The sequence below is a fragment of the Salarias fasciatus genome, chromosome 15 (genome assembly GCF_902148845.1).
Source record: "Salarias fasciatus chromosome 15, fSalaFa1.1, whole genome shotgun sequence".
Lineage (NCBI taxonomy): Eukaryota > Metazoa > Chordata > Actinopteri > Blenniiformes > Blenniidae > Salarias > Salarias fasciatus.
The window spans coordinates 12,302,146-12,441,666 of record NC_043759.1 but is presented as its reverse complement, the minus strand read 5'-3'; the positions used below and the strand labels follow the sequence as shown (position 1 = coordinate 12,441,666).

Genomic DNA, 139,521 nt, shown 5'->3' with positions numbered 1-139,521 from the left:
TTTTCAGGGTCAAAGATTAAAGTCAATATAACCTTTTCTGTCCCACGGGCTGTGTCTTTAGTCTTTGTGGCTCTATCAGTCTTCACTTCCACTTCTGCCTTTTTCTATTTTGACATTTTCAGCATTCATAATACAGTGTTTCTTGCCGACTGAGCTGCTTGTTACTTTGTCATTTTCGAGGCTGAGCTTTCAAAATAAGCTCCTAAGATCATTCCAATACGAGTTTGAGTACATTTTGTGGTTTTTATGTGAATAAAATGCTTTGCAGCCTTCTGATTATACATGGAGATATCCTAATGATGCTGCATACGTGCCACCTTGTGGAAAACATGTGTCGGTGCAGCTGTTTGGTCATGCTTTTTTGTGGAGATTCTTTTCCCATAATGCAATCCTCAATAAGGTTCAGTTTGAATTATAGAGTGAGGATTTGGCCAGACTTTAGATGGAAAGTTGTGCTGTGATATGCTGGTTAAAGGATGTCAGTGTAGAATAATGCAAAGCCGCGATAACCCAGTGTTTTGTATTTGTGTGCTTCTAGATGTGTTTTCTCAGGTATCAGACTCCACCGGCGGGTTGGTACAGTCCAAGTTTGACAGCTTTCTGAGGGAGGCTCTCAAGCTGCCCACTGCTCTGCATGAAGGTCCATCATTTGGCTATACACCCACCTTAGCACGCTCCTGCTTCCCACAGCAGGTACACACACACACACACACACACACACACGGTCATGAATCATGTTTTACTGCCAAAAAGGCGAGAGTCATTCTGAAGTGATTCGTGTTTCTTTCTTTTTTCTGCTGTAGAAGAGAGTCATGCTCAACATGTTCCTGGACATGGTGTCTGATCCTCCCCAGTGTCTGGTGTGGCTGCCTCTGATGCACCGCCTGGCTAACGTGGAGCACGGTATACACACACACACACACACGCAGGCAGCCGCCTGCTGGTGCTCACGGCCTGACGGGCTCTGCCCTCTCTCCTCCCAGTCTATCACCCGGTGTCGTGCTCCTACTGTCGTGGCAACGGGATGACGGGCTTCCGCTACCGCTGCCTCCGTTGCCGTGGCTACCAGCTCTGCCAGAACTGCTTCTGGCGCGGCAATGCCAGCGGCTCTCATAGCAACCAGCATCAGATGAAGGAGCACTCGTCCTGGGTGAGTCACGGTGTGGTTACTCATTCATCGCGCCGGGGGGCCGCCCGCCCGGAGCGTGTGGTCTCCTCTCGCTCTGTGAGGGCCGCTGTGAATGTGGGATCCAAACCGGTTCGCAGCCAGAAAACCACCAGACATGATAGTTTGTCCTCAATAGGGATTTTTAGGACACATTTTTAAGGAAGCGAGGATGTCCTCTACTAAAAATTCAAGGAGCAGTCGCTCTCATTTGAAGGTGAAATGTTTCGACTAAAGAATTTATGCATCAATAGACGGAGACAACGATGTTGAATAATTCATCACTAGGCACGAGTAAAATCTGTCTTTATATTCTATAGTTTCAGGGTTAAGTCTCCTAACTCAGGCAGCTCCCGCCTGTACAACACAATCTGCTCATCTCCAGTAACTCAGCCTAATAATCCCCTGCAGACTTTGCATATAATTTCCAACAGCACCAACCTCCCCAGCCTCATTTGGTTCCTCCTTCAGCGAGGGAAGAAACTGTTTTAGTGAAGAATTGTGCATTAAATAGAATAACACGTGGCGATGTGAATTCATGAACAATGTTTCAAAAAGTGCAAACTTTAAAAGCAAAACCTTTTCCTGAAAACCTGAAATTCTGAACTCCTGAACTCCTGAACTCCTGAACTCCGTGGCAGCTTTCACTGAAGTCTGTGTTGTATTAAATAAGACTGAACTGAAATGAGGCCGCGTGAATTTTGGTGTTTGGTATTTCATTTGGTTTGTGTTGGAGTTTTATTCTTATAACCGAGGCTTCTCTTTGATTTAATGTGTAACTTTTTCTTTAACATGATTTACTGTGTTGTTCTATGATGTTGTTTGTGGGTGAGCTCTGTCTGCCCAGAGAAAAGAAACTTTAACGGATTGAAGGTTCTGTTTGAATCAGACTCAGGAGTTCAGAACATCTACCTGGATCTGCTGATGAAGCAACACAAACAACGAAAAAAAAAAAAAAAACACACACACACACACACAGTGCCAGCTGATGGGGTCAGTCACCACGTTTCCTGGTTCTTGTGTTTTTGCAGAAGTCCCCGGCGTCAAAGCTGGGCCGAGCCCTCAGCAGGACTCTGGGCTGCGTGTCGTCCAGGGAGCCCCCCCACCCCATTTACCCGGAGGAGCCCGAGAGGACCCTCAACCTGGCCAACATCGTGTACGCCCCCGCCGCGCACGCAGACACACACTGTACAGCACAAAACATCCTCACACTCACAGCAGAGCTGAAATTTAACTTACACTGATCGTATTGTCTTATATTGATAAGGAAAGGTTCACAACTGACAAGAAACCAATAAATCCAAAAAACACACACTTGTGGCAGAACTAACATTTTCCCATTTGCATTTGAGGACTGAAGTCATTAAACCAATGCAGTTTGGAAATTCCCGTTCTTTTAAATTTCATTTAGATAAGTGAGACCACATCATTACGAAATACACTGCACTTAAATGCAAAAAGACTTTTCAATGTAATTATGATCATTTCTCTAAATATGTCCGCTATGCCTCCTGGTTAAATTGTGTTTATATTGGAAGTCAATAAAAAGTCAGTAAATCCATTAAATGGCAGCAGATTCACTGAGTAACACATTAACAAGTAAAACTAAAGTGCTTCCTGTAACGTTAATGATCACCTAGAATAAAAGGTTTTCACCTGAACCACATTTAAAAACGGCACATTTCAAACCTCCGGGGTGTTTCGCTTGTTATCATTGTTGTACAGAAAGTACACATATGACTAAACTAAAAGCACCTCCTCTCCACTCCTGGTGGCTCCGCCCCCTTCCAGTTGTATCCGCACTGTTTGATTTTCCAAACTGCTGCAGACCGGGTCGTTACAGACCTGCAGGCGGTCGCCTCATATTCAGGCCAACACACAGAGACACAACTTATCCCGGATGTGAGTACACTTTCAACGCTGCTGTGTGAGAGTTTTTTTTTTTTTTTTTTACATTTTTATGAAACTCTCTGGTAGTTTCTGTTAATTTCCCCTTTGGATCCGCAGTGTCTCGCCTTCTCTCCGGGTATTTTTCTTTCTCTCCAGCGATCTTTGGCCTGTCTGTGTTTGCTCAGACGGTTACGATTCACTGTTGCATGAATGCACTCAAAAGCACGTGAGAGTGTGTGTGTGTGCGTGTAAGAATGTGTGCCTGCTGCTGGCAGGCCTTTGTGTTAACATGAATTGACTTTGTTATTCTTAGTATGTGTTTAAACTGTTGATAGCACACCTCTAATATATAATCTGTGTGTGTGTCTCTGCAGCCCTGCAAGACCTATTGGGAATCCCAGTGAAGCCATGTTGATGTCTGCGCCACCGCCCGAGTCCTCCAAAAGGTGAAAACTGACAGAAAAATTCAACCAAGAGACGATTTCCTTGTGGAACACTAGTATTCCAACACTTTGAGTCTTTGATAATGAACTGTTCCTCTTTTTGTAAATGATCTCTGCATACACGCCAGGGAAACTGTTGATTGATTAGTTTTTTTAGTTTCAGCCTTCTACGTTTCAGCTTTGTAGAGTTTTTTTTATTCTGTTGATCTGAATTTCTCACTGAAAAGATTTAATAAAGTTTGTATTTTGTTTATAAATCTTCCCTGAACGCTGCCTGCATCGACGTGTATTAGATCTCTCCTCAATATCACGCTTCGCTGATAAAATATGTGTCATTTGACCTTCTGAGACTGATTTTAATATTCTTGAAATACAAACATAGGAGATTCGACTTTTCCTTTGTTGGTTATTGGCTATTAGAAGTGACTGATGGTGGACTAATCAATTAGCTTTAGACCATTTATGATGCTGTAATCTCTCCATCGGTCGTCACGGTTGTTTACATGACGTGCAGAAATTCCCATCAGCTCAGGGTTTGTAATGCTGACTCCTCACTTTGTGTCCCTCTCTCGGTGCAGTGTGGCGGCGGCTCAGCGGATGAACGAGGAGCACGCTCTGATCGCCGCGTATGTGAATCGGCTCCAGAGCAGCCCACGGTGAGGAGGAAGAGGAGGAGGAGGAGGAGAAACGGTTACATAAAGGAGTCAGGGAGGAGAGTGACGTGCAGCACAGTTAAATTTTAGTGGTTGTGTGTTTAATCTCAGTTTTATTATCATTTTTATGAGGAGAACTGAGTCATCACACTGAACAGTCTCACTTCCACTTTTTATAAAAGGTAAATATAGTCTTAGTAATTTCATTTGCACAAAGGAGCAGAAGTGTCGGAGTACGGGGATATGGAAACAACAAATGATTCCCAATGGAAGAAGATCATTTATTCTTGAAAGAACTTTTTCTTCTACGTATAATGTGATGTTTTGGACTACTATATTAGCGGCACACAATGGTGTTTTAACCAGCATCCAGTATTATCATGAGATCAGAATGAACTTTTCCCCACAGTGACTGGTGAAGTAAATAGGTTTTATTCAGTAATTGTCCGTTAAAGTGATCGTAGTGGAGGAAAGGGATGTGAAAGGTCGCTAATTCTACTCTTTAGTAGCAGTTTTTGGGTAAATAAACCCTGCAACACCTTTATGTGCTCAGTGAGTAAACAAAATGAGTTAACGTGGTAGCTAACTCCTTGAACCTGCCTCAGCTGTGAGTAAAAATGGACTTGAAAACCACAGTCAAAGGCAGCTCAGTTATTCTGTCCTGCATTTGTTTTTTTGTGTGTGTGTGTGTGTTTCAGCGTGGACAGTCCCAGCAGGCAAGACGAAGAGCACAAGCTGATCGCTCGCTACACATCACGACTGGCTGAGACCGACGGCTCTGGAGTGAGTTCACTACATGTCTCCGACACTTCTAACTGCAAGAACAAAGGTTTTAACTTACCGTGCTATGGACAGACAGAAATGCGTCGTATCAGATACGAACCACAAGAAGATTGTCGCTGCTGTGAAGCTGTAATCTCTGAGCCCAGAGTAAAGACGTGTTTGTGTTTGTTCAGGTGATTCCCACCCGCAGCATCAACTTTGATGTCAACAAACAGAAGAGGGAGCTCATCGCTCAGCTGGAGTGCAAAAACAGGTAAAAATGTGATTGATTGAATAATAATACATGTATTAGAGCAGTGTTAAAGACATACTACAACATTTCATTCTTCTTTTGAAGACCAACACTGGGGGACTTTGACATGACGGAGAGGTTGTTCAGTCAGTCCGGTGCTCAAATCTTCAATATTTCAACTCAGTGTCTTGAGGGAGCTGCTTTTCAAACTTTCATCATCACTGTAAAGATTTAATTGATTCTGGATTGATTGATGAGTGATGCCTTCTTGTCTTCTAAGAAAATTGCATCAATCCGTCTGACTTATTACATATTATTTTCACACCACCTTTTCTAATTGTACTTAAATAATGAATATATTATCCAGGAAGGGCAGCATGGAAGCTATCTGCACGTCCTTCTGAAGTTGTGAAAGACTTTAAGTTATGTTCCTAAAACTTTCATCTCTGAAGTTGTTTTATTGTCACTGAGGTCTTAAGATAAAATGGATTTAGCCGTATTGTTTACCGCAGACGAGTTTGCTCTCGCCTCGTCTCCTCGCCCTCTGCTCCCTCCCGACGCGGCGCAGCCTCAGCTGACCGGCGCGCTTCTCTTTTCCCAGAGAGATCCTGGCAGAGATCAAACGTCTCCGTGCGGAGCACGACGCGGCGTGCCAGCTCAGCCCGGAGAAAGGCAGCAGCACCAACCCCACTCTGCTGGCCGAGCTCCGCCTGCTCAGGTAAACACAGCCTCCACCTGAGAGAACAGGGCCCCGCTGTCCACATTTATTTATTTATTTATTTTTAAATCTAAGACTCGAGTCGGGAAAGAGGTGAAGGCCTTTCCGTCTGGTCCGTGCTTTTGTTTTTGTTTTTTTGTGCACGGCGTCGGTCAGAATTGGCGGGAAATTTGCTGCGTGGCTTTGCAGCACAGAGGGAGAGTTCTTTATGGCAGATGGCTTTGACAGATGGTGAATTAACAAAAAAGCCAAAGTATGAATAACTCGCAACATGTTTATGTTTTTCAGTAAACACAAAAATAAAAAAGACAGGATGGAAGTGACGGTTTTTCCGCAGTCCAGATTGAAACTAATAATATTAATAATAACAGAACTCATGAGGACGACGTTGTCTGTCTTATGTGTTTTAATACTTTAAACATTTATTTTATTTTAAATAACTGTTTTAGGATTTTTTACATAACAGGAGGGAGAGCCCAAACCACGGATCTGGAAACACTCCTCGGTACTGGTTTATACCCACATGGACCAGACATCAGGTCTACTCATAAATTAAAACAATAAAACATTTACCACTTTTATCAAAGTGATTATCAAAGTTTAATAGATGCTGTCATTATAAACCAATGACAATAAATCTCAGTATAAAGATCAAAACAGCATTGATCACGAAGACAAGACTGAACATAAAACGATAAAGTGCGTGTCCTCTCTGTGTCTGTATTTCTGCAGAACATGTAGAAACACAGATGCATAAAGTTAAATCTCATTAAGGAAAACTAACAATTGGTCAATAATTGAAGGATGGAGTTAATTTTTGTTTGATTTTTTTCCATCATTTTTGGTGTCTTCTATATGTCGCCCTTCACGGATGGAGTTATGCTTGTTTCCATCCCTGTGTGAAACTTTACAGTCAGTTCTGAACAGGTTTGGATTTATGTGATTTGGATTATGATTTATGTGTTGATGTGGAAATAGAAACACGTTGCAGTGATTTGCATGATCCCTATTTCACATACAGGGAACCGCAGACAACATAAAACTTTCTGAAAGCTAAGACGTGTCAACATTTAGAATTTGAATACCGAGAAAGTTGGAACGGGGCTTTTGTGAAAGCTGCTGTCTGGTGAGACTTGTAGCACAAAAATGTCCTAAATGGTGCAGATAAATTGGTTTCTCGAAGCTTTCTTGCGATCTGGCCGTTGCAGCTTTGATCCAGGATGATTACACCACTGAGCTGGATACAGTGTGTGAGTCAGACTCATGTTTTAGTTGTTTATTCACTCATTCATCAGGTTATGTGAAAGGGAGCCAGGAGGAGACGACCGGAGTTTTGCTGCAGCTTTAAAGTTCAATCCAGACCACATACTGTTTGGAGGAAACATTATAAACACCGCTGTGTGTTTATATTCTTATGGACACTGACTCTTAAGTCTTTGCATGTTGGGCTGTGCCCAGAGACTTGCCGTTGCAGAACATTTTATCAATATTGGGCGCATAGGAGCTTTTGTTTAGATCAATTTTTCTTGGTTTCAGTGAATTATTGTTTGTTTTGTGTTCTTGTTCTCACTAGTGTCTTTTAAGCATCAAGCTCACTTGAGCTTCTAATTCATTGTTTGCCAGTAATCACGTCTACACCTAATCACGTCTCCAGTTAATTTCTTCCTGGCAGAGCGCCCACTGAGCTTCGGTGGCTTTCAGGATTGATCCAGCAGGTTTTTGTTTTGTGTCTGTTTTAGTTAAACAGTGTTTCTTTTGTTTGATAACTCCCGTCTCAGTGGTGCCAAACACACGTTAGAGTGTGAATTTATTGTGCATTTATTATCTCTGAATATCCCTCGTCTATTGTTCTTTTTTTTTCCAGTACATTTTTTGAGAGCGAGCTAGTTTAATCCGCCCCCTGGTTGTTAGTCTTGGGCGAGTCGTGGCGCTGGTGTCGTTTGGCTCCCTGGCTCCTCGCGCTCGGCGGCGTTGCAGTAATGGAATCCTGCTCCGGCTCTGTGTTGCAGACAGAGGAAAGATGAACTGGAGCAGAGGATGTCGTCTCTGCAGGAAAGCAGGAGGGAGCTGATGGTGCAGCTGGAAGGACTGATGAAGCTGCTCAAGGTGACACACACACACGCGCGCGCGCACACACACACACACAGAATTAAGACTTCAGCATGTTGTGCTGTCACACACTAGAGGGCAAAGTTTTCCTTTTCCCCCTGTCTTGCTTTCCTCCCTCTTTCTGTCCCTGCAGTAACAGGCCTCGCGTTTCCACTCTGCCACTTCTTCCTCCTTTGCAGTGTTGTGCAGTTTACTTAAAAGCAAATCCTCGATTACAGTAGCAGAGTTACTTTTTTAGTTACTTTAGAAATTGACGCTTCTGGGTTTTTTTGGAGTTTTTTTCTAGCTGGAGTGAATCTGATGAATATGCAAATAGCAGTAATATTGAAGAGCTGCTGCGACACATTAGCCGAGCTGTGAACACCGCCAGTCAGTCCAATATCTGATATTCTCATTAAGTTCCATGTTTTAAAAACAAAGAAGTTTTTCTGTTTGGGAATTAAATAATTCTATGAACTAGCTTGACTCAAAAAAAAGTGTGAACAAGTCTGCCGGTGTGCGAACAGACAGACTAACGTTAGAAAGTTACATGGATTTCATGTTGCGTTAGTTCAGGATCTGTGAGAATCTTCTCCAGTAAACCCACGTTGCTGGATGGAAGCGACCTCTCCGTATCCTGCTAATTTGAGGTTAATGCAAAGTCAGTCTGGTGTGCAGGACAGACAGAAACAGCGGCGTTACAACAGCAAAGAGAAACAAGGTCGTCTAAACTTTGGTGGAGCTGCTTTCCCTCTTCAGTAATTTGTTCCTAAATTGTTTACAGTTCTTTGTCATTCACAACACTGCTCCTTTGTGATTTCACTTTTCCCTGCTTCCACTGTATCTGACCTCCCCTTTTCCTTCCTTTCTCTCCTCACTGTTTGTTTCCGGTCGCCCGTGTTGTGGCGCTGTAGGATGAGGAACAGCGGCAGGCAGTAAGTTTGATTAACTTTTGGAGTAATGATGGCAGGGACTCAGCAGCACCAGCCTGTCAGCTGTCCCTGTTAGACCGATGATGATCATCCGTCCTGAGCGACGGCGGCATTGACGCTGTGGTGAATGCATCTCACAGGCGCAGGCAGCCGGCTCCTCTCACGCCTCTCCGTCTCGGCCGAGCCCGTCCACCGTCCGATCCGTCGGCGCCGCTTCTCCTCACGCCCACATGTACCATCCCCAAGACTCCCTCGCCGGGGTCGGTGGAGACGTGCAAGAGGCCTTTGCTCAAGGTGGGACACAGATCTATGAGATATCTGCAATCACTCGTGTTTAACAGGATGTTCAGGTTGTAGATTGATTGTTGGGCTGTAGTTTTTCCACTAGACCTCCTATCCATTATGAAAACATGCATTTTGACACCAAGAATTGATCAGAATTCTCTGTTCTCAGCCTGAATTTGCCAGGAGCTGTTTGAAATTTACATAATTTCCTCACAATGGAAGTATTTACTTTGAATCATCATCTTTACACACACATTTGTAGGTTTCATGGACAAGGAAAAGCATATTTTTAACTGTTTAACACACTTTGCCTCTGGAGGGATTTTTGTTTCAGCTTTCTCTCAAATGAAGACATCGTATGAGAAGAGTCGGTCCATCTGCTCTGTGTTCGGTTTTACAAAAAGTCGTATGGAATTGTTTTTAACATAAAACATCAAGCTCAAGCTCTTAAAAAACATTATCAGTGTTAATTCCCTTTGATTGCTATGTCGTAATTCCAGCTGTTTACTACATGTATTTAATAAATGTCTGCTCGGCCAGTAACACAAACAACCAGGGTTTTATTTATTTTTTATTTTTTTGGGCTCATGTTTTCAATTAGTTTCCCCTTTTTAATAAATTATGTCGCCTGTAAAACCCTCAGATTCTTCCAACCGCAGAGTGGGAACACTTTTGAAAGAAAGCAAATTTACCACATTTTTAAAACATCGGCGGAGTTGGCCAACTCCTTTTTATTATATAGACACACTAAGTAGTACAAGAACTGTAATTTTAATGAGATCTGACAAAAATCTCTTACACAAGGGAATGCCTAAAGAAAATGAGTCGCGTATTAGAACTTAACTGTCTCATGGCACTTTTACAGAGAAAAGCCTATCAATCCCACATTAACAAACAGGAGGAAATAAAAGTTTCTATTACTATAAAGAAGCTTCTGCAGCCTGAAAGGTTCTGCCGTTGCAGTTAAGAGTCTTCCTCTGGTGTTTCTGGCCCAAAGCATGTTCCTAACGTTTCATGACGGCGTCCAGGGCTGCATTGTTTGTTGGAACATGTGATGTTAAAGAATAGGATCTTTGTCTGGAGCCATATTGTTGCAGTGATTAGCGCTGTCGTCTCACATCAGGAGCACCACGGGCGGACGGATCCTGTGCCTCTCCTCCAGGAGTTTGCATGTCTCTGCGGGTCTTTGTGGGTTTTCTCCGGGTTACTCTTGTTTCGTCCCCGGGGCAGCGGCGGTTCAGAAGTTAGAGCGGCGAGCTTGTGACTGGAACGTCAAGGTTTCACTGAATCCCATGGCGGCTCTTGTCAGGAGGGTTGCTGGGCTAAATCTGTGACACTGAGCAGGGTCACCTTGTGTCAGCTGGGGTGGGCTCCAGCTCCGACGAGCTTATTCTGGATGAAGCAAGTCGATAAGATGGGTGGAGTGTTTCTGACCTTAAACGTCCCCTAAAAACATTGTTGTTCCAGTAATGTAATCGTTGTCAATTCTTAAGAAAATGGGAAAAACACAAATTATATACACAGCTTCCCATTTAGGTAAAAGTGGCATGATGGTTGAGGTTTGCTGAGTTTTTAATAAGATGTGTTTGTTGTCTTCTTGCCCACAGGCCCAAGGAGGAACCTGAGGAACGACCTCCTGGTGGCAGCTGACTCCATCACCAACACTGTGTCCTCGCTGGTCAAAGAGCTTCACTCTGGTGCTTTGAAACACTCCCGCCTCCTTCACCTGTTGGAGCAGCTTCACTGAGCTTCACTTTACAGCCGCTGGTTACATTAAACAGTCAAAAAAAACTAACTCTCCTTTCTGAATAGATGACGGCCGAGAGGAGGAAGAGAGACTCCTGAATGGAAAAGACAGAGGTAAATTATTCTCTGAGCTATTTCACAAAAAATCTAACTGGATATAATCACCTGGTAGCAGCTCTTCATTTAACTCCTGCATCAGTCAGCAGTATCAAGGCTTCAGTTATTCATCAGGTGTTCCTGTCTGCACTGTAGCGAGCTCTATTAAACATGCCATCTCATTAGCCATGTTTTATGCCCCCCCCCCCCCCCCCCCCCCGCAGAGGTGGAGCTGCTTCCTGGTCTGCTCGGCCTTAAACGCTCATTAGAATACTAACTTGCAGGACTAATCCTCCCACCGCCAAACCGACAGCAAGGAGAGCAGAAACCGGAGTCGCGTTTTAACACTGTTAGATCTGGACTTTAAATAAAATTAGAGTGTTGGACTCTCACAGCAGGGTTTGTCTATTTATGGATCATCTGCCAAGTATAGATTTGTTTAATGTTTCAATGCTAAAAGCTTTCCTGGTTCTTATTACAGTTTCTGGCAGAACGCTGCAGCACTTGCTTCAGCTTCAGACTGCAGCCTCCTGTGCCGACAACTGAAAATGCTCTCTGTCTCTGTTCAGCAGGTTAAACTGGTGGCAGGATGAACAAATACAGTAAGTACTTGCACATGTGCATTCTTCAATTTACATGATCTCACTTCAAACTTTTGTGAGGCTTGAAAATACAACTTTGGGTTGTTAGTTTGAGATGAAATGACACAAACAGGGTCGGTGTCCTCAGTAAAATCTTTATTTAGACGCACCAGTGACACAGTTGACATTGTAGGTATGTATACATGTCTTTCCTATATTACAACATTGACGAGTTCAGTCGCGTTCTATAGTAATAGTGATATGACTCACATATACAAAATGAATCCCAAATCCTCTCCAGCTCTTCTGAAGGCACAGCACACACACACACAGTCACTCATACACACCCCAACAGGCAATTTACAGTCCATGAAGTGTGTGGTTTTGGACTGTGAGAGGAAACTGGAGCACCCAGAGAAAACCCGCAGACCTGGAGAACAAACAGTAACCTCGACTTGAACCGGGGGACCTTCTCAATATGAGGCAGGAGTGCGAACCACTACACCACGGTGCAGCCCCGCTCGTATTCCTCCACTCTCTTGTTGAGCAAATTTCTTCAGAGTTTAGAGAATTTTGAGTGGCCTCAAATGTTTGGCCGGCTCCGTGGTTCCATTGTCGCTGCAGAAGTGTGTTTGCACGCAGACCGTAGGACAGTAGGCGCTGCTCTGCAGCTGATGAACAATCCGTCTCTTCTGACGAGCTCGGCATCAGCGACTCTAGATTAATTTGAGTTTTGAACCTTTTGAAGTATCCCACTCCAAAATTTGTTTTGATGAGAGCGCATCGATCTTCATCTGATGACTGGCATTCGTCTCAAAGCATATAGTCTCATGCGAAAGACTTTCACTTTCATAGTTACACCTCCAACTCTCCCTCAAACCAGAGTGAGTAAAGAAATATCTTTTTGTCCAAATCTAATTGTTGGAAAGTCAGATTGAAGCTTGGAAGGCCACAGTCGTCTTTGATGGTGACCTCGACTCGTCTGATGACTCAACCAGCGAGTTTCTATGCTTCACTTCGTTTCGTTCAGCAGTTTCTTTACTACGTATTCAGTAGAAAAGAAAGTTACACTAAAGATGATGCTGTAATTGTTTCTTGAGAGAAGAGGAGGAGTTGGAATTTCAAGCACGTGCATTTTCTTTTTATTACATCTGAAAGCCGACTGTGTCTTATTAGACAATAGATTTGTGTCTTTTTGGTAACAATATTAGATCATGTTGCAGTTTTCTTGTACAAATGCTGTTTTAGGATAGTTGTTAGGTAGATTTTTGTCTTTATGTACAAAGACTTTAAGGTTTAAGAATGCGTCGTTTCAACTTGATGTAGAACAGAATAAACAAGCGTGCCTCTTCTTTTCTCTTTGGTTTTATATTCCAAGTGTTTTATATTCCCCAGTGATGTCCAACAGCAGTGTGCTTGTCAGGGTTTGTGCATAGAAGACCCAAATGCAAACTCAAGACGAAGGTCGAACGACAGAAAGAGATCTTCAATGAAGACGCAGCCAGTAAACTGTAACACAAACCAGAGTCAAAAGCTTAATCCAGAGGAACCACAGGTCCACGGCTACAAGACGAGAGCAGCAATCCAGACCAGATCTAACACGAAGACTAAACAGGTCGCCAGGCGGGAGTCACATGAAGTAAACAGACCGACGACCGGCCGCCGCGTCGCCACGCCGCAGCGTGACTGAAGCGATCAGAGAATCCCAAAATGTTGAACCGTCTCCAGTCACATGCTGCCAGAACTACGGCTTGGTTCAACTAATACATTATTATCACTGTCGTTATCCATATTATTATTGACTGGAAACACCCGTCGGTAGGGAGGTGGTCGCTGCGGCTGTGAAATCATCCGGTTAAACCTCACGTCGCATCAAAGTTGCACATTTGTACTCTGAATCTACACACAGTCTTCTGAATTGACATGTCACTGATCTGTGTCCATCTCTCCTCAGGCAGAGTGAAGTTTCATGGAGGCCAAAGAAGATCGACCCTGCTGAGACTAAAGTTGTATCTTCTCATATTCATTGTTTAGCCAACGGGGAGTTTAGCTCTTCCGCCAATCAACCAATCACGATGCTGGACACCAAATGACCGCCGGGTCCCTACTGATGTATAGCTGTGATTCTCTCTGTGTGTCTTGTCACTGTGGTTTTGCTTTTTGTTGAGATTTGATCGTGCATAGCTAAACAAGGAATTTGAAACCTACTGATTTGTACTGTAGCATGAGTGTGTGTGTGTGTGCGCGCTCGTGTGTATGTGCGCATGTTTCCAAGGTGCAAGAGGGTCGAGAAAGTGAGAGAGCAGATAAAGAAAGACAGAAAGAAAGAAAGATGTGTTTTGTGAAGGATAAAAGAGCGGGAGAGTTTCAGGATCCAGAGGGAGATAAAGAATGTAACTGTGGAAGGAAGTCGAGCAAAAAACAAACAAAAGAAAGTCAGAAAGACAAGCTGTAAAGTTTTAAGTTTCGGCACTGTGTGCTTTGTATTTATTGCTTTGATTTGATTTTAGGCATTTACTCATTCTGTCTCAGTGTTTGTGTGTATGTGTGTGTGTGTGTGTGGGGTCAGGCCCTGCTGAGACAATAAGCTTTAATGGGACATTTACTGCTGCGGCGCCCAGAGGCAGCGCAGAGCAGAGCCTGTAGGTCCCGGTGCTGGACGTAAAGATGGACGGCGTGTCGTCACATCCTCCCGCCGCGCCCCAGCGAAGCGAAGCTTTCGTGGAGCGGAGAGCTGCCTTTTTTTTTTTTTTTTTTTTTTTTGCTGTACTGTTATTTTCACAGCATTATTGTTTCTCCATGATTCCCCCACGATTTGTTTCAATTGCAAATAAGATCTTGAGGCTTCACTTTTTGTATCTTTCGTCCATCTTCACGTTACAGTCTGCGTCTAAAACCTGGGCGAGGTTAGTGCTGTGGGCGCCGGTAAGATGGCAGCTCAGGATGTCCAGACCTCGATGTGTCCCGGTACTGCAGTGGGACGACCGTCAGAGAGGAGGTATCTGATTACTCTGTGTGTGTGTGTGTGTGTGTGTGTGTGTGTGTGTGTGTGTGTGTGTGTGTGTGTGTGTGTGTAAGAGAGCGAGTGAGAGGATATAAAACCACTGGCCTCAGTTGGGCCGGTTAAGCAAAGAGCGGCGAAGCTGGAAATATTTAAGGTATTTAAGGTCAATTCAGTCGGCGTTACCGTCTACGTTCCCGTATGCATTTTGTTCCTCATCTGTGGGGAAAAGAGTCCCGATTCGACCTGAAGGCGGGTCCGTGGCTGTGTTCACATGTGGGTGGATTCCTGGTTCAAACAGAAAAAGGAGGAGGGATCATGTATCTCTATATTTCACAACATGGTGTGATTAAAATTCAGTCAGGACTGAGAATTTGTGCGTTTCATGCAGTATGAAGTCACGTCAACAGTACTGTTCCCACCTGGATTAGCTGCTGACTTCCTTTGGGAGTAAATACCACAATCACACCGTCGTCTGAGAACTCAGCAAATGTAAACAAGCTCCTCTGTCCTTCATCCGAAGGAAGGCCCACAATCACTTCACGTTAATTATCCCGACTTCCTGCACTTATGGGATCGCTCCGGCGGCTTTGCCCAAAATCACATCCTCGCTTCTTTTAGCCAAATAAAGTGACGATCTTCTTTGTGAACGCAACCTTAGGACGCCACGAAGGAATGCAACGTCAGCCTTCTCTTGAAAAATCGTGGCTACTGGAGCTGTTACAATAGACCGCAAGTCAGGATCAGCGTTGCGCGTCGTCGCGCCTTGCTTTATTTCTCCAGGTTTTAACGTGTTGGGAGAACCTCTGAAGACTTTTACACCTATGCGGATAAGCTTGATGGTTTTCTGGTGCTTTAATCATCAGTGTATGAAGAAACAAACTGTCCCAGTTGATTTGGGGACGCTCACAGTGTAACTGGAGACTTTTCTTTTTTTAATCAAAGACTGACTTTAGTGTGTGTTTCTCGCAGTTCGGTTGAAGTAATCATTGAAGAAACACTGTAATAGCGTCTGCTTGATTCCATACAGGTGTGACACCAGCTTTCAATGTCAGCGTTTCTGCTAAGTCAGGGTTTTTTTTTACGTTAAAAGAGTTCAACCAAACTTTGAATCAGAGCAAACCAACCCCGTGTTCCTTGTTGAGAGCCGTAGCCTCTCTCGTAGCTAACCTAAGCTTTAATAAATTGATTTTAACGTTTTCTGTGCAAATGTTAAAGCGACTTTTACGATCTAAACGCCACCTGGCCAGGACAGCGCCTCACACTTTGGCTGCTCTGCTACATTTCAAGCTTCTTGTGAAATTCAGGGGATTGTGGGAGTCGATGTACAGTATGACCCAAAGTCTTTTTTTCCCTTACTTTCCACAGCCATGTTTTAAGGTCAGGTTTTTATCAGAAATGTGTTTTTTCTCTTTTTTTTTCCCACATGCAATCTCTTCTCACAAGAAGCTTGTTGTTGTACAGTTACGTGACTTTTTGTTTTTTCCCCTCGGGACTATTTGATTGACTGATCACGTCCTGGATGATTATATTTCTGGTCTGCTGAGCAACTGACTGACTGTGTGAGTGACGCGATGAATGATCGGGCTCGTGTTTCGGCGTGCGTGTCTTTAAGTGGCTCTCGACAAAAAAGCTGTAATCACCTTCGGCTCTGAACCTGCCAGTGCTGACAGTGTGAGAGGAACGTGTGGATCTGTGATTTATCTGCAATAAATAATATTTAACATCATCAAAATCTGAGCCTCGTGTGTCTTTGAATCCCCCCGCAACACGGGAAACCTCCCATAACTTCAGCATGTTATTCTCTTCTGGTCTCCATTACGATGCCGTTTGCCAAAACAATTCCATCTAATGTAATAAATCAAATAAAACAAGCTGTAAACCGCACTCCCCTCCATTCCTGGAAAGGGATCCGTTTGTAAAATTCCTTCACTTCCCTCGTCTGGAGCGCAGATTTTTCCTAAATCTCGGGAAGTAGCGTCAGCTCCAGGAGTGGTGTGTGCGATATAAATGATTTATATGATAATGGTTTGGGGCAGTAGTGAAACGAAGGCTAGGCGTCTATTTTAAGATGTGATAACCTACTGGCCTAAAAACTTTCTCACTTTTGGAATTTTTAGGACAGAAAACTGAGTTGAAGTCCTCTGAAATTGTTACCTATATACAAGCACAACTAAACAAATACACAACTTGTGATTTTGTAAAATAAAATATTTGAGTCAGTTTTATTTTTCCTCCACGTCAGTGAAATCCGGGTCCAAAATTATGTACAGAATCCACTCAACACACCAATTTTTCTTCCTTATGCCGATGCGTCTGAAGTTTTGTGGTGACTTAGCGTCCTGATTAGCATGAATGAGCAGCTCGTCCTTTTCCCATGAGCCTGCGTCAGAGGTCGTGACTCCGTAGTAGCGGTTGTATGGGCCGGCATTCAAGCCAGGGTTGGAAGTGACGGGCTGAATGGAGCTCATTGAGCCTGTCTGTTGTTGATGACCGGCCCGCCCGCTATAAATAACCGCTCCTCTTATAGCCGCACACAGTCCACCCAGGGCAGTTATGACCCCCGGTTGTAAAAAATGATTCGGTGCACCTCTCTTTCCTCTGAGAGGTCAAACTGAGTTTAACCTTCTCCTCCTGAGACAAAACCTCCTCCGTGACAGCTGACGGCCGAGGCACAATACTGTCTGGATCACTTTCAGATAAATAATCATTAACTCCAGAAAGGTACGTTTTTGTTGTTTTAAGTTCATTGACCAACAGTTAAAGTAATTTTTATTTACACTAGTAGGCTATAATTGTTGGTTTTTCTCTTTAAAAGTGCCTTGAAGTGACTGTGTTTTATTTGGAAGTATCCAAATAAAATGAAATTAAATTAATATGAATAAATAAGCTCTTTTTTTTATTTATTTAAGGAAAACAAGCCTATTTTTGGCATTTTATGCAAAGCCTTGAGATTTTCTTTTTCTTTAATTCAAACTGACTCCTAGAAGCCAGACGTTTGTGGAAAATCCACCAGGGCTGAAACTCTGTATGCAGCTAAGTTGCTATTTGAAAGTTGGTTAAGGCTTGTTATGATACACTGTTGTGAATCTGGTCAGCACATTACCATATCATCTTAATTTTTGAAAGAAATAGAGAAAAAGCTAAAACAGCTGTGACATGCACTTAAACAAAATAAATTGAACCTCAAAATAATTACGTCTTAGTGTTTCTGTCTTTATGTAATGTATTTAACTCCCTTACAGGGTTATGTCAGGGTTCTCACCGGGAAGTCTGCCCGAGGTCTCGTAAGGTGATATTTTATTGCCTCATACTAAAACATGTTCGAGGAAAATCCCACAAATGCATCGACCTTTCACCTCATGGAGTGGCACATGTTCAGATACTTTCTTAATTACTCCTTTTGTTTATTTCCTTTTTCACTGTGTGCGAGTGACTCAGTGTCAGTCGGCGTTTACCGCTTCATCTATAGAATACAAACTTCCAAAACAGTTGGCGAGCGTGTTCCGACATGCTGCGGCTGGTTGGAGAACATGTGAAGCGAAGACCGAGATGAGAAGAAGGGAACCTGAATAACGAGAAACCGGTTCAACGCATCTCCGTCACCTCTCATTACAGATTAGAGGAAAAAAAAAACGCTGTGATCGCCCACATTTAGAGTAAAAACCTAATGCAATGACTTGCAATCTACTCATTATTTTTTTTCCATATCAAGATACAGACATCGTTTTTGATGTTGACTAAAAAAAATAAAATTAAAAAATTAAAAAGCAATTTGGTGCTGATGAAAAACATCTGAGGGAGCATTTATATCACCTAATTAAGTAGTTTAAAAAAATGATCAGTGACATGAGCATGTTAGACAGACACAATCTCTCAGAAGTTAAGGAGGAGTTCAACATCCTCCGAGGTAAAATTATAAAAGGCTTTGAAGATCTCGCTATCTTCAGTTCGTACTATTATCAGATGGCTGAGACTGCAGAACATTTTTAGAGTCTATGGGTCAAGGCTGGAGTCAACATGGAAATCAAGAAAACAAGATAACAGCCGTGCTGAAAATGTACAAACGTGTCAAAAAAATACTTCCCGAGCTTCATTTCAGCTGCTGTTTGGTTGTTGGATGAGGAAATGGGGCCTTTCCAGCATGTAACTATCCCAGCTTCAAGAATGCTGCAGTATGGGTAATGTGTGTTTTTGGCTCAGAGCAGGCTTTTCCTCTTGGTCTACAGTCTACAGCACACACCTACCAAGAAGTACTCGTATCGGCAAGTAACTAAAGGTACTTGTTCTCGTCCTTTAACGAAGTAGTAACGCTGTATCCCGACTTCTTTTCCACATAAGTCCCACTAATGGAGATTTATTTATATATTTATTATTCAGCAGGTGACCGTATTGGTAATGCCTACATTTCTTCTCATTGAGGTGGCTGTAGCTCAGTTGGTCCTCTCTTAATCATAAGGTTGCAAGTTCAATTCCACATCTAAGTTTGCTTGAGGCCCAAATTGATCCCAATAGATGGATAATAGACCACCTTCCACGACATCCTTGTCCAATGGTGTGTGTGAACATTTGTATGAATTTGTTAATGTGATTGAACAGTGAAAAGTGAAATTCATGTTCCCTTCAGACTGAGTTATTGTCAGAACATTGGAGGAAATTTGTGCTAAACCCTCAGACGGGTGCCTCCAGAACTGTATCTGTGAGAGAATTTCTGAAGGTGCGAAGGTTTTATGTTTGGAATATGTGTCTTTTAGAGTAGTAGAATCTGTGACGGTGTAAGATTCTAAAATGTGTGAAAGTTTGAAGACGGGTGAGAGATCTTGAAATTGATAATTCCAGACTTTCCATATCTTAGACACTGCCAGAAGATTAAACGAGTGACCCCCATGAAAGGTTAAAACTCTACAATGTGTAAAATGTTGGTTAAATTTACACTTTTAATAGTGTTTCTGTTAGGAGACGATAGCAGCGGGGTGGATATTTGAACGAGGGGTTCAGAGGGGCGGCAGCCGCATTGCCACATGCGGAATGTTTTGTTCGCGCCTTCCTCCGCCTACTCTCACACCTCACACCTGTACTGCGTGTGTCCGCGTGCGTGAGGATTTTAGGACCGCGCGGAAACTTCGCTGCTGCAGCTTCTGCGGCTCGTGAGGGAGAGAGAGAGAGGGAGAGAGAGAGAGAGAGCAGGCCGGAGAAGGAGAGAAGCAGACAGGAGCAGGCGGGGTAGCGCGAGCCAGCAGCGGAGAGAGAGTGAGAGAAGACCCGGTAGAGCGCGAGGAGGGTGAGAGAGGGTGAGAGAGTGAGGGAGAGTGAGGGAGTGAGAGAGGAGAGAGAGAGAGAGAGAGAGAGAGAGAGAGAGAGAGAGCGCGACGGCCGTCAGGGTCCGGGTGCCTAAAGGGGACGGACGACACGGTAAATATAAACATTACATTTTGGCTCGTTGCGGGCTGCCGTTAAGTTGGCCACAGTCATCTCCTGAAGTCACCGCTCGAGCGCGCGCGCACTCGCGCGCTGCGCAGCTGAACCGTTTTTTGCGCGTGAGGACGGAGCGGTGCGTTCACGGAGCGGCTGAACTTGGGGGACTTCTTCTTCTTCTTCTTCCGTGCGGCGCGAGGAAAATCACGGCAGCCGGACAGCCGTGTGTGTAACGTTAAACGTCCCCGTCCCCACTACCACCACCACCCGAACGCCCCCTCCACCCCAAACACCCCCCATGACACCGGCAGGTAACGTTACACCGGCGCGCGCTGTCCTCCTTCCTCGCCGACCAGATGCAGACAGTCAGACACATCAGCGCGCGGAACCGTCGCCAGCACTGCGAGGGAGCGCGCGCGGGCGGGCGGGCGCGCGCGCCGGCCGGGGTTAACGAGTGCACTCGGTCTAAAAACGCGCCCCCGCTTGTGTTTTCTACCTGACCCAGTAAAGCTTATCAGCGCCACGCACCCGGACACGTGTCTGTCACCGGCTGCAAGCCGCGCGCACATCAACGCCGCGGCCGCACGCCGCGTGCAGAAGGCCGTCCGGTAAAGGCCGCGTCAGGTCGCTCCCGGTATTGATTCTCATACGGCCGAACGACGTCAAGACGCCGTGAACGTCAGCGACACGAGACAGAGCAGCCTTTAGGAATAAAAGTCAGCCGTCCCTTCTTGAACGTATCCGCATATTGATGTTTTTTTATATCTCCTGAAACTGGAGGAAAGTTATCGATGGACTTCACATTGCAAAATAATTCTGAAAACATTTTGGGATTATCCAGATTATGCGTCATACATGTCAGTGTCCTGTTTTTTTTTTTTTTTTAAAGCTTTAGTTTCCCAAGTCTTACTCATAAACCACATTCTGATTAAAAATTGGATACATACACTCCATCACCCTGGATATTAAAATGTGTGAATGCATTCAGTGAAAACACCTGCTGAAACTGTTTTACCAAGAACACTGAAAAAACTGCAATCCAAACTTCACCTGCATACTCCTCTTCACACCTCTTACATCGATCTACTGCAGGCTGATAGTTTCAATTTAACCCATTTTAATAGACTTTTTCTTTTGGGGAGGGGGTGCAGTTTGTAGGATTTAATCACTGTAGAATTTTCTACAAAATGTGAATCCTTCTGCTTTTTTTTTTTATTTTGACGTATCTTCAATTGTCAACATCCGTCAGTTGTTCATCATTGTGTTTTTGACAGTCCAGCTCATGTTACGGAGCTGTGATGTGCTGGTTTCCCTTGTGTGTGACTGGATGGTCATACTGATGAAGTCCCGGGGGCCGCTGTCATGGCAAAGCTGTGTTTCTCTCCGTTCTGGCAGTTGTTTGGCATCACCTGTCAGTGGTGATGGGATAGAGTGAAGGTTAAGGCTATAGGTCTGTCTTAGCTGCCATACATGTAGGAACATTTGTTCTCATCTTCTCAAGGTTTGGGATGTTATTGTGCACAGAGTAACCCTAATAATTTAAAATGGATGTAACAGATTAGTTTCCCACACTGTTTTATGATTGAAAAATGTGCAATAGTGTAGTATGGCATTTAAATTACTATATTAAAATAATAAATAAAGGGATCTGATATTTGAACTAGAATTTTACTGAGTTCATTCATTAGAAGAGATTTTTTTCACATGTTTAATATTTAGAGCTATAAAGTTTCTCTTAATTTTCAGTGACATCTGCATATGTTTCATACATAATGCTTATGTTCAAATACTGTCACAGAGGATTAAGGACACTTCACCTATATTACTTATCTGGATTCAAAAACACAGTCAGTGATTGTCTTATACTTACTGAATAAGCCAAACGTGTTATTTACCACTGGGGACTTTTATTGGGCTATTCAGTCATTATAGTTCATTATTAATATGGCTCTGAGTTTTGGTTATGACAAATTTATTTTTGGTTTCAGGTCAAAATTTAAAGGGAACACTTTGTGTTGATGAGGATTATTTGAAGTCATGACCTCAGATGACCCCCGTCTTTTCTTGATCCTGGCGATGCTCAGATATTTAAGCATATTCCAGATTTTGAATAAGTTGCATTGAGGAGCCGACTTTGCAATATAGACACAGTGTTTCTTCATTGTAGGACTTGATTGTGTTTTGGGCGTCTATAAAGACCAGTATTGTTTTTTTTTCCTATAGTAAATCAATTGCGAGTATCCTTGTTACCATACAGCTTTCTTTGTTAATCAGAAGGATAGAATTTATTGTTTAAAAATAAGGTTAATTTAAACGAAAACAAACTTTCTCTTGAGGAGCTGTCCCTGCTTTTATTGTGATGACTTCCCTGTCGTGTGAGTGCCTAACTCTCACTTCCTTTACACATCACAGAAGGTTTTCCTCTGCAGCCTTCCTCCTCTCCTCCCTCCAGCAGAGGCTTGTGCTTGGGCCTTTAAATATGGTCTAATTTAAACCACTGCTGGCATGTGCACTGGAACAATTTAAGCATGTGTACAATGACTTGCTATAGGATGATGGGGCGTGAGTGTCTGTGTAAGAGAGAGAGAGAAAGAGAGAGAGAGAGAGAGACCTAGATACTCTAAAGTTGTAGTTGGCCTGCAGCCTGGAGCTCATGCAGGGAGCCCCCTGGAGTGGTGCGCTGGGATAGATGCTGCACTCCCATTTCTGCAAAGTTTCCAGCTGTGGTCTTTCCACTGCTCACTCTGGCTCGGTGCCTGCTGTCTTTACAGTAGGTGATGTAAGGCCAGAGTCACATACTGTACTCTATAGCTCACCCAGACTCACGCTGGGCTCCAGTGCAAATCACGGCTGAAGCTTGACCGTACTTTGGCTCGTGAAGACGTTACATGTGAAAGTCCTCCAGTGCTCGGACGGGGATTTCAATACAAATGAATCTCATGAACCGACAGAAACTCGAGAGGTTATGTCCAGTGCCGGATGTGTAGAACAGACTTGATTTCCCATCTGGCATTGTGTCATTTCTTCATCAGTGAGATGATGATCTGCTCAAAATCACGAATTAGCTCACAGTTGAAGAACCCAGATGAAGATGTTAATGACCGTTTAAACCAGGGGTGTCAAACACAAGGTCTGTGGGCCAAAACTGGCCCGGGCAGCTCCGATCGACATATAGATGAAAATAATGACATTTTCGTCACGTATACTCTGCACCACAACAGAAACAAAACCTTCAAGTTTAAATTTAAAGCATATAATGGCACTGAGGATGAAATTAAGCTGTATGTGGCCCCTGAGCTAAAATGTGTTTGACGTCCCTCATTTAAACTGTAATTTAATCTGTGAAGTTGCTTTCAAGCTTACTGTGGAGTTTTATGGTATGAACCACACTTTGATGTTTCAGTCACATTTGTCTCAGGTTAATATTGATCATCCTGAGATCAGACAATTGTTAATGTTTATTTTTATTATATTTTGGGTCTTTTATTACTTGCAGGCATGTGTGTAGATGTTTTTATTCTTACCAGCTGCAAGCTCATGATTATTTTTCTTAAACATTGACAAAAAGGAGTCAAAACTGCAGCTAAAATTCCTCTGCTGCAAGTGTCTGTGTGTTTGTGTGTTTGTGTATGTGTGTGTGTTTTTTTTTCTTGACGCCTGTCATTCCTGTACTTGGTCCTTGTAGACATCTTTGTTCTGTGCTGCGTTCACGCTTCACTTGAACTGTACGTTTTCCTCGGCTGGCTTGTGTGGTGCACATCAGCGTTTTGGTTCGGATGGTTCAGATGTCTAAAAATTTACCGCGGGAGCAATCACCCCGGGGTTCGTTTTAATCAAAACAAACCTGACCAGTCTGAACACACCCGGGAGATTGGTGTGTGACCAGTAGCCCGGGGGCTTTTCAATTACTTTTTTGTATTTGCAGTGGCTAAATTCTCTGCTGCCTGATGTGAAATCTTTTGACAAAGCAGCTCTGATATATTTATTGTTTTGCTTACATTGTCAATATTCTGAAACTGAATCTGACTGAAGATGAGTTGATGCAACGGCCAAAGAATTGGGTGTAATAGCAGGGATCTTTTGCTTTTCAGTTGTTTTACTGACACTCCTGCTTTTTGCCTGGAGCGAACTCAGCACCTACCGGGTCACTTCAGCGGAACAGGCCAACTACAAAAAGCAATCAGAACGGAGGGGAGCCGTTTTCAAAGGAGTTAAACTGCGAAATTCTGCCCTAAGGCCTCTAACGAGCTTAATCCGGCCCTGCATAGCTGAAATACTTGTGTTTGATGCATCCCCAGATAACTGTCGTCACTAAACAGACCAAAAACTTAAATAAAATAAAATAAAGCCAGCGTGTTGTGTTGATGCACTGAGATCAGTTGTCGTAAAAATTAACCGTGTAGTGAATGTCGGTGTTGAGACAGCTCAGTGACAGACGAGCAGCCAGGTGTTGCGCCATATTCTGCAGCTTGTCAGATTCCGCGAGGAGAATTCAGACTCGACGAGATCCCGCCGGTGTTCGACAGCAGCCACAGACAGCTCCGGTGTGAAATGGGGCAAAGGTTGTCTTCAGGTTAAGGCAGGGTGAAATACAATCTGAACGGTCTCATTCCACACTGTGGGATATGATTTGATTGGAATCAGAATATCGAGGTGTTGTACTTCCTTTGCTTTCTCAGTTTAAATCACTTTTTTTTTTTCCCTACATGCACTTTGACTGTCAAACTAAAATGACATGCAGCTTGGTCATTTTTTTTTAAAGTGCATGTCATGGTGCCTTTCTTCACTGAAGTGTCTTTGTTAATATCTGTCAGTAATACCCTTTTAAAGCCCTTAAACGCCTTCACTGGCACAGCTGGCGAAAAAGAAACAAAGCATGTCAGAGCTGATTATAAACCAAATGCTTCATGAAAATCGGGACTTTACTCTCAAAACGGGCTCTCGGGTGATGAATCTGGCCGTTCGCCCTCCTCCCTCTGTGCCCCGCTCTGTAGTTTTATCAATAATGAATGTCCAGTGCAAAGAAAAAAAAAAAAATGTAATGAACTCGAAGAGATGAGAGGATGATGAAACAAGAGCCAATATGAGCTTCAAGTACTCACAAGGTCACACACTCACCGGCTCGCCACCCAACACCTCCCTCACAGCTGTCTGCCGCCCGACCGCACCGCCTCAGCAAGGAGGCACAGTTTATAGAAAACGGCGTAAATCTTTATGGCTTAAAGAGCTAAATATTATATTATATTAGCTTATCAAATGATCGTTTTTGTTGAAGCACCGCAAAACAAACAGCGGTGTGTTTGGGGAATTGTAGCGCTATAAAGCCAGCAATCATAAAACGCAAACTTACATTTTCAGGTAGTAAAGTTATTATGATAGTAATATAAAATAAAATTCCGTGTATGATTGAGCATTATTGTACCTGTAATACCTCATTTCGTTTTTTCCTGTCTAAACCATCTCACACAATGCAAGATACAGTGTCACTTGAATTACAATGTTTGTTCGAATTAGTATTAAAATTAATTGAGATACAACTGGAGCATGCTGTTCTTATAGAGCCAGAACACAGACGAGGTCAAATGTTGATTTATTTATATATTAAAAGTGTTTTCTAAAGGTTTTACGGTATCTCCTGTTGCACAGTGCTAGAACGCCAAATATTTGAGATTGAGAGATTGAAGAATTGTGGCGATAGTCTGAAGTTTTTATATAACAATTTTTCTTTACTTATTTAATAACAGATGAAGAGCTGCAAACCCAAGAAAAACACCAGCTTAACGGGGGACTTTTGTGTCTTGTGTGCTGATGCGATTGCTCACAATGCAAATCTGGGTCATACATGAGAATAAAAATCTGATTTTTGCAAAGGCTAATAATGTGGGACAGTCTTATCCGGACACATTAATCTTGAGCTGACAGCCACTCTGAAGGCTACCCTGATTCCAGCAGATTCCTTTGAGGACACCTGCGTGTGTGTGTGTTAGCGTATTGTATTTTGCCACACAGATCCATCATGTACAACTCACAGAGACACACACACCTGTTGTAAAGCCTTGACCTCAGAGCTGAGTGTGTGTGTGTGTGTGTGTGTGTGTGTGTGTGTGTGTGAAAGGTGAGCAGGAGAAGGACTGACTGGGGAAAACAAGACGATCTCACGCTGTCAGCCACGTACCCAGACGGATATCTTCCTCAGGTGTGATAAATGTCCCGTCGCTGTTTGTGTCTTTATGACACAGTGTATGTCTGTGTGTTTTCTTTCCAGAGAGCGGGAGGACTGAGTGATCGTCAAGCTGACCGGACGACGGACCGAATGAAGCTGCACCTGGAGCTCCTGAGTGCTTCACCCATGTTTTGATTTTCTTCATTTTTTCTTTTTTTTTTTTTCTTTTTTTTTTCTTTTTTCTTTTTGGGTTGCGTTTTGGGGAGCAGGGGGACATTAAAAAAAACCTCTGGTATAGTCGAGCCTTTTCTGCCATGCCGTCCAACAGTCCCGCCGCCACGGACCCGGCCCAGACGCCAGACAACGACACCTCCAACGATCTGGTAAGATGGAGGCTTTAATCCTTACTGATTTCTGACGGAAAGAAAAAACTTGAAAAAGCATCCAATTTCACAATCTTAACTTAACCGCGGTTCAGTTCCCTGAAAAAGCACATTATTGGACTTGTCATCTCAATATCTGTTTGTGTTTAAATCATGCATGTTGGAGTCTGGCAGTCAGATTTGTGAAGCTTGACAACCATTTGATCAGCACTGCTCTTTTTCAGTACTTGACCAGCTGCAGCTCTCACAGTTATTCTTTTGTTGGCGCTTTGCTCGCCGCATTTACAATAAGTGTGTGTTACAAGCATTAAAGCCAGTGCTAAGGCTGTGAAAAGATGTACCTTCAGGGTAACATCTCGAACACAAGGACAGTGTTTTATCCAGCCTCATCTCTAAAGCCTTAAGGTCACAGCGCGCCTGAAAAAGCCGTTGCTGTTAGGTTGTGTCTCAGTGTACATTAGAGGCCCGATCTGTCCCCACGAGTACTAATGAAGTGCACAAACAGCGATGACAGCTCCAGATAAACTCCCTTTGAAAGTATATATTGTGTGGAACGCTCAGGTTTTATTTGGGTGAGGAGCCGACACACGATGTAGCTCCGCCAACCTCTTTTCAACACTTGATTCTTTTGTGGTCTTAAAGGTTCAGCTGCCAAGGGCCCATTAATACGGCAAATGTTCCCGGGGATCCGTAAGAGTTTTTTTCATTTTATTTGAGGAGTACAATATCGGTGAGGGACTCACAGGCTTCAACAAAGATGTGGGACTAAGTGGGATTATTACAGAGAGGAAGCAAAACCAACTGCAGTTAGTCTAAAATGTTAAATCTTTATGTTAATTTTTATAATTGCCCTACATTAAAAGTCAAACTGTTCAACTTGAAACTCAAATAGATTCACAGTTTGTTTAATACGCTGCTTGACTTTTCAGCCTTTATTGCTGCTGCTACAACTCCTAAAATTACCATTTCTATTGTTATACATTTACTAATAGCTGCTGTTTTTGCAGCCACAGATGCTATTATAGTCGTACCATTCTCACTCCAGCCGTCATTATCACTGCTCCTCTCCCTTCTTTGCTCGCGGTTGAAAGCTCACCCAGTAAGAAACTGCCGAGGAACTCTGCTGTGTAATCATTAAGCTTACAGTTATCTATTTACATCAGCGCAGGCTTTTCTGCATTCCACAGGTTTACTCAGCCAGATGCACGTCAGACGAGTCCAGGTTTTAGTATTAAAGTATGTTTCTTTTTCTTTTTTTTTTTAATCTTATCTCATTTCCAGATAAATGAACAAGTGCGCAAATATATTAAAGCTCATTCAGACAGGTGAAAAATGGATCCTTTCATTGGCGTCCTCTCCCAGAGCACAGGGCAGCCCTCGTAAATCTGTGAGACGCTTGAAGTTCGCTCTATAGTACTTCTATATAAAGACTCGTCTCACTCACTCACTCACTCACTCTCCTCCGCATTCACACGCTGGCACTGAGCCAAAACAAAGTTTCCCTTATGGAGTTGTTCTTTTTAACTTCCTGAGATTTTACTCCGAAAGAGATTCAAGGCGAGCCCAGAGGAGAATCTGAAGGAAGCTGCAGAGATTGAAGGCAAGAAAGGCGGACGAGGCAGAGAAATAGACGGGCGGTAAAAGTATACATGTGTTTCTTTTAGCCAGTGCATTTCTTTACTGTACGCCACATGAGAAGAGCTGCCCTTCAAAGACAGAAAAGTGTTTGTTTTAGCTCAGTTGGTATGAGTCACTGATAAACGATGTTCCGTAAGATTAGCAAATCAAAACTGTTTTCCACATTTGTTTGAAAAAGTACAGATTGTTTGTCTTGACAGGACATTTCAGCAATATTGTGCAAAAATTGTTTATAGGATAGTCAAAAAGGAAATACTGACACATTTATATCAGCAACGTGCTGTATATTTATGAAGCTTAACGTCTCTGTGAAAAATGTACTTCACAGCAGAGCCGAGGTGAATGAATCCACTTGTTAACACCATTTGGACTGTCTTGCAAATTCTTTTCTTTTTTTAAGAAAGACGTCACTTCACATGACATCAAACCAAGATGGACTCAAAGTGGAAATTTAACCAGAGCTTTAGAACAATGTTATTGAAAATGCTCCATTCACCACACCTTTTTCAGTCAAGACCTTTAAGTAAAGATTTAAAGATTTACAGTCGGCTGAAAAATGTATTCTAGGTTTTTGCAGATTGAAAACCATTTGAAGAACTGCTCTTTTTCAGTACTTGACCAGTCGCAGCTCTCACAGTTATTCTTTTGTTGGAGCTTTGCTTGTCGCATTTACAATAAGTGTGTGTTACAAGCATTAAAGCCAGTGCTAAGGCTGCGAAAAGATGTACCTTCAGGGTAACATCTGGAACACAAGGACAGTGTTTTATCCAGTCTCATCTCTGAAGCCTTAAGGTCACAGCGCGCCTGAAAAAGACTTTACTGTTAGGTAGTGTCTCAGTGTACATTAGAGGCCCGATCTGTCCCCACGAGTACTAATGAAGTGCACAAACAGCGATGACAGCTCCAGATAAACTCCCTTTGAAAGTATATGTTGTGTGGAACGCTCAGGTTTTATTTGGGTGAGGAGCCAACACACGATGTAGCTCCGCCAACCTCTTTTCAACATTTGAGATTCAGCTCAAAAGCGCCCATTAATACAGCAAATGCACATTAATAACTTTTCTGTCTGTGTGGATAATCATGTGTAATACAGCCTTCAACTCTAAAAACACCATCCCCACACAGGCACCAGAACAATATTACCAAATCGATTTTGTGGAAAAACCTACTACGCAATCACAGTTTATAATCTCTTGTCTTGAGTATTATAATAAAGTTAATTGCCTAATTATAGTGGCTAGTTCCTTCATTGTAAGTAGGGGTGTGAGTTACAATTATTTCATTGCGTCTTGCTAAAAGTTAACAACAGCAAGAAGCAACAAAACAATCTAGATAAATGATAAAAGTATAGTTAGTTCATAGAAAAGCTCATGTTCACACCGGTAATCACAGTCATGCCCACAGAGAGACGTCTCTTGTGTCGCTTTCTGGAGGACTGAGTTAGTTCAGGATTTACGAGATGCTCCTGCAATAAACAGGACCTTAGTGAAACAGTAACCATGAGAACACTTACCTTCTAAAAATGATCAAAAGTCCAACTTAATGAGTTAAAAACACACTGATAACTAATTGATTCTGTGTAACAAACTGTGTCAGTTGCACATTTAATTATTACTTAGAACTCATGATAGAAATATATTGTATAGTATAAATAAATGTAGCACCACAGTTTCCGTCTTGACAGCTTTGTCTGCCACTGACAACGTGAAGACTTGTTTCAAAGTGAGATACAGAGAAAGGGCGGTTAAGAATAATCAGGAGCAGGAAAGGAAGAAGGGAGGGAGAGGGGAGACTGTAGGGAAGGGGAAGAAAGAAAGAGGACAAGCTGTCTGCCGCTGATGGGATCCTCCTCTGCCTGCCTGGTTTGCAGTCTGGTTGCTTAGCAACTGCAGTGGCCTAAAATAACCTGCCGGGAGACAGAAATAGACTAAAGATATATGGACAGATTGACTAACGTGTGTGTGTTTGTGTGTGTGCTGTCACATTTTTCAGAGGGAATCTGATTGTGTCTTTTAGCTCAGATGGTTCAATCTGTATTTGTGAATTCGACTTCCTTTTTTTTTTTTTTTTTTTTTTTTTTCCTGGCTGTGCTTTAGGATACAATGAAAAGTTTCTTTGTACAAACGCTGTTCCCATGAGTTGTGCATCACACACATCAGGATATCATCACACACATCCGCATTAGACGGCCCAGTGCCTTTACCCACTCCAGCTGGTTGCCATGCCGATCGTCAGGGAAGTGACATCAGGACGTTTAGTCAGCACGGCGGCCCCATCGGAGACAGTTGCTAAGCAGTTTCTGCACCTTAGCAACCACTCCGCTGTCGCTTAGCGCGGGGTCCAGCGGAGGGGAAGAGACGAGGACATTTCCACAAACACAAACCTGACAGCAGCGAGTGTAAAATCAACTGTGCGACAAATGTTTTCTGGCTGCAAACATGAGAAATGGAAACGGAAACAAGGACACACCAGAGGTTTCTGCTGAGGCCCTCGACTCCTCGCTCTTTTTGGAGGAACATTTTATTGAGCTATCAGAAGATGCTCCAGTATTGAATTCTTGCACCAGCTTAATACATTTCCCTGTTGTTTTATTTTTTTTTTTAATATATCTCATTCTTTTCCTATATTTAATTAGTCTTGTCTGGAATTCAATATGTCATATTATCACCTGGAGAACATTTTTAATTGCACTAACCAATATGAAAGGTGCTTTTCCAATAAAACATGATTAATTGGCTTCATGTTTATTGATGGATTTATTACCCATGGTGGCTGTGGATTATTTAGTGGCTGTCTCACTGTGAGGTTTCTGAGAATGAGCGTTGTGGGCTGAAGCTAAAATTGATGCCCTTAGAGTTAATAAGAAGCTTGATGCACAATGGTACTTGTTTCACATCAGAAGGACAGGACAGCTGTGTTTTCAGGGGGAAAAATCATTTTAATCTGCTTTCTCACAGATTTTGTAATGACAATTTGGATTTTGCATGTACGATGAGTTTGTGTAGTTTCATAAATTGTCAGTTTATTGTCACATATATAAATATCATCCCACCAACCGTGAGCCCTAAATTAATTTTAAAAAATTCAAGCACAACTCATAAAATCAACAAATACACCGCATGGAGAATACGGACCTGAATCTGGGGCCTCGGCAGGCCAGGTAAGAGGTGAATACTTTCATGATGCAAGGCCCATTTTTTTTGTAGATCTGCACAAATCACTCACCTCTATCATCTTCGGCAGGCTTTGAGCCAGACAGACGAGCGTCTAATTAGCATCAGATCTGTGTCTCTCTGTCTGTTCCACTTCGGCAGTACAAGAGTTTCATTTTACTCTCTGATATCCACAACTATTATTAATTTTTTTCGCCCGGGGCAGTGATGAGTAAAAAGAGTCCTCAAATATGAATAGACTGTGATGAAAGTCTCTGCTGCTGCAAATTTGAGCCTCCCAGCGGAACTAAATTACTTTTCAAGTCACAGACATAATCTCTGACACGATAACCCCCACATTAAGGTTGTAAGTGTTTAATTAAAGGTGCAACAGGTGCTGCCTATTTTAGTTTCATATGGCCCCTTGGGGGAAGTAAAAATTTTCACCAGACCAAAGCCCTTCAACAAGTCCGACTTTAACACAGAACTAGTGTAAAAATAGACCCGACTGAACTTTGACTGGACCCTGAGTGGGGTTTAAAAAATTACTGTGCTCTGAAGTAGGAAATGTTGCTGTTTATTGGCTCAACAACTTAAGTAAGATCAATAAATTCAACATTAGCTAATGTTCTTCATGAAATATTAAGCATCGTGGTTTTAGCATCAGATAAGTTGTTCTGGGACCTTGCTAAGGTACCTTGTGGTTACAATCAGCAACTTACTAACCTAACCTGTCGCGTTGCTCTCTGCGATAGAGAGAACATGCAAACTCCACACACACACAGCTCCGGCTGAACTGTGCTCAGAAATCTTATTCCTCTTCAAGCATCTCGCCAAGCAGCTTGGTCTATTTTAACATCCCCTCCACTCACTGTCTCGTCGGCACACAGGTGCAGCAAAGCTATTTTTGTTCTGAATATCCCTGTAAAATTACACCACAGCTCAGCTACAACTCCGCTGAAGCACAACAGCACTTCTACTCTGCTGTGAGCTGAGCGGACAAATCTCAACCAGCTGCTGGGATTATTCCTCTATTCCAGTGTCAGAGACTAATGAAAGCCAGAGCAGGAGAACTTTGTGTTTAGTAGTTTTCCGCAGGTTCATGAGGGAGCTCAAATTAATAATGAAGACATCATGACTTTTTTTTTTTTCTAATCTTTCTTCAGTATTGATTTTTGTCTCTATTTAGATTTGTTCAGATCAGTTGTACCTGTTGAATGTCACTTATTGTTTTCACATTTGTATTTTATTCACTTTTAGCACCAGAGTTGCTTTAGTAAATCTGAAATTGATAGAATTTTGAAATGTTGGTGTTTTTTCAGTGGCATGTTCTTGTGTTTTTTTTCTTTCCTCGAGTGGAAACTCCATAAAATCTGTGAAATCTGGCTTTCTGGTCTGGTTATTACTACTGCTATTTCCCATGTGTTACCCCTTATTAGTTTTATCCCGTATTTCTGTGCGTACCCTGGGGTGTTTCTATAGTGTGGCGCCTTGAGAATCGTTTCAAAGCGGTCTCCCTGCTGACATCAATTATAACTTCATATGGCCACGGCTCGCTGTTTGATGTGGGCTCTGTGTAATTGCCCAGAGTGAAGATGGAGCAGACCAGGACAGTCCAGAGGAGGGGACGCCAGCGAGCCCCCGCAGCAAGCGCAGAGTGGGTCGTCCTGGCAGGAAACGCAAACAGCTGCTCCCTGTGAGTACTGTAATCACACAGAGTCTCTGCACTGGCACCGGGTGCTGCAAAACTACTACAAAGTCACAGGCTGATATGTTGAAAATGCTTAAATATTTGTGCCCAGAAGCACTTTCCTTCACTTTTACAAAAAATCTCTCTGGATGCATCAATTGAAGAGCACATTTAGATTAACAGTAAAGCAGTCATCTTTATAGTTATTTCATCTTCTTATTTTGGGTTGCTTCTTTCAGTTTTGAAGTGTTAAATTGAGCCGTTTCTTCTTTATTCGAGATCAGATTCCACTGATTTGTGCTTGTTGCAGTCGATATGTTTTCACTCAGCGTGGCTCTAACCTCCACATTTTACACATAGCACCAAAAATCAGAATGAGATGGATGGTCAAAGTTCTGTTTTGTATCTCAAGACATATTATCAAAATCCACTGAAAAGATAACTGCTCATTATTAACTCACTTCAGGTCCTTAAAACACTCATAGACGTAGCAGAAGTTAACTGGCTCAGACTCTGTGCGTCTCCTAATTCCTCATTAGCAGAGACGTTTACGATCGCCTCAAAAAAAGAAGCACAACAAATGCTTCTGCTTCGCTTTGGTGTTCTTTCATGTGGTTGTGAACGTTTTAATGGACAAGAGTATCTTTTATAAACCCTGCAAGACGGCGGCTAGAGGAATTAGAACATGCATGAATGATCCGATTCAACCTCAGTTCTCTGAAAGCGGATGAATTGGGAGTAAATGTGAACTGAGGTCAGGCATTATCCCCTGTTTCGCTGCAGTGTTGTGACTTTGTTGGTCACTTTGGCCCAAGGTTACAGTGCTGCCGACATCCCTTGTGTAAGTCCAGCTTGGGGTTTAAACTGGCAACTTTCCCGCGAGCGCTTAATGGAGCCGTCATACTTCATGAGCGCTGCCGCTGAGCTGTGTTGTTACTGTCTCCAGTGTCGCTGATTTCATGTCTTTGGTTTCTCTCCTTCATAATCCTTTCACCACTTGTCAGCTTATCACCTTTCTTTGTGGACTGTTTGATCTGTATGCGTGTGTGTGTGTGTTTGGACGTGTGTGTCTTTGTGCTGAAAGAATGCTGCGGCAGAGTCAGCAAGGCGCTACGGCTCACGCAACCTCACGCTCCGTCATGGAGATATGAGATTTAGTTTGCTCGTGTGTTTGAGTGTGTGTGTGCATGCGTGCAGTACATACAGGACAGCAGGTCTGATGTCGGTGATCATATTTGCAGGAGCCATCAGAGCAGTAATGCTGTTTTTTAGCAGTTGCAGTTTAATAAACGGCCTTTAGACTAAAGGAACCTTCCCCGAGTGCTAAGAACCATCACAGGAACTCACATTTCAACAGCTGGACCCAGGGTCTAAATTTAGACCTTGTTTGAGATGCTTTCAAAAGGTCCTGATCCTCCATATCCTCTATAACTCTGCAGCTGCCTGCCCACCAGCTGACATGATGTCCTGGTCTGTAGCCGCAGCACCTTTAGCAACAGACTCACTGAAATGCACCACAGGGCCTCACAGGAGATTACCTTTAACATGAATCAATATTTATAATAATATTTATTTAACAGTCTGTTCTCCAGTCATCCATTCATGTTCTATATATCGCTTAGTCCCGTGCCAGTGCCTAGGGGGGGAAAAAAAAACACATCAAAGGGAGAACATGCAAACTCCACACAGAAAGGCCCCAAACCGTCTCACTGTCAGGCAAGAGCGCTAACCACTGCACCACCCAGTGGCCTTATATTCCATTCTGTAATTTACATGCTAAATATTTGTATCCTGTTTGATGTAAATCACCAATACTCTGTGGAGAAATGTTGCAAAGAATTCCTCCTGGGATCAGTAAAGTCGTTTTTACTGCAGTCGATTCGGTCTGATTCAGATCATCGGCGACACATCAGATGTTGAAACATTTTACTATCTTATGAAATGATATGTCATCATCCTCAATTTGATGGCAGCAACACAAAAATATGTGGTCATGTACAGCAAATAAATGTGTAAGACTTTTCTTCTCTCTCTCTCACACACACACACACACTCACACACATTTTCAGTCAGGATAGGTGTTAGCCAGTGTCTCGCCTGCAGGCATGTGCGGAGCAGCTGCGGAGTGATTATGCATGTATGTACGTTACACTAGAAGTAGTCTGAAGTACAGTTTGGTGCCTTCTCCAACATTCACGCAACGCTTTTCCATTAAAACCCGCTCACAGGCACAACCACTTGTGTTGTCAGCCGATATGAATAATGAGTGTGTGTGCAGGATAATGCCAGGCCAGGCTGAACTGTAATTACTGAAAGCTGCCAGGGCTGAAACCGAACCGAAACATGACATGATTAGCAGAGCCTTGGGTTTGCTTTCAGCACCAAGGTGGGCTTTCATTTGATGTTTCCGGTGCGTACTCAGACCACAAGAGGTCTCAGAGACATTGCGGAAAAAATTGTGGTTACAGTGTTTCTCAGAAAGTGTCAGGACGTACGGTGGTGTGTGTAAAGCAACTTTCTCTGAAACTGCGAGGAAATTAGCTTGTTGTTGAGAGCATACCTCAGTATGGTTTAAATTTCATATTTGGACTTGTACAAAGTGGTTCAAATATGAAATTACTATAATTATGAGCTCAACTATACCCCTCGTTTTTATTTTCTACAAGCCTCATATTTTAAAAATAGATCAAATCTTGTTTTTATTAAAACAGACGTTTTATTTTCTAAAATAAATGTAATGAAAACACAAGGGATTAAACAGCTGGTGCTCACGTTGTGAGATACATGTGGACATGCTTGGACACACACACACACACACACACACACACACACACACACACACACACACACACACACACACACACACACACACACACACACACTCACTCATCAGTGTGACTTTCCCAAACGACTCAGATGTTTTCTCTTTACATACAGTTTTACACACAGTCTCCAGTGTCCGCGGCTTTTTCCTCACACAGATATCCTGCTTGTTCCTCTTATTTCTGAGGCCCCCAGGCTGTTGTTATGCAAAACTTGGCATAACACCAGTATCTTCAATATAAGAGGACCCTCCTTTCTCAGCCCTGCTTCCAGCGGAAAGAAGGCCTGTTATGTTTGAAGGGATGTGGATTTTGTAACATTTCGTTTTGATTCAGGACAAATATTGATTGATAATATCAGATGAGCTATGAAAGTCTCCACGTGACTGTTAAGAAGTGACTTATATACCGAAACAGGCTGGTACTTGCAATCTGAGGCCACTCGATGTCACTCTATGACGACAAAACGCTGCAGTCAAACTGAAAAACAAACAGTCCATTATTTCTCTGTTCGATTGGCGTCACAAGGTAATTGAGCATAACTTTTACTAGAAATAAAAAAAATAAAATAAAAGGCAGCAGAATAAGAGTTTGTACTGTTGGGGGAAACTATGAAGGATTCAAAATAAAGCAAAGACTCTGTAACGGTAGTGAAAAAATATAAAGGAGGCTGATTGTGGTTGAAAACACTGTGTATGGCCAGAGCCGAAGGAACAGATTCACAGATGGTTCTCGAACAGGAGCTGCTGGCAGACGGTTATTGACAGAGCACTTATATCTGGACATGGAAAAAATAAAATATATGCAACTTATGTAAGTTTTTTTCCTCTCCACGATGCACTTTTTGACGGATGTCTCTCAGGAGTGACTTATAGTGCGGTGGAAAGTACAGTATTATGCGGAGAGGACGGCTGCAGCCAGCACTCAGTGTAAAGGCAGTCCATATTAAATGAAATGATAGCTGATATCAACCCCTCAAACTGTTAACATTTTAAAAAAAGCATCTTTGTTCATAATTTCAGTGTTTTTTGCTTGGTTTTCATAAGCTACATGCTTCATTTTTTTCACTTTTTCCCGAGTTTGTTTTTACAGATCACAATACTTCATGTTATGTTTAAAAAAAAAATGAAGACATTTTGATGTGTAAAGCAAACCAGAATGTGTGTTGCATTTCCTTGACTTTCATAGAAGCCAACAAACTGATACAGTCGTTATCCAGTGGCTTGCAAAAGCATTCTTACCCTTTGACCTTTTCCACATTTTGTCACATCACAGTCATAGATGTAAATAACAACTGGAGACAAATTTGCAATAATGCACCGTTTTCAAATTAATTGACGAATAAAACCTTTAGCCGTAATCAGAGCTGCAGGTCTTTCGGATAAATCTTCACCAGTTTGGAACATCTTTACAGGCTGATGTTTCTTCCTCGCTTGAGCTCAGTCAGATTGGATGGAGAGCGTCCGTCAGCAGAGACTTTCAGCTCACGCCAGAGATTTTCCACTGGATTGGGGTCTGGATTTTGACTTGGTCATGTTAAAAACACCTGAATATTTTTTGATCTGAACCCACTCTGTCGTAGCTCTGGCTGTATGTTTAGCCTCCTGCCTGAACCTCCACCACGGTCTCAAGCCGTTCGCAGACTATGAACAGGTTTACTTTAGTGGTGACAAAACGTGGACAAGTTCAACAGGTTCGCTTCTTTTTTCAAGCCACTATCTCCATTTGATTCCAGGTTTGAGTTTTTCCTGCTGTGATCGGAGAGCACAAGTCATCGCTGTTTTCACAGATCGCCTTGTTATTACAAGAGTTAACTGGGACTCCGTGAGAAAACAGGAAAAATCTAACGATGAAAAGGTGTTCAGTAGTTCACTGCTCCAACATGTTTTAGCCTGTTTCTAAACCACTTCTGCAGTTGTATGCGTATGAATCCAGGCTCAACGGACATTTATTCGTTGTACCCTACGTTATTTTTGGTGCGCTATTGTTTTATTGTTTGCTACATCCTTCCCTCAGCTCACCTTCTCTTTCAGTCCACATCAAAGTTTCATCCAGCTGAAAGCCTCCTTCAGCTTCATAATGTCCACGCGGTTCAGGTCGGAGCCTGTGAGCTGAGACCGTGTGTTTTCCATGATGTCTTGTTTGTCTTCAAGGTTACAGTAGAATCAGGAACTCGTTTGAAAAAAAAAAAAAAGGTTGAAGACAACAAAGAAAAGGAAGCACTTTACTCAAGGTTAGCTCGTCTTGATCTGCGGAGTGGCATAAAGTGGCAGAAGCGCTTGTGTCTGCAGAGGGACAAGTAAAGACTTCCTGTATGTTGTAACTGAGGTTCAGCTGTTTGATTTGAGGTAATTTCATGATGACTAGTGCATGAGTGTTTTATGCTGTTTTAATAGATACAGCAACGAGAAGAGCAATCCTGTCTCTTCCTTTGCCGCCGCGGCTCCAGTCAACTCATGAAATGTGCTTTAACTGCTGAACACCACAAAAAAGTGAAATATAATATGATAAGGTTCCTTATATATACATTATACTTATTATTGCTATTGATCATATTCATAAAGGTACTCTCTGTTTCCTTATGAATTATGAGGACTGGTAGAGGTGACTGGCGGCCATTTGCGGTGAATGTTTGTGCTTATCTGTCTCCATCTTTGCATTAAATCCTCTGTGTACAAACTCAAAGCTGCATTAAGCAATACCCTCGGTCAGAAGCGTTTCCACGCCGTCTGCTGCCACATTCAAAGTGGAGTTTTTTTTTTGGTTCGTCGTCTCAAATGAAACTCAACTCGCGCACTTGCTCTGACAAAAGGAAGTGTACAGTCAGCTCACTCAAGCCGGCTGTACACTTCCTGTTGAGCGGTAAATGACGGAGAGTCGAAGAACGTCGAGCTCATAGCAGCCCAGAGGTATTTTTCTCAGGAGTCTGTGGACCAAACCAGGGCTGAAATGAATTTACGTTCGACATGTGACCAAAAAGATGACTGCAAGTCCAGATTCCTCTGTTTCTGCTGAATGTGTAAGTAGTCAGTTGTTTGCCTAAGAGTTAGCCGATGTAGTGTCAGATTGCTTAATGCAGCTTTACTTTCATTTGTGGGTTTTTTTAAACTATCGAACGCTAAAGCCACGTGCGCCGGTAGAGAAAATGTGACCCCCGGACGTTGTTTATTCATTCGATGACTGTATTTTTCACAAGTGTAAAATTTTCAGTGAGCTTAGTTAAGTTTTAATGTAAACAATGTGTAATTTAAAAATAGTACATAGCGAGTTTTGCAATGATTTGAACCTCTTGACTCAATCGGTAATTCATGATGAACCTGTTGTACACTTTTGGGAAATGATATAACACAACATCCTTTCATCCATCCATCTTCTACACTACTTTATCCTGGTCAGGGTCGCGTGGCGCTGATCCCAGCTAACGATGGCGAGGTTAGACCCGCTCATCACAGAAACAGACAACACACGCTCGCTCACATTCTCACCGAGGGAGAGTTTAGGGTCACCAACTAACCTCATCTGAACCCGGATCTTCTCTCCGTGAGGCGAGAGCACTAACCACAGTGTCGCCTTGCTGCTTTCAATAAGTCAGGTTACTTCATTTTGACACAATCTGTTCATGTCCTGATGATTACTGTATGACTAAACCAGAGTCTTTGTTTGACTTTAATTAGAGCTGACCAGCAGGTATTACTGGAATCCCTGTTTGTTTAAACAAACCATTATTTCATGATCAAATCTCCATTTCTAAACATGAAGGCCTTCATTCACTTGTACAGTTATGCCCCAAAAATATATTGTTTTGCTCCCAATTCTTCCTCAAACCTGAGAGTCGATCATTCTGACCTTTTCACATCACAAATCAACAAAACAACCCACCAAATGGGTCAGTCCTGTGGATACTTTATGTTTTTGCCTCCTCAGATGTGACTGTAACAGTCTGAATCTCAAAATGTTCTGAAGAACTAAGAATTTAAAAACACTAAACAATTTAAAATGCAGTCTCTTAAGTTGTGGGAGGAAGACTTGGAAAATCATACAGAGCTTTAAATCCAATCCAAACACTCCTCTGTGTCAGAATGTCCCATCATTTAAATATATGCATGAAAATGTATGCTGATGCAGTCTAGCCTGTCCTGGGGCCTGTTTCGGCACTTTTTCTGTTCCCTGCCTTTTTACAGGTCTCCTCAGTGGCTCATTACAGCCTTTGTTAGCCTGTTAGGGCAAACTTGCGTTACCATAGCCTTTGAGTTTGACATTCGCCCCTACTCTCCACTCTTTACTATATCCATAAAATCTGTTAACAGCAGACACATACAGGCATGACAACCCCGCCGGCCTTTTAGAGCCACAGAGAGTTTGGCGTCATTAATGCCGGTTAGCTTGAAGATAAAATGCTGAATTAGTTACAGGAGATTATTTGAGCACACCATTGAAGAAACTGTTATTGTCATTGGTAAAATTCACATTATAATTGTAATTTGTTGCCTTTCCAGTGGCTCTGAGCTCATTTTAAATCTTCTGCTAACCTGTCATAAGCAGTTATCCCCATCTAACATGTGTTCCCCCTAACATGTGCTCATAAATCATTAACTGTTAATAACATCAACGTGACATCGGTGCCCTCACGTCAGGTGTGTGCGCATGTCTGTGTGTGTGTGTTAATGGCGGTTGGGAGCGTTTATTACATTGATCCAGTGCAGACACACGGCCGGCCATACCTGCTCTCCATTACACTAACAAGCGCAGACTGCAGTAGCTTTTTTTGATTACATGCATACATGTGTTGTACATGTGTATAAAGCCTGTACCTCTGTGTGCGTGTGTGTGTGTGTGTGTGCATGATTATATCGCACAGCCTTTGAAGAGTCTAGACGAGGTTGAGCCGAGCGTCAGTTTTCTCTGACTGCGTTCTGTCTGTTTCTCAGGAGATGGCGACCTCTGACCCCTGCGCAAATGCCCCCCCAACTCCGCCCGAGGAGCCGGAGCCTTCGCCGTCCCCTCGCAAGAAGCGCGGGCGCCGGAAACTAGAGCAGGCCGAGAGGAATAAGGGTACATAGAGTTATAACGCAGTCATATCATTCTGACAAATATGACTCTTGGATTTAACGGTAGCCTGCGATCTGTTTCGCTGATTCAAGTCTTATTTATTATTTCATTTTATTAGCAGTAATGATGGTCGGAGCTCAGTTATTTTAACAACCAAATAACTTCCAGATTGCAGGGTTAAAGGACATCTTGACATAAAAGAGAGATGCCTGGGCAAAGTGATGAAAACCATGACTTTAAGTTCTCATTAAGCCTCCTGTTAAATCTTTACAAATGAGCCATTTCCTGCCATGTTTGTTTTCCTGCAGACGAACCAGACGAGAGGAACTGCGACTCTCCCCGAGAGGTGAGGAACCGACACTTCTCTCTGCTTCTCACGTCCAAAGTAATCAAGCTCAGCGCTCAAAACGACTGCATGAAAGCGTTTCGGTGTGTGTGCGCGCAGGGCGAGACGGGGAGGCTGCGGAGGAGGCCGGTCCCCAGAGTAACTTTCCAGGCCGGAGATCCCTACTACATCAGCCGGAGACAGAGGGAAGAATGGCTCAGCCGCTGGAAGATGGAGGTGGGAGTCAGACCGGTCAGAGAACCACTGAGAAAACAAACACGCTGCCGAACATCCTAAGAAAAGAGTTTAATAAATGATCAGCTGAGAAGATTGTCAACTGGAGCTGGTTTGACACACGAACGCTTTCGGTTTTTAAAGCGACCAGTTGGCCGACCGAAGCTGCGGTTTGCTGTTTGGTGATGAGTATTTCGGTGAAGGGGAAATTCCCTCGAGCAAACGATGCGACCGTCTCTGCAGAAACTGTATGGCTGTGAGTTTTACTATGAATCATCGCCGTGTTTCGCATCAGATAACAACTGTTCTTGTTAAATGTTAATTCTACCTAAATAAAATGAGAGCGGAGTTCCAGGAGATTTTTTTTTTTTTTTTTTTGTTCTGTGGATAAAGAATGCATCATTTTCGTATCTGGGCTTCACGTTTAGCATAATTCTGACTTCAAATGATATTTGAATTCTGTAGAAGTTACATTACATTCATTTATTTTCCTTAAGATGATTGTTTATTTGTTTACATTGAAGGGCAGCGGACTTCGCCACATGTTGTTTTGTTGACGGTGAACTCTATTCTTTCACGTTTTGGGGTCTTTTTCTGCGGCGATCAGAACTCCCCCCTCCTCTGTAAAGCGAAGTGAAGTCATTGAAAGTGAAAAGTGCGCTCTGCAGCTGTGAAGGCCTCTCACGCACTGCTTGTCAAAGAGATTTCATCCCTGCTCGATTCTGACAGGCATTGTTGCACCACAGCGCTCTCGTGGTGTTTATCATTTCAGCTTTCATATGAAAGAGACTTTTTTGTCCAGAGTAGCCTCACAGCCCTGATCCCCAGGTTCAACTGTCTGTGATGGATCAATGGAAGATGGAATATTGAGGTTTTGATTCTGATGTTGTCTTTTGGTCGCTTTTGTGTTTTGCTCCCTCATGAAATTGGTATTTTTTGAATGATTCTGTTCATTTTAGATTTTTTTTTCTTGTTTCTCAGCTAAATCATAGCTAGAACTGTCATAAATCTACTTTTTGTGAGAACTTGAAACATGCAGACCTCAGAATATGAATAGAGCATCTTCATCCCACTGAGTGATGCAATGTTATCAGAAATTATTAAGAAAATCAGTCGTAGAGTGAATCACACTGTGCCGACAGCTCATGTCTGTATGACAGTGATGTGACTTTATGCACATCATGAAGACTCCGAAAAATTCCGTTGCCTTAATAAGTGATTTTTTTTAAAACAAATTCTTTATCAGCATGTTTGCGTTTCCTCTTTTTTTCCCTTGACAGGCCAAATGATCTGGTCTCTGCAGCTTTCAACATCAAGTTTTTAAAAACATAGTGGAAGAATTTTTCTCGCATACATGCGGAGTGAAAAATGTGGGGGACAGCAAAAGTGATTTACCTTCTGAGGGAACGCTGCGGTACTGCGCCGTAACCACTTTCTCTGCAGTGAAGTACTCGTGTGAGGATGAACTACAACTGAAGCTGACAGGATGTGTGTGTGTGCGCTTGTGTGGTCATGAATGAAGTGAGAGAAAGACAGAGAATAGTGTGAGAGCGAGGGCTGATAGACTGTCTGAGACCAGGCGGGAACATGTGCGGCTGCAGTTTCCTCCTTAAAGTCACTTGATCTCACTTCAGAAATGAGATCAGCCGAAATCCTTGAAAAAGTTGATATTATGAAATAAACAAATCTGTCACCGCATGGTGAAAAGCGAGAGTCATTAGATTTCTGTGCTGTAATCGGCGCCGTTTAATTGAAGTTGAGTTGATCAGACTCCGAACCCCATGATGCCTCAGTGACGCCCTCAAAGCACTCTCACCTCACAGTGAGATGAAATATAGAGGAGGAGAGCAGGACGGAGAAGGAGGAACGAAAAGCTGAGCTGGCACAGAGAGAAGGGAAGGAAAATTCTACATGTATGAATGAAGAAAATCTGTGTGTGTGTGGAGAAAAAAGTCAAATCTGTGAGGACAGCAGAGGTTAAATGGTTCCAGGTTTGTGTGCGTTTGTGCGCGCGCGTGTTTGTGTGTGTGTGTGTGTGTGTGTGTGGTTGGTCGACTGAACTGCAGCCAGCTGTTAACACCCCGTCGCACAATTTCTCATCTCTGAAGGAAACCTGTAACTCTGCCGTCGTCTCCATATAGGGATTTAAAAAAATGGCAATGCCTCCTTCACTGAGGAGTCCAGAGCCAAGAAAAAGATTGACTCTACGTGTGTGTTTTGTGTGTGTGTGTGTGTGTGTGTGTGTGTGTGTGTGTGTGTGTGTGTGTGTGTGTGTGTGTGTGCAGCACTGTATCCATCAGTGTGTTTCTTCACACTGGTTCAAGTGCTTTTTGTTGTTGTAGCGCTGATTAGCTTTAACAAGCCACATGCGTCTCACTTTCAGCCGTGACCTTGCTTTGACCTTAAACCGTTCATTTCACTTTCAAGCCAGACGCACGATCTCCGGAGCTTTCTCTGACCAGATCTGGCCGGTGATGGCAAACACATGACACACAAAGAGCCAAATGAAGTGTCGAGCTCAAATTCAAACTGCTTCCCATGGAATTCGACGTCAGAAAACTGTATTCATTTTATTCCTGATTCCAGCGCTGATTGTTGGTTTTTTTTTTTTTTCAAAATCTACAGGTTTTTTTCTACCTTCCGCAAAGGTTTGTAGCCTGGACTCATTGTTTATGTTTTACCTCATTGTTAAGTCTGGTCGAAGGACGGACAAACAGCCGGTGAAGAGAGTTAAACATTTATCAACCGAACAGCCACATGTTTATCTGAGGAGGTGAGAGACGCTGAACCAGAGAGATTCAAGGAGACAGGGAGACGTTAGAAACACATTGTCAGTTTCTGTCCTCACTTATCTCCTGATCTGTGCTATTTAACTGACAGTAAGAATTCTTTACATATTTCCTGTGAATCCCGTGTTTTTCTCATCCTGTCATACTGGAAACGACTCGCTGACTTTGCTCAGAAGTAAAATGCCACTCAGGATCTGGAGCACGCCCACTTCGCCTCTGAAGCCTTTCTTCTGGAACTACGTGATTATGCGGAAATCGCTGTTTCACAGAGCGCCTTCAGGGCTGTTGAGAGCCAGGCCTGGTGAGACTCACATATTTTTTGCATTAGCGTATAAATCAGCCTCTCTCTGTGGGTCACTGGCCTGTTGAAGAGCCTTACACTGCGAGGCAAATCAATCTGTGCAGCGCAATTCAGACACAAGGCGAGTCAAGGTGAACCTGGAACTTTACATTTATGTTTATCATCAAAGCAACAAAAGAAGCCTCCGAAGCTTTTTTTTCCTCTCTCTAGTCAAACAACAGCAGGCAGAGATTTGGGGGTCAAGAGGATTTGCCCTTTCCCAGCGTCAAGTTTATTCCTTTTCACTTTTGAGAGTACATTGTGATGAAAACATAAAAAAAAATAAAGAAAGAAAAAAATAATAAAGAGGAGCAGCTACAAAAACTTTGTCGCTGCCCTTCACTACCGGTTTACAAACGTATGAGAACATGAATGAATTGTGGGTCTGTCGTCTGCTGCTTTTCACAGCTGTGTGTGTGTGTGTGTGTGTGTGTGTGTGTGTGTGTGTTGAGGTCCCGACCCTAACACATCTCACCGCCTTCACAACTCTTAAGGCTTACCTAACCTTTGACCTCAGTGTGTGTACACACCTCATGCATGCACACATGTAAACACTAACCTCGATTTCTTTGTGTGTGTGTGTGTGTGTGTGTGTGTGTGTGTGTGTGTGTGTGTGTGTGTGTGTGTGTGTGTGTGTGTGTGTGTGTGTGTGCGTGCATTCACCTAAACATCTGCTTGGTGAAGGAGGCAGTAAATCACACACTTCCCCACCAGCCAATGGGCAGAGAGGATGAGGAAGGCTTGAGGGCGAGCGCAGCCGAGGAGCCTCGCAGAGAGGAAAGAGTAGGAGGAAGAGGAGGAGGTGTGAGGCAGACAGACAGAAAATGACAGAGAGGAAGAGAGCCAGGGACGAGGGGCTGCCACTACAAAGCTGCCATGTCCGGCCTGTGAGTGATTTCATCTTTTTTTTTTTTTTTTTTTTTTTTGATTTCCATGTGTTGCAGAGTTTGTGTGAAAGAAACACACGTCTGAGCTGCTCTCCACTTCCAAACAGGAAGCCACACCAGCCTGCTTTTATCATGACCGGTGGAAGTAAACTGATTTTGGTGTGTTTTCCTTTTTTTTCTTGGCGGTAGCGAAAACTCTGATCGTAAATGAATGGAGGTCATTTTTTATTTATGGGCTTGTTTCAGAAGGGAGTTGGATGAGTGGTTTTTAAGCTTTAGCCACACTTCCTGCTGGATAAGTATGCAAATTGTTCCCTAACACTCTAACTCTCCCGTTTGGTTTGTTGTGCCGAACTTAGATGTGAATACGCTCATGGCTGTTTCGTTTGAGCATTCTCTGGGATCTAGCCTGGAAAACTGTTTCACACAAAGGTTTGGCTCAGTTTTACCTTCTGACTAAACAACTTTTACTTTACACCAAAGGAACAAACAGTGGGGAGGAAATGTTTCCTTCTGCCTTCCTCCTTTCGAGCCCCTCCTAATTTATCTTTTCACCTAGCGACAGTCTCGATCCTCTGAGAAGGAGCAGTAATTCAAACGACAACATTATTTTTTCCTGTTTTAGAAATCTTGTGTTGAACAAAACAGTTTATTTTAGCGTGTCAGTTTTTGATATCTGCTGGTATTTCACCAGTCAAGACTTCATATTTCCACAGCAGAGCTGTTTAGTGGGACCACAGATGCTGAAAACCAGCTTTAGACGCTGGTGTCCAACTTCTGCAGCTTGTGACTCAGCAATTTCTAAATGCACAAAAAGAAAAACGAAAATTAGAGGGAAGTTTAAAACAAAGAATTCATGAGGTTTCAACCCTCCGAGAAGGTGCAGAGGTCTGATTGAGATTTTATCCTCTTCGCAGTTCCAGAAACACGTAACATCTTTGACAAAGCAGTTGATATCGAGCTCTCCAAACTTAGATATTTCTCCATCACATAAAACTTTTCATTGCCCAATCGGAGCTAGTTAGAATGACCACAACTGCTGAAAAACAACAGTAATTCGAGCGTATGGTAGATGTTGAGTCATTTAGGGGCAAAACATTAACTCTAATCCAATTAAGTATGACTGAGTAGTACTATTTGTCAGGTTTGGTGCATTTTGGGCTTCATGGAAGCAACGCTGGTGAGGCTGAGGTTGGCGATCTGTTTCTTTACGGGGTGTAAACACTGCTTCACTGGCTGCTCTGAGAGGTGACCTCAAGTCTCTCCTCTGTTTGCCCGTGGCTTTCTTCTGTTTTTTGTTTTTTTTTGCAGGTCTGACCCCTTTATCTAAACACGATAACCAGGATTCAGTTTCAAACCAGCAGACAGTGTTGACATCAGGTGAGGGAAATTTCCTGTGAGGTTTATCTCTCGTGGCCACAGCAGTTCAGACGGTCAATTCACTTAGAAAACTGCACCAAGACTGCATATTATTTTGCTCCAGTCGGGTTAAAAACACTTTTCTAATGGTGCTTAAAGCAGCCATCCGGCCGACATTGTTGACTTCGTGATGTGAGCCTGCAGGAGTCTTCATGGAAAGCCCAGATTGTTCTTCTCCCATGTGTCCCACGGCTGCAGTCGCCGCTGATGAAAGGGCGGCCCGCGAATTGACAATGCGAGAGGGTTTTTAACGGCTCTCTTAATTGTGGTGTTTGTGTGCCGTGTTGGGCAACGTCGGGTTCATCTCCAGGTCAGGGTCGGTCATGCTCATAAACGGGGCGTGGCTTAACAGAAATGGCTCATTGCTTAAGGTCAAGGGGTGAGGGGTCAGAGGTCAAGGGGGCGGCACTGAGAGTGAAAACACTGACCAGGTCAGAGGGTCCGGCAGAGTTCGAAGATGTAACTCATGCATTTACAGCCTCTCTCTCTCTCTCTCTCTCTCTCTCTCTCTAACACACACACACACACACATTTCCATGTCATAATTCAACTAAAACCCTTTTATATGTAAAATGATTTGTTGCTAATTATTTCCAGTAATATGTGGGCTAATCTGTCAAACATTTTTTTAATCAACTGTTGTCAACACTTGTCCTATTTTTAATGATTTATTCCGTGTGTCTTTTCAAAGTGTTTAGGTGCATGAAAGCAAAAAAACAACAATCTTGGCAATTTTTATTTGGTCTTTTGTGTGTGAGTTAATGAGTTAACAAAAGACTCAGAAAATCAGATCTTTATTCTGTATATTTTCCAATTAAGAAATAAACGTATATAAATAAAATAAACTGGATTAAACGTGCAGGTTACAGTCAGCCCGGTGATTTCTGACACACCTCTTCAACTTTAAGAAAAACTAACAAAAACACTCGCCTGCTTCTCTACAAAGCCTCATTTTGTCAGGGTTTCCTTGTGGAAAGGCAGAATGCTGAACTTTTAGGAGGAGGACTTTTTCAGACCCAAAACAAAACATAGCTACACAACTCATCAGAACTTTTCGTGGCGTCTTTCTTGTATGTTTGAAAATCACAAACACATCCCTCTGACTGTGAAACGTGGTTGTGTTGTCTTTGAGTGAGAAACCATAAGAGTCCAGCTCAGCAGCGCTGTGGCGGCCCCAGGTGAAGCCATGACTGCTGAAGCTTTATGAAAGGCTTGGATTTAATGGTCTCTCCATACAGAGCATTTAACTGAATATCTGTCCATGTCCTGATGTCACTGATGGTAGGAAAACGTTATCATTCTACCTCAGTGGAAGATGGGAGCTGCAAATCCTTCCTTCAGGACATAAACTAATGTGCATTGCTTCTAATGTGAAAGCCAACTCTGTTTTTTTTTATAAGCTTTTTTTGTAATACCAAAAGATTCCAGAGAAAAACAAATCACTTAAAAAAAAAAATTTCAGTGTGTATCATTAAATACAGGCAGAGGAATGGTTTTCTCTGCTGAATCAGAGAGAAGAGGTTCGTCCACCTCTGTCATTTGCGTGAGGCTGACCGTTCAGTTTGCGATCGGAGCAGAGCGATTGCTCCAACCCCCGTTCAGGGCTGAATACGTCCCCGTCATCCGTGACTCATCTTGACCCATGAAAGCAGCCAAACTTTCTGGAGGTGGTTTCAATCAGCTGATGTTGCCAGGCAACAAACACGGTTTCCTCCAGCTGAGCAGGACTTTCAACACATTTTCTCTGTTTTTTTTTTTTTTTTGTGAGCAGCTCAAATCGAGTCCATTTACATGATGCTATTGAGTATCAAAGTCCCACTATACAATGTATTATTTGCAAAAAGTTACTCTAAATATGTCTTCCTAGAAGCTTCAGGCTTACTTCTGAAAACGGATAATTGCACTAGTGTTACGTCGACGAAAACTTTTTATTTTATAACTTCAGGTTAAAGCTATCAGTCAAATGCTCTGATTATAAGGATGTCTTATAAATCGAAGAGGTCAGACATAACAGCAGCATCAATGACAATATTTAGCATAAATATTAAATCGTATTTCAGTAACTATCACGCATTTTCAGTTGAGAGTTTGTAAGAAAAACAGGACGTGTGGACGTTACTAAACATGTTCACTTGCGTGGTGAAGAGTTAAAAAGCTGTGCGTGAAAGCAAACTATCAAAACAATAGTAAAGTTTTCAATAACAAAGTAAAATCTATGAGAATAAACTCAACATGAAACAACTTTCATTCTAGGGTTAGGGTTAGGCTTTATACTTTAAGACTTATAAAGTAATGCTGGTGAATTAATAGAAAAATGTAAAGAAAAAGGATTGTCATCATTATAATAAGTGTTCAAATACATGTTTAATAACTCCACATTAAGATTAAACAAATTTAAATTAGACAATAACAGAAAATATCCAAGAGCAATTCAGTATATAAAATGAAAAAGAGAACATATTTTATTTGAACGTTGGCTACAATTAAATTAACTTGAGAAAAAAAATACTCCTTTCACAAAAATGGAGTAAAAATTTAATTTAGATGTTAAGAACACTTTTTTAGATGTTAAGAATGAAGTTGAAATGTTGAGTATTAAATGTCGAAACTTTAGATTCTAGTTAAGATGTTCAAAAATTTGAAAGCGTTCAATGTAATTCTAAATCGGTTGTTTTACTTTTCTGTGAACTGAATCCGTAAGCGGAGCTGCACAGATGAAAAAATGCCGCTGGATGTTTGAGACGCCAGTGACGACATATGGAGATTCCCTTACAGTGTGCTCGTATTTGTGTGTGTGTGTGTGTGCCTGTGTGTGTTTGTGTGTGTGGTCTGTCTATGATCCATGTAACAGGCTGATTAGGATTTTATGAGGTCAGGGGTCAACAGCAGCACGAAGATGTGACCTCCTCACCTCCAGCGGGGCTCAGTCACGACCCGACAGTCTCACTTTTACTCTCTCCTCCACCTGAATTATTGCCACCTCCCCCCTCTCCTCCACGGCCCCCTGGTCGTTCTTCCCTGTCTTCCTCTCCTTCTTTCACTCATTCATTACCGTCATTATGTTGGATTGCAGCTCAGTAAAATGTTTCTAGGTCAGGAAGATGCTCAGGAGGATCATGGGATCTTTACAACTGGGCCAAACTCAGACTCTCATGGCGTCGCCACTGAAATCATTAATATTGTTAATGTTGTCTCCTTTTTTTAGGGTGAGAGCTCAACGATTCACAATTATTGATCAATCATATTATGGATGAATGGATGAATAATGGACATTTTTGACCTCAATTTCTGATTTTTTTTCTCATCTTTCTTTGGAACACATCAGATCTTTTACGCCATCAAATGTTTGGACTCATATAAAACTGCACATAAAAAATAACTTAAATTCCTCCTGAATGTATGAATGGATGAATATTTTTATGACATGAGTTTAATATTTTCATACTTGTGGATTGGATTTCACAACTGTGGTGTAATCAACTTTTGGATCTGACCTCTCTCGCCCTCTCGCAGCACTCTGCCTCCTCTCTGCCTGTATTGTTTTCTCCACTTTTATAATATAATCCCATTTGCTCGCTCTGACTCGCTCGCTCCGTCTCTCGCCGCTTCCCCAGCTGAACCCGTTGAACCGTTTTTTCCCCCGCCGCACCCTTTCTCTCCCCGCTCACTTCCTGTTTAGAGGAACAATTAAAGGATTGTTCCTGCAGCCCCGGAGCGCCGCGGCCCTGATGTGCAGCGGCTGCAGCATCAGCTGGAAGAGACCCATTTAAAGCATCGATTACGAGCCCTCTTTGAAGGACGGCAGGCAAAAAAAAACAAAACGCGTATGACAGACGAGGAAGCAAACGGGAGGTGACAAAGTCGCCGGCGGGCGCCGGCACGTCTGGTCGGTGACAGTCACATGCATTAAGCAGAGCATCCCGTCTGCCCTGTCTTCAAATTATGAGTGTAAATGAGCTTTTTGAGTTAATTTAAACTCACGCTGATAATATTTCATTACTGCCGAGCAGAAGCAACAGCGTCACCTCAGAAACTAGTGAGTGTGAAATAGTGAGTTCATTTACAAGCTGCATGACCTCTGAATGATGAAAGAACCTTCTGGATTAACTGTGGGGGATTGTGTGAACATGTGTCTTTTACGCACCAGGTGGGATTGTGATCCAACTTTACCTGACAATGCAAACTCTTGAAATATTCCTTAAATGATTGCTTTTAACCCTCTCAATATAATAGATAAACACTAAAAATACAATACGTGCACTGACACTCCTGTCTGGATAAGTTGTAAAAAGGAGAATTTTTTTTTCCTGTTTCTTAAAGCGAACAACTGTAGCAGACTAAAACTCCAGCTGATCAAAACCTTAAATGTGTTTGATTGAAGCTCAAGTACCGCTGGAATGTTTTCTCATTAACCTTGAAAGCACGACAAATGACTGAAGCTTATAATTAGTTAGGAGATAAAGTCTTCATGTTAATGTTGATTTCATTATTTTTTTTACAAGCGGAGTCGTTTTCTTTAACAGTGGTGTTTTTTTATGTTCGCCCGTCGAGCTGCTTCCTCTGGCCTATAAATTGACAGAAAATAAGCACTTGCTTCCTAGGAGGAGTAAAATCACTTTACTGCCGGCACCCTCACAATTAGTAACATTTTCAGTTCAAAAGATTTGTGAAATTTTCCACAAGACACTGAAATGCTCCAAATGACTGTAGATAAAAACAGATTTGCAAATTCAACGGTGTATTTTCACTTTGGAAAAGATTTCCATGAGTAATCCATTATCTAATCACTGGAGCTGTGGTGGAGGAGGCCGTGCGCAGCTGGTGTAGGTGTTTCTACCGAAGAAAAATAAATATCCACAACTCATCGATCCCACACGGCATTTTCTATTGCTCAAATTAAAGCAGCACTTTTTAAACTTTCTTGGTGTACGCCACCTAAACTGCACACATCTAGTATAGAAGAGAATCACTTGAATTCCCTGGAGAAGGTGAAGTGTGTGATCGTCGTTCCCTGTCGCTCTTTCGCAGGCCGAGCGCCGGGCCTACAGAGAGGCGGAGATGAACATGATGGACGACCTGTCGGAGGCCGACTTCCAGAAAGAGGACGAGCCCGCCAGCCCGGCCCCGCCCCCTTCGCAGCAGCACACCGACCCGGCCTCGCCCACGGTCGCCGTGACGCCGGAGCCGGTTGCCAGGGTCGCTCAGGCCACGCCGAGCGAGATCGAGTACCAGGTGAGACGCCGGCTCTGATCGCGCATCGTCAGCGCAGAAATATCACCAGTTATTCTTTGTTGTGAACGATATTAGTAGCATCTAGAGACTCGTCACTGTTTTTTAATGTTTTACTGTTTACACTTAGCAGCTCTGCTTTACTAGGATTTCAAAAAAATACTCGGTGAGCCGATCCTTCTCTTCCCCTCCACGCTGCAGCCAATCCCACCGGGGATGTTTTGGCTGATTTTGAAATGTACACATTTCACACTTAATGGAAGAGAACTGACGTCTCCTTCATAGTGGAAGTCATATATTTTTTTATGTCTTGCTCAATTTTAAACGGCCCCGACAGATGCAGGCGTAAAATGTTTGCTTTTCAAACGCTGGCTGTGCATAAAAATCATGCAAAGCTGGGGTGTGTTTATTTATCTGATGGGTTTCAGTTGGTCGAGCAGTGAAAACATCTTTTCATTGACTTATTGACAAAAATGTGTGTTTTTTTTGTGGTTTTATTGCATGTTCTAGTTTACCACTAATGATCAACAACATTTTACTACTGCTAATGATTAGTATTACTGTCCATAATAGAGTCTTTAGTGAAAATGGGAGTAAATTCCAAGAGTTTAAAGAAGCAATCCAAACCTGTGCGAGACTTAAATTTAATTCCTGCCAGAAATAGTAATGTCTGTACCTTGAACACATCACTTGAAGACTTTTTAATCACAACCTATCGTATGATTTTGGTCAAGGATGGCCGAGGCTTTGGCATCGGCACGCTGGTGTTCGGGAAGCTGCGAGGTTTCTCCTGGTGGCCCGGCAGGATCGTCTCCTGGTGGATGAGCGGCCGGAGTCGAGCGGCGGACGGCACCCGCTGGGTGATGTGGTTCGGTGACGGCAAGTTCTCTGTGGTGAGCGCCTCGGATTTCGCTTCGCAATGGTTCGAGATGCTTTGTTTTACTCAGCATGCAAAATGTCACCCAGCAACGCATTACAGCTACCAGTTATTTAGGTAATTAGATTTAAAATGCAGCTATTGTTTAATACAGTGGGGAGTATAATTCCAGTGATGGCTGTCAAAAGCTTTTCAAGCTCAATTTCACTACTATTTTACTTGAAAACCGGGAGAAAGAAGCACTTTTTCAAAGCACAAAGGCAAGTGTTTGTTTTTGTGGGACGTATCATGCTCTGTCAATATTTACATGAATCCCCAAAATCCTCTTTATCTCAGTGTGTTGAACAGCTGATATTTCAGGGGGGTTTTTTTCCAGCTGCTAAAGTTTAAATAAACAGGAAGAAATGAAGGAATCAATCCATCGATCCACCTGATAAACGCCAACAGCTATTTGTTTTTCAGGGTCAGTTTCAGCATTCACTTTGCTCAAAGCAAATTTCATTGAGTTCATTTGTTGGATTTCACTCAGAACTGGATTTTTTTCATCTTTTAAGTTTTCAGAGTTTAGTAAAGCCACGCTGATACGTTAATCCAAGTCATCCTTTCTGAAAAACACATATTTCCTCTTGCAAGCCAAAGTCACACTGACAAGAGATTTCAAGGCCATTTCTTTCATTCTAATGATTAAAAACCGTTCTGTGTGATTTTTTTTTTTTTACAGGTTTGTGTAGAAAAACTGATGCCTCTGAGCTCCTTCTCATCCGCCTTTCACCAACCAACCTACAACAAGCAGCCCATGTACCGGAAAGCCATCTTCGAAGCTCTGCAGGTTCAAACCTCAAAATGCGTCCTATCTCTCAGTTGATGGGGCTCATTAAGGAAGATTTCTCTGATCTGATCAGTCGGCAGTTTGCAAGTGGGAAGATGAAGGTCGGTGGAGGATTAAATTGTGACTGGAACTGTCTGTTCGTGTTGCGTTCAGGTGGCCAGTGTTCGGGCGGGCAGGCCGGTTCCTTCGTGCGATACGAGCGATGAGGCAGAAGGCGTGGATCTTCAGACCAGGCAGATGATCGAGTGGGCCATGACCGGCTTCCTGCCCACCGGACCACAGTCACTGGACCCTCCAGAGGGTACGCCAGAGGCTCTCTAATCCACATCTGGGGTGTCAGATCCAAACCCAGCCCTGTTCGATCTGAGTTCGGATGCCTTTTGCATCCATTTCCTGTTGAAAAGAGAGCATAAGATAAACATACAGATCGCACCGAATGATCTCCTTTCTTTACTTTTCTCCAGCAGTCCGTTTGTAAGCTTTCATCCATTCTCCTGTATAGTGTGGGTTTGAAGTTTTTGTCATTTTTGTAGCATATTTCCATCCCAGCATTGTCTTCTAATTTTTGGAAGGGCGTTCGCAGTAGGAACACATCGCTGTTCTGGTGGATACGGTTATTATGATTTTAGCTTTTAGTTTATTAAAACATTGGCCTTGTGGTCATTGCTGTAATTGTCCTGTTCAGCCAAATGTTATATGGATCTGATTTGTTATGTAAACATATGTAAGTCTATTTATTCAGTTATTCAACTACCAGGATCTGTTTGAATTGAAAGCCGAGACGCCATTAACATCGTATTACTTGTGACTCATTCGTTACAAAGAACTTAGTGAATCAGACATTTTTTTTTTTTACATTCAGTCTCACCAGTAGTTTGAAACAAAGGAGACACAGGGAAGGACTTGAGCTTCATCCTCATACCAAAATAAATGTTTTGCCTCAAAGTTGTCACACTTCAGCAGTTTGTTGTCAAGACAAAGACGTTTTTTAACTTGAGACAGAACTGGTCAGGACCTGCAGGGATGAGTTTTACTAATTAAAAAGTCTTTTAAAGCATTGGAATTTATGTTTTGTTTTTTTCGTTTTTTTTTTTTTTTTTTTTTTTTTCACGCAGAGGAAAGAAATCCTTATAAGGAGGTGTACCCTGAGATGTGGGCGGAGCCTGAGGCCGCGTACACACCTCCACCCGCAAAGAAACCTCGCAAGAACACAGCCGAAAAAGCAAAGATCAGAGAGGTGATCGACGAGGGGACCAGAGGTAAACTGAAACAACAAACACCATGATCTTCAGTTACTTATTCTGCTCTCTGATAACATTTAAACATATCGACATCTTTAAACCCCGCATCAGAAACAAGCCCTCAGGAAACATACAGTCCATCACATGGTTGTAGGCTTTGCTTGTGTGCTGTTTGCGTGAATTTTTTAAATAAATCACACGTTTTTAATGCGTTGTGTTTTTCAGAAAGACTCATATTTGAGATCAAGAAGAAGACAAGGAACATAGAAGGTAAAAACATATTTATTTGAAGATAATATTTCGCTGTCTTTCCATTGTAATCTTTAATTTGTGTTTGAATGAAAACAAACCTGAATGATGTGTCGTTTTATGATAAAATCACAGAAAAAAACAAATCAAGGAAATGGGTTTCATGCCACTCAGTGAAAATCTAATATTGCTTCAGAACCACTCAGCTTTGGCTTTTATATTACAGTTTGTGACATTTCTATAATAACTTTAAGATTTTTTTTGGAGCTCAGACGTCGATCACTTGTTCAGGTGAACTCGAACAATGCAAAAGTGTATCAAAGGCAAATGATGTTCACATCAAATGTCCGTTCACTTTGAGTTTTTATTTTAATATAATCTATCAAAAGATAATTTGACTCAGTTTTATTCTTCCCTTTAGCTTCATCACTGAATTAAACTACTGAGAACAGAAGCTTAGATAGAATGAAGATAACAATCCACGGTTGTTTCTCAGCTGTGGTTTGCATCGCCGTGTTCTTATCTCAGATCACTTTTGCGTTTGTAGACGCTGAAGATGTGTTTCAGCGTTTGACAGAGGTTACTAATGTGTTCACTGAATGAATCAAACTTTAGTGACTCAGTTTTGTAAAAGATCCGACCTGCAGACATAAAACGAGTGAGAACTTAAAATCACAGGTTCAGTCTTTTAGCTCTAAAGAACAACACATGTCTTCAAATACAGAGATAAATAAAAATGTGGATAACAGTGCGTTTGAATGTAAATTGTCTCTTTTGTGTGTGTGGTCTTTTTTTTTTTTAGATATTTGCATTTCCTGTGGAAGCCTCAACGTCTCTCTAGAGCATCCTCTCTTCATGGGAGCAATGTGCCAGGGCTGCAAAGTACGTAAGAAAAACGAAACACCAACTCATCTGGCTGGAGGCAGTCATTCTTTATTTACTCTGACTGTGGAGGATGTGCAGCGAATTCACGCTTTGTCCGCAAGACGACAGAAAAGAAAACTTATTCTTGTGGAAGTTTCTAGAAAAGTTTAAAATCCCAAATGTTTGCTAACCCTCCGATGGATCAACGCAGATCTGAGATTTTTGATATAATTCATTGTTTAAACTTGTGAACCTCCAAAGGACAAGTTTCATCCAGGATCTGCTTTGAAAGCTGTGAAAATAAATCTGTGGTAAATAATAAATGGTTTGAGATGCTTCACAGACATAAAAAGAAATGGAGTGAGAAGACTGTAATTATTGTGGGATATTAATTTGAAACGAACACCTTGTTGCGCCTGTGGCAGAACTCGTTCCTGGAGTGCGCCTACCAGTACGACGACGACGGCTACCAGTCCTACTGCACCATCTGCTGCGGAGGCAGGGAAGTGCTCATGTGCGGCAACAACAACTGCTGTAGGTCAGTGCGGCGCCGTCGTCCAGCCGCGGCCCGGCAGGATGTCGCTTTGAGGTTTCACACGTACAGAATCAGCTGACCCACCAATGTGACGGTCTTTTCAACTAATGTGGAACACATTGTTTATTATTACCCTCTGATATCCATCCATGTATTGTGCTGTCTCAGATTCTAAAGACTTTTATTTGGATAGTAACTGAAAGGTTACAAAAAGACATTTAACTTTAAAATGTAAGCCTAAATGAATCAATATTTCTTCATTGCTGCCAGTTTCCACATTGAAATAGTCGTCTAACTTTTTTAAAATCTCCAGACTCTTAGAGTTGCTCTTTGTGTGTGTGTTTCTCAGGTGTTTCTGTGTGGAGTGTGTGGACCTGTTAGTGGGGGCCGGCTCGGCCGCGGCAGCTATCAACGAAGACCCCTGGAACTGCTACATGTGTGGACCTCGCAACACCTACGGGCTGCTGCGGCGGCGGGACGACTGGCCCTGCAGGCTGCAGCACTTCTTCGCCAACAACCACGAGCAGGAATTCGTACGTCTGCTTCTCTCTTCGGAGGATAAAATAAAATCTGCAGCTCTGATGATTATCCGTGATTGTGAATGATTATCATCGAATGGGTTTCACAGTAGTCTTCATACTGTGGAAATGACAGTTCAGTTTAAAATAAAATACAAAGATAAATCTTTAAAGAGAGAGAATTTTCCCTCTTGTCATTCTTTCTTTCTCTCTTCAGGAGCCAGCGAAGCTGTATCCTCCAGTCGCAGCAGAGAAGAGGCAGCCCATCAGAGTCCTGTCCCTGTTCGATGGCATTGCTACAGGTACACAGCACTGACTTTCACGTTTCTCCTTTGTTATAACCAGGTATATCCTTCAAAACTAATTTGGCTTTTTTGTCAAGAATGAAGAAAATCCCATTAATGTTGAAGCGATCGTCCATTTCTACAAATGTAAAATAACCAAAGATGTGCCACTGACAAAGACCGCAATAAAACATCACGAGAGCTGTGAACTGTCGTATGAATGATTTACTGAGGGTCCGTTTGTGTGATCTCCTCAGGTTTGCTCGTGCTGAAAGACCTGGGTATCCAGGTGGATAAGTACGTGGCGTCTGAAGTGTGCGAGGACTCCATCACGGTCGGCATGGTGCGGCACCAGGGGCGCATCATGTACGTGGGCGACGTACGCAACGTAACTCGCAAACATGTAAGTGAGACACTCAGCCGGAGGTTTATGTCGCTTGAAGCAAAATGCGGAGCTGAACTCCTGCTGCGTTTCGCCATCAGATCGAGGAGTGGGGACCATTTGACCTGGTGATCGGAGGAAGCCCCTGCAACGACCTCTCCATAGTCAACCCTGCGCGAAAAGGCCTCTACGGTAGGAAGCGGCCTGATACGCCGTTGGTTTTCACTTCAAGTGAGATATGAAAGATAAATCTGGTGATTTCCTCCAGAAACAGTCACCTTTTTTATCTCTTTACAGCTGGTATATGGTGGTATTGATTAGATAAATGTTTCCGTGCGTATCCAGCATCGTGGTTCACAGCTGTATCCTGTACTCTCTTGGAAAGTACAGGATACAGCTGACAGTTCCTCTTCCTCCTGCAGAGGGAACCGGTCGATTGTTTTTTGAGTTTTATCGTCTGCTGCATGAAGCCCGACCAAAACCTGGAGACGAGCGGCCATTCTACTGGCTGTTCGAGAACGTGGTGGCCATGGGGGTCAGCGACAAGAGGGACATCTCCCGCTTCTTAGAGGTACAGACCCACACGTCGCACAGGCACATGCTGAACGAGGTGTCAATCTCCGATCATGACAGGAGTGAATCTGTGCTTCTCCTCCAGTGTAATCCGGTAATGATTGATGCCAAGGAGGTCTCTGCTGCCCACCGCGCTCGCTATTTCTGGGGAAACCTGCCAGGCATGTCCAGGTGATTCAGACAAGCACACACACACAAGCACTGAGTTCGCTGTACTCTGATGAAATTAGAAATAGAGATTTTTATTCATTTAACCCTGCATGACGTTGCCTGCAGGCCGCTGGCGCCGATGGCAAATGACAGACTGGACCTACAAGAGTGCCTCGAGCACGGCCGCACAGCTAAGGTGATTAGTGGAAGTGTGTGTATTTGAGTGTGTGTATGAGAGAGAGACCGAGTGTGAGAGAGAAAGTGAGTGAGTTTGCATGTTTTTGCATGTTAAGAATCTAATCTAACTTTTACTCGATTCCAACATAAAGTGGAATTTTTCTGATAAAGACTTTTGTAAACTTGTTCACTGTGTTTGTAAGGAGAACAAAATAGTCATTTTTTTTTTCCACACTTGCAGCTAGTGGACTAACTTTTTGCACGCCTCCATCATCCGTGTCAGATTTAACTGCTTCTCCCGCTGCCAGCAGGGGGAGCTGTTCAGCGTGTCGCACTGAGAGTAGCTGTAGGACCTAAAAAAGGATGTCTGTGTGTTGTGTTGTTTGTATCTGTCTGTGTTTGTGTGTGCATGGCTCTGGATGCTAAATTCCAGTTTGAGAAGTTGCGTACGATAACGACACGCTCCAACTCTGTGAAGCAGGGGAAAGATGAGCATTTCCCCGTCTTCATGGACAACAAGGAGGACATCCTCTGGTGCACCGAGATGGAAAGGTACGGGGAGTCGGGTCGGTCCCTTGAGAACGCCGTCATTTGTACAAGAACCAACATTTGTAATTCTGTGAATTGCATTCAAATATGTGGAGTTCATTCAAATGTGCTTTGGTTTAAAAGTTCTAAAAATATTTTCTGAATGTGCCTTTTCAGAGGGTGTGATATCAACATGATGTTTTAAATCCTATCATGATAATTATAAAATATTTTAACCAAAAACTATTTAAATCAGTTTTATTTGGTTGTTTCTGTTATCTATTTTGTTGTTGGTTTTTTTTGAAGTGATTTTATTCTGATTGTTTGCCCCACTTTAAGTTTTAATAGAGTAAAAAATACATTTGAGTTTTTAATTACTTAAAATACTTAAATATGTCATCATATATACATTATGTACAATGTACATGTTCTTAATAAATAAAATAAAATAACATTATTTAACTCAAAAGCGATAATAATTTAAATAACCAAGCAAAATGAAGCTGTTTTTAATAGATGTTAAGAGGAAATTCCAATTACAAAGTTATCAGAATGATACTGACGACAGTGATAATGATCCTGTGAGTGTGTGATGTCTTGCAGGGTGTTTGGTTTCCCTGTCCACTACACAGACGTGTCCAACATGAGTCGTCTTGCCAGGCAGAGGCTGCTGGGACGTTCGTGGAGCGTCCCCGTCATCAGGCACCTGTTCGCGCCGCTCAAGGAGTACTTCGCCTGCTATTAGTCCCTCTCTCAAACACACACGCACACACACACACACACACACACACACACACACACACACACACACACACACATACACACCGACTCTCTCACTCTTCCTTTCACACACTCAGACACAAGCAGTGCGCTGTGACAGACACACACTGATAACCACAAGCACTATACAGCTTGTACATGAAGGTTGGCTGATGCAGGATGACACAGATGACCAGACACACACACATCAACACAGCGACATACGCATACACACAAACGCTAACTATAAAGGACTGCTTCCTTAGACCCCATGTAGACCACTGGCTGACCTTATAGTCCCCTGGTGCTAGCGTGCTGATTTATATGTACACACACACACATATACATATATACATACACACACACACACACACACAGTTGCAGGGCTTTCTGTACTGTAATTGTTCAAACACAAACTTCCTGTCTGACCTTGAAACTGATGTCTTCTGACTTTACTGTGTCGTTATCAGCTGGAGTCGAACTCTCCGGCCAGGAGGCGGGGTGAAACCAACACACACACCCTGACTTTGTGTTTTTAATCTCCCATTGACACGCCACTGAATCCCTCTGGAACACAGCTCTTAACTGTTTTCATATGTAGTGACAGTGCAGTTAACACACATAAACAAAGGCATACAAACACACACTCTCACACACACACACACACTCAAAGACATCTGTGTAGGCCTAATACTCATGGTGCTGGTCAGACAGTGATAAAGTCCAAATGGTGCCACTTTAATACAATCCTTTTACAGTTTTTGGTGCTCGTGGAGACTAAATGGTCTCTGGTTGTCTCTGCTGCAGTTTGGAGTCCCTCACTGAGAATGTGAAGCAGGTGGAGGTAAAACCAGCCAAGCCAGGAGAGGCAGCTCTGAATTTTTAACATCTATTTTGTAGGCCTGAGTGTTGCAGGGGAGGAAAGAGGGACACAAACTGACACTTCTGACGGTGTCGTCATATCATGCAACGTGAAGGTGGAGCTCCTCTGGTGGTGCTAATAATTCAAAATTGATAGAGAAGTTCAATCTCTGCTCTGTATATCGAGGTCTATTGATTATTTTTTTCTTAAACAAAAGGAATGTTCACAAGGCCATAAAAGTGCAAAACAAGTTGGCCTCTTTTATAAATGATCCAAAGATAAAATGTCGTACAAGTGGATGCGTTTAGTGAGGAGCAATGCGGATGCAGCGCTGAGAAAAAAACAACTTTTCTGCCTCTGCAGTGATCCCTTTATCAGACTGGACAAGAATCCATAGATTATCCCAGTGTTACTTCTAAATGATCCCTTCATGTGCATGAGAAACATCAACGTCAACGTTTGTGACGTAGTTTATGTAGTGGGTTCTTTTGCTCTGTTAAAAACACAATTCTCAGTGGCGCAACAAATCCCAAACCCTTCTCTGTTTTACACAGACCTTCTGTTGTCATTAACAGCTAATTGGATTATGACAAAAATGTGTTTTGTGGCAAAATTTGCATTTCAATGTATTTTAATATTGGAATTCAAGGATCGTCTTGCGATTTTGACCTCAATTATCATATATTATTGTTTTTAATTTAATACAAAACATTATTGCAAAGAAATTGTATTTATTTATTTCTTTGTGATTTATGGGGTTTCTTGTAAACCTCTTTCAATGTCAAGTTATTGAGGTTGTAAAAGAATCTCAAAACTATCCTGAGCTGTTGGCTCCAGCTTTTCATCGCCATCTAGTGGTCACTATAGTCAGTGCACACAGTGAGTCCTGCACGTGGTGGGTCAAAACGCTCCAAGTCAAGGTCAGAAGTCACTGGATCAGTAATGTTCTGAACGTCAGGATCAAAGAGTGAGGTTTTTCTTTTTTTTACATTTATTTTAACACACACACACACACACACACACACACACACACAGCAGATGTAATCAAGCGTCTGCAGACCATTTCTGGGTGCTTTTGTAATATTTTTTAGTTGGTGCTTTAGTGACGATGCTGTGAAAATCTCAACACTATCACGTTTGGATGATGGAACAGATTCACATGTTGCTCTACTTGTTGCTGAAATGACTGTGATGTTTCTCTCTGGTACATTACTGTATGTTACTGTCCTGGTGCTCTCTCAGCTGAGGAATATTGCTCCTGATTATCAGATATCAATATTAGATCTCCCCAGTAAACCATACCTGTAAGCACAGTCGTGGGAGGCATCAGATATTGCTAGATGTCATGTTACTGTCGACGGAGAGGAACACTGTTTGAAGCCTTTAATGTAGCTCGGTTTACTCTGACTTGGCTGAGTTTTGACCCTTCGTAAGGGAGGCTTTCATGTGTGGCACACCTTTATAGCTGGGATTTAATTTCGACAAATTAAGGAAATATCAGCATAAATAAAACACACAGGGACACCTGTGATGCATCTGTGAAATGTTGAATTAAAAGAAAAAGTTTGAAGTCTGAAGCTGGTTTAAAAAAACAGAATGTTATTTCAGTGGTTGAAAATATGACCTCAAACATCAGACTAAATAGACGATAAACTATCCCTTTGTTTTAAAATACTGCAGAAGTTCAACCTCTCCGAAACACCATTTTGACGGTGCAGCTCCTCGACTTCCGCCCCTGCAGCTCGCTCATGCTCCCGCCGCGCTTCACAGGGATCCAAAACGTCCCGAACTGCAGCGACACCCACTGGAACCAGAGGCCGACCTTTACTCTGCAGACACTATGCTGGTTTTCTACTTCCTACGGCTGAAGCAGGCAGCCTGGTGTAAACATCAGTCTGACAATGCCTGTTACACACAGAAACAAACACACAGAGAAGCGGAGATGTTGTGTTTCGGCCGGGCTGCCTGCAGAGAAAACACTTCAGTCTGGTGCTTTTTGGTCCTCAGACCACCATCTTTTCCAGGAAGCCTTTCAATCCAATGACCTTCCTCAGACACCAGCTAACAACTGGATACATGTGGTCTATGCTCACACACACAGACACACAAACACACACATACGACATACACACACTCTCTCTATCAAACCAACAGTAAAACCAGCAGGTTCAAAGTTTTATTTTCCATCATGTTTACTGTGTTTCTACAACCAACCTTCAGGTGCTTTTGAAACTCTGCTCTTTTTTACAGTGCTCTTGCAGGTCACACATACATACAAACGTCATGCACACACACACACACACACACACACACACACACACACACATATTTGCTGGAAACATAGAGCCGACTTTCATTCTTCTCCTCTCTTGCTACATAGCATGTCATCATCAACACACACACACACACACACACACACACACACACACACTGTGTTCTTACCGGCCGCCTGCCACCATCAGGCTTCCCGCGGCGCCGCTGGGTGTGTCATCATCACCCCGTGTCGTTTGGTGCTCCCAAGCCCCGCCCACAAACTTTACCTTTCCTCCAGCAACCCCGACAGAACCCCGCCCCGCCCCACCCCGCCCCCCCAACAACCCCAACCCCAGGTGCTGCATGTCAGTCAGTCAATGTAATCTCCAATTCCATGTTAGATTAGGGAGTAATGATAATAATATGGTAATAATAATTACAATAATAATCTGTTATTGTGTGTGTGTACTGTTCCAGGTTGGTGCTCAGTTCAGTTCAGTCTCAGCCTCGAGGGGAGAGAGAGAAAGGCTAGAGAAAGCATATATTACAGTTAGTATAGTGACTTGTTCTATTGTACTCAAGAATGCCAGGAGAAATTGATGAACTGCACGAGACTCTCAAACAGGCACGAGTTGAAATAACACCAGCTGTAATGACGTGATCTTAAAAGCAAAATCCGGAGCTCTTTTTTTGTTGTTGTTGTTGAATTTGAAGATCTCAGACTTTAGCAAAACATTCAGGAGGTCAGAGCTTACTTTGTCCTCTAAGAACCCAAACTCATTTCTCCTACGAGAAAAATTAGGAACAAGGTTGTGGAACGTCACAACATCAAACAGTTTGCAGAGTTTCCACTGAGAGGAAGCTTCTGGTAAAGTTAAGAAGTTAGGTGGGAAAAAGTAGTTGTTCTTAAAAATGCATTTGTACAAAATAATCTTTTTTTTTTTGTTATTAAAAATGTTGATGAAATCATCATGAAGACGTTTGTAGGAAGCGATTTAATGAAGCCACTCAATCAGTGAAACGTCTCTTCTGGATGCCCAATTCCATACATTTCGATTACAAAACCAAATAATTCCATATTTATAATGCAGTAGAAAGTCCCTGGAAACCACTGATGAAATGTTTCAGCTGGCCCTGATTTTTCCTAGCGGTGTTATTTCAACCCGTCTGTCTGAGAGCTCCGAGAGACAAACGTCTGAGGAAGAGAGAGGACATTTTTGATCAGATGGCTGACACGGTGATGATGTTTCTGTTTGCCTATCGACAGCTTTTAGGCTGAGTGATGCGCTGTTTTCAACACTGATACACTCTCACACAACCAAACTGACACACAGAGCAACTAAACACACACACGACACATACAAATATACAACGCTGTGGCGCATGCAGACACTCATCTCATGGACTAAATGAAAGATGAGCTTTAGGATAAAGGAGGACCCGGTGGTGTTTCAAAAGGTGCTAAAATTTTATCTGAAAATAAGAAAAATATATTGTTAGGAGTATAAATCAAGTTTGTCTTTACAATGACTGTATTTAAGTTTGTCGTAGTAATGAAAAGGCACTATTATTATTTTACTCTTGTATGAATATGAACTAATTAAAAGGCATTTTAACTTTGTACTTGAACAATGTAAGAAATGAACCGTGAATAAAAAAGGCGACTGTTTCTTGTGATTCGGCCTGAAGGCTCATTATTATTGACCCGTACCACTAACTTCTGATGTACTGTTTGTTTTTTGCTTCTATTGGAATTCTTTTGAATTTTGATCATTCAAATCCGAGATGTTTCCAATTTGGCAAAGACAAAGAAGAATCTAGATTATTTGACCCTTCATAGGTGAAGTGATCAAATTCATCATTTCCTCGTTTTGCTCTGTTCTGTTCAAGTTCAACTTCTCCCTGTATGGCAAGAGAGGCATCAACATCAAATGAAAAAGGGATCTACTTGAATTTTGACTGAAAGAGTTAAAGTGTGGGTTATATAGAGCACACAATGTGAGGGAGCTCCATCAGCTTTGAAATAAAAACGTAGCAAGGCGAAATATAAATGCCAAAGTTCATTTCTGATCTTTGCAGGTGAGCCCGCATGTCAGTTCCCATTTAAGAGAAAGACAGCGGCATTTTACAAATTAGGCAAGCAGCATTTGTGACTGACTTTGCCTCCACAGCGTTGAACCTAAAATAGTTTGACGAGCTAAATTTCCCCCTGTAGGACTAATAAAAGGATTTACAATGCTACTTGCGTTATTGTGACTGTCTGCTTAGGATGACTGCACTCACCAGGGCAATAGGTCAACGGGAATGGGAATTGTTAAAACGCCCTCTCCTGGATCACAAAGTAAACTGCATCAAATTAGGTGAAGCACCTTCAACAGGTAATTACAGCTTCAGCATGCATTTTTCACATAATATCCAGAGGAATGTTCAAAACTCAGGTAAAAAACAGCAGACCTGCTGAAGACAAGAAAATGCAGCGTATGATTTTGGATTGCTAGTTTACATCTCAATTAAGTAAACTGAATTTGTACTTTTTAGCTTGATTTATCAAAGTTGTAACAAAAAATAATGAATTACTGTTACAGTAATGTGCTCAAACAGTGGGAATTTGATAAACATAGACGTTGAACCGAGTATCTTGACAGTATCTTTCTGGGTGAATGTTCTGAGGCTAGCCTCTTGGTTCTGCTCCTATTAATTACTTTCTCTGATTTCCCACCACACCAGCAGTCAGCCATGCTGCCAAAGAGGCCGCCCTGCCTCCATCCTGCAGCTCTTCACGCACATATTGTGGTGCCTTCAGGGTCCTAGTCTGCTCGTGAAAGTGCAACTCTCGAATAAAAGACATTTCACACTCATTTAAACATTTTAACTAATACATCAATCAAACGTGAGGGCTTAAATTGTTAGATGTATATTTTGTAAATAGACATTATCTGATTTGGTTTGGTTTCAGATGTCAGGGGGTTATGTTATCTAGTTTAGCAATAACGATATAAACTAGAATTTAAAACTGAACTTTTGAATAGACAAGTAAAAACATTAATACACACCTCAATAAATGCACATTTGAGAATGACAAATCTATCCAGTTAAGTTGACCTGATGACTTCAAGCATCATATCTTTAGCATTATCATATCTTATCTGCCTGCTTATCGTGTCTGCTTATGGGGAAATTAACACAACACACAGCAGAAAGTACTGTAAATGTAAAAATATTAAGAAAAGGAAAGACTACAATTTCCTCCTCTATTAGATGCTATGATGTTCAAATAAGCTGACTCTATATTGCCATGATGAATAATAGAATTGGTTTCCTTTTCCATCACATAAAAAATTGCACTTCAGAATTTGTGAAACATCTCGTTTTTTTATCTTGACTCGGTTCAAGCATTTTATTTGCCTCTATATTATTGAAAGCTTTTTTTTTTCTTCATATAAATTGTAATTTTTATGGTTTCCATGAAATTTTCGACAGCACTTAAACGCAGCACCTCTCAGGAGGCAGGAGACACACCCCTGCTTTATGAGCACGAGAGACCCCTTCGTCTGCCGACCAGGCTGCTCCGCCATTGGTCTGTTTTTACGTCACTCGGTGTTCGACGGCTCCTGATTGGTTGCTGTCGTTCAGAGAAGCATCTGCGGCTCGCGCTGTGCCAGCTGTCCTCGCGCACTCTGCTCGGTGCTGGGCAACGGAGAGAAGCTGCTGCGGAGAATCCGCCGATCTGCGAGAAATCAGGTAAAAAAAAGAAAAAAAAGAGGAAATATACCAGAATTCCATCACATATCGCCTCATCTTTTTATATATTCTTGGAAAAGGTCTAACAAAAAAACGGAATATATTATGAGGGTTTATCTTTGGAATGCAAATTCGGTGTTTAATAGTAATAATGAATGAGCTCTGGTGTTCCTCTCATTTTCCATTTGAACCAGTATGCCATCTTAAACATCGCTCAGTTTAGTCGATAGCTCCTGGATTGTGGCTTTTTTTCTCTCTCTTCAAAATATATGGATATTTATTCCTGTGAGCGTTTCCCTTTCTGTTCGAGAGAACACTTCAATGTGTTTCACATAAATGCAGCATGCAAAAGGATGATGTTAAAATAGCATTGTTTGCCTCTTGGTGACTAAATATAGGTAAGGGGTGTGTGTGTTAGAGAGAGAGAAAGAGAGAGAGAGAGAGAGAGAGAGAGAGAGAGAGAGAGACGTGCCATCAGTGCAATAAGGCTGTGTGTTCTGCATGGATGTGTGTTGCCTCTTATGTAAGTCGTTTTTTTCTCTTTGAAGGTTAGTGTCTGTTCTATCAAATATATTAAGTCATGGTGATGATGATAATGATGATGATGATGATGATGATGACGATGATGATGATAATGAGGGTCTTTGGTCTGGTGTATGTAGTCGACTGCATGGTTGCATTTGTGTGACTGCACACATTTGATGTGAACAGGTGATTTTAAATTCCCGTTCTGCCTCTTTTGGTGGATGTGCCAGGTTTTTATCTCAGGCACGTTTGCTTTGGTTTTGTGGATTGCAATGCTGAAGCCCTGACATCATTTGCTGTAAGGATCCTCAGGGTGCTTTAGAGGGTCTTTGACATGCAGCACAGTCAGTTGCATACATTTGAAAGGATGCTGTTTCGATAATGCAACCATTAGCCGATGTCAGGCTTATGTAGGGGTGCAGCTGCTTTTCATGTATAGTTTAAAATCATTTGTAGCCATAACTGTAATTTCATTGTAATTGAAATACTCAGTGGTAGATTTATAGCAGTGCAGGGCTTTGCAGGGTGGATTATTGGGACCCTTGAATTCACTCTGTCTGTCTATAGTGCACTGCAGTCAGATCCATCCATCTTCTATAAAGCTTTATCCAACTCAGGGTCATATAGTGCTCCAGCCAATGAAAGCTGACTATGGGTGAAGGCAGGGTACACCCCGGACAGCCTGCCAATCCATCACAAGAGGGCAAATACAGAGAGACAGAAAGTCACACTGGCACTCACACTCGCACTTCCGGGGGATGTAAAATCAGCAATTAGCTTCAAATGCATGTTTATGGAATGTGGAGGAACCAGTGAGAAAATCAACACACACACACAGGAAGAACATGCAGACTCAACATGGAACAGACTCCAAGCTCAATCCAGACTCTAACTGGAGAGATTATCCTGTTGGTAGAGTATTAACCACTACTGTGTGACTGAAATGCAGTTTCAGATACATGATTTTAAAGGCATGTCATTCACAGCACTGGTATCGACTGAAAACTATAATTTGTACTGATATGACCTGCTAATTAAGCTTTAATTTAGATCAAATTCTCAGTGAATGTGTCTGACATTTGTCAAAAAAGTGTTTGTAGGCATTTGCCAGTGGCAAATCTCAAAGAATGTTTGTCCACTCACATACATGCTGTGTATAAAGCCACAAAGTATTGACCTAGGTTTCATTCTCAGTGGGTTTTTGTCATGTTACTGAGTTCTCTGTGCGACATTGTTCATTTTCTCACCTTCTATGTGTCATTGGCCCATCACAACAAGATGTTAGCTGTACTGCAGAGGAGCCTCAAACTTTTTTAAGATTTATGTGGAAGCAAACATGTAGATACATCAGTATTAGTCTGTGGAGCCACTGTAGCTAACAGATCAGAGGAAAACTATAAATGGAATATTTTGCATTTTTAACTCCCAGCAGCCATGTAACCTGTTGGAGGTGCAGAATTACCGCTCCATCATGGCCAACTGAGTGAAAGCCAGTATGCATAATGGATACTTTGTAAACGATCGAAGCGGGTAGTCATATTACACTGTCAGCAATTCATTATCGGTCTCTGTTCCTATTGTGTTACCATGATTACATCTTTCTGTCCAATCTGGTGAGGCAATCAGACAGACATTCCTCTAAGTCTAAGGTATCTAATTATTTGAAAATGTTGCCTTGTTTCATTTTTTTAATGTATTCATTAGTTGTTTTCTTCCTTGCTAGAACACATTTGAACTCAATTTGGCATCTGAGCGTTGACTAACTTTGAAAACTGTAAACCAGTATGGACAAAAAATAGACAGCAAGTGATGCAGAAGCTCTGTGACTCCATGGATTGTTGAAAAACTTTGAAGCTCTTGGCTGCTAGAGTCGGAACTCATCGCTGTTTGACCTTACGTCTCAATACAAAAGAGTTTGGTATCCGCTCTGAACGGCTACAGTGGAGTGAAAAGCCTGCTGTCACGGACGGTGGTGGCAAGACGCGATGAATCTTACAAATGGGGTTAAGGGTGGACAGTGTCTCCTCGAAGGCATTCATGGTGTCACACTCACATGGATGAAATATAACGGAGGAGACGAGTTCACTCCCAGAATCCTCTCTCACCTACGCTCACCGGCTCAGCCTGTCAGGTGCCTCTTTTCAGAAAGTGGTGAACATCGGTAGGCACAGCTGATCAGATATGGGGCAGGGGGAAGGGGGGTCCACACGCAACACTCACTTCATCTGAAGCATGCTTATGACTTAAACCACCGCAAATGGCCCAAGGGAGCCTCAGTGATTTTTAAACCTCTTACTATAATGATGCTTTTATGAAAGCCTGAATATCTAGCTGCACTTTTTTAAAAAATACATTTCTTTGTGTATTAAAAATCATTCCGCGCTGCAGAGCTTATGTGTGCAGATTGAAAATGAAGAAAGGTTTTCTGTCAGGGTGTTCAGCATGCATCCTGATGGTGGCGCTAAAAGTCAAACATGCCTATTATAAACAAAATCGAAAGCTGTCAACCTGAATCATGAATGTATACCCAGTTGGCTTATTGTTTTCACACCTAAGCTCAAACGCACAGGCAAAATGAAGATCTGCGATGGAATTATGATAAACCTGCAGATGTTTTACACAAAAATACAAGTAGAAGATGAGAGTGCGTGCAGAGGGAGCAATCATCCTGTGAGTGATGGCCTAGTTAGCTGTTTGTTGGGTCTTGTTATTGTGTGTTTATCTGTGTGTGATTCACTAATGGCTCATTCATGCATGGACCTCCAGTCTCACCAACAGCTCTTTAGACCTCATTGTCTGTTTGGTGTCTTTTCTTATCTCCAAGCTGTGGTAAATGTATTTGACTCTTGCATGTCTTTTTCTGCGCCAGCTTTACACACACAAACACACTCAAACACGCTCACACACACCACACGCTGCCCAACCCTGCAGCGATTACTCTCCAGATCAAGCAGAACTCGGCAGCTGTCTGCTCCTTTCTTCTCACTTTACAGCACACATCAACACTCGCACACGTCCATGCCACACATGTAGCCTGCACAAAGACGGAAATGGACATCTGAGGAGGGCAGCAGCTAATATTCAATAAAAAGAACCGATCTGTAAATATGCAGGATTTGGCTGGAAGTGGACGGACTGTTTGTCATACACACTAAAAACAGTTGGGTTTAAAAAATAACCCAATTTTAACCCAACTGCTGGTTCAGAAAAGGACGAACCCCTTTTTTGGGTTATTTTAACCCAACAGGTTGGGTTCTTTTTTTTTCAACCCAATTTTTGGGTTGAATTATTTAACCCAAAAGTTGGGTTATGGTAACTACAATGTTGGGTTATTGCTTACCCAACTATTGGGTTGCGCAGTTTAGCCCTTGGGTTAAAATAATTGTAATAATAAAAATGCATTGGTTTTATGGACGCTTTTCTGGACACTCAGCAACACTTTACGTTCTTCATTCTCTCTATACTGGGTGGTGGTAAGCTACTACTGTAGCCACAGCTTCCCTGGGGCAGACTGACGGAAGCGAGGCTGCCAATCTGCGCCATCGGCCCCTCCAACCACCACCAACCATTCACTCTCACGTTACTTTCACACTTAGGCAAGGTGGGTGAAGTGTCTTGCCCAAGGACACGAAAGTTTTACACCTGCGGGAGCGGGAATCGAAGGCCACCTGCTCTACCAACTGAGCTACTGTCGCCTCAATAATAACAGTAATAAATACATTTTACTGCTGTTTCGTCCTACTTCCCAACTACTTATCACAATTTTTTTTATTCCTTTATTAAAAATATACTTAAAATCAATAAAAGCAAAAAATGAGAATGAATTTTTTACAAGAAAATGTATTTATTTTACAAAACACAACTGTCAAACATTTGACAGAAATTGGGTAACTTTACTGGAAATAAAAACACAAAGCATTCTCAAACATTAGAGAAAATCCCATAACTGGACCTGAAAGACAAAAAAAAAAAAAAAAAACAACAACAAGCCCCTAACCCAAAAATGAGTTATCCTCTGAAAAACAACCCAAAAATGGTGCATAACCTTGAAAACCCAGAAATTGGGTTAAAATAATAGGCCTATAACCCAGAAAATGGGTTACTCTTTATAGAAATAACCCAAAAATTTAACCCAACACTAGCAACACATAAATTGGGTTACCAAAATAACCCAACATTTTTTAGTGTGTAACTGTCAGGATGATTCTGTCTCACAGTAATACTCCTCTAACTTCAATCTGTAATCTGTGACATTTTTAGACGTGATCTCACTTTTGCATATCATCATTATGGAAAAATGTTTCCCTTTTAGATGGTGACAGCACCATTTTGAAAACACTGGATTAATGTCTTGTTTTGAAGAAATGCCTGTCCAGCAGACTGTAGGGTGTGCATTTGCCACACCTGTGTCATGAATCTGTGTGGCATTGTGATGATGGTACATTAAGTCTGAACTAATTTGAGCTGCTGCTCCTCCTCATTCATGATTAATTAGGACCCCCTTCAGAAAGGCCGGCTGCATAGAGAGAGGAGGGGAATTAGGGTGTGTGACTCACTGTGTTAAGCTCTGGCCATAAGGTGTGTACGGCAACTCGCAGCGTGCATGTGTGCATGCACATTTGTGAGTGCGTGCATGTGTTTGTCTGTCCGTCCATCTCTTATGCCTGCAATGACACAGCAGAAAGAAAACACTGACTGATATGAAACACGAAGTGAAAGAAAAGTTATTTAATAGAGCCAAGGCCTTTAATGCATGTGAAGAAAATGTTAAAAGTGACACATTTCTGCTGCTGCGATCCCTGAAATATCATTTTAAAGATAACTATTCACCCAGGTGGAATACGACAAAGCCATCTGATGTGTGTAGTACTGACGACAATACATCAAAACTGGCAGATGGAGCAGAGATTTTAATGTTTCCCCTGAACAGCTGGAGGGCTTGCTGTGTGTATTGACGGTATTAAAAGTGTCACTGTGCACAACATCAATTATATAAGTTGACTCCAATTTCCTCTGGATTTGCAGTCCTCACAAAGCCTGCAGTGTCCCGTGCAGAAGTCTGTTTAGTCAGCGTTCCCATTCCCACACGCACAGTCAGTCGTCTGTGTGGGTTCAAACTTGACTGGAAAACAGGAACAACCCCGGCTTGTAAATATCAGTTAAGAAGGAATTTTCATGGTGGACTTTTCATCCGTCCCATTTCTTTTCACTTCACCCTAATCTTTTACTGTTTTCTTTCTCATAGTTACTGATTTACTGTCATTTCCTCGGGTTTGCATTTAAAGCAATCCTCAGATGAAAGAAAAACTACATCCTCCCACTGTGATGCTTTAGGAACTGGACTGAAAGACCAACCCCACCTGAACAAGCATTAAATAAATGAATGTGATTGAACAGGATTATTCAGTGATTTTTTTAAAATACTTTTGAAGTAGGTTTATTTGGCACAAGCCTCTGCCAAGACACTCAAGTCAATGAAAGTGTCAGCTTGTGCAGCAGGATGAATACAGAACTTGATTTGATACCGAGCTTCTATGAGCTGCAGCCGGCCGTTATTTCCACTGTGTAGTTAGTTTTGGTCAGAGCTGGTGGCTGAAAGGAAGTCAGATCTTTTTTTTGTTTTTTCCCACAAGTGATTGAGGCTGAGCATCAGCGGGTAATTACATAACGATTACATCATGTGCTTGATTTTTCAAAAACAGATCTGTAGAAGATAGACTCACCTTTGACACTTGAATAACATTTGAACACTAAACATGGTCTATATTGGCCATACATTAGTCAACAGACCATTTAATCACATATACTTTATATTTAGGACCATTGAAAGTCTCAAATTCAGATCCAAAATTAAAGTGTTGCTTTTGTTTTCGGTGATATTACTGGAACGGTTCACCGACCTACTAATAAAAATGCATGCATAAGCATCCAGGCTGCGGGTCTCTGGAGAGCTGCTGCTACCAATTATTGTTAACATGAATATCATCACAGATAATTGACTGGGAAATCCTTTGATCCCTAAAAAACAATTTTTAGTGTTAGTTTCTCCAAACATGCACCAATCCAACTGTTCCTCTTAGTCTCACATATTATTTAGTGTTACTAAATTACTACATTGGTATACATGAAGATCAGTGAAGGTTAGAAGGCCAGGCAGAGCAAGCAGGTATTTAAAATGTCATAAACGATTTGTAACTTGTACTGCTTTGCTATCTGTCTCTGTATGTTAGTATGCTTCGCCATACCATGACATGCCAGTATTGTGTTTGTGTGTCGCTTTTGTAGGTTTTTTTTTTTCTCTCTCTCTCTCAGCTGAAAGCCCTCCAGTTTGCATCTCCTGGGAAACCAGCCTTTTACTTAGTCGGTCAGGCCTTTAGGGCTCTATTTTCCACACTGCGCACCCCTCCACCGCCATGTTTACTACCAACTCTTCATCTTTCATCTCTGAACACAACCATCCACTTTTTCTCCTCTTCCATACGTGGACTCATCTCTATCTGTAAGCAAATTTGAGCCTCTAAATCTTTTCCCTCTTCTTTATTCTTTTCTGTTCTCTTTCCTCCCCCCCCCCCCCGTCTCACCCCCATTCCTCCTCTCGCTATTCTCCTCCATCGCTTTGAGTTGATTCTGTGTGACTGGGAGGCCATTGTGTCCCGCCATCAAACACATTGCGTCCAGTCATCCATGCAGAATACACACGGAGAAATGTTTGGAGGAGAACCCCTTAGTTTTGTCAATCCTCTTCGATCTACACAACTTTCTTTCCCCCCCCCCACCGATATTATTCTGTAAATATCACATTTTAAACCTACTTAATCTGTAATATTCTGTAATCTTGTAATACTTTTCAAATTAATTCACACTCTTAATCATATTTGAAATAGAACACAACAGAGCTCACTGATATATTTATATAAAAAAAATGCTAACCTTTTTAATGAAAACAACATGAAGGCATTTGTGAAAGAAAGAAGCATATGAGTATTGTAACGCCCCTTAAAATTACCATAACCAAAACTAATCATTATGCACAGCCACCGTGGGGCGTTCATTTTGTGAAGTGCTCACACAGCAGAACTGCCTGGAATTAGCTTCATTAAACTCTTAACTCGAAGCCCCCTGATTTTTTAACAATTAGTCCGTATCAGGGGTGTCACACTCCGTTTAGGTCAAGGGCCATTTCAAAGAAGGGCAACCTATAATTTTGCCCTTTGTTTTGGCTTTATTCTGAAAATATTCACCTTTTTACTAAAAGATTACAACAAAATTGCACGAGAGATTATTGCATCGTCTGTGCAGTATTTTATGGGTAAATGCGTGTGAATGTTGGTAATTCAAAGCAGTTCTTCTCTACTCAGATAGCGTAGCTGCTAACTAAACAGGTACTCTATAAACTTTATATGAAACATCAGCTTTTCCTCACAGGACACTGAGGGTCTGTCATCTTCCCTGAGATGCTGTAATACAGCTTTGAATTATTGATTCATCTCTTAATATTTCATAGGTGGGGCTGATACAGTTAAAGCTGAGAGGCAGTTTTCTGTCTGCTGAGGCAAACTTATAGAATATGTGTCAGGAAGTCGAGCATATAACTCAGCACAAAATGTGCACATGGAAGATGAGGCGGTATGTGGGGTCTGACCCCTACCAGCAGGAAAATAATTGACTACATGTGCCACTTTTAAATCATTTAGAACTCTTTTCTGTTCTTTCTTGAAGGCAGCCGGTGAAAAGTCTGATGTGCATGAAGAATAATAATGTTCTCAGTGTTCTTGACCCAAGCATCTGTACCGTTTCACACGGCTTTAAACACGCTTTCTTCCTCTTCCTCTTCTTCTTCTTCTTCTTCTTAGGACTATGGCTGCTAACATGGGATCCATGCGTATCCTCATCAAGGGAGGGAAGGTGGTGAATGACGACTTCACCCAGGAAGCGGACGTCTACATTGAGAATGGCATCATCCAGCAGGTACACTGACATACTTTACTGCATTTTTTAAATCTGAAGCAAATCTTATGGATTGAAATTGTAGCTCTATTTAATTTAATTCATCATAGACCCTACGGCTCACTGCCCAGTGTGTCCCCAGCTGTTGCTGTGACTCACTTTTTACAATTGCATAGAGGAGAATGAAGCGCTTGGTGAACTCAGTGGCTCTACACGATGATAGTGAGCACTATAATTAACTCTCGGGACGTTGTCATGGTGATAAGCATCGGTTTATGTGAAGAGAGTGTATTCGTCTCTTAAACCTGGAGGAAAAAGCTGAACTGTGCTCTGACTGGAACCACAAATAAATCCTTATTGACTTCCGTCGTGGCAGCGGTTTTGGGCTGACTGACCTGCTGAGTGACCGGCAGAGTGTGTTTTCAAGATATCAGTCAATACAAACAACAACTGAGGCAGGATAGATAGTAATGGGCCAGACAGGTAAGGTTATCCATAGGAGCACAACTACGCGCCAGCAAAATCCAGACAGAGTTAACAGACCAGACTAGATGACACAAGACTAGGGCAGAAGGTTAGGAACTCGAGACAGGCTGATGAGCAACACGAGACAAACTGGCAACAAAGTAGCCTGAAGACATTGCTTATATACAGGAATCAGCCACAACATTATAACCACTGACAGCTTTTACACATATCTTGTTTTTCATGGCGCCTGTTAGAAGGTGGAATATTTTAGGTTACAAGTGAAGAAACTTGCTCTGTAAGAGATTCTAGTTCTTGAAGCAGTGTGCATTATTGTGCTTCTCTTCTTTGTGGCAGGTTGGAAAGGAGCTCATGATACCAGGTGGAGCGAAGGTGATCGACGCCTCCGGAAAGCTGGTGCTGCCGGGAGGAATCGACACCAGCGTGCATCTGCAGCAGACGTTCATGAACGCCAGCATCCAGGATGACTTCTACAGCGGGACCAAGGTACACACACGCGCACACACACACACACACACACACACACACACACACACAGGGCTTTGCTCTGACTCTGCTTGTCAGCATGCTTGTGATTTAGCACATTTAGGGCACAGGAGCAGCTGTCGTGCAGTCGTGCTCAGACGTATTTTCTTTCTGTCTCACTCTCTCCAGTCAGATACTCACCTCTGCTCTTGGCTTCATTCATTCATCGAGACTAATGATCACATGTGTGTTCTCAGACTGCCCCTATTGGTTGCAAACAGCTGTCAGTAGTCCCTTGCTAAAGCAGTGACACACACACACACTCACACACACACACACACACACACACACACAGCTGTTGGAGCTTCGTTTGTACTGTTTGTTAATTTCTTGTGGATGCTCTGCATATTTTCCACAGTTGCACAGATCTGCCGAGAGTCAGAGACGAGAGCATGATTCTTTAATGAGAAGACTTAACATTTCAAAAGAAAAAGCCTGATTGTGGCCTGCAGCGGGATGCATGTTTTGTAGGATGTGTCGATCTGTTTGTGTCAGCGTTGCCTGGCACATGCTGTGCCATCCCAAATAGTCATATGACGGAATCCCATCAACAACAATTGAGTTAGATGTGGAAAAGTTGGTGTTATATTGATTTTATCGTGACACCACTGAATTACCAGAGGATGAGTGATTGAATTCAAGTGAAGGAAATAATTGGTGTTCATGCCCTTTGCCTGTTCACCTCGACACTGCTGTGTGATTCATCGGTTCCATTTAACGAAGTGCGTTCAGTACTGAAAACATTATTGGGGTCGTTCCACTTCAGATCAACCATTTTCAGATCATTTCCCCCGACTGCTCTCAGCTCTCACAACCCGATATACGGGTTTAATCACAATAGGTACTTCATTTTTTTATTGATATTTGAGTTATTGACTCGTTCTTTCTAACTGTTCTCCTGTGGTTTAGTGGTTTAAAATGAGACTTTTTTTAAATGTTAAAGGTGGTAATCTTTGAAACTCTTGTATATCAGAAGCTAATGAAGGTGCAATATTAAAGTCATAGTTGTTGAGTACTGTGACATTATTTACTTGAAATGAAAGGTCAGTCCAGTCATAAAAGGCAAACTAGTTTTGAGTTTTTAAAGCTTTCTCCTCTTCCATTCACCCAGCCTCCCCTTTCTTTCTCTCTCTCTTTCTCTCTTTCTTTCCTTTCTTCCTTCCTTCTTTCTGTCGCAGCACCTAGATATCTTACATTTCTGAAACACTGGCAGTGTGCGTGGGGATTCTGTCGTGGATGATGTGAAGTGCTCAGTGAAATGCGGCCAGAGTTTATTGTGATGCTGACTGAAGTGTGGTGAGAGGAATTTGGGGAGGGTTGAATTGTTGGTGTGCCAGTTTTCCTCCCAGCAACACCCCCCCGGTCACCACCGCCCCACTCACTGCCTTTGCTGCCATAGCAACCAACCCCCACTTCCAGTATTTAAATGCCTGTGTGTGCGTGTGTGTGTGTGTGTGTGTGAGAGGCAATGTGCATGCCCGACCATGGTAGTATTGTGTGGTCCCTATAGTGATGGCGTTACCGCAGCAACGGCTCTAGTGCAGTCACGATGAACCCCAAAACTATTTCGCTCCACATCTTCCTCCGACCCTCCCACTGTTTTGTAACAGTCTCCTCCTCCGCCGCCGTCCTTCCTTCCTCCTCTCTTCCTCCCCACTGCATCCCCTCTCCTCCTCACAAGCTGAAGGTGGCTGAGAACGACAGGATTCAATGCTGGAGATTCAGTGGAGGTTTTTGAGAGTGGAGGTTCCCAGAGTTGAGTTTCCTTTAATTGAAACTCAGTAGACTCAGAACGACCATGATTATAAGGAAAAGGTCATAGCAAAGCGAGATTCACCTGACATGCCACAGTCCTGTTGAACCCCGCACACTGGAAATCATAAGAAGGGCTCGGAGAGGGCGGGGATGGAATGAGCTGAGGTATTGAGCTTTGATGTGAAGTATGAGCGCTGCTGATAAAGGTTGATCAGAGAGCTGCAGCGGTAATCTGCCTGACGGTGATACCCTCCCCTGGAGTGCGACACACAGATCCCCTCTCATCCCCTCACATCAGTCATGTCTCACATTCAGAGTCTCCCCTTTCCCCCCTCGTCCACATGGACACTGAACGGAGCTTAATGTTCTCATCTGACCTATTTTTGTCTCTTCTTGGTTCGTTGGTTCTTAATGGCAAATGGTGATAAAATAATGACACAGTTAATCACCCCGAGATTTTCAGGGACGCATTAAGTCCTTCAAACGTATTCATACTCTCAAAAACGAATTCATTTCTTTATTATTTAACTCAAAGTCATGTTAATACTTTGCTTTTCACTTGATATAGTGATCAGCTTTTAAATGAAACTATTAATTGCTTAATCATACACACTCACACATACTCACACACAGCGATAAAGAGAAAGAAATGAACCCCCCCCCCCCACCCCCCCACCCCATTGTCTGTTTCACTTTTTCTCCAGGAGATTATCCTCACAGCAGGGGTCAGGGGTCTTTAATAGAGTGGGGATTCATGTTGGAGACTGTTTGGGGTTTATGTGTCACTCCTGATTTCAGCTTTGCTCTCAGTGGTCAGTGATAGCTTGAAACATCAAAAGAATGACAGTTCAGTCGGGAGTGTTGCAACTGTGACGTTTTTCACGGATGAAAATAGCAAATAGTCTACAAAATGTCAATTACCTTAGTTTTAGTGCTCAATTTATATGATTTAAGTGCGAGACAGATCACGCTCTCTGCTCTCAGGTTGTTCTTGTTTCTTCTTTGCATCTACAGCAGTTTATTTCGCCTCATTAGAACTTGTTATATTATGAACCCAGTGATTTAGATTTTTTCTGAGCTCTCTGTAGTAGAATTGCAAATTAGAGCAATCTAAAACTGGATTTTTATGAGTTGAATTCCTAGAAAGGGCTGCAGAAGCAGCATTTCAACGATCAGACGAGTTTTTATTCCTGTTCACAAGAGTCTTATTTTGCCAGTGAAGTCCTCTGACCTTTGAAAATGCACAATCACTCTGTTTAGAACACAGAAGACACAGAAACAGATGGATTTATGAAGAGCATGTTTCTCTGCTTGCCACTGCTCCCCATCCTTCCATCCATCTTCTCGGCTCTTCTCCAGCTTTTTTTCTTTTAAGAAGTGCTCTAGCAGTATATTTTAATTTAGGCCATGCCGACAGACAGCCTAAATCCCTCAATCCCCAGCTGTGTGTGTACCCTGGTCTCACACACACTTACATGCACATACATGCATGAAGTGACAGTGATCAATGACACCACACACACACACACACACACACACACACACACACACACACGGTGGGTCTCAGTGCTGATACTGCAGACGGTTCAGACTGGTTTCTATGGTGATAAAATTCCCGTTAGCCCAATGGCTCGTGCAGATGTCGCTCAGGAACAGATGACCCCGCCTCCGTCTGCAGCACGTCTGGAGTCAGGAGGAATGACTCCACACAGGTGCAGATATGTCTAAGCTACGCATGTTTCATTCCAGTGAAGTTGTTAAAATAATGGAGATTTGGTTTGGTGCTGCTTTCATATTTGAGCTCTATTGAGCTGAAAATGGAAGTGTATATAGGCGAGAGATCCCCCCACCCCCACCCCCCCCCCAGCCCCCCCCCCCACTCTTCACACCACTTCATTTCCTGTTGTATACACAGTATTTATGAATATTGCTGTCGCGTCAGTCCTCGGTTCAATGCTTCCGTTAGAGTAAGATCGAGGAGATGCTGAATGGGTGACTGCAGGAGGATGAGGAGGGTGGATTCGTGCGACAGGCATGGTTGAGCAGTATCTGTTGTCATGGTTACACAAATGTGAATTTACCGTTCAGCCGAGTCACCGGTCCCATCGATTCATCATTTTCCTCGGATCTTCCTCCACATTTTCCCCTCCACCGTGACGTTCTCTCCTCTCCACTCCCTCCGGTTTGTTGCCAGTGATTTCATCTCTCATTTCCTTATTCTCTGTTTATTCATCACCTCTATCTGCTGTCAAGACCGCTGTCATGAAGATGCTGTGAAAATGGCAACACAGTCAGAAGATGAAACATGTTCTGTATTTGGGACTTATTGTGTTCTGTTTGATACCGTTTCAAATCCAGTGAGCAGCAATGAAGAAGCACAATTTTTAAATGAACCTTAACTGCAGTGCATGAGTGATGTTTTGTGTGAATCACTTTGTACAACCAGTGAATACAGCATCATAAGATGAAGAGACCGCCATTCATGAGAAAGGCTCATTGTTACCAGACAAATAAGAGTCTGTGTGTTTTACACTACAGTCATTGTCCTCTTTTCTAATCCGTTCCTGTCTTCTCCTAGCCGGCCTTCCATTTTCTATATCCTCCTTTTTGCTTAAATCCTCTCTGACTCACCCCTTCTTGCTCACCCAGGCGGCTCTGATGGGTGGCACCACCATGGTGATGGGCTTGGTCCTGCCAGAACAACACTGCTCCCTGCTGGACGCCTACGAGAAGTGCCGAGCTCTGGCCGACGCCAAGGCCTGCTGCGACTATGCCCTGCACGTCGGGGTGACCTGGTGGGGACCAAAGGTTCGTAACGTCTCAAGCATTTGATAGTTGAAGATCCAGAAAACACTTTGAAAGCACGTGTTATTCCTTATTACCGCTCACATTTTTTATCCTCCCTGAATGAAGCAGCCTCACCACTTTCGTTGTATATGGGTGAAGCGTGTGATGATGACCTAGATTAAACCTTACAGGAAGTAGGTTAACACACATGCTCAGTGGGCACGTTAGGCAGACTCTATGAGTCAACCCATTCACCCTTTGGCTCTACTGTCTGTACTGTATCATCTGCTGACTTTGTGCACGTGCCACATCTCATTATGTCGTGCAAAAAAATGTTCGCTACCAGAATGTTGCACGATGACAGTCTACAAGTTAACCGCACAGTAGATTGATCTCCAGCAGCAGATGGTTTGCAATGTTAATTACCAATTTGATCCTTGTTCTTCAATTTAAGTGCTGAGTCCGAACTACCCGGCCTCTAAATGATGCTTTACAACATCGTCTTGGCTGCACAGGAAACCAAAAATAAAATATTAGATAATAGTGTGTTATTTCACTTGAACGTCTCAATGATAGTGCACCAAGAGACTATGTTGTCCAGGAATCTATTTTACAAATTACATTCAGCTATACAGTTGGGTTATTTTATGTGGTGAAGATTGCATGAGTACTTTTTAGATTTCTTTGACAGCATTTCAGTGAACTAAATGAATTTTCTTGCTAGTCTCTGCAGGGCTGTGTCGTTTGCCAATGTAAATGCAATGTGATCCCATTCTGGAGGCTTTCCAAGCTCATTTCATGCCCCATATCACACACATACACACACTCTCACACACACACACAGTTTTTCAGTCCACAGCCACACTTCCACATCTCTTTCTCTTTCACATTTTACTATCTATCACTTCTAATCTTACTCAAAGCTTGATAAACCTTGTACCTATGATCAGGTGCGCAGTGAGATGGAGACCCTGGTCAGGGAGCACGGGGTGAACTCGTTCCAGATGTTCATGGCCTACAAAGACATGATGATGCTGCGTGACTGCGAGCTCTACCAGACGCTGCAGACCTGTAAGGACATCGGGGCCATCGCTCGCGTCCACGCCGAGAACGGAGAGCTGGTAGCTGAGGTGCGCAGCATCCACAGTCTGAAATACGTTAATTTTATGGATTGGCAATTAAATGAATAAATGTGTATTTTTAAATGCTGAGGAAATACAGTATTGTTGAAAGTTCTGTGTTTGTGTTAGGGTGCCAAAGAAGCTCTGGATTTGGGCATCACTGGACCAGAGGGAATAGAAGTCAGTCGACCAGAGGAGGTAAGTTTACTCTGGAGGTTATTTCTTGCTCTCTCTCTTTCTCTCTCTCTCTCTTCTTTTTTGTAATGTAAATGTGGATAAACTGAGGAAATTTCTTACAAATCTGTCTTGTCGCCTGCAGCTTGAGTCTGAGGCCACGCACAGAGCCGTCACCATCGCCAACAGGGTAAAAGCATTTAAAGAATTCAATATTCTGTCTGTCTTCATTGACATATGCCTGAATGGATTGGTGAGCTGTTAGTTTATGTATGATTGCAGGCCCGATGCCCAATCTACCTGGTGAATGTGTCCAGTATGTCTGCTGGGGACATGATTGCTGCTGCTAAGATGCAGGGTGAGTTACTAGCCCTAAAACGAAAACAAACTGAAGATGAAGATATCATAATTAAGAGGACAATGAATATTCCCCTTCATACATTTTGTCTGTCTAGGTAAGGTAGTCCACGCAGAGACCACTGTGGCTCACGCAGTTCTGAACGGGATGCAGTATTACCACCAGGACTGGGCTCACGCTGCCGCCCACGTCATCGTCCCTCCTCTCCGTCTGGACCCAAACACACCGAGCTACCTCATGGGCCTGCTGGGCAAGTGAGTGTGCAGTTTTTAAACTGTAATCTAAATGTATGGCACTGACATCAAGGCTATTATATTTATGATATTTAGGAATAGAAAAAGAGATAAACTTTCTGAACTGAATGTGCAAATCCTGTTTCTCAGTGACACTCTGAGCGTTGTGGCCTCAGAGCACCGTCCATTCAGCACCAAGCAGAGAGCTCTGGGTAAAGAGGACTTCACCAAGATCCCTCACGGAGTGGCTGGAGTCCAGGACAGGATGAGCGTCATCTGGGAGAGAGGAGTGGTAGGTTCACAATCACAAATCGACACTCCTGCAAGATTTTACTGGCTGCCTGTGAATGATAGTAGTATTCATATGGTCATTTTCAGCGTATTCTTTGCCCGTAATCCCTGCAGGTTTCAGGAAAAATGGATGAGAACCGTTTTGTTGCGGTGACCAGCTCGAATGCGGCAAAGATCTACAACCTGTACCCGCGCAAAGGCCGCATCATCCCCGGCGCTGATGCTGATGTGGTGGTCTGGGATCCAGATGCAACAAGGTGAAGATTCGCTTTAGGTGTACCAAAGTGCATTCATTGTCTGTTCCTCATTTTTATGACTCGATTTTAAGACTAGAAACATGGACAGACACATGCATTATTCTTTGTTTATGCATGCAGGACGATCTCTGTGAGCACTCAAGTGCAGGGCGGAGATTTCAACCTGTACGAGGGGCTGCGTTGCCACGGCGTTCCTCTGGTCACCATCAGCCGCGGACGTTTGGTTTGTGAGAACGGCGTGTTCATGTGCGCAGAGGGGTCTGGAAAGTTTTACCCACAACGCACTTTCCCCGACTATCTCTATAAGAAGATGGTCCAGAGAGAAAAGGTGCCTTTGCCGTGTTTTTTGTGTTCTGTTCTCTTTTTTAAAGTCTTTGTAAATACGTTGTAAATTTGAAAGAATATCGTGTGAGAATTCACCATCCAGCAAAGATTGAATTACCAAAAACAGTGAGAAGTGATTTCGTCAGACTGTGAAGATAAAAGACATGGAATTGGAAGTAGAATTAAAAATGCAGCAGTTTAAATGAAAATTGTTGCTAAACTGATTCAACAACTATATTTATCAGATACATCTTTGCAGTATTTACGTGTCAGATGCTAATAATTGCAGTGGTGGTTTATAGTTGTAGTTATAGTGATCAAAGTAATCCCTAATCCCTACGCAGGCTCGAAGCGTGCTGCTGCGTTTTCTTCCACGTTAAAGGTTTCCCTAAAAGGTGAAGTAGTTATGGCAGGACAGCAAGACTCACGTTGTGCTCTGCTTACTCAGCAGACAGCTGACCTCCAGCAAACGCTCTCATCATGCTGCTTCCAGCTCCACTGATGTGACAGTCTATAAAAAGGATTTAATGCTTGTGCTCTCTTCGTTCGCTGACACTGTTTTTCTGCTGTTGCGGTCTACAGAAGCATTTTCCATTTATCCCGGCCTCTGCATAGTTCTGCTGTTTTACCATCTGAAATTCAACAATTTGTACAATGTTCTTAACATTTAGGTCCTTTTTACATTTACATTTGCAGAAATTTCATTATTTATTGTTTCATTTGGCAGTAAATAAGTTTGTTGCTTATCTGGCCTCAAGTTATATTTGATAACCTTTGTTTTAATTGTAATATTTTGACACGGAATTGGAAAGCCTTCTTTTAATGACATAAGAAAATGACTGCTTTTAAAGCAGTACTAGAATAAGTGGATAATTATTATTGGAATTTCATCTGTCCAGCTGTTATCTCAGCTGACCGTGTGCATCACGGATAAGTCATTATTTCATTTCAGGGCAAACAGAGACACAGACAACCACACACTCACACTTCCAGGCAATTTAGAGTCACCAGTTAGTCTCAACTGCATGTATTTGGATTTTGGAAAGAAATCAAAGTGCCCTAAGGAAGCCCATTGGAAGACCATGCAAACTCTACACACTCTCTACTATAACTAGATCTGAAGCAGGATTGTCTTGTTGTTATTCGAACCACTTCAAAACTATGCAGCTTTAATTTTAGAGAAATGACCTGAGTTATAAATTGACTGATATTGTACAAAACCAATTTTTGTGACAGTTCTGTTCAGACCTTGGATGCCATTGGACTGAAAATTGCTAAAAGTTTTTTTCCCCTGTGTCTCAGACTCAGGCCTATAAAATGGTAGACAGGGATCCGTACTCTGGCGATGTGGCCAAGGTCGCTAACGCCATGAAGAAGGAGCTCGGCCTGGGTCCCATCGATGGAGAGACACCCACCAAACCCTGTGCTCGAAGCCATCAGGGAGTCAGAGACCTCCATGAGTCCTCCTTTAGCCTGTCAGGTAGGACCACTTCCAGTACCTGGAACTTTATACTGTGTCAGAACTGGTTGAAATGTCCTCCGTCTGTTCACTGTCAGGGTCTCAGGTGGACGATCACATCCCCAAAAGGTCCTCGGCCCGGATCCTGGCCCCTCCCGGCGGGCGCTCCAGTGGTATCTGGTAATCTGTTGCTGTTTTGGAGCGTCCACCATCCAAGCCTCCATGTTTTTGTATATTTCTGAGCAACCAGGAAAACTGCACTGATTTTCTATCACAGGATTTTAATCAAGACGGAAAAACATTTAATTTAACCAAGTTTCTTCGATTGGTGACGAGACAACTGATGATCAGTGACTCAGCAGAGTGACAGCTGCAAATCTAATTTGTCGTTATTGGAGTGACTGACCACAATAATCCCACGAGAGTGAAGGGCTATCTCTGAATTGAAAATGTTTTGCCAAATTCAAGCTGATCGTTCTAACATTGGTGAAGTCTGCTCATTATCACCCTGCTTGTATCTCCTGACGAAACAAACTGTGAAAGATCAAAACCAGTACAGTTTTTAATGGTTTGAACTGAAGTGATGTTGACCAAGTTATTTAAAAAAAAAAAGTAGAACTGGATTCAGTGAAGTATCTATTAAACCCCTGTCACACACACAAACGTATGGTACACTGTAGACACCATAGCTTTAGACTCATATGAAGATGTGTGTGGATTCTGTTTGTGATTAAACCGCCCACTGCACCGTGGGCTCCTCTAACAGTGTTTTTTTTTTTTTTTGTTTCCAATGGACAAACTGTGCTGTGTGGTGATGAAATCCAACTGCTTTTAACACCATGCAATTCTTGCTGCTACACTCTCTAAACCGACTCCATCCACTCTTGTGTTTCACTGCCTCTGATTGACACACACACTCCTGAAGCATCCCTGTCTCACCTGTGATGGAAGGGGGTCTGTACACTGAGTTATGAAGCCTGTGGGACTGAAGAATTGACCCCACAACAGCTAAATTTAGGCCTTTCTGCTAGCATATCTGTGCAATCAACACACCTTTCATAGTGTATGGTTTGTTTGTGCATTGATGAACAAAAGGTGCACGAATAGAGTAGAAATCTTTTATTGATTCGAGGAGTCAATTCTTTAAGAAAGCTGTGAGGTAATATGTCATAGCTTTTTTGTTGTTGTTGTTGTTTGCAATCTTTGGGACATATCTGAGGTTAATGGGTCGACTGCTAATGTCAAATGTGCCCATTGAAAAAAACTGATCTTAACTGCATGTCTGAAGAAGAAGGTCAGACTTGGGACTACTTTAAGTACTTTAAATCTTTCCTGTAATCTCTTCTGGCTCACCCTTGTATGACTAGCTACACATTTCATCAATACGGTGACGCTGTGGTCAAATTATGAGTGCTTGATGTAACATATCAGCCATATCAACAGACTAAAAATACACCTCAAAAGTGTTCCAGGAGGAAAGTAATTAAACTAGTATGGACAAATATATTGGATTGACTTATCCAGTCACAAGCTATGTGTGTTTTTGTAGGGTAAGTTGTCGGTTTATGACTACCCTTTATTCAACATGTCACTAAATAACCATTATTTTTCATAAACTTAGCATTAGTGCACCTTACACTGAGCTATCTACGTTTGACAAATGAGGCCTCAGATTGTCCTGAGAAAGCTGACATGGCTGAGCATCTTGCAGGCTGCATTTCGAAAGTAAACTTTGTTGTCTGTCAGGTAAATGAGTTGTTCTTAGAGCAGTGTGTCTCCACAGAGCAGGACGATTGAGCTGCACAGGCTGAAGAAATCCACTGTTCCTTTCACCTCCTGACGATGTCTCATTCCTGCCTAGCAGTATTATATTTATACATGATCACGTCTTATTGTCTGTGTAATTGATATATTCAGGATGTTTGTGTTTCTTTTGTTCTTTTTTTTTGTTTTGTTTGTTTTTATTTTTTATTAAAAGGATAAATGTGCCATTGTGAATCACCTGTGCCACTCAGACACCCATGCATGAAAAGCACCACATGAAGAAGAGCTGGAGGAGAACAGCCTCCTCTCAGCCTCACAGGTTCACAGAAACTGGTGCTGTTTTTCTACAATTAACTCAGTTATTTTATTGTTGGATGGTTTCGTTGTTTTGAAGGCACTGTAACTGCTCAGTGGCTGTGCGTGTTTGTAGATTCTTGTTGTGTTGGACAGTGAACCTGTTGAATCTGTATGTGGCTGCTTGTTTCTTACCACAAGGATAACAGCAAAAGAATAAAATGAAGAAAAAGAATCTTAATTTTTTTTGTCTCACTTTTGTGTGTGAATTGTGCCCACTCATATTTTAGGGTTACAAAGGATTATATAATGACAAAGAATCCAGGACATGCAAAAAAACAAAACAAAAACAAACAACAACAAAAACATTGTGGTAATAAAAGTCTTCTTCCTGAGTGAAAAATGTTGATGTGAGATTCTCAGAAATCTGAACATGCACATAGATTGATATATTTTTTTTATCCTCTTTAACCAATACACGCATAAACACCTACAAACAATTTAGAGATAACTAGTCAAACTCAAACATGACTTTGGGCTGTGGGAGGAATGCAAACAAAAACCATGCAGACACAGGTAGAAAATGCAAACTCTGCATAGAAAGGTGCCTAGTAGACTTCAGCCACAACTATCCAAACTGAGTCAGGAGGACAGACCACAACACCGCTACGACGCCTCTATTCTGTCATGATATTTTGTCTTATATTAATGAACAAAGTTACAATTGCTTCACTTTCATCCCAATGGAAACTAGAAAAACTGTCATTGTTGCATCATTACTTAGACCAAACTACTGAAAATTTAAATAATAATCTTATTTGCATTTTGTAATTTCACACTCTATGAGAAAAGAAGGCCTTACTTTGTTACTTTAATACATTTTATAACAAAATAAGCAAGCTGGGTTATTAAATGAGGACTAAATGTGTTACTTCAGGAAAGAAAGTTACAAAAAATAATCCTTTATTTGGGAGGGGGATGCTAAATGCTCCTTTGTTACACTTCAGCTAAAACTATAGAGCTATTTTTTTATTTAACTCATATAAGCAAACAATCTTCCCCTTTTGTTATCAAAACTGGTACCTCTTCCTTTACTGTATATATTATAGATCTCACACGTTGATAATTTATGTTATAAAAACTGTACAAGGAGACGTTTTTACATATGTCTACCATCATCCAGTATAAATTATAATTTCACACTGTAGAAAATTGCAAATGTAACAAAAGAAGAAGACACTGTTGTCGAGGCGCTTTCACCTGGCTCCATCATGGCCGCCCACTGGACGCAGTTTCACTGAAACTCATGGTGAAAGCCTGCACTGAGTTGCGCATGCGCTGTACCAGCGGCTTATGTGGGAGCAGTCTCGCTCAGCTCGCTGAGGCGACAGTTGGGGTCGTAGCAACGAAACAACAGCACTCTGACTCTGTAAGTATTTCTTTCTCAACCTCTCAGAAAATACTTCTCTGTGGGACTTAAATTTCATATTTCACCTCACATTTCATTCACGTCGCGGTTTAGCACTTGAAGCGTCCCGTCAGTGTCGGTCTTCCTTTCATTGGTAATGTGCGTGTGTATTATCCGAAAGGCCTCCAGAGGGGGGTAACGTAAGGATAAAAAGTCTCGTTTTCACTCAGACTCGGGAGAATTTTCAGTTTTGCCGATATATCTACGGGGGAATTGAATAATCTGGAAATCCTCTGGATTCAGTAGCAGCAGCCAAACGCCCTCTGAGCTTGACCATTCGCGCTGTAAGTAGTTAGCCTGGTGCTAGCTGGCCGGTCACGGTGGTAACAGTGCCCACCGCGCAGTCAGACTGCTCCGACCGTCAAACAAGAGCCGTGAGCCGGAGCGGTACCGGCTGCAACGTCCAATGCGCACCGAGCGGCCACATAACGGGATCATCACAGCCAGGAGAAAGCCACACTTCACATTTTTCTCTGGGTCTCAACACCAGCCGTGCTAATAACTCCTGTTTGTTGTCCCTGACACAGCTTTGTTTTCCTTTCCACCAAACACTGCCACTTCTCCGTGTTGTTCAATGTAATTACTGAAAGTTCGCTGTTGTTTGTCATTTTTTGCGCTGTATTCTGTGAAAAATAATAGAAATTGATACTGTGGCTCTATAATATCTATAAAGAGACAGTGCTTTGGTTACTTTATCGTTACTGAAGTCAGAACTGTCTGCTTTAGGTCTGTTTTAAAGATAGTAAACATATTTTTGTTTGCTGTTTTTAAGTCTTTACAACAGGATGGTATTTTGTGTCTCCTTGTGTCTTCTAAAAAGAAATGGCTACTTTTGCCATACAAATTAATATTCTCTATTATAATTTATTGAGTTACAAATGGTCTGCATTCTGTTAATTTTATGCAAAAATTACCAAAGTTTCAGTTTGCTACTAATTGTCAGAAATCTTTCCAAGCCTCATTCCTGAAGCATAAGCAAATAATACTGCATTCCCCTTGATGATGCATTTTCCTTCTTGTCTGTTAATTGGTTTTAGATAATTTCATATCACTACTTCTGTCCATATTTTTTTCCTTGTGTGCATTTTTACAGATGTCCTACTGTCTCATTATCAGTGCCTTGAGGGCTGGGAGCTTTCCTTTTAAAATGTAATTTAGTCACAGTAACAAGTTGCCTATTAGAAATATAAGAAGTCACATTGTTATATTAAATTAAATCAATTAAAAGGTTTTAGTGTTTTCAGTTACATATGGCTTCTTTGATAAAATTAACAATCAACTAACCTGTCAGTTGTGGCTTATTCAGATGTTTCTATGGATTAAATTGCAGGTCACAGAGATAAAGCACTGTGATGTATGTGATTTCCCTTTGGTTATAATGTAAAATATAAAAACTGACTTTAGTTACAGGTTTGTCAAATGTCATCTTCCAAATCAGATTTTTTTTCAGCACACAAGTAGGGATGGGAATCAAAAGCAGGTTCGTGTTGAGAACGGGTTCCCAGTGTTTCAGTTCCTTGAACACTTTTTTGACAGATTTGTAAACACAAGTTATACAATGTGCTTGGCGATGTCATTCACCAGTGCAGCCAGCAGGAAACATGGCGCCTAAGTGGCACAAACACTTGAAAGCTTAGTCACATTTCTCGATAAAGGATGACAGCAATACTTTAAAAGTGGATATTTCATCAAAGAGAGGAAATGCTACCAATATGTAGAAACATTTGCACACACAGCATGCAATAACTTTGACTGGATGTTGCATTTTCAATCCTCTCTGGAGTGAATCTCGACCCAAGAGCTGCAGCAACATAAACACGTAGTCTGATGTTAATATAGTATAACATAGCAGGTAACTAACACTGCCTATGATGTTTGCACCATTTGTGAAGCCTGCTATTAATAAATGTTAATGTTAAATGAATGCCTCCTCTGGCATTTTCCCATATGAGAACCGACAAGAGAATCATTAAAGCACTGAATTGTGAAGCAGAAGTGAAAATGGATTTGAAATCATAAAAATCTTATCAATTTCCATTGATGCACAGGAGAGGTTAACCTGATTGAAAGAAAACCTTGGAGTTTTTTTTGTACCCAAGAATGGCTTACAAAGTATTAAAAAAGAGACTGGATGATTACATATAATTTCCAGTGCAATTTAGAATGTTTGTCATTTAAAGCTGAAACCACAGTTACTTGTCAGTTGGCAAATTAATATTTTGCTTTGATCATATGGCATTAAAAAGTGAATATGTTTGGCAAAATAATGCAACTGATAGGGCAAATCCTTCTTTGGTGTGTGTCGTCAACATTTTAGTGTGCTAACAAACTTTAACGTAACCTGGTTACATGAAGTCCATTACTCCCTGAATCTGCTGATTTATAATAACCATATTAAATGCTGATCATTCTTTTTGAGAAACATTTCTTGGTGTGTGTATAGAGCCTTTTTTTTTCATAAATTTTGTTTTTACACGTAACAGCTGTTACTAATAGCTGAATAACAACATGCTCAACTGCTCACTCTGTATTCATCTGTTAAAAAGAGACAAGCAGTTAAAACGACGACCAGTTCACACAAAGATGTGATGTGACATAATCTGAGTTGTGACAATTTCTTAATAGTTATTGTAAGTGTTATATATTAAGCTGAAACCACAGAGGTGCTGTGCTTGATAGCGGATGCTCTGGAACAAAAATAATCATGAGATATAAGAATTGATGGAAATGATACAGCCCGCATTTAAAGACACTGAGAGTGGCAAAATGATTGATTTTTTTTTTTTTTTAGCTTAGGGATTTGTATTTTTTTCTTCGGTCAAATTGTAACTTGAAACAGTTTTGCCTGGTTTGTTTTCAGTCATTTTTCCTTTCTTTTTGTCTCCTGAACTCTGACCTGCTGCCAGCAGGTACAATGTAACGAAGGAGTAATGAAGTGAAGAGCAATCTGTCGTCAACACGATCTGGGGCAGTAGGGCTCCATTCGATTGGCCGAGAATGTTGAGATGCAGAGAATTAACACATTTGATGGTTGTTTTATGATCTGGAGTGACTGTTGTAAAATAAACACGAGGAGGCTTTTTAAATTAGGGAAGTTTAGGTTCAGTTATGCAGCTTATCACAAAATCACTGACTGTCCTTAAAGTCAGTTGTCTGTACAGCATTTCCTCCTGAAATAATGACCACAAGTCTACTTTCATTACCGATTTATGTCACAAATAATGGGAAATGATCAAAACACTGAATTGTCACTTTTGATTGATGCACTAAACTACTGAAATGTTGCTGGAATTTGTACAGCTGAGTTTTGCAGACATTTATCAATCAAAATTAAATCAGCATACTAGTTGCGCATTTGTAATTCACAGAGGAGTCTTAAATATTTCAGTGATTATCTGCCAGGTTTTCAGGCCTCTGAAGCTGTGCAGGCAGGAAGTGATTGCTGAGCACAGCGTCCTGTACTTTGTTTACTTTAGAGGCCATTGGTTCACAGGAAATGCTGCATCATTGTTGGGCCTTTCCTTGTCTCGCTCTTTGCTACATTAGGCTTCATGCCTGTCCGACACACCTACAACTGATCTGTGATGAGTTACAGCATGTTGAACCTGGACTAATGGGATTATTGAGGCACAGATTAGTGACCGCCTGAGTGAACTAGTGACCGGCTGCTAGTTTTCCTGTGACATGACGCTTTGTGGCCTTGCGGAGGCACTCTTGAATAAAACTGCCCCAATGAAACAATGAAAATCAGCTGATGGGTTAAATAACACAAAGCAAATTGTCAACAATTTCAATAATTAAAGCGACACTAAGGAACTTTTCAACCTTAATAAAACATTTTAATATCTTTTGTGATGACACATCGACTTACAACGGGTTGAATGACCCCTCTGTCACGGGCTGAGGGCGTCAGTATTGCTTTTACTTGGACTAAGAAACTGTGAGGAGGGTGGTAGGAACCCAGCACACGGCATGCGTCACATTATGATATAATATTGTTTAGCCACCATTAGATTCATTACCTCGTCGCTATCCGTCCTTCACACAGCCACTGGAAACAAATGTAGGCGAGTTCAGTCTGACAGCATGCCACCGGGAGCAGCATTTTACGAAGTCACGCACTAGTCCTCATGGGAACTGTAGTATTCCTTTAGGCAAAACACTACCGCTTTTGTCCACTGGCGCCGCCAAAATCAACGGAAACTGAAAGTTCCTTAGTGTTACTTTAAATCATTATTTATTTATTCAGACTAAATATCTTTTGAACTTTGCTCCTTTGATGGTGTGATTTAAGGGTTGTGACTGATGAAAGGCTTTATGGTTTTGTGCTATTAATCCATGATTATCTTTTCAGTGCAGTATGAATGATAACAAGATTTTATTGATTTCTGTCTCCAGATCTTTTTCATAAGGAGGTCAAGCACAACACAGTTCTCAACAGTACACGCCAGCGTACACCCAGCACAGGTGAGTGACTAAACCTCTCTCTAGCTCACCTTCCCTAAAGTATTCGCATTATTACTGTTGTTATTATTACTCCATTACAAGATATTCACTGTAATAAATTCAAAGTATCTCATTCAGTTACTGCAAACCGTATGTTGTGTAAAATAGGAGGATGGCGGTGAATGTCTACTCCACCTCGATGACCAATGAGAACCTGAGTCGTCATGACATGTTGGCGTGGGTCAACGACTCTCTACAGCTCACATACACCAAGATCGAGCAGCTTTGTACAGGTACGCAACCACTGAGCTTGCTTGATGCAGGGTCTCCAAATAAATGCAAAAATGTTTTATATGTTTTTAATCTGTGGTGATTTTTCTTTCTTCAAGGTGCTGCTTACTGCCAGTTCATGGATATGCTGTTTCCAGGGTGCATACTGTTGAAGAAAGTAAAGTTCAATGCAAAACTGGAGCATGAATACATCCACAATTTCAAGGTCTTACAGGCTGCATTCAAGAGAATGAGTGTAGACAAGGTGAGTGTGTACACACACACGCTCAATATTTCGCTCATCATTCGTAATTTCTGTCCTTGAGTTCTGTTTTAAAACAGTAAAAGTTTTACAGATCAGTGAGAAAGATTAATTGTTTTTCTGATTCAAAGAATTTTCTTTGGATTGTAGATCAGGGACATGTGGTTTGTGGGTTCAAATTCCTCAGTCGACAGGTTCTCTCTGCGGGCCCCTGAGCAAGTTTTTAACCCACAGCTGCTCAGATTGTGTCACGGAGGGCATCTGGTGTAAAACTTGAGCCTAATCAAACATGGGGGTCTCATCCGCTGTGGCGACCCCCCAGAGGGACCATCTGAGACGTACTGCTCTATATTTGGCTGTTAATATCTAATTCCTTCCTTTTTTGAGACTCTAGCCGTGACCTAAATCCACTGTTAGGAAATGAGTCATTGTGTGCTCACAACTGTCCTCGAACACCAAACACCACCCAAAGCCATAAATTACAAATGAAACAGACAAGACAGTGCTAAAGAATCTGCTAATGCTTAAACAGACACACACTCACACACACTTCTTTTTACATTCTCAGACAAGAGCAGCGCTCTATGACAGACACACTGATAACCACAAGCACTATAAGATTAAAAATTGTAGTCCTAAATCATTAGTCAAGCTCAGATTTCATTCACATTTTGGACAAATTTGGACCCTTTTAGCCACATTTCTTGCCACTGTACACATAAAACGTAACATATTTAAGTCAGTATTTAAATTATATCTTATTGACAAAACTGGCATCTTGTTGTCAGGACAATATTATTTTGATCAAATGTAAAGACAATCTCAAACAATCTGATATGGCACACTCCTGGAATCCACTACCGGTGGGAAAAAAAAATCATGTTGTTATTATAGAAAGTACAAGTGTTTTGAACTGTTTTTCAAAATACTCCTCTGTTTGTGTTTACCTTCAGTAAGAGAAGGTATGAGAAGTGTTAGAATATTGAGCCAATAACAGACCAGCTAATCATCATGTTATTTCCAAACTTGCTTTGATTTTCTAAATTCATTTATTAACTGCAAGCTTGAATCTCAGATTCAGAGGCTACTGCAAATTTCTCTCTTTTTTTTTAACTCAAGTTTTTACTTGGTACATGAAAATAATACAGTGATGCAATAACTAGCAGAGCTTTTATACATGAATGAAAAATATCAATAATACTACAAGGTGTGAAAGTTCTTAGAAAGAAAAGAAAAATGAACATTGTAAATAAGATAAACTAAATAAGATACCAGAGCTAATTTCTCTGTCCGTCACGTCTCCTTTTTCCTTTCAGATCATCCCTGTGGAGAAGTTGGTAAAGGGGAAGTTCCAAGACAACTTTGAGTTCCTTCAGTGGTTTAAGAAGTTTTTCGACGCTAACTACGATGGGAAAGAGTACGACCCCCTGCTGTCACGGCAAGGCCAGGAAGGAACGCCTCCTCCGCCTCAACTAGGTACAGCACTCGTACATCACTTGGGTTCACACAGACAACGTCTGTCTCATCATGCCGTTGCTCACGCTTCCTCATACGACTACATCCCCACCTCTAACTCAGGTGAATCCATTCATCACAAACCTAAAAGACCCTCTCACCCAGGTAACACCCCCCCCCCCTGTTGAGCATGAGTGTGTTTTCCTGCCTCCATTAATACTGCAAGTCACTTCCTGCTTTGATCTGCTCAGAGTTATTACTGTGTTCTGATTGTTTTTTTGTGTGCAGTTCCAAATTTCAACTAATTTTTGAAGTCCACTTGACATCTGTTGTTTGGAAGTTCTCACATTTTTAAAGACATCCCGCTTCCATGCTTAACGGTTAAAAACAGGCGTGCGTGTGTATGTATAAACACGAGTTGTGTTTTATTTTTTAAGCCCCCATGAGAACGTCACCAACAGCCCCGAAGAGTGTTCCCACCCCGCAGAGGCAGATCGCAACCCGCAGGAACCCGCCCATGACCCGTAACGGAGGAGATGCTGAGATCATCGAGCTCCACCAGCAGGTAGAACTCCTCTTTTCACTTTATTTTAACGTCTGTGGGCTCATGTGCAGCTCCCACATCAGGTTATTTGATTGAAGGTACCCGTCAGCTTCCATGAAGTTTATTCAGGAGTTTTCTTGAATTGCACTGTGACACTGACTTCACATTGAGATACTTCATGGCTCAGGCAGTGTTATGAATACAAATTGTGTCTTGTTAGGATTTTTGGGGGGGATGGGGTGGGGTGGGGGTGTAGAATAATGAGCTCACGGTCACTTTTCCTTTATCTGATGACAAAGCAGACTGCAGGGGACTGGACTGACTAAGCACATTCTCACCTTGATGCAACCTGTTTGTCATTAGAGCCAATGATAATGTAATGTATTCACATTTGTGTGGATGTCCTACAAGTACGAAGCAGTGGTTGGCCCTTTGCCATTTTTCTGCTGGTATACCTCTCTGCTGTGCAGCATGTTTGTCTTATTGTTTTCCTCCACTGTGCCCTTAGGTTCTGGATATGAAGCTGACTATAGACGGACTGGAAAAAGAGAGGGACTTCTACTTCGGAAAGCTCAGAGACATCGAGCTCATCTGCCAGGAGAATGAAAATGACAACAACCCAGTTCTCAGCAAAATAATCGACATACTGTACGCTACAGAGGTAAACACCATGCAGACTGTAAACACTGTCAGTGTGCAGTTACATGCTGTGAAATGAGCGTGTTCAGCTGCTTATGAATCACTTTATTCCTTTAGTAATTCACCTGTGAGATGTCTGAGCAGCTACAACTCTGAATGCTGTCAGAACACATGGACGGAGCTCTTATTGCATTTCCACAAATAAACTAATGCACACAATAGAGAAGCAGGATTATGACCAACAGGTTTATCTGGTAGGACAGCATTTTTAAAGCATCACTTATGCTACCTGTGGCAAAGAGACGGGGTTGTTTTGTCAGTTCGCAGCAATGTATTTAAGTAGCATTTAAACAATAAATCTAGCAGCAAATGCATAATCAAGACAAATGTAAAATAGACAAATTCAGGAGTTTTTTCTGTGTCTTATTTGAAGAGATTTGTATTAAAAGTCCAGTTTGAAAACACTGACATTAAGTGTGTTTGCAGGAGGGCTTCGCACCACCAGAGGATGATGACATTGACGAAGGAGCGCGGGGAGACTCCGAGGAGTTCTGAACTCATCCTCATGTCTTCGTCACCTCCATCACCCTTCCTCCATCTTTCATTCCTTGATCTGACCCTTAATGTCATGTTTGACCCCATTTTGTTTTCCCTCCTTATTTTGATTTTTACAAAAGTTTCTTTACTCCGCCCGTCTGGGGGAGGACAGCCTAGCTTCCCAAACTCTTACTAGCAAACGGACACTTAACCCAGACCTGTGTGGACTTTTGGCCTGGCAGCCTGGATTGTTTTACTAGACTTATTCTAACCTGTTAGCAGATGGGACGGCAGCTCCGCTGGTCTGTTCGTGGTTTAAGGTTGACAGCAATGAGATTACAGGGTCGCAGCACTGACGCCAACAGTGCTATGAATCTGTCTGTCTGAGGAGGGCAGGGCACTTTCTCTCTCTCTCACCATGCACTCTGACTGGTGACCACACAGAGAAGCACACACAAGCATCTGGGTTCTTTCCAGAGTTTAGTTGTGAAACCACAGAAAGTTTTCTACATTGTGATCAATTTTACGATGTGTCGGCTGGAAATTTTAGAAGGGGAGATTATAAAAGCTGCCTGGAAGAGAGGTCTGCACATGGATATATTTTTTGATTCATATTACATATGATGACACTTGAACATTTAGCCCGCAGACATATCACAGACTTTGAACTGCTCACTTGTAGATGCATAAAAAAGTCATCGCTCTGAGGTAAAACCATCACAGATATGTTCTTATTCATCACTCCAGAGGTTGTACTTCTGATAGCTTGTTTAGGAAACAGCATGGGGTATTTATGTTTTTATTTATTTATCTTTTTTTTTTAATCTGCTCTATACAGTTTCTGAAAAAAAAAGTGGTTTTAGATTTGGGGAAATTAAAGGTCTTGCACTAAATGTAGCAAAATAAACCGACTGAAATGATTTAAAATGCCAACATGCAGTGGCTGGCTACAGCCGGGAAGATACAAGAAGATGCAATTTTATATTTTTTAGATTTGTTTTGATTTGTTTTTTTTATTTGCATTGAAATCCTCAGCGGCCAAGTCAGAGGCGTCAGTGTAAAAATTATCAACAAAAATGTCAGTTTTTGAATTTATGAATGAATGGAAATGAAAAAACAAACAAACTAAAGTTAGACAGACAGACAGACACACTACTAAACACTAATGTTTGACAGTGTACATTAGTTTAAACATTTTAGCTGCTATCATTACTCTTCTGTTGCTGTATTTAATTGGTTTTTCATATGTTTGCATAGTGTTTAAACACCACAGTGGCTGCCAAAATAGCTAAAGGTTTGTTGTTTGTTGAACAGTTGGGATTGAAAGTAGCCACCGAGAGGAGAAAACATCGGACCCTCTCTTCGATTGTTGCCATGGCAGTCACGCGATAAACTTACATTATTTGGAGTTTCTGTTGGAATGAAATAAAGCTCTGAGGTTCAAGAACAGTAGTGAACTTCATCACTGTCTTTCTATCTGCTGTGATGTTATTTTTTTTTTGCTAATCAGTCTCACTGTTCCTATTACACACACACACACACACACACACACACACAGTTCTGCAGTGGTCATTTGTTGAGCTTCCATTCCTGTTAAATGGAAGAAATGCTGAGAGAGGTCCAGGAGATTTGTGCCAGGCTGTAAGTGAAATCAATTGAGGGACGCTGCTGCAGCCAAAACTCGCCGTCTGTTGCACAGACTGCAGCCCGATAGAAAACAGCAGCAGGTCTGCAGTTCTGGTTCTGGCACTTGTCAAGAAGTTACTTCTCTGGCATTCATTTTAATATATTCTAGTGATCACCACATGAAAATTCACTGTAGCACTGCTGTCTCAAACATCACTCTTTTACTGATACTGCTCAGGTCAGATTGAAATAGGCTCAATGTTTTGGTTGCACTAATACTAAAGTCGCGTCGCACACTTGTAATTTGAAACATGTTTCAAATATTAATCTTAATATTAGAAAATTTCACATTTTTACAATTTCAAATACTACTTAGCAGACACAACTCTTCGTGCTTTATCTTAACGATGCCGATTTATAAACAATAAAGGCCACTTGAAGTTTGTGTAACATTTCGCAGCATTGAGAAAGCTCCGTATAAACGTTGTTTATCTGGAAAACATTTTTGAAAGATGAGTTTTGATCGATTTCTTGTACGGACATGTCCGGTTGAAATTTAACGGTCCAAACGCGTCACGCTGACGTCACGCCGTCAGAGAGACGTGGCACGCGGAGTGTGAGATGAACTGAGCCGTTTCCATCGAGCACGGAGGAAGGAGACCCGCACGCACACCCGAAAGTAACACCGCAGACATGGCTTCGAATAACGGCTCCGCCGGCAAATGGGAGGTAGTGAAGAAAGGCAAGAAAAGCAACGCGGCTGACAAGAAGAGCGGCAACGGGGGAAGGAAAGCTCTTGGCGAATCCAACCAGCCGTCCAGGCGTAAGTGAGCACGGCCCGCTGGGCACCGACACCCCGCGGTTACACAGGAAGATGGAGACTCCCGAGCGCTCGCTAGACTCGTTATTGAACATTATCTTCTCAATAGTGGGATTAAACACATATATATCTCATAGCTGTCACCCGGTTTGACAGGCTAGCCACTGTAGCTTAGCCTCACGCAGCAGTCCCTTCAGCAGTGTGATGTAGTTCCTGTTTACAGCTCCACCGCTCCTTTTCTGAGGGTCCACACTTTAATTTACTGTTGTTCAGTTCACCAGCTGCCCCCTCTGAACACTCTGAGCCCGAGTGTTTCTATCACACACACCTTGAAGGAGTTCATGCTTTTAGCTAGCATGAGCGGAGGTTAGCTTATTAGCAGCTTTTCTCGCAGTGTCAACAAAGTCAACGTCATCACTGAAGGAGCTCCGTATCAGCAGCTGCCTGACCTTCTGTCTACCTGAAGCCCCCTGACCTGTCTTTCTATCAGCAGCCCCCTGACCTGTCTTTCTATCAGCAGCCCCCTGAACTGTCTTTCTATCAGCAGCCCCCTGATCTTCTGTCTGCCTGCACCCCCTTCCTGCTGTGTTTCTGCTGCTAAGTTTTTTGTCCCACTGCTGCTGAGTTGTCATGTTCCACATAAATAGCTTATTTATACATTGTAGAAACCTCTGTTTCTGTTCAGTAATTTACTTCCACTTTACTAGTCTCTATTCCATGCTGCAAAAACAGTCTGAGCTCCCGAGATGTTGAGACAATTCAGCTGCATCTTTAAAGAGAGAAAGAATAGAACCGGACAATTGTACATCATAAGTCTGAACATTTCAAGAATTTCACTAGTTTGACTTAAATTGTGCAGTACTGCATGTAAAATATGCAGTACTGCACAATTTAGGTCAAACTATTTAAAATGTAATGATTTGCAAATCAGTACACATTGCACAGCATGTAATAAAATTGAGACATTTCCTTTGAATCACACAATAAATCCCTTTCTTTAGAATTAAATGGCTGTAGCATGTTTGAAATTGAGTCCAAAACCGTATTTACGATTTTATAGTCTACTCAACAGTCCTGTGCTTTGTTTGATGGAATGTCCTTCGTGATGCTCCAATTGATTTTTTTTTTTTTTTTTTTTTTTTGTAATCGTAGATGAAATGTGACAGGAAGGTCAGTTCAGCACCCAGACTCTCCTCCTATGAACCCATGATGTTGTGATTAATGCTGCCTGTGACTGAGCGTTGTCAAGCTGAATGTGCTTGTTTTATACCTAGTCATGTCACTAGTTTCAAAATGCATTTTCAGCTATTTGTGTGTAATACCACATTCACAGCCTTTTTTTTTTACCGTCTCACTTTATTGTATTACTCTACAATGTACAGTTATTAAGTACTACTACGTTTGTAAAGATTGAATATGCTTTAGTTTGTTGTGGGAAATAGATGCTAAATGCATTGTCAGTCTAACATTTGACAGGATTACAATCAAACTATTCCTGTCAGAAATACCTATTCGCTGCTGGTGGTTAGTACGCTCTTCTCAAAGTGCGAATTTCTATGGTTTGGCTGAGACTAGTTTTGCGGTTTGCATGGTCTCTCTGTTTGTTTGTTGGTACTTTGGTTTCCTCCTACATTTTGAAGTTAATTGGTGACTAGGTTTTAGATTTAAAATGGGAGATTGTCTTGTCTGTCTCTGACTTCATCTCTTGAAGGACTCAACAGTGTAGGCATTTGATTGTCTGATAGCCGGATGGATGTAGATGTGCTCTGTTACTATCATCACCTAAAATAATGCTCTGCGCTGCTGTATTGCTCAGTCCATGAATGTTCAAGACTTAGGTTTTTTAATGAATAGTTTTATTTCTGTACATTAGAAAAGGGATATGATTAAGGTTTAAAGGTGTGGTTGGATATCCAGTTTGGTCGGGCTGGCTGGCATTGTGGGAAGGAAGTGTGACACAGGTAGTTGGTTTGATCCACATGACCGCTGATTAAAAGTGAAATATCAACAGACAGGACAAGCACTCAAAGACACAGAGGATTACTAGCTGAATTTGTAGATTATTTTTTTTTTTCAAAATGTAAATTGGATCATTTTTTTGGCGAAAAGTAGGAGATGGAAAAACACACCAGTAACCTTAAAGCTCTTGTCCAGAGTTTCCGTTCGTTTCCAACGTATGTATCATTTTCCAACAGAGCTTAAATGTGTCAGTCTGGTTCGATACTACAATATAATATTAGCATAAAGCAAAATAAAAATGTATTTATGAGCCCCGCCTTCATCTCATAGACCCCCATGTTATCCGAAAAAGCGCCGGTCAGCGTCAGCCAATAGACTTCGAGCTTCCGCATTCTCGTGCCGTCAATCAAAGTGTGCACGCAGCCAGAGAGCACGCGCACTCGCCCAGGCAGAGTTAGCTCCGCAGCAGCCGGCCCGCTTACCTCGGATATATCCATTGTCTGCTGAACATCCACCGTAAACAGCTAAACATGTAGGATGCTGTAGGACTCGGAGGCTCTCATTTTCACCTGACAGATAACTCGCGTGCACAATTAAAGGGGCGTGGCTTGGTCGCTCATGAAAGCAGAGGGAGGGTGGAACCTGAGACGTTTGATTAAAAAAAACCTCTCTCTTTCAAAACTCCGGACACGAGCTTTAATAACTGATAGATTACTTGACTATGACTGTCAAACGTGATCACTGCAATTGATTTGATTGTTATCTTCAAAAGCACAACTCAGACACTGTGAATTTATGGCTGCTCATCTTTCTGCCATTTCTTTTCTGTAAATGTTTCTATTGTAACTTGGCTCATGCTTTAATAATCTGAGAGGTTAAACTGTACACAGAGTAATGTTATGTGATCGATAAATCACACTTTCAATAAGACAACATGTTAAGTCTCTGTTTGTCCCTTCAGAGGTTTCGCTCTTGATCATGAGACTTTTCTTGCAGTCGTTTCAGTTCTGCCATATTTAAAATCTTCCACCCTCAATATGGCCTGAGGCTTTTGTGTCTGAGAGGAGGATCAGTATTAGAAAGCTGAAGTGTTGCAGCAAAATCAGACATTATAATGTTACAGTTAATAATCAGTGATTGAAGCGTTACAATTTTCAGTCTTAATGGTTTAAGGAAAGCAATCCAAAGACTGATAGCTTTTGACACGGTTGTACTCATGATGGTGCTCATGATGCTCATGTTGATTTTCTTATATGTCACATCCAAACATATTGCAGGACATTGTTTTATGAACAGTTTTTCTTTTGTATGATATTCAATGCATAGAGGTTAAAACACCTTCCTGTAAGAATGAGTTTGTATTTTTTAATTTTGCTAAACCCAATGGAAGATATTAGCCACTAAATTTTAATGGGTTTTTTTTTATCTCTCCTCCATGAAATGCTGCCAGCATAAAACACAATTTGCCTTTGTCTTCAACAGCAGACTGTAAAAAATAGGAACCATCCTTTCTTTAGTGACGGTAGACAGGGACGGACACGTGGTCAGTGGTCAGATGAGCAGGACTTTGGTTTCTGCAGTCTAAGGTGGTTTCCTATGTCTACATGTGAAGCAGCCCATCAGCTATTCTTCTGCTGGTGTGAGAATCCATATGAGGCCCCCACGGGTGCTGCACCACTCCTCAGGTTACACCCCGTCAACACTCACTGCTGACCAACAGGAATCCTAGAAGAGAAGGGAACAAACTTTTCAGCAAATAAGCTATTCGATCGTCAAACTAGCCGCTTTGGTATGACAGGATGTGAGCCATTTTATCAGATTTTGCTAAAAGATATTTTTCTCAGTCTGGACCAATGTTTTTTTTAATCATTTTGTATTCTTGGACAACCTCGATTCACCAATATTTCGACTGTCTTGTATGATTGTAAGCCATCATACCATCCTGTCAGTGCTATGGAACATGACAGATGTGTTGTTGTGGAATAAGGTGTCTCTCTAAGGTGTGTTACGTTCATCAGATCTTAATGCATTTTTTCCAGAATGATGTGATGTGTCCTCACACCATCCATGAGACTCCCAATATACAAAGCAGTGATGCGCAAAACTGCAGCATGATGCAGCATTTTTAGAAACTTGAGAGAACACCAAAATACAAAGCCTGCATCGGAAGTTGTGGTTGCATGGACCAAAGTAATCCCATTTATCTGAAACCACTGACGACTCTTCATTGGGCTTTCATGCAGCACCCAGCTGCTTAACACTGTCAGATTGTTATAATTGACTGAATAAACTGGGGAATCTAGACCTTTGATTGTTCATATTGCTGCACACATATAAGCTTCAAAGGTGTACTTTATAGGTACATTATTTACCTAAATGTACATATTTAAATTCTCAAGGAGGCAGAAGATTAAAAAAACAAAACAAAATGGAAATGAAGATATTAGGGCTGCACGATTATGGCCAAAATGATAATCACGATTATTTTTGTCAATATTGTAATCACGATTATTCATCACGATTATTCATTATGTTATGTAAAACATACCTTTTTATTGCACTTTTTTTTTAAACAAACAAGTGTCAAATTGAAGATGTGTGTCTTCAGCACTTCAGCGAAGTCTGGTGTGCATGCGCACATAATTGAAGATGTTTTAATTAGAATCTAAACAACTATTTAGAACCATGTCAATGTTGTGAACGATCGCTTTCCCTTAGAAACGAACATATAGACGCGCCGACCGTGAGTTTTTACAAATGTTTGACCAGACCTCTGTTCTGAAAAGAGCCGGATTATGACTTTGGAACCTGAACGCCTCACAGCTGAGCGACCGTCACTTGCTGCATTCTAACCCCTGAGAGCAACACGATGATCACTGAACAACAAGATGAAGATAAAACAACAAGAGAACAGTAAACAGCCACGCTAAACCCAGAAATGAAACCTACCAGAACAATGATTCCCTCTTTCTCTCCAAGCCGCTGCTACGCCGCTCACATCCTGAACTGTCCGTCAATAACAGCTTTTCCCGTTCTGTCCCAGACGCTCAGCGTTTACATCTTCTTTCCACCGGTACAGAAGTTGAGATGCGTTCCATCGACTGATGTTTGAGCATGAAGGAATCGTTCAAAGCCAGCTAGTTCATCGGTGGCTAACAGCTAAGCTAACAGCTGACTGAGACACCGCAGTGGCGTCCATCAGCAGCTACTTTTACGGAGTGTCCCTGAAGGCAGCAGGAGCTACACGGCTCAGGTCGCCCCCTGGTGGTTGGCTGATTGTTGGATTAAAAAAGTGCTTGATTTGACACGCAACAGAGCCCGTTTTTTCAATTTAAAAATCGCGACGATCATCTAAATTTAATCGCAGCAGCCAAAATCGTGATCATGATCAAAATTCGATTAATTGTGCAGCCCTAGAAGATATCATCTTGTGGAAAACCCCCCAGCTAGTAACAACTTTAGTCAGCAACCTAAAGCCGATGTGTTTATCTGTTGATGTATGAGGCTTGAAGACTGAAAGTAACCAAATCAATTCCAAGCTCAAATCTGAAATGAAACAGGGAAATATTGATCGATGCAAACACTTGTATAATCAGTTTTATCCCTCATTAAGTGGTGCTTCCTTTTTAGCTGTCAACGCTTCTTGATTCACATTTGTAATCCTTTTGCAGTATATCCTGCTCTACACATTCACATCTTCTTTCTGCCTTTGACCTGCTCTATGTTTCACTGCGGCAGATGTCTTCTCTTGTCAAGAGCTGTCGCTGGAAATGAGTAATAGCCTGACACTTGTGGAAGTTTCTTTTGTATTAATAAGCAGTATTAGTAGGCAGAAGCGCTTGGTCTGACTACCTCAAGTTCAGCTGACAGTGTTTTCGTCACTCTTTTGCTTTCCACTGTCTTTACTGGACTGTTCCTGGTATTTTAAGAGGTTTTGATGTCTTTATAATATTCACAATAAACAGCGGGACTTTATTGCAAGCCTGCCTGCTTGCTGTGATAAATCAGCTTCAGTTAGATATGAATGTTTGTCCCGTCTAATCAAAATTTGTCTGCAGAAGGTAACATTAAAAACATACAACAGAGTTGTTGATGTCACGCAGAGCAAATATAGATTGTTTCTCCGAAACATGTACAGTTGAACCATCAGTGGACAACTGGTGACTTCTGTCAGCAACTGCTCAAGTCTGTGGGGTGGGTCTGGCTTGGCTTTCTGTGTGCCGTTGTGTGGATCCATAGCTCAGCGCTGTGGAGGTAGGACTGTGCAGTTTGAGTTTGGATTGGTGAGGAAGCAGTAGCAGTTTTTCAGTGAAGAGTATTTCTGTCCTGGGTTTAGAAATGCTCATCAAAACCGTGAGATTGCTTGATTTTCAGTAATGTAGAGCCGACAACACGGCACCGATCTTCATAAATACTGACAGTGTAGTGCAGTCTTGCGATGGACTGGAAATCTGTCTGCAGTGTATCCTGCTTTAACCCATTCTGATCTGGAATTTACTCCAAGCGCTCGACCCTGAACTGGATACAGCGGTATAGAAGATGGGTAGTGAACGGCATTTCTTTGAGAGTGACTTCAGTGGTCTGACAGTTGTTCAGCCCTGGATTTAGCAAGTGATCATCTTTGGTAACTTGTGTCTCTCCTCTGTGTTTACAGTGGTTAATTAAAAACAAACTAGATGTGCTGATTGTTTCTTTAGGATTCCAAAATTTCTTTGGGACCTTGGCTTTGTGGGTCCTGTTCTTTAAAAAAAAAAAACTATAAAATTTGCAGAAATATTGAAGGAATTGACAAAAACTGCAATTCAGGGAAAAACATATTTTTATTTAAAAGCATACAGCACCACAAAAACTTGCAAATGTTTTAGTTGTCTTTGTTGGTTCTGTTTTCATTCATCTTGCATAAAATGTATTGAATTCAATATAGACACACTGCCAGTATCATTTCTTATTCAAAGTATTTGTAATACCATATAATATCTTTAAAAACATTGTGCTAAATTATTCAGCAGTTGATGATGGGCGAAGCACAGACTAGGTGAGAAACCAAATCTCTAACCATCTCGCACAACTGACATCACCAGTGTAGGATTGTTATTGGGCCACCACTCTCACTCACTCACATATAGCTTATATAATTTTAGCCTTCCAGCTTTGGCATCAACAAAGGTTCTGCAGAAAAGCAGATAATGAGCCTTAAACCATGGCAAGCAACAACATATGCCATACACCTTAATGCTGCAAAAAGAACAAGTATGCAGCTGTCCACTGCGTATGTGAAATGCACTTTTTCATATTGTCGTGCATACACCCCCTACTCTCCTCTTTCTCACACCAACCTATTATTAAATCTCCAATATTTGATTTAGTCTATCCCTTCTGGTCTGTTTTTGTGTCTTCAGTTTCAGATTGACAGCTGAACTGTAGAGCAGCAACTGCAGTAACTTCAAAACAACTACCAACACATGTAGAATACTGGGTTGATCAAACTTTATCCAAGACTTCAGGACAAAAAATGAGGATTTATCCAGTTTTCAGTTAAAATTCACAGCCCTGAAAGGTTCTGCAATTGGAAACTTGAAAGAGCAGGTATCTGTATTACACACAGGAGTGTTGATTTGACTCCAGAAATAGTTTGTTTGCTAAAACACTCTTCTCAAGTACAAACAAGGGGATACTTGTTGCTTGGTATTAACTCTGTTCCTTTGTGAATTGTAATGAATTTTGCTCTGGATAAGTGTTGCAAGCTGTCGGGGGGGAGGGTTGAGGCGATAAGTACTGCGCTGAATGTGAGGGAGTGAGCACTCCGAGAGAGAAATGCTACGCTTTACGCGGAGTAACTTGATTTTCAGGGCTTAGTCAGCTTAGGAGTTGGTGTTTAGCTCCGGATAACTGACTGCAGCCGGTTTGTCTCCCTCAGCACCCCTGAAGATGTCTGAGACTCTGTTCGACGGCTTCGAGAAGATGGGGAAGAAACAGAACAAGGAGCAAGTTCCTCCACCAGCCGAGACTGCCAGCAAGAAGTCTTCGTCGAGTAAACCCACCAAGAAAGTGCAGCCCAGCAATACGGTCACACCTGCAACTCCCAAAACACTCGAGGAAGCTCTCAAAGCTGTGAGTAACACAATTGACAGATTTCCATTGTGGTGTACTTCATCAGGCTTTTCTAACAAATATGTTTTAAAATTTGAGTTACAACTGTTATGAAATCTTTTAAAGATTTTCTGCTTTTTGCTCAAATCTGCTTGTTTGATGCTCAGGTTTTATATTTAAACTCAGAACAGCAGCATCAAAATTCATATGTTGCCAAAAATACTTTGATCAAGCACCCAGAAACAATTGTAACATTGTAAGGTGTCCAGACCGAGCTATCACATGCTGCTACACAATTTATCCCTGCCTGAAGGACGTGCTGTTTTCTGAGAGCGCAGCTCTGATGCACTCGCTGCTCTCTTCTGTCTGCAGTTAGATATTGGGGACCTGAAGCAGCAGTTGGCTCGCAGTCAAACCCTGTTCCCAGGAAACCCTTCAGTGTGGGTCAAAGACCTGGCAGGATACCTCAACCTCCATCTGACTGCACCAGAGAGCGAGCCCACACTCAGCAGCTACGCTCACGGTCAGTCAGACTCCACTGTGTACTTAGCCAGAGCCGTGTTACGTCACGTGGCTGCGTCTAACTCCCACCCCTCTGTTTCCTTTATGTCCCAGACTACCCATACTGCCTTACTGGAAAAGAGCTGAGGGGCGTCATCAAAGGCCTGATTGGACGCTGCAGCAATATTCTGCCAGATTTCTTCGACCACTGTGTTTACACGATGCTCAGGGAGCTGGACAGACAGTCAGGTACATTCAGGAGCTCAGAAGAAGGAACAAAAACACAGTTTCATTGCATGTTGTGCCTCTATGTCCTGCCTTCTTTATGCTTACATCAACCAAATAAGTTAAAAAGACATACAGTGCTCCTTATTTATAGCATTAAAGTGCTCCATACATTATTATTCATTTGAGGTAATTCTAGACTGAATGGCTTGTAGTATTGCTGTGTGGGACAGTTAACTGTTCCCAATCGACTGAAGCATTCAGCAAAGATTTGTCAGATTTTTATTTCTTCCTTCAAGGTTTTTTACAATCGAAGCAGAGTCACAAGTTAGTTCCTTTAAAACCTTTGTTTATCATTTTGTGTAGGTGCTGTAAAAAAAGCAAAAAAAAAGAAAGAAAAAGAAACCCACACAAAATACCAATCCACTGAAAATCCCATATACACACTCTGTGCTGCTTACATTCAAGCCCCTTTTTTTAACAGCTTTCCCCTTCATGTTTCCAGGGGAACCTCTGCATGGATACAGAGTTTGCATCCAGGCAATCCTCCAGGACAAACCCAGGATAGCAACCCAAAACCTGCCAGATGTGAGTGACCTTCAGTCCTGGAGATAGCGATCATATCTCTTGCCTCACGCCCTTTTCTTTTGCTCTGTACTTTCTGATAACGCCAACCTTTCAGTTGAGTTGGCCAGCTTTCAGTTCAATTTGTATGTTGCAATAAATGTGCAGTGCCGTTTGGTAATCTCTGCTCATTTCCTTCCTTTCTAGTATTTGGAGTTGTTGCGTTCAGTTCAGAATCGACCAGTGAAGTGTTTGACGATCATGTGGGCTCTGGGACAAGCAGGATTTTACGATCTCAGTCAGGGACTAAGAGGTAATGCTGCAGTTTACACACATTAATTCTGTCTAAATATCCTTGGACATATCAAGACGTGGTTCATCCTGTCGATCCCGGTGCCTGGTGTGTCTCCATCTCCCCCTTTTCCCTACTTTTCCAACATGTGACAAAATTCAGGTTGCAGGTCACTGATGCAACAATTAGAGCTGTAAGACAGCGTCCCCTGACAGCCAGCTGCTTCATCCTCCCTCCCTCTGCGCTGCAGAGACTGCAGCATGTGGGCATGAGTAGATGAATATACTTGCAAGGTTATATAACCACCTTCATCTGCAAAAAAATAACACCCCACAGGTTTATTGAGTACTGTTTAGCTCTTCAGCGATAAAGAAAGAAACAACTGTGTCATTCAGAAGCAAACCATCCCTCATATGATCTCAGTAGCTTTATTTACACGGTAATTTCATTCTCTCTGATTGAATTCCTTCCATTTGACAGATCAGACTGGCCTGCTTACGAGAAAACCGAGTGAACTTATCAGATTCGTGTGGACGTTTATATACTCCAAGACTGTCATCATATTCATTCAGAGGAACAATCCCATAATGCTTTGCACTGTCATGTTGACCCTTTGTGACATACACACACATGGTCCCACACACAGCTTCACCCACAAATCCGCTTTACCCAGAATCCTTACTCAAAAAAAAAAAGGCAATTCATCCTAAATTCAGGTTAATTGCACACAAACAAGATCTGAATACAAAATATGAAGACTACTTTATTTCCTCTTTGATGTGGGAAGTTTCTTCTGCTGAATCTGCTCATTTGCTGCTTTTAAAACTGAGAAGTCCTTCAGTGGTGGATCATGTTGTTATTTGTGTTTCAGTGTGGCTGGGTATCATGCTTCCTGTACTAGGAGTGAAGTCCTTGTCCTCGTATGCCATCGCCTATCTGGAGAGACTTCTACTGTAAGTTTGACTTCAAAATATAAGATTTTAACTGAAATAGTCAAAGAAATAAATTCATTTTTAACCACTGCAGCTGAAAGGTTCTTCCCACCTTTAGTGTTTGGAGTGTTGGAGTATCTAAAAAAAAAATATCTTTTATCTTTTCTCCAGACTTCATGTGAACCTGACAAAGGGATTTGGCATTATGGGTCCCAAAGAGTTCTTTCCTCTGCTAGACTTTGCTTTTATGCCTAAAAATGCCCTGTCGTCCAGGTAAGTTCACCGTGATGCAGACACAGCTGGCTTCCTGCAGTTCTCCGTCACTGTAATGCACACATGCTGTTGGCGGTGGCAAACACTGTGCGCCTGAAATAGTAAAATGCACTGAGTGTTTGTTGGTGTGCAGTCTGCAGGACCAGCTCAGACGTCTGTATCCTCGACTGAAGGTCCTCGCGTTTGGAGCCAAGCCCGAGAGCACACTGCACACATACCTGCCATCTTTTCTGTCCCGAGCCACGCCGCACTGTCCGGACGAAATGAAGAGAGAGGTGAGACGACCACACAAAGACATTTTCTCACCACAAGCAGCAGAAGTGATCTGTACACTCCTACGCATTTTCTCTCCGATGGTGCTGCCTCACCTGCATCTATCATCACTGATGTTTTATAGTGACAGAAATCTGACGATTAGGCGCATGAAGGAGGAACAAACTTCAAAACCTGAGTTCGACTTTGAAGATAAACATCTTCCCATCTCCTTTTCATGTGCTTCTTGCAGCTGCTCAGCAGCATGACGGAGTGTTTGTGTGTGGATGTACAGAGTTTAGGGGTTTGGAGGCAGCTCTACACCAAACACTTACCCCAGTCCAGGTAAGTCCATACATATTTTTTTTATTATTAATATTTTATATGACTATGTGATGGTTTAGTAATATTTCTCTTTTATATTTTTCATTTTTGTGTCTGACGATGCCTGTTTTCCCTCTCCAGTCTGCTGTTAAACCACTTACTGAAGTCTTGGAATATCCTCCCACCAAAGGTACGAGTTCCACTGTGATCGTCAGTGGTTCTTATATAGATGTTTAAATCAAAAACATATTTGTACTGTGCTGCTTTATTAATACCTCAGTCCAATGTCATGCAACCAGTCAACTTAAATTCTGTTTATTTTTTAGCTGCGGAAAAACCTTGAAGAAACAATCCAGTCTTTCAGAGTGACCAACGAAGAGATGATAGACTCTGGTGAAACTCAGGACCTTCAGGAGTGCAATAACCTGTGCCAGGTGAGACGCTGTCTGTCAGCGCCTTTCAGATCGTCAGTTAATGTCAATCTGTAAAGTACTCCTGGGTGGTTCTGCTTAATGTAAGACAGTGTGCAGTTTAACAGTGAGACATCGATCACCTTGATGAATCTGTTGGGCCTCTCGTCTCCAGAATCTGCAGGTGAAGATGCGAGGTCGCGGCTTCCCCTGGTCCAAACTGCTCATGGTTCTGCTGGTGTTCGCTGCGGGCTTCATCGCTCACGATGTTCGATCTCACAGCTCTGTTGCAGGTGCCCGAGTGCCGTTTTTGTGGTCGAAGTAAAATCCTTCTCACAGCTGTAGTGCTGGTTGAAGTTTAACAGTTGTGTTTCTGTTGTTTTTAGATTCCGCCACAGCCAAGTACCTGCACACCTCAGGCGTCACGGCAGTGTCTCAGCAGGCCTGGAGCAAAATAACGCTGTACTCCAAACAAGGCTTCGGGTAAGACTTCAACCTCCAATCATGTTGGATATCTTTCTTTATTTCAGACTTTGCCTTCTTTTGTTTTTAATCATGATCCAGAAAGTTATCTGTGACAAATGACTCTGAAGTCACCTCCTGTTAACACCCAGCTTTAGTCTTTAATGCTCAGTGGCTGTTTTATGAAGTACACTACATTAGGTAATTCACCCCTACTGAATATAGATTCATAAGGCCCTGACATTGAGAAAAGCAGGTACTGTTCTCTAAGAAGCCTTTAAAGAAAGAAAAGGATATTTGTGCCGATTGGAAATATCTGTTTTGTAACCATGATGTTTGAAAAGGTAAAGAAAGAAATTCAACCCAAAAAAAAAATTAAGCCTCAACTTTCATTTAACTGTTAGTGATGAGATCTGCGATTATGAACTTGTATTGATCGTCACCACAGTTGGATGCCTCTTAAGCAGACTTTTTTCTGGTATTGCTGTTGTTCCCTTAAGCAGAGATGCTAAAGTTTGTGCTGTGTTGGGAATGACAGGAAAGTGTTTGGATTACAGAGTGTGAATCATGAGACACCAACCACATCTCATTTTATTCAATTCACTTTTTATTAAATTTTCAGTGCAGGGATTTATCCAAATAACAAGACAGAAATCCACCAGCATGTTGATTAAAAAAGAAACGCCGACTTGCACTCTCTCTCTGTGTTGTAATGAACAATGTGTTGAAACAGTTGTTACCTTGTGCGCAGCTGGCTGGAGAAGAACACTCCTTATTATTACTCTGAGTGCGTGCGAGTTGTGGGACCGTTGATGGAACAAGGTTTGGAAAAGACGAAAACAGCAGCTGTGTTCATCTCTGAAAACACCACCCAGTTCATCCTGTGGGTGAAAGAAACCACGCCGCTGGTCATCGACTGGGTAAGGGCCTGCACGTCTTGCCCGTGTGGCGTTACAACGCGTACCGTCTGCTGTAAGACTGACGCCCGCGCTCCGTCTCTCTGCCCAGGTGTACACCAACACCCCGGACAGCGTGTTCCAGCTGCTGGCATATTTGAAGGAGCTTCTCATCCTCCTTCATCAGAACTACGTCCTCCCGGCGCTGACGTACATATACGAGCTGCTGCAGCGAGCGTGGACCAACCTGCAGGAGTCCTGCAAGTCAGTATTCACGGCCGTCACGGCTCGCCACGGACAGATGCGTCCAGGCAAATGGGTCTCATCGGGGTTCCTTGTGTTTCTGTGTTTTTGTGGCAGTGGCGAGGTGTCCGTCTCGTGTCTCCAGGGCCACGCGCTGGCCTTCACCAACTCCACGTGGCAGCTGCTCCAACACACCACCTCCGCCATCAAGACGTGGGCCCAGGAGCTGCTCACTCGAGGAGGATAACGCCGCAAAAAAACCACACACAAGATATGTAGACACACAGCGAGTTCTATACTGTACGCACGCACTGATCCGAAGCGAGGCTGCCTGTCGGCGTGCTGGCTCCTCTCTCCTCTCCGCTGCTGTGATCGGACTCCGCGGGGTCACATGGAAAACAGACTCACTCTGTCTCTTACTTTGGCAAAATCCTATCAGTTTGCTGTTGTAATGATGTTTGTTTTTTGTTGTTTTTTTTCTACCGATCTTTTAGTCACTGCTGGACTCCAAGGTCAAATCTTTCTCTCTTTCTGAGTTTTCTACTGCAAAGATTTCCGCTGTGGCTTTAACCACTGGGTTAGAGCTGTAATTTATAGAAATTATAGGTTTGTAGATGATTTTTAAACATTTTTATTTAAAGAATATAAAAAAATATATAAATATATATGGTAAAGAGCAGGGAAAAGACCAAAAACCTACTGGAACCGGTGAAGACATGTCACGGCCACTTCGGTTTCAACATCGTGCCCCCGCTCATGAAGTCAGACGCAGTGTGTGCAGGATTTACGCCATCGCCGCCACAAACGGGAAGGACAACATGGGGAAGGAGTCCGGTCTGCCGGTGGACCGACACCTCCGCAGGGTGCGACACCAGGGGGCCAACCTGAAGGAGAACGAATTCACCTGCTGTTTTGTCTCGCTCACTGCCTCGTCTCGTCTTTGCTGCTTCGTCTTTTTTTTTTTTTTTTCATTTCATAGGCATCAGGACTCCAAATTCCTGAGCTAAAGGAGTCACAGCGGCTGTACATGAAGGTTCTTGAGATTCTCTACGTGTGTGTTTCTGTGTTTGTGTGGATCAACAAGCTTATTCTCGATAATAATTGGGTCATAATTAACTGTGCCAATGTCCTTCTCTCCACTGAAACGAGAGAAAATTCCTCCCTCCTCCTCCTCATTGAGCAAGGCAGTCATTTCTGACCAGCTGATTCACTGTCCCGCTCCTTTTACGCAAGATGTTTGGATGGATACGGCAGCGACTAATGTCTTACTTTGTAATGTAAATGATTTATAATAAACGATTCAACCCCACTTGCTGTTTTGTTTATTCAAATGTGGACTTTTGGACTCCTTAACACTATTTTTGTCGTTGAAGATTCATTCAGTCATTCATGTCAGAACAGTTCATGTTTATCGTGACACCTTCCACTGTAGAAACCATATGTCTTTCAATAACTTAACATGATTCGATGAAATTTAATACACTTTCTTTGGTCCAAACCAGACATGTGCTCACATCTCTTAGTTGTTAAAAATTCCCTTGATGTTTACTGAAGTTGTGTGGTTTATCTATGAATGCCTTTGTCCCACACTTTGAAGTTCTTTCCAAAACACTGGAAAAATGCCATCCTATAGTACTTCGGAGCCAGTTTCCATCAAAACAGACTTTATTGGGTCAGCACATGGTTCACAGTTCGAGAAAGGTTTAAAAAAAAAAGTACGTAGAGCAGACTACATGAGAGACACCATGCTAGTAAATAGTAATAGTTAAAATATGAATTGTGAGTGAGAAAAGACAGAAGCTCAGTGCAGTCTCCTACAGCAGGTTTACTAGAAAACAGTCCAGAGTGCCCTGAACCAGCCTGTACTGTAGGCGCTATTAAATAGAAAAGTTGTAATTCTAACCTTGATAAGCTGAGTCCATCAGACTGAAACTGGGATCTGGTTCCACATCGGAAGAGCCTGACAGCTGAAGGCTCTGCTGCTCATTCTGCTGTTAGAAAACAGAGGAACCTGTTTGTGACTTTAGAATGGAATTGTTTGTTATCATACATGTACGATGAAATTGAAAAACAACTCTTGGTGCAAAATAGAAAGATAAACTAGGAAAAGAAATAAGAATAGCAATAAATAAATATATACACACAGAGCAGCAAAAAATACAAGGGGTCTTAGGAAATATAAAAAGTACAAATGTGCAGATGTGCTGATGTGCTGATGTACAGCAGAGAGCCTGGCAGCAGCAATAGAACAACAATATTTGTACATGGACATTGCACAGAGAAATACATGTATAGTACACTGTACGGTGGAGAATAAATATATGCACATCTATGCAGAAATATTTATATTGACATTGGACAGTTTAACAGAGTACTGTGTTCACTACTCTGATTACACTGGGGTAGAAGGACCTACTGAATTTGGAGGTGTAGGCCTTGATGGACCTGTACCTCCTCCCTGCGGGCAGCAGTGAGAACAGGCTGTGTCTGGCGTGTGAACTGTCACAGGCCACTCCTGTGCACCAACTCCTTAGTTTTTGAGGAGTTGAGTGCTAGATTATTGAGGGAGCACCAGGTAGTGAGTTCCAGGACCCCTTCCCTGTAGGCCGTCTCATCATTGGTATGGATCAGCCCCACATTAGTGTCATCTGCAAATTTTACAAAGATGTTGCTGCTGTGAATTGGTGCGCAGTCATGGGTGTACAAGGTGTACAGCAGTGGGCTGAGCACACAGCCCTGGGGTGCCCCAGTGCTCACAGCCAGGGTTGAGGACCGGTGGTCCCGCTGCCTGACCAGTCTCCGATCTATCTGCAGGTGTGCTCGTCAATACCCAGTCTGTAGTCATTCAGGCCGTTGACTGACTGCCTCTTGGGGATGGGCATGGAGATGGTGCCAGATTTCAGGCAACTGGGGGCCGTGCAGGCAGCCAGCGAGAGGTTAAAAATGGATGTAAAATCTCCCGCGAGCTGGTCTGCACTCGCCTCGTAAACCAGCCCCGCCCACTCCTCATCCACGTTTGCATTTTGGAGTTGGGCTTAGTCTGGGTAGGAGCCTGTAGAAGGGGATTCGACTCGGTCGTGAAACGGCCGAGCCAATCAGCGTTACCGCTTTTTGTTTTCAAATTTTTTGGGCGAATTCCGGTGGCTAAACCGAAAGTGACGCCATCACTGCGCATAGCGGAGATTACGGAGATAAACTTTAACCATCGTCTGAAAGCTGAAATAAGTAAAGTTATAGCCAAAATGCCAAGTATTACAACAATCAAGCAAGAGCAAGAGTCTGCGCCTGGTGAGCTTCTAACAGGAAAAGACGTTTTAGAGAAGCTAACGCATTTTGATGACGTATTTGTTTTGAAGCGCTGATTGGCTGAAGTATGCTGTCAGTCAAAGGAGTAACCGACACCCCCTGCACGAAGTTTCTGTGGGCTCCTATCCAGACTGAGCCCAATTCCAAAATCCAAATGTAGATGAGGAGTGGGCGGGTCTGGTTTATGAGGCTAGGTCTGCACAGCCCTTCAGTACCCTCCCCTGGACACCATCGGGACCAGCATCCTTCGATGGGTTCACACTCCGGAGCACCCTCCCGACCTCCTCCATGCTCACAGTGAGGGCCAGGGTGTCAGCGGGCAGCGGCATGGGGGCATCCTTCTCTTCTTCAACTTCAAACCTAGCAAGCAAAAAAAAACAAACAAAAAAAAAAAAAACGATTTAGCTTCTTTGCTAGGTCTGTGCTGGTGATGGTGGTTCGAGTGCTGGAGCTGTTCATGTTCACCAGGTTGCGGATGTCCTGCCAGACATGTCGGGGGTTCCCCTCTGTGAAGTGACCCTCAATCATCCTGGCGTATGCTGCCTTCACACGCTTGACGCCCCTCTTCAGGTTGGATCTGGCTGAGCTGTAGAGATCCATGTCTCCAGACCTGAAAGCAGCATCCTGATCCTTCAGCAGCTGTTTCACCTCGAGTCGCAGTTTCACCTCTTTACTCAGTCTGGTTTCTTTCAAAACATATTTCCCCTTCACATTTGAACACATATAGACTTTCACAGTCCACATGTATACAGTGTTATCAGTTAGAAATGGTATGACGTCATCTATACTGCCAGCAAGGGGGATTAGCTCAAATGGTAGAGCGCTCGCTTAGCATGCGAGAGGTAGCGGGATCGATGCCCGCATCCTCCAAATATTTTTCTCTTGTTTATGTCGAATGAATTCATGAATTGCATCCCAAACAATCCAGCTGAGTCAGAAGTAGACATGAAAAACACTTTGAGCAACCTGCATGATCTATTATTGGCGCTGCACAAAGATTAATCAGTCATTTGCACTGTTCATTCAATCCAGCAATCCTGTGTATCTGGTAATTTTACATAGATGGGTTGTTCCCTAACCCTTAAGATTCATTATTTGCGCAGCGCAAGTAGTAGATCACGTCAATCATTCAAAAATCGCAAAACAAATATATTTACAAAGGTTAGATTCGTCAAAAGTCAGACAAGTATGCACACACGCTCTGACGTTAGATATAGGATGACGTCACCCCTTCAGAACAAGGGGGATTAGCTCAGATGGTAGAGCGCTCGCTTAGCATGCGAGAGGTAGCGGGATCGATGCCCGCATCCTCCAAATACTTTTCATTCGTTCTCTTTTTTCCCCACTGTTGTATAGGATTAAAAGCATGGCACTTTAAACGAGAGAAAAAAAAAACGATTCCAAAGGTAACAGTGACAAAGAAACACTCCCTTTTAACAGCAATAAGCCTTTGCAGAACCAGTTCTCAGACGTGGAGACTGTCTGCAGTCAGAAAGAATAGAACAACACGCAGACAGATACAAACCCCACTTGCTGCAACGAGGCTAAAGTTAGCTTCTGATTCACAGTTTCTGATTCGGCATTTAAGGGGAAAGTTAAGGGGGAAATGTCTTTTCATATGGAGCAGCACTTAATCCGCTCTCTGAACTACGTTTGAATGTAAAAATCACATTAGTATTTTAAGTGAGGCGAATTGAATATCTGCAACCTTTATTAAATTTTAGAAAAATAAAAAACTAAATATTTAATAGTAATCTTCATAACTAGGTCCGGATCAAAAACTGCTGTACACAGACTTCTCAAAGCTAGACTAGATTATTCTGAAGATGATAAACATTCCTTAAAATACTGTTTCTGATTTAGAAACATTTTGGAGTTGTGAAAATGGACAAATGAGCATATTTGCGTTATGAAGACTACTGTTCAATATACTTTTTTATTTTCACAAATAAAATAAAGGTTGTAGATATTCAGTATTGGTTGTCTGGCAATGTTTTTTCCTCAATTAAAATACTAAATGTAGTTTTACATAGATAAGTAGTTAATAGAACGGATAAATAGTTGCTCCATGTGAAAAAAAAAAAAAACCCTTTCCCCTTAAATGGCGAACGGAAGCTGTGAATTACAAACCAACTTCAGCCTCGTTTCGCTGCAGAGGTGCTCGGGGCAGGAGTTTCATCAGTCTCCCAATACGCAACAAATAACTATTTCAGCGAGTTTACATTTACCAAAGAGAAAAATACGGCTCGAGCTGTTATGAGCCTGTCGTTCCACTCACACGTGACTGCACTGCTGCGTCCATGGCGGATGCACTCGAATGGCGCATGCTGATAGTTGAACAGTTTAACACGCTAACTTGATGCGAACAGCAGACAGAAGAGACAAATCTTAAAGCTGTATGTTATAAAGATTGGATGCAAATACATACGACGACCATAAGTCCGTTTTTCCCGAACACGTGACTTTATTCTGCGACACTCTCCGGTGGAATTTTCTAGCATTACACCAAATCTCCATTGGCTTAGCTCCATTTGATCATTGGTTTGAAATCAATAAAGTAAAACAAAAACGACATACCGAGGTTGCTCTTTCTAGTGTTGCGGCGTAAAATTAATCCGTTTTGCCAGAGGGCAAGTCCACGAGCGAGAAAATTCATCCGCGCATGGGCCTGGGAGGCCAAAGTAAGCCCGAAAGTAAGCCCAACGGAGCCTTCTGATTGGCCGCTTAAAGGGCTTAAATTCAGTGAAATAGCTCGAACAGCAAAGTAAGCCCAAAGTGAGACCATCGAGGCCAATCAGAACGCTTGTTTGGGCTTACTTTGGTCTCCAAGGCGCATGCGTGAAACCGAAAGCGGCCTAGATAGGCCCCTGACCGAGATATGTACTTTTATATTTATTTTGTTTTAGTGGTATCAAAGGTAACGATCCGTGCAAAATCCGGACATTAGGGGCGATTTTTTAAAATCTGCCCGGACGTGATTTTGCTAGCAAAAACACAGACAGCCCAATTTATATGCATCCAAACTTCATAACATCTTAACAACTCAGCCTATTACCAAATTTTTGTAGTTACGTTTACACATTGTTGTGTTGTTCTAGGCATAACTTAATATTTTTCCTAAGCTTTTTTGTAATTGTTCAAGTGTAGTTCATGACATTTTCAAAAGAAAATACATTAATAAAAAAAGATTCCACTTCCAGAACATGTTATCTCCGATAACTAATACCTGTATTTTAAATATGACTTCTAAATGTAACATGTTGATGTGCAAAATTCTAAATATTAAATAGTCCTTTAAGATGAGATAAATATTTAACTATTGTTCCTCATAAAAACGTAAACAAATAATTGTCCAGGGATTTGGCTAATAATACAGTTGCATAATACTGTGAATGAATGCTGATTACCCATTTTCAAAGTATTTCCTTAAATTAACTGAATACTGACTGGTCATATATGGTAATACTTATTTCATGTTTTCAAAAGGTTCATAAATGTAATTAATATTTTGTTTGTGCTTGTTTTCTTTTAGTGTGATTATGTGTACCCAGCATTCCGCAAAACCCTTTAAGGTCAACTCCTCATGGAGCCAACAGAGGAGGCGAATAGGAAGGAGATCGTGGTGGTAGAGCCACAGCCCAGAGGACCAAAGATCTGGGATGTCTGATGGTGGAATTTGGAGACTTCAAGGGCAGAACCAAGGAGATTTATTTTTACCCAAGGAAAGCGGCGCAGGCTCATTAGCTACCTGAAGAGGGCAGGAGACGACCAGGAGATGGTGGCTGTGGCTTCTCAAGCTGAGGAGCAACTTCCTCCAGGTATGAAATCCCAAACAGTGTATCACAAACAATTTAATGATAAGAGTACTTTTTAATGACATAAAATGTTCTTTTACAATACAGAAAAATGGCACTTACGAAGAACCTGTCTACATTCACTTGAGTGCACTTCTTCAAGCAAACAGGGTTAAAGGTGATTGTAACTGCATTTACTCATTTGATCATAATCACCGACGCAGCTCGTGTTCCCCATTTCTCACACATCCCCTGCTCCCCTGGAATAGTAGCTGCTGCATTACTACTGATCATACATGCTATTTATGAATATTTCTAACCATAGTGACTGTCCTGCAAAAGACACGCAGTTGTAATCCTTACATGACAACAATAAACTGTCTTTTGTCTCTTTTTAAGTTACAGCCACAGCTGCCCCCAGAGGCTCTGCTGCTGTCTCTGCTCTCGCTCCTGCCCCTGATACAGTCTTTGATCATGGTTCACAATTTGTGCCCTCCAGTGTTGTGGACTCCTGGCCCAGTGCTCCATCCACCCACAGAGCTTCCTGTGCACTGAAATAACCAACTCCCATCATTGGAGCAGGACTGGATCAAGAGGACTCCCGTCACAACCACCATATTGACTCCACCAAAAGGGTGAAGAAGTCATATTTGAATAATTATGTGAGTGTGCATATTTTTTCATGTTTTTGTTACATAGGTCACCAAAAGATTGACTGGTGCAGCTGCCAACACTGGTGCACTAATGTGGGCAGTGAGCACGGCCAGGTTTTGGTGTCAGTGCCCACAGTGGCATAGGGGCATGGACCGTGGCCTATGAAGAGGTACAGAGAGGCAGGGAAGGGAAAGTCTGATCTGAGGACTTCCAGCAGCACAGAGCGGGAAGCACTGGACCCGCTCAGCTGCACAGTCCTGAAGGAGTCCTTGGATGACCGGCCTCCTGGGGCCACAGGCATGAATTATTGTATATATTATAAAATATATGTTATCAACTCAGATATGTTATAAAAAAAAAAAAAAAAACTTGAAAAACTTAAAATATTATATCCATTATACAGGTGAATCCTGAAATACATGAATGAGATTCTTATATCTTGTAACACTGATTATGCCACTGATCGAAGAGTTTTAAAGTAATAAACCTTATTTAGTTGACTTTAACAATGTTTATTATGTTTATATCTGTTATTTTACAGGGGAGCAGCATGGTGTAGAGTACCTGCAGTCCGAGTGGTAAAACCCCTGACTGTCATGGACAACCCAGAGGAAGAGGATCAACTGGTGGAACAGATGGATGAGGAGGAGGAGCAGGATGGTTTCGTAGAGGAGGAACCAGAGGACCTCACAGTGCCCAACGTCTCTGACCACTCTGAGACTGTCCCAGTTCACAGCAGGATTCCCCAGGTAGTCAACCTCTCCTCCTCTGCATCAGGACCGCCCTCACCACAACCGTTCACATCCAGCCAGGACTGTCTCCTCAGCAGCACCCAGCCTTGGCTACACCGCAGTACAATTCCGAGTCTCCTCAGCAGCCTTCTGCCCAGCTGAGTGCAGCCTCTGGTCCTCTTCCTGATGGGGACAAGACGAGGATCCACTATCAGCCCAGACACCAGCCCAATCTGGTCCATGGACGCTTCAAGGTCCCTGGTCCCTGGAGGTTAGGAAAATACATGAGGCATATGTTCAGAACAACAAATTTGAAGCAGCAGTTTGCCTGGAAAGTAATAGCCCACCTGGGATGAAGTATTTAAATGGACGTGGAAGGACTCCAAGGAGGTGCAGCAGACCGGTAGCACCAGAGCTCCACTCCACTCTAGTGGACCCATCTTCACGTACAGAGAGAAGCCCTCGGGGTCCTGAATACAGGCAGTGGTGCCTCCCAGGTGTTCCTCCCTTTCTCACTGTCCATCTCCTCAATGTGAGCACCTTAATCCTCATGGTGGTCTCCTCCATTCCTCTGGTCCTCTTGCAGCAATGCAGCGCCACCTTCCTCCTGCTGATCAGCTTGTCCAGGGCCCTCTCTGAGACTGCACCAACCCGTCTGGCCAGAGGAAGAGCAGCGACGTCATCAGGATCCAGTTCAAAGATGCACCTGGACAGTCGAGCCATGAAGGTGCAGTGAAGCTGATGGGCCTCCATTATGTCGCCTGCAGCAAAACACAGCAGTGCCAGATGTCCAGTTACACTTGGAGCTCAGCCCACTCTCCAAACATGGCTCTGACCGGTGACTGTCCAGGTGTGTGTGGGCTGCAGCAGTCTCAGGATGGCAGCCAATGCCACCTCTTCATGAGTCCATTCCCCTCTGCGGCTGTCAGCAGTACTGACACCAAAAGCTGGCCATGCTGATTGCCCACATTAGTGCACCAGTCTGCAGTGTTGACAGCTGCACCAGCCACTTTTTTAGCGATCTATGTAAAACAAAACAAAACAAAAAAAATGTAACAAAAACTGTATAATTGTGAGTGTGGATCTTATGTTTGTTTGCTCTTTTTTTTTACATTTTTATTTTTCTCCCTGGGAGGGGCTGAGGCACAGTGAACACTGGAGGCTCGATGATGGAGGAGGCAGTAAAGGGCTCACAGGCTGTGAACTACTTCAGTGCATGCTGCGTCCACGCTGCACTGTGCACCTCCTGCAGCTCTGCCCTGGGTCCACTCCTGCATCACCATGGCCACACTGTAATCACACCAGTACCTGCAGTCAGTCAGATCATTCTGTTCAATGTCAGATCTTGATATTTTTATATTAGTTAAGCAATAACTTAACAATATAAAATACCTGTGTCCCGCTCTCTCTGGTATTACGGGGAAAGCGCATTCCGTTTCGCGCATGCGCTTTGGTGCCCAAAGTAAGCCCAAGCAAGCGTCCCGATTGGCCGAGAGACGGGCTTAAATTGTTCAGCAAACATTCTGATTGGCCGAGATGGGCTCACTTTGCTCTCACAGCATGCAGAAGGTAGCGGGTTCGATGCCCGCATCCCCAAGTAACAGTGGAAAAGAAGAGCTCCCTTGTAAAAGAGAGAAGCCTTTGCAGAACCACACTCATGGAAGCTCTCTTTAGTCGGAGAAAGTACAGACAGCCACAAGCTGACAGATAAAAACCGACTTACTGCAGAGGTGGAAGGCCAGGGCAGGAGTTTCATCGGTGCCTAATTACAGGAACAGATAACACCTGCTTCCGCGAGTTTACATTTGCCAAAGACGTAAAAACACTAGAGCAGTGATGAGTCTGACCTTCCACTCACACCTGCTGCGTCCACCAGGGATGAGCTGAAATGGCGCGAGCTGACAGCTGAACTGTGTTTGAGGCGTGCACTTGATAGGCAGCAGACAGAGCCGACAGATCTTAAGGCTGGATGTTATAAATTTTGGATGCATAAAAATCCGAGTAAAATCACTGCCGGAGGAGTTTTTAACCATTACTCTAAATGTCCGGGTTTTGCTCCATTTGATTCACGGATAATTGTTTTGAAAATCAATACAATTAAATAAATCAAAAAAGCATACAGTACCTAGGTTGATCTGTCTTGTGTTGCGGCGTAAATATGTGGGTTGTGCCAAAGGAAAGTCCTCAAGCAAGAAAAAATATTGATTCGCGCATGCGCCTGGGAGACCGAAGTAAGCCCCAAACTCAGCCCATCCAAGCGTTCTGATTGGCTGGTTAAATTCAGCTGAAAAAGCTTGAACAACACGCTCTCGTGATAAGCCAGAGGTAGCGGGTTCGATCCTAGAGAAAATCTGTGAAACAAAAAAAAAAAAAAAAAAATCAAGAACCATACAGGCTGTCCGTTTTTGTCAAGAAATATATTATAAAACCATTCCCATTTGTCACCCACTATCTGACCTCTCCATCAACAATATCTTGGTCAAGTTCTTTGGAACAACTTTGGTGAGCTGTGTTGCCTGTCACTGCTTCATGAACCAACCATATCAAGACAAGACAGTCTAGCTGCAAGTTCCCAAGTCGCATTACAAGGAGTGCAGCATTTTGGTATTTTATGTCTGCAAAAGAGCAGCAGCCTATATGAAATGTTACAATTTAGAAACTGGAGCTCACAATGCCTCAAAAGTCCAGAGAGTAAATCATATGAGACTGCATCCAAGCTGTTACTCATTTTATTTTAGGTCTTTATTTGATTTTTTTAAATGACAAACCCAGCTGTATAAACAAAGTAAAATTCTTGTCAACAATTTCTAAACATCGTGGCAAAAGAAAACAGAAAAATCTCCTGCAGCACAAGCAGTATTTGAAACTTCAGAGCAACTATAGACCTACATAAGAGAAGCAGGGAGAGATATGTCATTCGTATAATTTAATTTCAAATAAATTCTCTTGCAAAGGTGTTTTTTCACCAGTTATATCCCAGCTATTCCAAAAACATTAATTTCATTGAACACGTCTTGATATTTTCATTTTATTATTCATTCTTCCTGATAGTTTCCATTCTGACTCAAGAAAAAAAAATTTTTGGTGTCCAAGCACATGATCTCACACACCATTCTTGAAAAGTGTACATGTTCATCTGCACATCTACTGCTGCTGCTTATGAGTGTTTTAGATTTGTAGCAGATTTCACAGCTCTGCTATTTTTTTTGACATACTGACTGTATTCAGTGCATAGCGGTCTGTTTCACAGTGCAGGCACCAATTCCTAATAGCTTTGACTTGAAGTGATATAATAAATTGTGTTCATTGAAGCTGACATGCAGAGACAAACAGTTTGAGGGTTTGGAGCTCGAACAAATGGTCACAAACATAAATGCACCCATACAGACATGAGTTTCATGATCGTGGCAGTGTAAACCCCGTCATTTGCCGCTCCCTCAGCTACACAAAGAGTTTATCCCTTAAAACGAGCCTTTTAAATTCCATTGATCCTGTTGTTCTTCTTCTGTAGCATCCTCCGGTGGTGCTAGTTCAGTTTCAGTTCAAAAGCAGCTCCTGAAGTTCCAGCACGGGCCCACTTTATGCTCAAAGTGTTCAAAAGCCATCCCATTATCTCTGTCCTTGTTTATCTATATTTTTTTGTGTGTGCCCGTGCAGAGATAAAGCAAGCAAAAGCAGCGGGGGCGATCCATCTGTCTGCTTGCTTCCCGTTTCTCACCGCTCACATGAAGTCGTCGGAGTCGTAGCCATCCTGCAGACGACATGCAGGAAAGGTTCAGACACAAATGTTACCATGAGAAGTGTGACAGTCACAACGTCTGATTTCCATCCGTTTATTAATGCAGCTCCATTCCCACCATACAAGGATTACAATATTGAAATTTATGCTGTCTTTGTGATCTTTGCACTGCAACTGCTACAAAGACCCTGAGCAGGAGCTCCAACAGAAGTTAGTAAAATACACTTGTTTCAGCCACAAGTGACACGGAAAGGATGCAAACAGGACACCTCCAGCACCGGAATTCCCCCCAGTGTCTTCATTCAACCATCAGTAATATAATTTTTTTTTTTTTTTAACTCTTCTTCTGCTTTGGTTTAGTTTTTCTTTTTCTGCAGGGCAGTGCTGATACCATGCAAACTGCTTAAAACAGATTTTTGTCAGTGTGTGTAGATATCCTCACCTCATTAGTTTTCATGTTTTCATCCTTCATCAGTGATGAATAATTCCTAGAGAATAAAAAGAGAGATTTATTACAAAACACTTGATTGAAAAGCAATGAAAAAAAAAAAAGTTCAAGATAATTTTCACTGTGAAATTACTGAATGAACCTTTCAATGAGCTCATTTTAGAAATGCACCTGTGCAATATGAACTGAAGATGAAAACATCTAGATTATTTTAATGGTGACAAAACTATTAGAACCAATAATATCTAATATTAACAAATCACTTTAAAAGACACTGAAACGTGTGATGGAATTGACACATAAGTCATTCTGATTTTAAAAGCATCAGTTCTAAAATGTGACAGAATCTTTCTGAATCATCAGCTGAACCGTACTGAAGGTCCTACCTGAGCTCCTCCAGCTCCTTTTTCCTCTTCTGCTCCTCCTTCTCCCTCTTCTTCTGGTCCTGGAGCTGAGCTTTCTTCTCGTTCCTCTCCTCTCGGTCTCTCGAGTCCTTCTCTGCTGCCAGGTCGGGAAATCGCTCTACTTTGGTTTTCTCCAGACGGTTTACGATCTCGTTGACCTTCTTCTCCACCGCCACAATTTTCACCTGCAAGAAACAACAGTTCGGTGGCTATTATCTTGGATTCATGAAGCATGCTGATGTCAAATGGTAAATTAATCTTAAGCAGACCTCTTTCTGTCGATGGAAGCCGATCTGCCCGACGTCCATGTCTCCGGTTTTCTTCAGGTTGGCCCATGGTGTGTAAACCACATTGATGTTGTTCATCTTACATCCTGTCAACATACAACAGTAACGAGCAGGTTAAGAAAAAGTGAATTCTCTGGTCTGTCTCATAAATACAATCACTGTCTTTACCTTGGATGCTGTTGTTTTTCACCAGCTGTGCACAGTCTATCAACACCTCTGGAGGAATATCATCTATGGTTTGACCCTGTAAAATGTAAATAAATCAAGAGCATTTGGTTAGATAACACATCATATGCATTTTACTCCCAATTTCTGTTGAGGTAATCTTCAACCTCTCCAACTCTAGCTTGTACTAAAGATATCAGGGAGCTGAATCATCCTAATTCTTATTGGCTGCTTTGACTCTTTACCTTTGGCATTCTCAGATAGACGTGTGCTGAAGACAGTTTGTCCACGTGAAACCTGGAGATGGAGACAGCAAAAAAATTTGAATGAAATAAAAACGAATTAACGAAACTCAAATATCGATTGCAAGTACCCCAAATTTCATGAACCTCATTTATCCATCAGTAAAACGTGTTCTGGGTTCATATACTGGCTGAGTCATTCATTTCATTTCTCTGCATTTTGTGTTTGTTTCATGTTACAAGCCCCATTTTTCGGCACACTTTCCTAAGATTTATACATCAGACATATAAAAAAGCAATAATAAGCAGATTAGCCTGCAAAGGAAATCCTATTTATGGTGAAGAGATGTTGAAGACTCACCAGATGTCCTCTGGCCAGCCGTACCTGATGAGATCTTCGTCTGTTAAAGAAAACAGTTTAAGACAGAGAAGACAGTGGCACTAAAAACAAAACACATGGTCATCAAACTACAAGTAACGAAAGGCTTTTTTAAAAAACATACTTTCATATTTGTCTTTTCCCATGTAGATGGTGAACGGAGGGTTCACTGCTAAAAAAGGAACAAGAAACACAAAAAATGAGCAAAGTTAAAGAAATCAGATATGCCCAGTGCTGAGCTAACGATGCTACATGCTAACGCGGCTCCACTCACCGGCACTTGTGAAGTAAAACACCATGTTTACGTGAATTGAAAGCCGTCAATCTAACACTAAACAGATGTTTTACGGAGACAAAAAGCTGACAGTTATTATTAAGACACTAAATATGAATGTTTTCCGTATTTCTATGGATTCTGTCAGACTCTCGTGTGCAGCGACCCCGGAAGTTGTTGTCGGTAGACGTCGTCACTCGCAGCATAACTTCCTGTTTACAAAATAAGAATCTGGCACTTGTGTATGTGCAATCATTTAGGTGCCTAATTAGTCTTGCACGTTTTTTTTATTGTGTTAGAAACAGAGAAAAGTCACAGAAATAACATGCTAATACTGCACATCTTCTAACAAATTAAATGTGCTGCTTAGTTTTCAAGCCTTTTGTAGCCATAACCCCTCTTTTTCATATGTATCTATTTCTAATATTATTTGTGAAATTATGAAATTTGCTCACTTTCAACATCTAAATAATTGCCTGTATAAAAGTTAAAAAAAGAAGACTTCAAACACATTTCACATATTTGACATTATATTTAGGGTTGCATCTTTTGTTTATCGTTGTGTTAACATGTTCTCAAGTTCTGATTGCGCATTGTGAATGCTGCATTTGAAATTCCCTTGTAGATGTAATGATTTTGCTACCATCACTGTCTTCCCCTTTTTGTTGAAACATCCACATCCTTTTTGTTGATGTTTAAGTTTGAAAGGTTGTCCCGGAAGTTCAACAATGCGTGCACCGCTTTAGTAACAAGTGACGTAGTGTTGTATCCCGCGCGCTCTTCAAAACACAGAGGGGGAAACGCGCGCAGAAGGAGATCTTAGCGCGCGAGAGACTCGAACAGACAGAAACGAACAGACAGAAACGAGCTAAGGTGAGTTTTATTAAGTTTTTCGTCGTTGTGTTGTGACTGTTAGTATACTTTTATTAACTATTATATCTGCGCCGTATCATGTGAGGCAGCGTCAGGCTGGTTCCCGCTACGCGACTGAACTTTTATGCTAAAAATCACAAACGTTCACGAGCGTTTGAATGAAAACACCCTGATCTGGACCAGCACGCGCTATATTTCGCATAATGGCCTCGGAAACAACTTTTCAAAACCACTATGTTAGCTAGTATGCTCCGCTACGATGCTTGCTGCCGTCGACGTGACGCTCCTTTTTACGTATTTAGGACGAAACTTCTTGTAAGATCAGGTTAAACTCTAAACTCTGTTCATAAAATATTCTAAGGTCCTACACGAGCTGGTCAAACCACATGGGATCTGAATAACAAAAGACAACGACGATACTTGTTCAGTCGTGTTGTTCGCCGTGTCGTTTATCTGCACGAAAGCCACTAATTAAACGTAAATAAGTTAAAATTGCAGTTCTTAACCTTCCCTCACCTCCAGCAAATGACTTTCATCGCATTAGACAATAGCTCTCTTCTTTGTTTTGCCTCACACTAGTTGTACCCATCATTATCGAGCTGTAGGCCTGAACTGCTCCTGTATTTGAATGCTACAATCTCATGGTTGCTTGTTAGCTTGAAAATATAAATGCACTTCTGTGTTTTGTCTCTGTCTTTTGTTAAGTAATGCAGCTGTATGCATTTGGAAAAACTGAAATGCTTTAAGTTGTGTTCATGTTTTTTTCTGTTTGTAGGAGAACTTTGCATTGAACATGCTGATGACTACCAGAAAACGAAAACTCTCCTCTGTGGAGGCTGATAGGTAGGCCGTAAACCCCACCGCTCCTTCTGTTCATCTGTAATCCCAGTTTAATCCATGTTTGGGTCACAATAGGCGTTTCAACGCAAGATGGGCAGTTGCAGTCATCTCTTAGGAAAATAAATTTGATTTATTAAGGACATTTAAATGACAAGGTGTTTCAAAATGCAAAAATAATAATTTGTTCCCATCCCTGGATAGTTGTGTGAAAGCTTTTAGCGACCGAGCCCTTCCTCCCTCCTGGCCTGGAGGCAAAGATCCTATTGTTATCGTCGCGTCTGTTTCTTTATTTGTCATTTGATGTTTGTTACCCAGTCATCCGTCCAAGAAGACGGCGAGGGAGGAGATGTCACCGGTGAAGAGGAGATCTCCGAGGAAGCTGCAACAGTCCCCAGTGAAGAACTGTGGTTCTCCCGTGAAATCCCCTCGTCGACCAGGTAGAGCGACTTGTGTTAGAGTGGAATTCCTGCTTCCTCTCTTATCAGGTCATGTTGTGTAAGTAGTGAACATCATGTGGATGATTGCAGTTTCTCTCTTTTTGTTTTAGCCACACCACCCCGTAAATCTCCACTGAAACTCTCCGTGGTTACAAGCTCGTTCTACAGCAAGCAGAATTCGAACTACCTCACTCCGCTGGAGAGGAAGGCGATGAAGGAGTCTCTGCCCTTGCCTCTGCCCCCTCCCCCCTCTGTCTCCCCCACCTTGGCCAAAAAGCCAGAGACAAAGAAGAAAGCTAAAGGAGGCAGTAAACCCAGAAAGGCGGCTGCAGGTTTGAATAAAGGACAGAAGATGGGTCAAAAAATCAACTTAACAGCCACGAGAACGATCAAGCTGAACAAGCTCAACAGCGGGTGTGTTTTGATCTGCATTCGTTAGTCGAGCTCCAGCATTCCAAAGTGTTTTCATTCCAGTTCAGTGTTTCGGTAGTTTTTCTTACCGAAGTGTTTTTGTTTGTTCGGCAGTGCCGCCGTGAAGCCGACCCCCTCTTCCTCCAGCGCTGCGCCTGCCAGCAGCAAACCCGCCGAGCCCAAGAAGCCCGTCGCCTTCACTTTCAGCAGCGCGAGGCCCAAACCCAAGGTGTTTGTCGGCGCTGCGTTTTTCAGCACAGGGAAGAAGCCTTCGTCCATGTACAAGAAATCTGCACCGCGGTCGGCTTCTGCCACCGCCAACAGAAAAGCTGTGGCGCCACCAACGAAGAAGAAGGAGCAGCAGCAGGTCGCACAGGTCAGTATATTCATATTATATTCAGCTATTCTTTTACCTGCTTCCTTTATTCCAGTTTATATGGATCAATTAAAGCGTTGATCAAATTGTTACTTTCCAGCAGATTTCATGTTTAAGTTGTTTATATCTTCTTGATAACGTTCATTTCACAAAACTTACACATCTGTTATTGAAAGCTCTTTTCTGATCTAAAACACCCTGAGCTCTTCTGAGGCTCCAGATTTGTACTTTCAGTAAATCTGTGGTTTCAGATGTTTGTTTCTCCTGGTTGACCCCTGCAGACCGCAGCGCCTCAGAAGAAGGAAGACAAACCAAACACAAAGCAGCGAGTGAAGTTTGGCCCGACCGACTGGATGGACTCCGTCAACGAGAAGCCCAAACCTCTGCTGCCACTGTGGTACTTCAACAGCAAATTTACTTGATTATGGTTTGCAAAGCTTTGCACGAGCGATAGTGAGCCACCGGTTTTGACTTGTCCGTCTTCCATCAGCTCTCCTGAAAGGTGGGCAGAGAAGTATGGGATTACCCACAGTCTGAAGGTCGTCTTGACCAGGTCTCCGGCATCCAGCTTTGCTTCTCCAGCTTCGACCTCCAGTACTCAGGTTCACATTCACTTGTTTGTGTGTGGCGTCTGCTTTGAAAATTAAAGAATATTTTAAGATGGCTCACCACTAAATAACCCCTTAACACTTGATGAGATGTGAGACAAAAATTGGATTTATATTGTTTTCTTTCTCTTTCCAGGATGATATTAGTGCCTCAGATCCCGTCTTTGACCTGAGTGAGATCAGTCCCATCAGCACCACTTCCAGCCCTGCTAAAGGTGTGTTAGATACACTGTTCACGTAGTTCACACCTGTAATTGACTCCACTCAGGACGAGTCTTAAAGATCAGCCCCTTCCCCCACCCCTCATCTAGTTCTGTTTTAAATGAAGTAGTTTGAACATGTTCCGTGTTAATTTTTTAACTAAACCTCTGGTGCTCTGTCAGTTCCAGAGTCCACGGCGGTGTATCCCATATTCGGTTCTGCTTCTAAGAGGTGAGACGTTCCTGGACCGTCTGTACTTCGCTTGATCCAGTCACTCTCTGGACTCAGAGGAAGAATCACCCATTTCAGTGACATCTTTTTGCTTATCATGTTTATGTCTAGAACTGGACTTTGGAATAACTAACAGCCTTTTTTTTGTTGTTTTTTTTTTTTCCCCTGACAGGCCAAAGAAAGCAGCTCCTCTGACCTGCAGTACTCCAGCTGGCCCAGGGCCCATACTGCAGACCCCATCTGCTGCTGGGAAAGACCGAAGTGTCCGCAGGAAGAAGGAAAAGCTGGACGATGACCAGCTGATCATTGTAACTACATTTAATGTGACGGTTTCGTCACTTTGGCAATAGTTAATATCTTAGTTAGTGTTGACAATCGCCAACAGTTCATGATCTGTTTCAGTAGCTGTTCAGAAGTCTGGGCGTTTGTTTCTTCGGTGTTCTTGATTGTGTTATTGTTCTTTTGTCAGGATGCCGGCCAGAAGCAGTTCGGAGCAACGGTGTGCCACTCATGTGGGATGGTGTACAGCGCAGACAACCCGGAGGACAACTTCCAGCACACCCAGTTCCACCGGCGCTTCCTGGACTCCATCAAATATGTGGTGAGAGTTTCTGTTACCTCTGATAGATGGTAATCGTTGAAGTTGTTGTAAAAGCTGCAGACGTGAGTCAAACGAATGCTTCCTGTGTCTTCAGGGCTGGAAGAAGGAGCGCGTGGTGGCCGAGTTCTGGGACGGGAAAATTCTCCTGGTCATGCCAGATGATCCCAAATACGCCGTCAAAAAGGTTGGAGCCCAAACTTTGGATGCTTTCCCGCTCATTTCTAGCCGTGAACGTGTTTCGTCATGCAGAGTATGCTGTCTCAAACTGGAGATTTGATAATTCTTCATTCTTCATTCTTCTTCTGTTGCGGTTTTCTGGGTTTCAGGCTGAGGATGTGCGGCGCGTCGCAGACAGCGAGCTGGGCTTCCAGCAGGTGACGCTGAGCCGACCGACGCAGGCTAAAACCTACCTGTTCATCAGCACCGAGCGAATGGTGGTGGGATGTCTGGTGGCTGAGCCCATACGACAGGTAGAGGGATCTCAGGGTTCAGATCATAACCTCTCAAACGCATCGCCTGCTCAGACAAGCAGACACGGATAACGCTCCTATCACGACTCGCTTTCAGGCATACCGAGTCCTGGAGCAGCCGGATCAACACAAAGACATGACGAAGGACGACTTCATGGAGCGCCACCGCGCCTGGTGCTGCTCCACCGTGCCCGAACAGGCCCTGTGCGGCATCAGTCGGATCTGGGTCTTCAGCATGGCCAGGCGACGGGGCATCGCCACGCGTATGCTGGACACCGTCAGGTGTGACCACACACAGTTTAGAATAAACAAACAAGAATGCATTTTCTCCACATGAAGTCTCAGTTTTCTTTCTTCTTCTTTTAGGAACACCTTTATGTTTGGCAGTCACCTCACCAAGGAGGAAATCGCCTTCTCCGACCCGACGCCTGACGGCAAACAGTTCGCCACAAAGTACTGCGACACTCCGGCCTTCCTCGTCTACAACTTCGTCTCTTAAGAATCTGGAGGAGTTGGGATTAAAAGAGGATTTTGCAAAGTATTCTGAGTTCTAACATGTTGAATGGACCGTCAGTCACGTGTTAATAATGGTCTTTTCATATGCAAAGCAGAAAGCCGTTCAGGCTTTTGCGTGTTGAGTAAACCAGGCTGTTAGTGTTTGTGATTATTGATTACAGGTTTGGCGTGTTTGCAGGTTCAAGATTCAGAGCTCTGGTATTTATATTTATGTCAGTTCTGCCAACTTACAGTTCAGTCTTGTTTGATGGCAAAAAGAGGTTTATGTTTTTGAATCTGCGACGGCGTACATGCTGCTGCTCAAGAATTAAAAGTAGAAATTAGAGTATTTTGTTTTCGGAGAAGTTGTGGAGGAAACCGTGACTTGTTGAAAGCAGAGGTTGGTATGAATGTAGACAGTGCTGGGATATAAATACTTTCAATAAACAGCCAGCTTTTGTTTTCTGAACAGTTTGTGTGTTTTTGTGCTTTAATAAAAGTTCACCACTGATACATTAAATTTTTCCTGTTGGTAAATTATCTGATTGACTCAGATTTCTTTATAAAGTGGTGATTCATTCATTCATGATTTGGTGCCTTTATACCGGGGTCTCTGAACTTTTAGTCTATTTTGGTTTATTTATGTAAAAAGTAGGAATTAAATCCACATGTGACTCTTGAAAGTTCCCAAGAATAAACAGTGAAAGTAAATTAATTTTTAGTATAAAGCAACAACATACAGTATGAAACAGCCTGACATACAGAGGAACAACATGAAAATAAAGCAGGATTACAGTGAGTTCTCTTGTAGTGCAGATATAGTAACAGCTGTTGTGTAAAAGTTAGAGCTAAACAGTGACAGAATTCAGTTCTATCCTTTAATCCCATTCCTGAAAACCCTCATCTGTCAAACTAAAAAGACCAGGTTTTATTTTACAGCCGTCAGTCGACGACGTTCTGGGGCGCTGTGTTCAGCTCTAAAGCCTGGACGATCTGACTGGCTGACGGTCTCTTCTTGGGGTTTTCCTCCGTGCACAGATAGAAGAGCTCCACCATCCTGCGGTACGAGTCGCCCAGGGCCTCGCTGTCCAGCGCCGGACGCGTCCCCAGTCGCTCGTAGTAGCCGTCCTCGTCGAAGCTCTCCTCCATGGAGTCGCCTGACGTGAAACATCACGTTAACACAAAGTCCAGCATACAAGTATTAGAAGCTGGGGAAAGTAAAAGAAGAGCTGCATTCAGCTATTGCACGGATCATACCTTCTCCCTCTTCATCATCATCATCATCGTCGTCCAGCATCTCCAGATGAGGCATAGAAAGAGTCATCATCTCCCACAGAGTCAGGCCGTAGGCGAAGATGTCTGCCTTGTCAGTGACCTCTCCTCCCTCCTCCAGGGTTTCCTTTGGCTTCCACGGCTCGGTGCCAATGTACTCCGCGTCCGGGTCAGACACTGGAGACGGGAGGAGGCGTTTCAAATCCAACTCTTGATTTTGCAATTTAATTATAGGGAAAAAAGCAATTTGTCTGTGTCGCGTACAATCACATTATGTTTGACAAACAAGAGGCTGTGATCTTGCAGAGACCACAGTGGAAGACCTAAATTTGCATTTAGCTCAAATTGAACCCAAAGCAGGAGTGAGGTTTGCAGGCTTGGGAAATGTGAGAATAACTTATATTTCTATCCAGGCAAAAAAAACAACAACAGTAAATTAACTGCTGTAAACAGTCTTTTTTTTAAAATCAAAACATCTCAGACAAACTCCAGTTTACCGACTCTCAGCTTAATGAAAAAGAAGTTAAACTTTCTGATCCATCTGTTCTTTTGTTTCTCATGATCCTTGAACCCCAAAACAGTGAAACATAAAGCTGCTGATTCTGGATCAGTAGATTTCTTCCTGTTGATTGAGATTTTTTTTCCTGATTTCATTCTCCGCCCTGATGTGCCGAGTGTGTCTGAGATCAACGACGCTCTTTGAACACGACTGTAAAGAAGCATTAGACTGGTCAGATCAGACAGAGACCGTTGCTCCTGACACTTGTCACCAACAGAATTTGAAAAGTGGACCAAATTTATCATGCCGATTCTCACACTTTGGCTAAAACCAATATACAACAAGGTCATTTCAACAAAATCTTAGAGCTGTTTGCTTGTGATGATCTTAGTGTTTACCTCTCATGTTTTCATCGAGCTGCAGAGACACGCCAACATCGCAGATCTTCACAGTCTCAAAGTCGCCCTTGATCACCACGTTGCAGGACTTCATGTCACCGTGCAGAAGCTTCTTCTCGTTGTGAAGATACTGTGGCAACAAACAAGCAGAGTATCTTGACGATGATGTGTAAAACAGTCCTTATTTCACAGGTCATGTAGAGGAAAAAAACCCTGAAAATGATATAATTTCCTTAGAAAACAAATTCATAAAAACATGCAAACTACCACATATATTAGAACATTATACAAAAAAACTACAGACATTTATTAACAAAACAACTGAATCATACAACTCCACGTATAAACAAATCCAAATGAAACAATTAGGCAAAAATGTGCTTGTTTTTAAACCTGATACAGGATCAGATTAGATATCAAAACAGGGCATGTGATCTGGACATTCCACAGAAGTTCAAAAGGTATTTGTGTTCATGATTCACCTGCAGGCCACGAGCCACATGCAGTGCCACTTTCTCTATGTTGGCAGCCGGAAATGCTTTCAGGCCCTCCTTCCGCCGCTTCTCTATCAGGTCGTTCAGTGACTGCTCCCCTCCGTACTCCATGGCCAGACACTTGGAGCCATCTTTGGCCTGAGTGAAAGCACGGAAACCTTGATTTTGGAGAACAGACACAGAGGAGAAAAGATCAGAAAATAGAACATTTATATGAGTTACTAAATTTTTCACAATTATAAATGCAGCACTTTTATTTGGCTGATCTCATCGTGTTAACCACATTTTTAGTTTCTATATCTCATGCTCCTCGCGTACATCTTAACATCTATTCCATTTCAGAGCCCATAAGTCAAAGAGATTAGTAGTGAAATACCACAGTATCAATCTGAAAACATCCCAGTATGAAACGTTTCACACTGTGTTGAGCCTGCTGCTGTGCCGTACCAACAATGTTTGGGTGATTAATTTCCTTCAGGATTTTAGCTTCTTCACTGAGCCGCTGCTGGTAAACAACAGTCTGTTTGGAATTACATAGATGATTGATCTTCTTCACAGCCCAGGGTGACGCATTCAGCTTTCCTGGTCTAAGAAGAAGAAAAAGAAGAAGAAAATAAAGCAACAATGTAACAAATGACAGATTTTCAGAGTTGGACCCTTGCTTTAATGGTGAATTTTTGTCTGTAAAAACTCAGTGATTTTTTTGAAGAACAAATACAAGCTTTATTATTATTTATATATTGCATTATTCCTTTATTAGTTTTACCAAATGCCACAGGTGATCCAGAAGATCATTATAAAATAAACAGAATTTACATTTAATCGTTCTTTAAATTTCTGTCTGGTCAGTTGTCCTACAACAGGTGGCAACAAAAACAAACCGGTTCAGGAGGTAGACGTTGACCCCAGTCCCACAACCCAATTTCTTCATGAAAGGTGAGGCAGGGATGGTGATCGGGCTGCCTCCGCTGCCCCCAGGCCTCCTCATGTGGCTGGCTTTAGGGGTCTGGAATACGCATCCAGCTGCAGGAGAGGCCATTCTGTCAAAAAACTGCAGACAACATTGGAGGTTAAAAACAATATTCAGCACATCGGGAGTGGTCAAATCACGCAAATGGGCCAAAATACCATGTAATTTAGTTATCCACTTGGGAAAAAGAGATCTGAAGGAAATTTAACACAACCTAAAGAAGCCACATGTGACAAAAACAGCAACGTATATGACACAAGATGACACAAATACTTCTAGTTACAGAGCATTTAACTTATCTTTCAGCAAAGGAAAAAAAAAAGCTTAAAGAATCAAGCTTTAGTGGCATCATGTCAAAAATAGTGCAGTGCAGAATATAAATATCACACGAGAAACATTAAACAAAGCCTTCAAAGTTTACTTAACACGATAATTACAAACGTTGGCTGTTTCACGAGCACCATGAAAGATATCAGAGGTGTTGTCAGGTTCTATTTTTCATAAACGACGGTGGAATTTGCAATATTTCATTAGTAGCGGAAACAGGAGAGAAGATGAAGTCAAACAGCTGAAATTAACGCAGCTGGTTTAGAAACCCTCGATAAAGGAACGTCTGAAAAGTGTTTGACGCTGAATGGACTTGTAATTACATTCGGAGTGTGCGTGTGGAGTAGCATATGTGTCATTTATTCGTATAAATCCGTCACTTTACCTGTTTTCTTTCGCAGAAACGGAGTGAAAAAGCCGAAACGCGCCAAACATTCAAAATAATAACGGTGGCTACGGAAGGCGGAGAGGGACAAACTGCACCGGAGGCGCTTTAATGCACTTGAAATCACTTCACGCACTGTCCCGAGACTGCTTCCGTTCATATGGCTAAAATAGCTTAATAAAATGTATGCACAAACTAAAGTCCCAATTTAATGTCAATTTAATTGTTCATTTTTTACATTTTCTGTTAAAATGCTGCAATACACTACTTTGGCCAGCTGAGGGCAGACACGGTTATAAATAGGTTGTATCCATTGATGTATGTAAAGATGTTGAGGCAGGTGTGTTTGTGTTTTGGCAACGTTTTTGGTGCTGCAAAGGCATTGAAAAGGATTCAGGACAGACAGACAGACCTGTCAATATGTTTGTCATGTGGAGAAGAAGCCACGAAAACCATCATGCAATAAATTATAAGGAGATAAAATATCTCCCATGCTCTTTGTATTTGCCACATTAATTGTATATGTTTGACACGAACCTTTGAAAATTTGCAGTAGTTTATAAAACAGGAAATGTTCAGTGTTTTTGATTAAAAAAATGTAAAAACGTATTTTACATCAATTCATTCAAGGTTTTTAATACTGTAATTTGTTTGTTTCAGAGTTTTTTTCCCCCCCCAGTTTGTTTATGTTTGTGCTGGGATGTGTGTTTTATTGATCCATGTCATTAGTCAGTAGGCAGCATGTGTTGCACTGCACCATTTATATTAAACCCTTGTGACAGTTTAAAGCACTGTCACCTTGCAGTGGGTGGGCTCATGTGAGAAATAATGGCACATTAAGACCAGATCTGTGTCATTTTCACGTTGTGCCTGCTGCCTCTCCAACTTCAGGGACATGTCTGAAAGAATTCCCTCGCTGCCGACGGTGCAGCCGACCCCGACCTCGGCTCTCATGATCCCATTTTTGTTTCATCTCCTTCATACACGGGCCGTGCTCCTGCTGCTCAGTCTCCTCATTGTATGGAAGGATAACCGTTTCATTATGAGGAAGAGGAGCAGGAATGTGGTCTGATGACAAATGGACGTTGATATGAAGGCTGGGACTTTCTCTTTCCGTCTCAGAGTTCCTCTCTTCCCTGAAGGGAAATGTGGTGCATTTTATTGAATCAGGACGAGTTGGATTCTGGTTGGACCACACAGAAACACCGAGAAAGAAAAAGGGTTTTACTGTGAACAAATACAGAACAGTCACATGGATAACGATACAAATATCTGAGGGAAATAGTGTGAGAGACAAGTATCTCATGTGGTTTTCAGTCGGTTTAAAGAAAATCATTTTTTAGGAACATTCTTGACAAGTTTCACTTTTTTTGGAGTGAAGACATTTTGAAACTCAAGTCTCAAATAAATGAATATTACACTGGCCATGCAATGATGTAGTGGTTAGTACTCTTGCCTCATGAGTTTCACTTTAATTAGTGACTCTAAATTGTCTATAGATGTGCATGGGAGTGTGTGTGACTGCCCGTGTCTTCCTTGTGATGGACGGACAGTCTTTCCATAGTGTAGCCTGCTTTTGTTCATATTCAGCTGGAACTGGATCCGCTGAGACTCTGAGTTGGATAAAGTGATCGAGAAGATAAAGGGATGAGTTAATATTAACCCACATGGAATTACTGAGCATTTAAATCTCAAGAACTCACAGTGAAAGCAATAAATCAAGTTTCAAGCCACTTGAGAAAAATATAGGATCAGAAAAACTCCTTATGTCCCATTTTTTTTTAAAGCTGTAATGTATCAGCACTTGTGCTTCAGGGTCATCCAGGGTTTAAGAGTTGAACGTCACATAAATCTGTCCCTTGTTGAGTTTTTTTACATCTCGAATCACATATTCTATGAAAGAAATGTTGCTGTAAGACAAACATTTGCCTCGAACTGACCTCTTCTAATTTCAAAATCTATAAAACACTCATAAAAAAAAAACCTCTAATCCATAATTCTTGACAAAAAGTTTCAGTGTGAGTCAAGATCATATCTACACGAGATGATAGGTACATAAGTAAACATAATGAGAGTTTATCTTCCTTTTTGGTGGGTTACTGAAGATCTGAGAGACAATGAGCTTTTATCAAACTTACTCAAACTCCAAGCATTTCTCAAAGACCTGCGATCAGACAGAACAGAGGTCGGCGTATTTGGCTGTAAAAACCCGCCCACATTGCTCCACCTGTACCAGCACCATCGTCCTTTGATCCATCAAATAAAAAGTCATAAACTCTTTACCATCCCAGGTAAGTGAAACCACTCTGACACCACTCAAATGGGCTGTACAGTCCAGCTCCAGGCCGCCAGCCGTGCGCGTCAGAGATCAGGTGATGGTTCAGTCGATCACCGCGCTGCCTGCTTCACATGTGGAAACGTTCATACGAGTGATTACTGTCCAGGGTTGT

The 139,521-nt window shown here is 42.3% G+C and overlaps 8 protein-coding genes and 2 non-coding genes across 18 annotated transcripts in view; 8 read left to right on the top strand and 2 right to left on the bottom strand.

Annotated features, from left to right (window-relative positions):
• dtnba (dystrobrevin, beta a) overlaps positions 1-16,342 on the top strand; it is a 30,319-nt gene extending 13,977 nt beyond the window's left edge. For 3 of the 5 annotated variants that reach the window (XM_030110089.1, XM_030110087.1, XM_030110088.1), the window contains 16 exons: positions 539-693; positions 804-903; positions 984-1,150; positions 2,197-2,321; positions 3,430-3,501; positions 4,077-4,154; positions 4,850-4,934; positions 5,108-5,187; positions 5,768-5,884; positions 7,894-7,990; positions 8,887-8,907; positions 9,045-9,198; positions 10,797-10,886; positions 11,002-11,049; positions 11,601-11,633; positions 13,567-16,342. In XM_030110089.1, coding sequence (XP_029965949.1) covers positions 539-693; positions 804-903; positions 984-1,150; positions 2,197-2,321; positions 3,430-3,501; positions 4,077-4,154; positions 4,850-4,934; positions 5,108-5,187; positions 5,768-5,884; positions 7,894-7,990; positions 8,887-8,907; positions 9,045-9,198; positions 10,797-10,886; positions 11,002-11,049; positions 11,601-11,608 — 1,397 coding nt within the window. In that variant the 3' untranslated portion in view covers positions 11,609-11,633; positions 13,567-16,342. The remainder of the gene's footprint in view (positions 1-538; positions 694-803; positions 904-983; positions 1,151-2,196; positions 2,322-3,429; positions 3,502-4,076; positions 4,155-4,849; positions 4,935-5,107; positions 5,188-5,767; positions 5,885-7,893; positions 7,991-8,886; positions 8,908-9,044; positions 9,199-10,796; positions 10,887-11,001; positions 11,050-11,600; positions 11,634-13,566) is intronic. The other 2 variants (XM_030110090.1, XM_030110091.1) reach the window with 2 other exon arrangements.
• Positions 16,343-19,831: 3,489 nt separating this feature from the next.
• On the top strand, positions 19,832-60,319 carry dnmt3aa (DNA (cytosine-5-)-methyltransferase 3 alpha a). 4 transcript variants are annotated; one of them, XM_030110084.1, is made up of 24 exons: positions 19,832-20,025; positions 26,296-26,356; positions 26,488-26,574; positions 32,953-33,060; positions 40,805-40,928; positions 41,234-41,271; positions 41,371-41,487; positions 51,948-52,151; positions 52,883-53,041; positions 53,747-53,854; positions 54,008-54,155; positions 54,970-55,113; positions 55,321-55,365; positions 56,147-56,226; positions 56,634-56,746; positions 57,093-57,276; positions 57,479-57,563; positions 57,803-57,948; positions 58,029-58,119; positions 58,350-58,498; positions 58,586-58,671; positions 58,777-58,846; positions 59,309-59,379; positions 59,959-60,319. In XM_030110084.1, exons 2-24 carry the CDS (start codon positions 26,342-26,344, stop codon positions 60,098-60,100), a joined length of 2,514 nt encoding a protein of 837 aa, XP_029965944.1. In that variant the 5' UTR covers positions 19,832-20,025; positions 26,296-26,341; the 3' UTR covers positions 60,101-60,319. The 4 variants fall into 4 exon arrangements, with proteins under 4 accessions (XP_029965944.1, XP_029965943.1, XP_029965946.1 ...); XM_030110083.1 differs by having other exon boundaries at positions 19,837-20,025; positions 59,261-59,379; XM_030110086.1 differs by lacking the exons at positions 40,805-40,928; positions 41,234-41,271; positions 41,371-41,487 and having other exon boundaries at positions 19,841-20,025; positions 59,261-59,379.
• A 6,532-nt stretch (positions 60,320-66,851) lies between these two features.
• Positions 66,852-85,824, top strand: LOC115401769 (dihydropyrimidinase-related protein 5-like). Its single transcript, XM_030110093.1, has 14 exons — positions 66,852-66,970; positions 75,349-75,463; positions 76,265-76,414; positions 80,858-81,016; positions 81,946-82,125; positions 82,246-82,314; positions 82,436-82,480; positions 82,573-82,648; positions 82,746-82,902; positions 83,032-83,173; positions 83,287-83,429; positions 83,550-83,757; positions 85,056-85,233; positions 85,311-85,824. The coding sequence occupies exons 2-14, from the start codon at positions 75,353-75,355 to the stop codon at positions 85,394-85,396; spliced, it is 1,704 nt and encodes a 567-aa protein (XP_029965953.1). The 5' UTR covers positions 66,852-66,970; positions 75,349-75,352; the 3' UTR covers positions 85,397-85,824.
• Positions 85,825-88,610: 2,786 nt separating this feature from the next.
• Positions 88,611-97,735, top strand: LOC115401770 (microtubule-associated protein RP/EB family member 3-like). 2 transcript variants are annotated; one of them, XM_030110094.1, is made up of 9 exons: positions 88,611-88,699; positions 93,137-93,205; positions 93,353-93,477; positions 93,574-93,719; positions 95,033-95,192; positions 95,295-95,336; positions 95,609-95,736; positions 96,224-96,376; positions 96,841-97,735. In XM_030110094.1, exons 3-9 carry the CDS (start codon positions 93,357-93,359, stop codon positions 96,907-96,909), a joined length of 819 nt encoding a protein of 272 aa, XP_029965954.1. In that variant the 5' UTR covers positions 88,611-88,699; positions 93,137-93,205; positions 93,353-93,356; the 3' UTR covers positions 96,910-97,735. The 2 variants fall into 2 exon arrangements, with proteins under 2 accessions (XP_029965954.1, XP_029965955.1); XM_030110095.1 differs by lacking the exons at positions 88,611-88,699; positions 93,137-93,205; positions 95,295-95,336 and having other exon boundaries at positions 93,357-93,477.
• Positions 97,736-99,124: 1,389 nt separating this feature from the next.
• On the top strand, positions 99,125-114,086 carry tmem214 (transmembrane protein 214). The gene is made up of 17 exons (XM_030110434.1): positions 99,125-99,340; positions 107,214-107,407; positions 107,759-107,909; positions 108,002-108,136; positions 108,618-108,700; positions 108,884-108,989; positions 109,840-109,921; positions 110,072-110,173; positions 110,307-110,448; positions 110,679-110,770; positions 110,891-110,939; positions 111,076-111,183; positions 111,335-111,452; positions 111,546-111,642; positions 112,373-112,541; positions 112,630-112,781; positions 112,878-114,086. The coding sequence occupies exons 1-17, from the start codon at positions 99,211-99,213 to the stop codon at positions 113,005-113,007; spliced, it is 2,040 nt and encodes a 679-aa protein (XP_029966294.1). The 5' UTR covers positions 99,125-99,210; the 3' UTR covers positions 113,008-114,086.
• Positions 114,087-116,863: 2,777 nt separating this feature from the next.
• Positions 116,864-116,936, top strand: trnaa-agc (transfer RNA alanine (anticodon AGC)). Its single transcript has one exon. It is a non-coding gene; the product is annotated as a tRNA-Ala (tRNA).
• A 371-nt stretch (positions 116,937-117,307) lies between these two features.
• On the top strand, positions 117,308-117,380 carry trnaa-agc (transfer RNA alanine (anticodon AGC)). The gene has a single exon. It is a non-coding gene; the product is annotated as a tRNA-Ala (tRNA).
• Positions 117,381-124,887: 7,507 nt separating this feature from the next.
• Positions 124,888-127,364, bottom strand: ccdc25 (coiled-coil domain containing 25). The gene is made up of 9 exons (XM_030110118.1): positions 127,184-127,364; positions 127,034-127,081; positions 126,892-126,931; positions 126,534-126,585; positions 126,292-126,367; positions 126,106-126,209; positions 125,819-126,021; positions 125,427-125,472; positions 124,888-124,996 (listed from the first exon to the last, which is right to left on the bottom strand). Exons 1-9 carry the CDS (start codon positions 127,206-127,208, stop codon positions 124,967-124,969), a joined length of 624 nt encoding a protein of 207 aa, XP_029965978.1. The 5' UTR covers positions 127,209-127,364; the 3' UTR covers positions 124,888-124,966.
• A 606-nt stretch (positions 127,365-127,970) lies between these two features.
• esco2 (establishment of sister chromatid cohesion N-acetyltransferase 2) lies at positions 127,971-133,173 on the top strand. The gene is made up of 15 exons (XM_030110105.1): positions 127,971-128,056; positions 128,832-128,899; positions 129,212-129,333; positions 129,444-129,747; positions 129,859-130,120; positions 130,402-130,517; positions 130,611-130,722; positions 130,865-130,943; positions 131,112-131,160; positions 131,333-131,468; positions 131,630-131,761; positions 131,856-131,945; positions 132,088-132,231; positions 132,329-132,513; positions 132,598-133,173. The coding sequence occupies exons 2-15, from the start codon at positions 128,850-128,852 to the stop codon at positions 132,728-132,730; spliced, it is 1,914 nt and encodes a 637-aa protein (XP_029965965.1). The 5' UTR covers positions 127,971-128,056; positions 128,832-128,849; the 3' UTR covers positions 132,731-133,173.
• Positions 133,174-133,204: 31 nt separating this feature from the next.
• Positions 133,205-137,109, bottom strand: pbk (PDZ binding kinase). Its single transcript, XM_030110106.1, has 7 exons — positions 137,072-137,109; positions 136,271-136,440; positions 135,837-135,976; positions 135,378-135,547; positions 134,896-135,025; positions 133,984-134,175; positions 133,205-133,883 (listed from the first exon to the last, which is right to left on the bottom strand). Exons 2-7 carry the CDS (start codon positions 136,426-136,428, stop codon positions 133,669-133,671), a joined length of 1,005 nt encoding a protein of 334 aa, XP_029965966.1. The 5' UTR covers positions 136,429-136,440; positions 137,072-137,109; the 3' UTR covers positions 133,205-133,668.
• Between the last annotated feature and the right edge of the window lie 2,412 nt (positions 137,110-139,521).

Bases quoted from the DNA above. Each gene is read 5' to 3' on its own strand.
- LOC115401770 (XM_030110094.1), top strand. From the start codon at position 93,357: ATGGCGGTGAATGTCTACTCCACCTCGATGACCAATGAGAACCTGAGT. The intron at 95,737-96,223 runs GTAGAACTCCTC...CTGTGCCCTTAG, and splicing joins TCATCGAGCTCCACCAGCAG to GTTCTGGATATGAAGCTGAC. The intron at 96,377-96,840 runs GTAAACACCATG...GTGTGTTTGCAG, and splicing joins ACATACTGTACGCTACAGAG to GAGGGCTTCGCACCACCAGA.
- ccdc25 (XM_030110118.1), bottom strand. From the start codon at position 127,208: ATGGTGTTTTACTTCACAAGTGCCG. The intron at 126,932-127,033 runs GTATGTTTTTTA...TTTCTTTAACAG, and splicing joins GGGAAAAGACAAATATGAAA to ACGAAGATCTCATCAGGTAC. The intron at 126,210-126,291 runs GTAAAGACAGTG...GTATGTTGACAG, and splicing joins GAAAAACAACAGCATCCAAG to GATGTAAGATGAACAACATC.
- LOC115401769 (XM_030110093.1), top strand. From the start codon at position 75,353: ATGGCTGCTAACATGGGATCCATGCGTATCCTCATCAAGGGAGGGAAG. The intron at 81,017-81,945 runs GTTCGTAACGTC...ACCTATGATCAG, and splicing joins TGACCTGGTGGGGACCAAAG to GTGCGCAGTGAGATGGAGAC. The intron at 82,481-82,572 runs GTAAAAGCATTT...GTATGATTGCAG, and splicing joins CCGTCACCATCGCCAACAGG to GCCCGATGCCCAATCTACCT.
- esco2 (XM_030110105.1), top strand. From the start codon at position 128,850: ATGCTGATGACTACCAGAAAACGAAAACTCTCCTCTGTGGAGGCTGAT. The intron at 128,900-129,211 runs GTAGGCCGTAAA...TTTGTTACCCAG, and splicing joins TCCTCTGTGGAGGCTGATAG to TCATCCGTCCAAGAAGACGG. The intron at 129,334-129,443 runs GTAGAGCGACTT...TTTTTGTTTTAG, and splicing joins GAAATCCCCTCGTCGACCAG to CCACACCACCCCGTAAATCT.
- dnmt3aa (XM_030110083.1), top strand. The intron at 41,488-51,947 runs GTGGGAGTCAGA...GCTCTTTCGCAG, and splicing joins TCAGCCGCTGGAAGATGGAG to GCCGAGCGCCGGGCCTACAG. The intron at 58,672-58,776 runs GTGATTCAGACA...CGTTGCCTGCAG, and splicing joins AACCTGCCAGGCATGTCCAG to GCCGCTGGCGCCGATGGCAA.
- pbk (XM_030110106.1), bottom strand. From the start codon at position 136,428: ATGGCCTCTCCTGCAGCTGGATGCGTATTCCAGACCCCTAAAGCCAGC. The intron at 135,026-135,377 runs GTGAATCATGAA...TTGTTGCCACAG, and splicing joins ATGTGGCTCGTGGCCTGCAG to TATCTTCACAACGAGAAGAA. The intron at 134,176-134,895 runs GTAAACACTAAG...TCCCGTCTCCAG, and splicing joins GCTCGATGAAAACATGAGAG to TGTCTGACCCGGACGCGGAG.
- tmem214 (XM_030110434.1), top strand. From the start codon at position 99,211: ATGGCTTCGAATAACGGCTCCGCCGGCAAATGGGAGGTAGTGAAGAAA. The intron at 108,990-109,839 runs GTAATGCTGCAG...TTTGTGTTTCAG, and splicing joins TCTCAGTCAGGGACTAAGAG to TGTGGCTGGGTATCATGCTT. The intron at 110,771-110,890 runs GTAAGTCCATAC...TTCCCTCTCCAG, and splicing joins AAACACTTACCCCAGTCCAG to TCTGCTGTTAAACCACTTAC.